General features: G+C 38.6%; 13 protein-coding genes across 26 annotated transcripts in view; 5 read left to right on the top strand and 8 right to left on the bottom strand.

Moving 5' to 3' along the window:
* Positions 1-1,284, top strand: part of LOC117392479 (dynein regulatory complex protein 1) — a 5,997-nt gene extending 4,713 nt beyond the window's left edge. The window contains exons 15-16 of the mRNA XM_055232298.1: positions 91-223; positions 586-1,284. Coding sequence (XP_055088273.1) covers positions 91-223; positions 586-609 — 157 coding nt within the window. The 3' untranslated portion in view covers positions 610-1,284. The remainder of the gene's footprint in view (positions 1-90; positions 224-585) is intronic.
* Positions 1,285-1,349: 65 nt separating this feature from the next.
* LOC117392784 (12-(S)-hydroxy-5,8,10,14-eicosatetraenoic acid receptor-like) lies at positions 1,350-5,045 on the bottom strand. The gene is made up of 3 exons (XM_033990922.2): positions 4,731-5,045; positions 2,531-2,936; positions 1,350-1,829 (listed from the first exon to the last, which is right to left on the bottom strand). The coding sequence occupies exons 1-3, from the start codon at positions 4,889-4,891 to the stop codon at positions 1,356-1,358; spliced, it is 1,041 nt and encodes a 346-aa protein (XP_033846813.1). The 5' UTR covers positions 4,892-5,045; the 3' UTR covers positions 1,350-1,355.
* A 7,206-nt stretch (positions 5,046-12,251) lies between these two features.
* Positions 12,252-16,334, bottom strand: LOC117392478 (12-(S)-hydroxy-5,8,10,14-eicosatetraenoic acid receptor-like). Its single transcript, XM_033990570.2, has 2 exons — positions 15,498-16,334; positions 12,252-13,616 (listed from the first exon to the last, which is right to left on the bottom strand). Exons 1-2 carry the CDS (start codon positions 16,053-16,055, stop codon positions 13,152-13,154), a joined length of 1,023 nt encoding a protein of 340 aa, XP_033846461.1. The 5' UTR covers positions 16,056-16,334; the 3' UTR covers positions 12,252-13,151.
* An 8,625-nt stretch (positions 16,335-24,959) lies between these two features.
* On the bottom strand, positions 24,960-26,907 carry LOC117392929 (tripartite motif-containing protein 16-like). The gene has a single exon (XM_033991096.2). The coding sequence runs from the start codon at positions 26,886-26,888 to the stop codon at positions 25,266-25,268; it is 1,623 nt and encodes a 540-aa protein (XP_033846987.1). The 5' UTR covers positions 26,889-26,907; the 3' UTR covers positions 24,960-25,265.
* Positions 26,908-27,502: 595 nt separating this feature from the next.
* On the bottom strand, positions 27,503-34,181 carry ttll2 (tubulin tyrosine ligase-like family, member 2). The gene is made up of 7 exons (XM_033990569.2): positions 34,071-34,181; positions 33,935-33,991; positions 33,277-33,391; positions 31,128-31,259; positions 30,290-30,535; positions 28,515-29,839; positions 27,503-28,181 (listed from the first exon to the last, which is right to left on the bottom strand). The coding sequence occupies exons 4-7, from the start codon at positions 31,254-31,256 to the stop codon at positions 27,860-27,862; spliced, it is 2,022 nt and encodes a 673-aa protein (XP_033846460.2). The 5' UTR covers positions 31,257-31,259; positions 33,277-33,391; positions 33,935-33,991; positions 34,071-34,181; the 3' UTR covers positions 27,503-27,859.
* A 799-nt stretch (positions 34,182-34,980) lies between these two features.
* Positions 34,981-56,756, top strand: igf2r (insulin-like growth factor 2 receptor). The gene is made up of 50 exons (XM_033990820.2): positions 34,981-35,205; positions 36,212-36,351; positions 38,740-38,858; positions 39,981-40,079; positions 40,293-40,422; positions 40,541-40,652; positions 40,952-41,054; positions 41,140-41,299; positions 42,033-42,222; positions 42,546-42,649; positions 42,787-42,945; positions 43,015-43,161; positions 43,249-43,401; positions 43,494-43,631; positions 43,862-44,009; positions 44,129-44,303; positions 44,370-44,485; positions 44,691-44,850; positions 45,022-45,198; positions 45,285-45,383; positions 45,471-45,572; positions 45,651-45,813; positions 45,992-46,168; positions 46,246-46,392; positions 46,649-46,827; positions 47,015-47,102; positions 47,234-47,437; positions 47,526-47,656; positions 47,749-47,852; positions 47,954-48,084; positions 48,222-48,418; positions 48,529-48,655; positions 48,766-48,897; positions 49,402-49,561; positions 49,668-49,776; positions 50,205-50,286; positions 50,426-50,559; positions 50,645-50,794; positions 50,878-51,036; positions 51,271-51,481; positions 51,741-51,975; positions 52,075-52,211; positions 52,293-52,416; positions 52,694-52,840; positions 52,911-53,095; positions 53,166-53,352; positions 53,504-53,653; positions 53,734-53,803; positions 54,050-54,325; positions 54,390-56,756. The coding sequence occupies exons 1-50, from the start codon at positions 35,108-35,110 to the stop codon at positions 54,543-54,545; spliced, it is 7,281 nt and encodes a 2,426-aa protein (XP_033846711.1). The 5' UTR covers positions 34,981-35,107; the 3' UTR covers positions 54,546-56,756.
* A 1,060-nt stretch (positions 56,757-57,816) lies between these two features.
* LOC117392696 (solute carrier family 22 member 2-like) lies at positions 57,817-65,607 on the top strand. The gene is made up of 11 exons (XM_033990824.2): positions 57,817-58,267; positions 58,502-58,605; positions 59,054-59,208; positions 60,108-60,276; positions 61,275-61,389; positions 61,995-62,101; positions 62,592-62,806; positions 64,156-64,264; positions 64,332-64,444; positions 64,524-64,623; positions 65,175-65,607. The coding sequence occupies exons 1-11, from the start codon at positions 57,863-57,865 to the stop codon at positions 65,260-65,262; spliced, it is 1,680 nt and encodes a 559-aa protein (XP_033846715.1). The 5' UTR covers positions 57,817-57,862; the 3' UTR covers positions 65,263-65,607.
* A 598-nt stretch (positions 65,608-66,205) lies between these two features.
* On the top strand, positions 66,206-72,559 carry LOC117392697 (solute carrier family 22 member 2-like). 2 transcript variants are annotated; one of them, XM_033990825.2, is made up of 12 exons: positions 66,206-66,989; positions 69,303-69,350; positions 69,448-69,551; positions 69,712-69,866; positions 70,276-70,444; positions 70,547-70,664; positions 70,730-70,839; positions 71,045-71,259; positions 71,430-71,538; positions 71,842-71,954; positions 72,018-72,117; positions 72,238-72,559. In XM_033990825.2, the coding sequence occupies exons 1-12, from the start codon at positions 66,633-66,635 to the stop codon at positions 72,335-72,337; spliced, it is 1,698 nt and encodes a 565-aa protein (XP_033846716.2). In that variant the 5' UTR covers positions 66,206-66,632; the 3' UTR covers positions 72,338-72,559. The 2 variants fall into 2 exon arrangements, with proteins under 2 accessions (XP_033846716.2, XP_055088170.1); XM_055232195.1 differs by lacking the exons at positions 71,842-71,954; positions 72,238-72,559 and having other exon boundaries at positions 66,633-66,989.
* A 2-nt stretch (positions 72,560-72,561) lies between these two features.
* plg (plasminogen) lies at positions 72,562-87,513 on the bottom strand. The gene is given in 19 exon segments (XM_055232197.1): positions 72,562-72,769; positions 73,165-73,310; positions 73,391-73,497; positions 76,406-76,546; positions 76,630-76,704; positions 77,260-77,374; positions 77,473-77,566; positions 77,970-78,162; positions 80,342-80,557; positions 80,649-80,808; positions 80,875-81,002; positions 81,162-81,324; positions 81,432-81,550; positions 81,624-81,744; positions 81,966-82,105; positions 82,182-82,296; positions 82,415-82,521; positions 82,606-82,741; positions 87,257-87,513. Coding segments are annotated over 19 exon segments (2,487 nt in total). The 5' UTR covers positions 87,306-87,513; the 3' UTR covers positions 72,562-72,607.
* A 7,873-nt stretch (positions 87,514-95,386) lies between these two features.
* Positions 95,387-99,599, bottom strand: vgll2a (vestigial-like family member 2a). 2 transcript variants are annotated; one of them, XM_033991061.2, is made up of 4 exons: positions 99,376-99,599; positions 97,781-98,021; positions 96,500-96,991; positions 95,387-95,831 (listed from the first exon to the last, which is right to left on the bottom strand). In XM_033991061.2, exons 1-4 carry the CDS (start codon positions 99,451-99,453, stop codon positions 95,788-95,790), a joined length of 855 nt encoding a protein of 284 aa, XP_033846952.1. In that variant the 5' UTR covers positions 99,454-99,599; the 3' UTR covers positions 95,387-95,787. The 2 variants fall into 2 exon arrangements, with proteins under 2 accessions (XP_033846952.1, XP_055088171.1); XM_055232196.1 differs by having other exon boundaries at positions 95,387-95,740.
* Positions 99,600-119,443: 19,844 nt separating this feature from the next.
* Positions 119,444-128,253, bottom strand: rfx6 (regulatory factor X, 6). The gene is made up of 20 exons (XM_055232198.1): positions 128,133-128,253; positions 127,454-127,604; positions 126,992-127,115; positions 126,519-126,580; positions 126,362-126,439; positions 126,167-126,194; positions 125,990-126,097; positions 125,847-125,924; positions 125,613-125,726; positions 125,408-125,457; positions 125,100-125,259; positions 124,869-125,013; positions 124,422-124,531; positions 124,206-124,323; positions 123,495-123,617; positions 123,187-123,390; positions 122,585-122,912; positions 122,206-122,507; positions 121,664-121,855; positions 119,444-119,622 (listed from the first exon to the last, which is right to left on the bottom strand). The coding sequence occupies exons 1-20, from the start codon at positions 128,245-128,247 to the stop codon at positions 119,444-119,446; spliced, it is 2,769 nt and encodes a 922-aa protein (XP_055088173.1). The 5' UTR covers positions 128,248-128,253.
* A 780-nt stretch (positions 128,254-129,033) lies between these two features.
* On the top strand, positions 129,034-137,147 carry tdrd15 (tudor domain containing 15). Its single transcript, XM_055232456.1, has 5 exons — positions 129,034-129,119; positions 129,362-129,435; positions 129,837-135,305; positions 135,570-135,703; positions 136,069-137,147. Exons 2-5 carry the CDS (start codon positions 129,416-129,418, stop codon positions 136,074-136,076), a joined length of 5,631 nt encoding a protein of 1,876 aa, XP_055088431.1. The 5' UTR covers positions 129,034-129,119; positions 129,362-129,415; the 3' UTR covers positions 136,077-137,147.
* The window catches only part of afdna (afadin, adherens junction formation factor a), a 77,442-nt gene continuing 72,271 nt past the window's right edge, over positions 136,669-141,839 (bottom strand). For 8 of the 12 annotated variants that reach the window (XM_033990940.2, XM_055232448.1, XM_033990946.2 and 5 more), the window contains 3 exons: positions 141,347-141,839; positions 138,215-138,287; positions 136,669-138,126 (listed from right to left, as the gene is read on the bottom strand). The exon at positions 141,347-141,839 is cut by the window's right edge and continues 54 nt beyond it. In XM_033990940.2, the coding sequence (XP_033846831.1) occupies positions 137,970-138,126; positions 138,215-138,287; positions 141,347-141,839 (723 nt within the window). In that variant the 3' untranslated portion in view covers positions 136,669-137,969. Of the gene's footprint in view, positions 138,127-138,214; positions 138,288-140,653; positions 141,163-141,346 lie in introns of those variants that run through there. The other 4 variants (XM_055232450.1, XM_055232451.1, XM_055232452.1 and 1 more) reach the window with 3 other exon arrangements.

Raw genomic sequence — 141,839 nt, 5'->3', positions numbered from 1 at the left:
ACAGAAGTATGTGGCTAGTAGTATTAAAGGGCACTATATTTACATGATTTAAAAAGGGCCAAAAAGTGACTGTTGTGCTTCTGTACTCAGCACTGTCCTATCTGAGATCTCCAAGTTCAGCCAAGAGATCCAGAGTCTGCAGCAGGAGAACACAGAGCTGCACATGGTGTGCATGCTTCTGCAGCAGGTGTGTTTGGACCAGCCACTCTTTCGCAGCCCACATGTAAGTGCATCTCGTATTCTAACTTCACAATTGATTTTGTTCAGTATATCAAATCAAATTTCTCTGAAACTTTCTCTGAATCTTATTTTTGTTCTAGTTTTGTAATTTTGGTGAAGTTTATAATTTTACTTCCTGGTTAGCCATGGACAGTAGATATGAGGGGTTACTTGTCTAAATTACACAATAGTTATCATTTGACAAATACATAAATGAGAAATCAAATCAAGATATCAAATTGTCAGAAAATACCTTCCTTGTGTATAAAATGTTTGCAATTTGGACAGTGTTGTGTTGCAAGATATTATTTCTATATATTCTATTCTATTCTATTAATTTACTTCTTTACTCATTATATTTTGCAGGTAACCCAACTCGACATGGAATAAAGCAGTGTGTACCAGGTGTGTGATCAGAACAGTCTGATCTGAACTTCCTAACACAACATTGAATCCAGTAACTTTTTGATACAACCCATGAGGTACAAACATCTCCGTCAATTTGAATGGGGTGAAAGCTGTTGAGTTTGCTGTGCCTGTAATTTGAACTTGAACAGACCTTTGTCGGCATTTTGGCATTGATGTGAGGCACTAAGAGCTTCTTTGAGAACTGTGCAGGATGCCATTACATGACTGTGCAAGAGTTTGGTCTGGTTAGTTTTTTGAGTCATATCAACATCTCCATCTTTGGTGCGTGCTAAGCAGAAAACCCACATACTTTAGTGAAGACACTTGAAACTTCATTTTATTTAAAAAATAAAAAAACTGCCTGCTTATTTACATCAGCAGAATAAACAATTAGGCACAAGCTTACATGTTTATTCAGGGGTTTAAACAAATTTTCAACCAACAAAAAATGTATATACATACAGTCAATAGATAGTATATGCCCATGTAAATGTACATGCTGTGCTGTGTGATTATTGATGAAATTTTGTTCAAACTACAGATTTAATGATCTTGTATGAAATTATGTGATCTTCTGATAAGATCTGTTTATGACACATGGACATACAATAGGCATGGACCTTGTAAGATTGATTAAATTCTTAAATACTGGCTTTTATTTTGGACATATATTTGGATATATTTGTAAAAAGTGACGTAATAGCAGTGATTGTGCAGTCAAAGTTATTTTACTTCACTGTAGTTGGTATGGAAACAATCCTTCCTCCAGAATTTGTAGTAGTACTTGTTGCAGTTGTTGCCGCTTCCTTCCCAAAGTCTGCACTTAACAGCTTTTCCTTGAGAAATGGGGGGCAGAAGCTGGAGATGTATGCATTTTTGAAGCCTGTGTTACAGAAGCAGTACACCAGTGGGTCCAGGAGGCAGTCTATATACGACAGAACCATCAGACTGTCATAGACCTGTACCATTATGTCCTCTGCACTCTGAATTTCGATGATGCGGACAAAGAGAAGTACTGCTCGTGCGATGGCGCAGGGCAGGAAGCAGATGGAGAAAACAAAGATGACGGACAGTACCACACAAACTGCGCGCTGCAACTTGGTCTTGTCTCCTACGGTCTTCCTCCTTAAACGGTTGACGATGCGCACCGTACAGAAGACAAGGATTATAAATGGGATGATAATCTGGGTGAAGAAGACTACCTGAAAAATGGTATACGACATTATGATTAGGATACTAAATACGATGCAATAACACCTAGATCCTTTAAATGGAACAGCATATTTTATTTATTTTATTATTTTCATTAGTCGATTCTAAATTAGCCTTCATTTAATCTTGGTTTTCCCATATTGCTATTTCCAATATGCAGTCCAAATTACAATGATTAACCCTAAAGATAAATTTCAGGGCTGATAATGGAATGGAATGGAATGGAATGACTTTTAAAGAGCTGAATGAGTATGTGTGAGTTGTAGATAACAGTAGTTCTTGTTAGGGTGACAAAAAAAGGAAGTGCCCAGTATATTTTACTTCTTGTACTTCTCACAGGAACATGCCTTTTTGATAACATTAGGTTTGAATTCATACAGTTCAGAAGTTAATTTCTACTGTGTATTTAGTAACTGTATAAATGCATATGTATAATTACATGTTTTTAATTTTGTGTTTTGGTCATTTAGTTGCTTGTCAAGGGTTGCCATAGTGAACCAATCACATGGTGACTTGACAAATATTAAATATTAATATTTATTTTCATGCTGGATTTTCCAGTTTACTGTGAAGTTATTGATCACACCACACATCCATGACCTCTCTTGTCACCCACTACACCCACTTCATTGTTGGCTCTTTTAATTTATGGACATGTTCCATTTTATTTACCAAACCCAGAAGCACACACCTCTCTGACAGTGTCCATCACGTTGCTGAGGTACGTCTCATTGACCCGTCCGTGGCTGTTGCAACAGTTAAATGTGTGCACCATGGTGGGGATGGTGAGGGGCAGAAGTAGCAGCCAAATGACCACAGAGATCTGGGGGGTCTTCTTCAGGACTTTGACACAGTTTCTCCTGCCCAGGTGGACCACGTTGAAATAGCGGTCCAGGGACAAAGTGATGAGGAAGGCAATGCTGGCCCCGCGATTGAGGAAGAGCATGAAGAGCATGATCTTGCACACCGCTTCGTTTGGGCTGTGCCGCTCTCCCTGCAAGTAATGGTAGGCCTTTACAGGGAGACACACTACCAGCAGGAAGTCAGCCACCACTATGTTAAATAAGAAGATGCTCTTATTCTTCCAGAATTTATACCTAAAGTAGAAATGGGCCACAAAAAAGCATTAAACATTGGAGATTAAAATCAAGCCTCATTTGTTCAACAATGAAAGTTAAAAAATATGTAGTATCAGAATCGGAATTAGAACAAAATTCACAAGCTAGGAACTTATTAAGACAACACCCTGTAGGTGAACAGGAACAAATAGCAAAAGACGAAGTTTAAATCTGTCAACTGGACAAATCATTGTAGGCGTGAAACTACAATAATTTGTCCAGTTGACAGATTTAAACTTCGTCTTTTGCTATGGATCAGACCTGGACGACGGAGGGATTGCACAGACAATAATAACAAATCTTAAATTTTGATATGTGATTTTAAAACTTCTTCTGTAGTTTACTTAAATAAATATAAAAATGTATCAGTTATATACAGTTTTTACATTATCTAATGTTTCCTAAATAAATAAGGCATTTTATGTATAAAAAAATGCCAAAATTGTATAAATTTAGATCATATGAATTTGAAAAATAGATAAAGCTAGGTTAAATTCTTTGCTACATTTGGATATCTTATTTAGTATTTGAGTATTAATTTCTGAAAATTGGTGTTTAAAAATTGTGAAATAATTGTACATAATAAATAAATCTATTAAATAAAAGTCAGTCTGTACACATCATATTCTATTTTGTATTATTCCTTATCATTCATTCTATAATGTCACTATATATAGCATTACTAGAGAGAGTACTACTAATGCCACTCCTTACATACAATTTTACTATTTCATCAGTACTACTCACTTGTCCCAATGATGCCAAAGTAATTGCAAAGCATAATAGTTTTTGGCATTCAGTCATGTAGCGTTGCAGTTTGCGCTCTCTAAAAACTACAAAAACTTGTTTGTGAGTACTGATTTGCATGTAATGGCTTTGTTCAATTCGGGCCAGATACTTCTACAAGTCCAAACAAAACACTGCTGATATTCCTCGACACCCACACTGCAGATGTAAGGATAAAGACAAAGAGTCAATTCAAACATCTCCATTTTAAGTGTAAAGGTAAAAGGACACTCTATCACAAAAAATATTATTGAAATTTACTGAAAAGATTCTTTTAAAATTATACAATCAGGTTGGATAATTATTTGAGAAAATTATGAACCTAGTGTGCAGTGATATGATCTTGTTGACCTTTCCCCAGTAAATACCTAGTTTTTCCCAGCCTGCATCTCATCTTCAGTTTAGAGCCAAGGTTATGATACATTTAGAAATATAAGTCTACATTTGTACTGTCTTGTGCACTGACTCAGACTTGGACTTCAGACAATAGCACTTTGAGTTACATTGTTCATTTGTCACTTATTGCACCAACAGATGTTTTCTTTTAGTTGTACTGTAACTAGGAACTGTGCATAATTCTGCAGACAACTCAGCTGTGCTTTGAGCAATCTAAAATTAACGCAGTTGTTGAAAGTTGTTGTTTTTTCAAAGTAATTCTGTTCCAACGTTGCAGACTGGTAATTATGGCTTACATGCAGATGGTATTATAGTAGTTGAAGTACTTTTTATCACGCTTTTGAAGATGTGGTGTAGTGGTTTTCTAGGCCATGTTGTTTTATCTTGTTCAAATCCTTATCTTGTGTATTTGATTGAATCTTTCATATTGCTCTTGTTCTCACCACTAGTAGTTATTTCTTGAATTCTACACCTATTTGGAGAGCTTTAAAATGTTAAGCGTTATAGCTATGTGTCTGCTTTGTCTTGCACCCTTTTTCTTATTTGAATGTATACTTAAATGGTCTCAACTGGTACTATTTCCCCACATACCTGAATATAAAGATGTAGAGGACGGAGAGGTTGAGCGGCAGCCCCAGAACAAACTGTCCAATCATGACCCAGGACAGGATCTGGTAGGTCAGCGGGGTGGGGACCTTGCAGTTATCCGGGGGGAGAGTGGGAGTCGAGGTGTCCACCATGTTCAGCAACATTTTGGGTTGAAAGCATACGAGCCCCCCACCTTTTAGCACCGGAGAAGTCTTAGAGTATAGTCCCTTATAAGGTCCATTATAATGAAAAACACAAAATCTCTTGTTTTCAATAGTTGTTCAAGGTAGATTTAGCCTGAGTGTGAAAGCTCTCTGTCTGGCTCTGTCGGTGCATGGAGAAGTTTTTTATAGTGAGCTGGAGGTGTGGTTAAAGACTTGCGCAACTTATCATCTAAAGACGTACTGAACAAGATTAAAACTTCTTTAGAAATGAAGTTTTGCCTGACTTACCTTCTTAATACGCACTGAACACTACGTCTTTAGAAATGTAGGGATACAGGCTAGATTGAAAGTGAAACAGAAATTATTATTAAAATGTACTCTGTTAGTTGCATATGTCAGAAATTTCATCTAATTCAAGTACATTCAAACAAATCAAGTGTACTTGAAGACAATATTATTTTGCACATTAATGAGAGCTAATATATGTATTTTTCTGTGATCAATTGTGCAGGACAAGCGGGCAGTTCAAGGTGTTTTTCACTCACTTCAGGGAAATTCCTCAAGCGGCTGTCCATAGAAACCATCATGCCTGCACATGTTAGACAAAATGCTGGAAATGTCTCATCTTTCATAGTGTTTACAGAGGCTAACAGGCAATAGAATACAATATAGCAGCACACAACAACATAACAGTATAGACACAAATACAGACATGCATGCTTTAAAAAGGGGATAGATGAAGCAAAGTTTATACATTTCCAGTCCCCTCCCACTAACCACAGAACAACACTTCAATAAACCACTATAGTATACATGACAGACACAACAAAACATTCACAATCTCATCTGGACAAGACACTGGCCCAACACTCTCTCACTCCCTGATATTGTGCTCTGTGCAGAGGGCATTACTCTCTCTCCTCCAGGTATTTCCTCTTTATTTCTCTTTTAAATAAGCTTTTACACCAAACCAGGTTCATACACAGTTAAGCTGTTCCACAGACTGACACACTGCGATGCACATTGATTTTAAAGTAATTCTAAATTTAGGCTTATTATCTCTAAATCTGTATTAGAATTTAATATTAGATAATATTAGATGAGCTTTTAACATTTCATCACATACCGTTTGGGATGCAAATAAATTGTCAGTTTTTACCTTGGACTGAAATTTACAAAAATTTTTGGACTGGAGCTCACTCAGGAGCAGAAATTCTGTCCTATTCTGTGAGCACTGATAACTTGCTAAGAAACATCTACCTGCCCAAGGAAGCAGTCATGTGTACGGATGCCAATTGTAAAAACTTAGTTATCAGTGCTATGTTTGAGAACATTGCCATTGTCAAAGTGTTGTTTAAGTCAAGTGAATCTCTTTTCAAAATAAAATCTAAAAAGAAAGGAAGGCCAGGCTGGAATGCCCATGTGGCTGAATTTTATGCTAAGGCACGAGAGGAATGAATACTGGCAGGACGACCAAGACCTGGGCCTGTGTATGAACAAAAGCGGGTCATAAATGCTTGATATAAGTATGCGGTGTGTTTTATAACCAGAAATGAATGCGTTATAAGAGCAGACTCGATAGCCAGAAAACTCTTGTAACAATGCATTTAACTTTTGAAAGGAAGGGAAAAAACATGACTGCCACTAAAACATCTTTGTCATGTGCGATGGATGGCACCTCTGGCACTGAGAGCATTTTGGATCTTTGGCGTCAGCACTACAGTAGACTATTTAACTGTGTTCTGTGTTGTGAGCCTTGTGTTATGACAGATGTTGGTCATGCAGATGTAATCCTGTCACATGAAGTCCTCAAAGCTGTCACCAAACTGTCTAGTAATAAGGCCAGTGGGCAGGATGGTGTTTCAGCAGAACATTTAAAATGTGCAAGTGTGAAATTAGGACAACTGCTTTCTGTCTCACTCATTCCATCTCCTTGTTCATGGATTTTTACCTGACTCTTTGTTAATTGGAGTATTGCTAGTACCTGTCATAAAATATAAAACTGGAAAAGTTGACAGCTCTGACAATTATAAACCTATAATTCTGGCCAGCATAGTATCAAAAATTATTGAATAAATTCTGCTGGACAGGATCTTCACAGATAACCAGTTTGGGTTTAAGGCTCTGCTGGGCACATACACATGTGTGTATGTCTAAAAGAAATTATTTACAAATACAGGAGACAGAACTCATCAGTTTTTATTTTTTAAATGCAACCTAGGCATTCTACAGGATGAATCACCAAAAATTAATTATGAAGTTGATTCAGAAAGTTGTACCCAAATATATTGTGTGTATTTTATTCTATTGGTATTGACAACAGACAATGTGGACTAAGTGGGGAAATTGTTTTTCTACCCTGTTTAGAGTCAGCAATGAGGTCAGACATAGAGGAATCTTTTCTCCAGTCTTATTCAGTTTGTATCTAGATGAACTGTCAACAAAACTCAATACATGTAAAACAGCTGTGTGGCTGGAAATCTTGACCTGAATCATTTAATGTATGCAGACGACTTGGTCATTTTCAGCCCGAGCACTGCTGGTGTACAGCAGCTGCTCTACATTTGTTGAGCTTATGGTGTGGAGCATGACATTAAGTATAACACAACCAACAGTTTGATCATGATCTGTAGGACCAAAGAGGACAAGCACGTGAGATATCCAGATTTTTGCCTGTCTAATGCTATTTTGAGTGTTATAACTAAAATGATATCTTGGGAATATTATCACAGCAGACATGGCAAATGATGACAATATTTATAGGCAATGCAGGATGCTCAAGCTAATACTCTGCAAGTCTGGTTCTTGTTCTGATAATGTAAAGTTGATATTGTTTAAATCATATTGCACACCATTATACACTGCCCACCTCTAGACTCAAAAAAGCCAGATGGTGTACGTGTAACTGACATGACTGGTGCGACCAAGATGTTTGTCGCACTTTGCAAGCTGTACTAAGAACTTTAATGTACATTTTTATTTGCAGGCTGAATAATAAATAATAATGTCACTCACAAATATAAGACTCATTGCTATATGCCATCAGTCCAAGATGTAGAGACACTTGTGTTGTTGTCTTTTAAAACATAAATGTTACTGTTTGTATTGTCACTGTCCTTGTCTGTTTTAAAAAATGTTAGCAATGGTTATTTGAACTGATGCATGACTTTTACCATTTCCAAATAACAACTGAGTTTGTTTTCTTTCTTTCAATGATATATATATATATATATATATATATATATATATATATATATATATATATATATATATATATATATATATATATATATATATATATATATATATATATATATATATATATATATATATATATATATATATATATATATATATATATATTTATATATATATATTTTTATATATATATATATATTTATATATATATATATATATATATATATATATATATATATATATATATATATATATATATATATATATATATATTTTTATATATATTTTTATATATATTTATATATATATATTTTTATATATATTTATATATATATATTTTTATATATATTTATATATATATATTTTTATATATATTTATATATATATATATATATATATATTTTTATTGTTTTTAACTTTTTAATTTCCATAGTCACTTGAGCTGCTTCAAATCATCCCCTGAACATATAATAGTAGAATCATCAGCAAAAACGTACACATTTGATTAGCTTAGATATTTTACATATTTCATGAACGTACATAATGAATAATATAGGCCCCAATATGGAACATTGAGGTACCCCACACACATGTCCCTAAACCCTGATTTGTGTTGAACAATTTATCATCTTTCCCCCAGATCACTCTGTAACATTTTTTTTGGTCAATCTAATGCCATAGTTTTCCAAGTTATTTATTAAAATATGATTAATGGTGTTGAATGCATTTTAAAGATCAATAATAATTAATGATCAATAATTCCAATTACAAATACATTTTTTTCAGTGCCATTTGAAATTTCCTCAATTTGATCATCAATTCATTATTAGATAACAACTTATGTTTTTCAAAAAGCCATGAAAAATGTTTTCTATTGTTGTAGAAAACTGTGCCGGTAACACTGTGTTTATTTCCTGATTTGAATAATGGGAAAACTTTGGCTGTTAGGAAAATGTTGTTGATTGAAAAGATAAATTGCAGATATATGTAAATAGCTTGGTTATTTTTTCTGCCACCTTATGAACATTTCTTCTGTCTGTCACTGATGTCCCGTGGTGTTTTATTATTACATTTTTTTTAAATAATATCCAATTGAATTGAATTAGGATTAACTTCTAATAAGCAAACTTACTGTAACAGGGGAATGTATAGCTGATCCAAATCTGACAGGAAACATGAGAAACTCTTATATTGTTCCAGGAATTTCATCTCCAGAATTTAGACTGACACATTGAAGGCTGAGAGTGAAAAACCTAATTAACAGTGAGATAATATTTCTGTCCTATACAATATGTTTTTATTAATTAGAATTTTTAATAACTAAAAATATACAATCTTGCCTATAATACTTGCCAATTGCCAAGTATGGACATTTTTCCATCTTTTCCAAATGGTATTTTCCAATTAATTTAAACTGATTTAGTCCATGGTCCGTTTACATTGTAGTATGCCTCAATTATTAAAATCATTGACGACAATTATTATGGCCACAGTATAGTTCAAATTCCATTATGTCAATTGTTATTGTTCAATGTTTCCAGTTGTAAAGTCGCATATTTCCTGTTTGGTCAGACAAAGAAACGACTAAAGACTTTTACAAAACAGTTGTAAAAGAGGAAGTGTCTTAACCTGTACCCAACAAAATACTATGAAATACTGCATGTTTCAGTGATTTTTCATAACTGGCATTTACGTCATTGTGTTTAGCCAATATGTCGAGCTATAATAACTTACTAACATGCGTGTTGTTGGACGAAGGAAGGATGTTGGAGGAACTGTTAAAAACTTGCCATTACACAGTGAACATTGGAATGATATTTTTGTACAATTACAGACCACAGCACAGACTTGAAGTGTGTGACCACAACTAAGTATCTCTTAACTTGGCTGGTCCTTCACTGACATGCACTACTGTGATTATACACATTAAGTTGTTATAAAATCAAATATTCTTTCTAGTAAATTGAAAAAAAAAAAAAGTTTATTGTTTATTGACAATAAGGTATTTTAAAGTAATTTTTAAAAGTAATTGTGAAGTGTTTGATCGATATCTATTTTAAAGCAGAACAAAATCTATAAATATTTTCTTGCTATGTTGAAGTTGTTAAAGATACAGTACTTCTAGTAGCTGCGGTAATAGTAGTTTTAGTCCAAAGAGCATTGTGTATGTGCGTTTAAAGGCCCTGTCTCCACAGATTTGAGCAAAAATTGCCCCAGTACAGATATATTATATAAGCAGCTCTTAATGTCAAAATAAGCTGGCTGTGTGTTGTCTGCATCTAATTATTAATTACAAGTGTTTCATTGTTTCATGATCAGGAAGTACGTGGTTAGCATCCTAGTTGTTCTTAGGCTTACCATGATAGTAAACTCCACTCTTTTCTCAGGATGTTGTGAAAAGAGCCTCATTTGGATGCATGGAGAGCATAAAGTTCATGTTTTTAGGCCAGAAAAAACTAGGTACAGCTCCTTTAATGTAAGTGGTATTATTTATTTTCATAGTGTGCAGTTTTTTGTTATCACAGAAAGAGTGGTGCTTTTTGAAATGAGCAATACAGTAGTGGTCCAAGACTGTCCAGGAGTTGACCCATTTGATTACATACCACTGTCTTTCCTGAGTAATACAAAAGCTCACACTCACATCAGCTTGTACAAGGTGAGTCAATGATTTATCCCAACACACATTTCAAACCAGACCTACTTAAATACAAGTGTTTCTGTGTGCTATGCTGCTCATTTCACATAAAACAAACACACACCAGATAGTTTGTGATTTACCTTATTGGTTGGACATGGGCAGCAGAAAGGACATAAGTAGAGGTAATTCCATGACTGTTACGTACTAACCATAATCTCGTCTTATTTAGTTAAGTTTGGCAAATAAAAACATATGACAACAACTTTATTTAGTTAAAAGAAAAAAACATGGTCCTTGTGCGTAAATTGTCCCTGCATTTTGGATGGATTTTTGTTTATTAAAGTTGTAAAAGGGGGATTCCTCTTTAGAACTCAGCACTACTTGCTGTAGTTTTGGTTTCAGTCAAGTAGCGTTTTTTCCTTCACAAACTGCAACTTGACTGATGTTAAACTATGATAAATATTTACTACTGTTATGATTCTGCCAAACTAAGTCGTGATCAGACCTGACCTGACCTGTATATGCATTTTAAAACTGAACATATCATGTTTTGCCCATATTATGTAATGTTTAGAAGTTTAACTGGATACATTCTTTGGTGGTTTACTCAAAACCTAGTCCTGAATTTAGACTTTTTATGGGGAAAACTACAGACTTAGACTACTGAATATTCAACTCAAAGGTAACTTTATTACAAATTAAGTAAGTATTTAGATTTCACTATCATTTGGTTGTGTTTTGTGTATTTTTTATTTTTTATTTATTTTTACCTCCCCTATGTCTTTACCTGTTTGGGATCTTTTTTATAGTTCGACCTGTTACTACATGTTTAGCCATAGTTAATCTAATCTGTCTCACAAATGCTTAGAAGTCAATCTCTGTTTTTACAATAAACCATGTCCTCTTCCAAGAAAAGAAATGAGGTTTGTCAGTAACATTCTAATAATAATAATAATAATAATAATAATAATAATAATAATAATAATAATAATAATAATAATAATAATAATAGTAATGCATTTGATTTTGGATGCTCAGAGACGCTTAAATTACTGATTACTCAAACATGTACAAATCAATCCAATTAAAAACGAAAGTAGTGATTAGGAAAAACTATTATAACACTGCGAAAAGCTCATAAAAGTATTTGAAATTATAAAATTGTTTCCATAATATAAATCATACAAAAGAATTTTTCAGACAGTTTATGACGGTCATCTTTGTACCTATAATGACAAAGACAATGAATCATCGTTTGTTTAGTTTTAGTTTTGGTTGTTATTAACTCCACTAACATACCATTAGTCATATCAGAAGGGCTTTTTGTATTTCATCCATCATCCATTAATCCATGTTAAAGGAAACTATTATAATTACTTTTGTTTTATTAGATTTCTTTAAGGCTTCTGTAGCATAGCAATACGACCACAAGGGGGCAGTAAATAGTCTTGGTGGAAATCTGCACATAGTAAATTAAATACTTGCAATAATTTTTTTTATTATAAAAAACACAAAAATCCCTTAATGAGAAATGTATACAGCATTTGTAATTACTGGGTTATCGCTCCATAAACTTTACACACTGTACATACAATAACATTTCCATAGGACTAACATATAGGGTAACTCCATAGGACATAAAGCTTAAGCACTGTATCTCTGTACATCACTGTATATTTGTCAAGTATTTTCACATATCAAACACATCTTTGTGGTAACTGGAGCACATTATGACACACAGATAAGACATGTGTGTGTCTGACACGAAGGGGAATGCAAGCAGATGTGAACTGCATTCTTGAGATAAAGCCTCTTCAGAAATCTTTCATGTACACATTTTTAAGTACTAATACCTAATGCAGTTTTCATGTTTACACCGACCTATACTTTGAACATGTACAGTATTACTAAGAATGTCTTTGACTCTTTACACTATGATACATTGTACTAACATCACATCAGTCACTGTATTAGACTTCACTACTCTGAGTTTAGTCTTAGTTACTTAGTCACTGAGATTTCAAGTGCGAGTCTTTAATTTCATGCAAATATCTAAGTAATCTTCTTGAGTCCAATTCATCTAAACTCATACAAAAGTTGAATGCTAGATTTACTGGAAGTGCAAGTCATCAGGAATACATATGCTGAATTTTAGCTATGTACAACCCTATTTCAACTCATATTTTTAATCCGAGGGCCCAGAAGTCAACAGCTAAAAAATTGAAGAGTGTCCAAAACCTTCAAAACAAATCATACTTTTAAAAAAGCCAAGTACCTATATTTTCTTATAATAGTTCAGCCAACTACATGCAATTATTTCCATGTTTAACAGACAAATCTAAAGGTATCTTCATTTACATGTCTGTTATGCAAAAGGCTCAGTTTTCTGTCCTATTTTCAGCTCCAAACGCCCCTCTCATTCATTTAAATGACAGTGTTCCTTGTTGGTTTTGATGCTGTCTGTCCTGTCGAGCTCTCGATGGGGACTTGTGAATCTTTATACAGGAATGGGAAGTAGTTGGAGAGGTACAGGCCTTTAAACTTTGTGCTACAAAAACAGTAGACCATGGGATCCAGGAGACAGTCCATGTAGGACAACACCATGAGTCCATCGAAAGCCACTGCTGCTTTGTCCTGGTACATCTCAGGCCACTCCTGCACGCGGGCAATCAACAGAACCATCCGGGCCAAGGTACAGGGCAGGAAACAGAAGGAGAACACCACCATAACGGCCATGACTAAAAAGGTGGCGCGCTTTAGCTTGGTCTTGTCTCCGACTGTCTTCTTCCTCAGGCGGTTCACGATTCGGACGGTGCAGTAGACTAGAATGAAGAAGGGAATGATGATCTGAGAGAAAAACACAGCCTCTCGCAAGCTGTCCACCACATCCTGGAAAGATGAAAAAACAACAATTGAATAATCCTGTTTTTACAGATTATGTCAGCAATTTGATATACTGGTGCATCTCAGATGATGAAAATCAAATATTCATGCCTACTGTAAATGGTAATCCAATTCTTCATGTTTCTGGGGTTATGACTATTCTTACTAGTATACTTTGGTGAATGTCTTTCCCTGCTTTTTACACTCATTTTTCTTTCACTGTGAAAATATAACATATAACTATAACTGAAATTGCACTACTGTGCTGTACCGAGGGCACTCACTGCCAGCTCAATCCTTGTTTTCTTAGCCTATATCATCAGAGGTATAATAATCCCTACGGAGTAGGGAAACATAGCCAGACTGGACTGTACTGGACTGGAATCCCAATATCTTGAGGGTTCATGTCTTCAGATCCTGAGTTAACTTGTGCTTCCAGTCATGCCAGTCCTTCCAGTCATGCCTGTTCAATGACAAGATCCACTCTAAATAATCACATTTCTTATCTTTTATTCTTTTTTATTATCTTTGGCCAGTTGCAGTATCATCGGCTCTTTAAATTCATGACATGCAGTACGTTGGACTTCCACTAGAGGTGTAGGTAACCCATCTAGTGCATCCATGATGTTGACAGATGCCAGGCTGCCCACTTCATGGCTGATAGTCGGGACAGAAATAGTTCCTGAATGTTGCTGCTGCTAAGTGGACCTCTTATCCAATCAATCACACATACTGGTCCAGAACAGTCTCCAGCACATTCACATTTATCTCACCAATAGTTTTTATTTTACTGAGAAATTGCAGTCTGCATGTAATTGTTTCATATACTTACAAAATGGGAAACAGTAGTAAACCGTGAATGCCTGTGACGTGTCAAATAGTTTTATCTTTACATGATTTGTGGTGAGTTGTACTTTTGGTAATTGTACTGATGTTGTCTATTAGCAATGATAACATGGCCTGTGAGTTTTTCTGCAGGTGGGCTGAAGCTAGACTTGATGCTAGATGCTTGATACTTTAGATACATTTATAAATAATTTTCTTTGTAGGGTTTGAAAAAGTGGTACACATTTAAACAACATTTTAAATTTCTATCTATTAGTTAATACATATTTAAACTAGAGGAACATTTTCTAGGCAATTTATATGAAGAGAAAACAATCTGATCATATTGGTGGTGTTCAGATTCTCGAATGTGATAATGTCATACTCCCAGATGGGGGCAAAAGTCAATTTTTCCTATTGATGACATTTATTTTACTAGGAAATATCTAAAAGGTAAATTCCCAAATGCTGAACCTGATCATTATTAGTGTATAGACAATAAAATTTGCTATATTGCAACAAAAACCTGCATTTTAACAATATAAATTTCAGCTGTCTTCATCAGTTTCTACATATTATTGACATATAGAATGCTCTGATGTCACCTGAAACACAGCACTAGTGACCACTGATTTCATACCTTCCTCTTATCTCTTCACGCTATGGAAAAATACAGTTTCGAATGATGTTTAGGTAGGATTACACAACACTTTCCTTCTACTTCTTTTAGGACTGAAAGGTTTTTATAAAGGTTTTTAGTCTGGACTTTTTTCCTTTGATGTTAATTATATGGTGATCATTTATGTTTTAATTTGTTGTATTGTGATTTTAATGTCTTTCCTATTCTGTTAAGCGCTTTGAATTACCTCGTGTGAATTGTGCTAGACATATAAGCTTGCCTTGCCTTGCCAATTGTGGTTATGAGGTTGGTTGCGGTTTGGTATTGACAAATATGGGACAAATTGTCTTAGTATGACGTGAGTGACGAATCCCAATGTTCCACTTTGTGTTTGGTGTATTCCTTTTTCAAACCCATACTTTCATTCATACATTTTCCATTACCTTGATCAGTGCATCATCTTTAGTATCGTTGTCATCAGTCTTGTGGCTGTTGCAGCAGTCAAAGTTCTTGAGCATGGTGGGAATAGTGAGGGGCAGGAGCAGGATCCAGATAATTATGGAGATATGCGGTGACTTTTTCAGCGCTTTCAGTAGATTCTTGCGCCCGGGGTGGACCACATTAAAATATCTGTCTATGGAAGTCACTGTGAGGAAAGCAATACTAGCGCCTCGATTCAAAAACAACATAAACAGCATTGCCTTGCACACTGCGTCATTTGGACTCCTCCTCTCCCCCTTGATGTAGTTGTGTGCCTTTATGGGCAAACAGAACAGCAACAAGATATCAGCCAGGACTAAGTTGAAAAGAAAAACATTATTGGTGTTTGATTTCCAAAACTTGAGCTTGAAAATGAATAGATGCAGGACGGATGCATTGAGTGGCAGTGCTAGTATAAATATAATGATCATCACAGCTGCATAGAACTTGTATAGGTTCTTGTTAGTGGCTTCACAGTCCTCAATGAGCTGATAAACTACTTGCTGGGTTATGTTCTCCATGGTCAACACTGCAGTCAGTATAGTTGGAAAATGATCAGCTCAAATATGTGCTATGACTAAAGAATGCAATCTCACCATTCCAGTTGCAAGATGTTACTTAGCTCAGCTTATTTGCAAATCCCAAAGAAATCTTGTCAAACTAGTTTTCCCCAGTCCATGTAAAGTCATTTAATCCTTATTTTCTTCAAGTTGTTGTTTTGGTGACTTAAATCTGGTAGAAAAGCAATAGAAAAAGTCCTGTTTAAAAAAATGGTGGTCTGGGAGTAATCCTGCTGCTGCGTGAAGTGAAAAGACAAGTATTCTAGTTTTTGTTCCAGTTGCAGTTAGAGTTATAGTAGCCCCGCCTTTTTGCCCAGGGAGGTGACTTAACATCTGCTATTCCTGACATGTTCATATACTGACAGGCCAATATGTTTTTGACGGGAGATAAAAGAGAACAGTCTAGTAAAATAAAAATATGTGGTCTTTTAGTGCTACATGTAAAGAAAGTTTAATCCATACAAGTTTTTACCAAGGTTCAAGTCCTGTGCTTTACAATGGGCTTTATTAGGTAGTAAAGGTTCATGACTTCTGGTATAGTCCTGGTTTAGACAATTTAGACATGGGGTTTAGTAAGTATAGACCTGGTTAAGACTTGGCTCAGTTCAGTGTTACGACTGCTTTGGTTTGGACCAGGTTTTTAATAATTGTATAAACTTAATTTAGTCCCAGTTTAGATCTGTTTTAGTTAAATTTAAGTTCAACTTTAGCAATGGTTTAAACAAAGACCTGGTTTAGATAAGGTTTAGTGGCATAATCCTTAAACCTGCCATAGACCTTAGAAGTGATTACATCCAGTCATGTTTTCAAGGTTTTATCAAATTAGTAAAAAAATCATATATGTCCAGGGGACTCATGTCTGATTTTTGGCACAAAGTGTGAGAATCCAGACCTTTTGGGACTTGCAAAATCCCAAACGTTAGCTACTATAGACCTGGTTTGTACGTCCTTCACAGATGGAACAGCTAGAGAGTTAGCAGACGTATAAAACTCCTTCGGGAGCACTCATTTGGTGCTTATGTGTAGCATGTTGGGGAAATTAGCCAGAGGAATGTGATGTCCAATGGGAGGGTTTAAAAAAGAAAGCCTGGAGTATTTGGCTTGGGTTGAGCATGCTCGTTGTGGAGTTCCCAGGTCAATGACAAGTCCAGACAAGGCGAGAATTCAAGACTTTCTCCAGGATGCATGTCAAGCACAATGACAGAAAAAGAAGCATCTAAAGTCACTAAGGTTGAAGTTACTACAAGCAAATGTAGACATCACCATTTGAACAACATGAATTACATTAAGCCAAAGAAAGACAAAAAATATGTTTTTGTCTTAATTTTAAAGGTAATGTGCATCCACTGGCTTAAATACAGCGATACAATCACATCTGATTCCTGAATACCATTAGCTGTCCTATACTGAGAAAACATTTCATTTTTGGTGCAAATTGATTTTAGTCACAATATCTGACAACCAGAGCTCATGTTGTAATTTGATACAAATCAACATTATCAGTGAAATCAATATTTGATTCAAACTGTTTACATATTTGAGAACATGATAATATTAAGGAACGATTTAATTGTGTTAACTTTCAAAGGCCAAATCTACTGAGAATCATTTATACATTATGTTAGATATCAGTAAACATAATTGTTGTTTTAAAGGCCATTATAATGCTAATGTATAATGAGTTGTACTTTTTTCAGATATTGTTTTCAGCCATTCGCTCTATTGTTTATCATCCTCCTAACAACTCTTTATAGAGCTCACTGTATATATAGGTAAACATTGTTCATATATATTCATTGTTGTATATAGTTGATATGATATAAAATTTATGAGGCATGATTACTGCATATGTTCTTCATTTTCCATTAGTACCATTGTTGACATGTCATTTGCCACGCTTCATCAGGTCAAATGTATAAGTCCTTTTATGAGCCCTTTCACGCCTTGTTGAGACCCTCTTTCAACCCCCCCTCTGTCTTACCTGCCCAGTGACCTCTCTCCTCCCTATCCTGTCCCTGAACAATGGTGTCTTTGTGTATTTGATTACCTAGTACACACATGCCATTGTTTATATAGTTGTGTTGATGTAATTAAATCTTCCGGATACATATATATGGGAATGACAGTTCGATTTTAGTGCTTTGTTTTCCCTCAGTAAATGGTATATGCGCACAAGTAGTATGTATAGTGTACTGCTGTGTCTTTGACTATATATATACACACACACACACACACCCCCACACACACACACACACACACACACACACACACACACACACACACACACACACACACACACACACACACACACTCATGCACTAACACTCACATATATAACATATATTTGTATTTTGCTAATCCTATATGTTCCAAATGTTAACTAAAGCTACATTACGTAACCTGTTGGTCTTAGTAACACCACTGCACTCTTGCAAAGCAGCTGCTGTTGTTACTGCAGACACTCAAAAGAAATAGCTCCTGAATGTTGTTGCTGCTAAGTGAACCTCTTATCCAATCAATCACATGCACTGGTCCAGAACGCTCTCAACATTCACAGTTATCTCACTATTAGTTTTTATTTTAAATTGCAGCTTGCATTTAACTGTTTCATATTTTGAATACCTGTGTCGTGTCAAGTACTACTGATAGCATTTATTTTACCGTGAAATATCCAAAAGGTAATTTCACAAATACTGAACCTCGTCGTTATTACTGTGTAGACCATTTGCTATACTGCAACAAAAATATTCATACTCAAAAGATGTCTGATCTTATTAGAGTTGGCACAAGATTATAATATATTAAAGAAAGTGGTTATTGAATGTTTGAATATTTGTACATGTATGCATACGCAGATCTGACCTGTAACTTGGCCTGCTAATGTCAACTACTTGTCTCCATGGAGATAAAGTTTAATGCCTTACTGTGGCACATTGAAGAAACAGTGGTGGAGTGTCGGCAGGTGACAGTACACCTTTAAGTACCAATTGACTGGCTTCATGTGGAGCTTCAGATTTACTTTGCATTGTTTTTAAAGGACTTGCAGTATTATCTTTACATATAAACATTATACAACCTCATTTGTCACATCTTTGACAGGTATTTCATTTATTAGTAGTATGAGCAAACATCTTTATAGACAGTTAGAATTATAATTTGATATAGTGTTTCAGGTGGGTCAGTTCAGAAAGGTGTAACAATCAGACCAGTGTGCAGCCCTGAAGCCCTCCCCTGTGCTTTGCTGGTGGAGACATAACTCACTATAACATGAGGTTTGAACTGTCAGCTCCACCATATCACACACAAGTCACATATTTGGCACCAGCATGCAGTACTGACTTTTATAAAACTCAATCTGGATGTATAAATTCCTGATGTTATTTTGTTGTATATGTCTTGAGAAATATGCGATAGGTTTCATTCATGTATTCATGAGATCCATTTTGTTTAAACTAAGAGATAAGACATACATTTCACCACACTACTTTCTCAGTGTCCGATGAAAACGTGTATTTTTGTGTTAATTAGACAAATTGGAAAAATATACTACAAATTTGTACTTAAGTAAAAGTACAATGTAGCTTAAAAAGGCACTCAATTACTAGTACTAGTGATCGCAACTGTACATACACATGGAAAATACTAGTTAGTTACTTTTAATGTACATTTGGTACCATTTTACAATTTTAGACATTTTAAACATGATAAATCAAACTTTTGAAAAATGTTTGAACTGCATTAAATAGTTTTAAACCCTTTGAGATAGACAGGTTAGACGGACATGCTTTGAGACAAATGGGATTTATACTCAGTAACAAGTTTTAAATGTAATGAAGTACAATTACTTGGTTAGAATTGTAGTAAAAGTACATCTACTCTAAAAAGTGTTACCAAAAAATCTACTCAGTTACAGTAATGCAAATATTTGTAATGAGTTACTGTCCACCTCTGATCGTACATACAAAGGAAATGAGCAGCTTATGGAAAAGTCAACAATTAACGCGTTAAGATTAAAGCTCTGCTAAGCACCTGCTTTCTACAACAGAGGACCTGTTTAGGAAAATCATTTCATACATAATAGCAGCTTCACACTTTTCTATTGAATGAACATTTGTCTTTTTTTTTTTGTCCAGGTTCTCACTGCAGTTAACATGTTGATGGTCATATTTCTTCTCATTGGTGTGGTGCCGTTTAAACATTTCCAAAGTGAGCCATTCTGACCTTACCACCTCCAGCCACATTCCCGCTCTTTAAAAATGAACAAGTGCTGTGAACTGAACTGTCCCTGGGACTTAGACATTTGACCTTGAATGAGACAAAAATGTTGGATTTTTCATGACATATTTTTGCTATTGACCAAGCAACGATTTAGTGTTTTAATCTGATTCAATCAAAAACATTTTTCCTGACAAAAAGCCGAGAGCAAGTTAACTCCAACGCTTCAGTGCAGGTCCAAACTGGCTTCTGGATATATTGTACTCTCACTAGTTCAACAAGAGAAACAAAGAGAAATATTTAAACTGTTTTCAAGCAAACATTGGCAAAGTAAGGTTCAAGTGAGAAAGTCAGAAAAGAGAAGAAAAAGGTAAGAGTAGTATCATGTCGAAGTTCATGCTGATGTCATAAATACTCACAGACATTAATATATTATAATACTATATTCCTATCTTCTATTTTTATCTACCTTCTCAGTGTATCAGTGTAGATTCTGTATAAGAATTAACACTTTTTCCCCAGTGACACTGTGTTGCAATACATTTAATCTAAAGTGTTCCTAGTTTTCATTTTTGTACTCCTCCTTATGACATAGAGCAGTCTTCAGGCCAGGGAAAATCAGGAAGTTATTGTTATTTTTTATGACATTATAAAAACCACATAACCAATTTCTATAGTTATAAACATGGAAATTCAATCTTCTGTGGGAGAGCAAACACGTTTAAATCTCTGCCAGTGCCACAATCAGGACCAGGAAGTAACTCAGACCCGAAGAGTTCAAAGGTCAACAGTGAGCCACAACAAACAGTACATTTTTTCATTAATGGGCCAGTCAACACAGATTCAACACCTTTTAAGTTTTTCCTGTTCCCATGAATTGCAGTTTGGGAAGCTAAATTCAAAGCAGCAGTGAGGATGATAACCCAACTTCCATGTGTCACTATTTTCCCAGGCACACTGTCCCACCCCTAAAGAGACATCTGTGGGAAAACGGTATAGTGTATAGTGTAACTATACACTATTTTAAGTTTTAACCATTTTGTGATTTCATTTCTACATGAAAATATACCATAAGTTATGTTTGTGCCCTAATTTAACAGCTTCTTCGCAAAGGCATTTGGGTGACTGTGGCGGTATTGTGGTACTGTGGCAATCTATATTTTGAGGGTGATTCCAGTTTATTCTGTTGTTGTGTCATTAGGCAATGCACTTCATCCACCTTGTCTAAATTTCATCCACACAGTGTGGTATAATAATTTCAACTGAGGTGCATGTCTTTGTGTATTTGCTGAAAGGTTTAGTGACCTAATAAGAACATATTTCAATAGAAAATGTTGAAGAATGCATTACACAAGACTGAAACAAAACGTCTTGGCTTGATGTGTTCTTGTGGACAGACATCCAAGACATTTATTGTGCACATATGTGGTGAATTATAAGGCTGAGAAGACTAAGCTAATATTTCCAAATGGGCTAAGAGACAACAGAAATAGGGCAAAGAGCTGGGGGCCACTGCTGCTGGGACACTTCCCCAGAGAGGTCTCCCAGACCCCTGGAACTACTCTCAAAGTCTGCGCTCAGCTGTCCACAAACATTTTTTTGGGTGGATCATTCAAGAACCCCACCAGGCCAAACAATAACTTTTGCCAAGGGCAACACTTACTACATTTCTGGCATTTTCCAGTTGTCTTTTCCAGTTTATCCCAGGACAAGTCTTTCTTCCAATATATATTAGTTAGTTTACCTCTTAACATATGTAGATTTGGGACAACTTTACAATAAATACACCTCAATCAGACTTAAGAAAGCTTAAACAAAGACTTAAGTCATAATTAACAAATAGTTTAAGTAAGTAACTTAATCAAGAGGTTAGGGGTCGGGTATGAATTAATTAGTTACTAAGCCTGAATCATTCTTGATAAACTATTTATTCATTATGGATAAAGTTTTTGTTCATGCTTTCTTACGAGCCGATATTACTCTATTTTCTGTTATAATGTTGTTTCCTCATCACAACTGGACTTATGTTTTGTTTCATTCACACATGTTTAACACAAATCCTGCATATTTAGGGTTCTTCTCTCAAACTGAAAACACTCCACCTTGTCATGTCATGTAATACAGGAAGTGCTCCACTGTGTTTTAAACTCCATACATCTTCACTAGAATCATTTGGATCATTTGGATTTCAGGTCTGGAATTGCCATTCTCTGCTGAACTAAAGGTAAAAGGAGCTGTTAACTTGAAAACAACTTGAAAACAAAACATTGAAAACATGACATCACAAGGTGGAACAGAGGGTTTTGAGTTTTGTAGATGTGGACAGACTAATAAACCAGGATTATTCAAACATGTGAGAATGAAACAAAACACAACTCCTGTAATGTTTTTGAGGAGGTAACAGCATTATAATATAATATAATATAGGACCTTCACGGTGTAGTTGTTATAAAGTGTTACCGTAAATGTGTATGTTTTCACCGTTGTTACCCTACACACTCCTCTACAAACACAAAATCCAGACATGTTTTATGACCATCATCTGATAAGATTGGAGCAACACCACTTTATTGTTGCCATAGAAAACAGAACAGAGTGTTATTTAAAATGTCTTAGATTAGTCCTGTTTTGTAATTGCAAAACTCCGTGCTATCTATCAAGTTTTATCAATGGTCCTTGATGCCAGTTACCACACAGTTCCTCTGTGATGATCTGTTTTCATGCTAAAAATACAGTCAATGCTATCTTGGACAATTCTCACAACCCACATCTGATTCATTCGTTTTTATTTGCCATTTGTCTCTGTAATCCCCTCCATAACTGAATAAGTATAGTGACAGTTAGTCGTGTCACCTGTCTTGTTTGACGTCAGGTGAGTCATTTTATGTTTTCCCAAGTGTCATAATAAAGTTCTTGGTTGGCTGATTTCATTTATATCAAAAAATTGCAGCAGTGGGAATGTTAAGCATGACATCATCAATAGAGCTCCAAGGACACAAACAGCAAAAACAGGAATTTTATCTGAAACTTCTCCTGACAAATTAAAGACATGAAACTGTTTCACTTTAAATAATAACAGTGAGTGGGGATAATATTATTTTTGTTTGTTTTATCATCATACAATTCTATACAATCTTGGGCTGGGACAGGTTAAAATCTGCTAAAATGTTCAAGTGAATACAAAGTAGAGGGTTCATGAATGGGTGGATGGATAGATTGATAGAATGATAGTCTACTTTCTGCTGTGGTACTCAGGTGTGTATCAAAGTACAAAAATTGTATCTTGAACAAATAATGTTAGCTGTATACTCAATAAGAAAATACTGTCACAGCAAATACTCTGCGTAATTACAGTTACACAGTTACATCTATCACTATTACCAGTCCATGTATCTTATATTACAACTGCTTGTAAGGTTTTAGTGCTAATATTGTCATACTTTGTCATAAAATTACGTGTGTTTTGTATGAAGCAAGACTGTGTTTTCAAGGTGTGTCATTCAGTTTCCAGACAGTAGACATGCCCCTGCCTGTTCTGTTCTTTTATCATGTCACTCTAGAAACTATTAACAACCACTTGGAGTAATTTATTATAGGTTATTGACATTTTAAGTAATGTTTTTATTCATTCATAATCCCTTTTATACAAGTTGGTTTCCTCGAATGCGATGTCTCATTTACAAGTAACCAACTATATTTAAACCAGCAAAAGATAGTTGAAGTGATTTAATCGTCATATTTTCTTGCTCACTGCATACCTGGCTGGTTCTAATATTTTCCACATTTCAAAAGCAACTCCTGGGGGTATCAGAAGTCTTTGTAGATAGTGTTCAACAACGCCATCTACTGAGCAATTGATGTAAGTGGAGGGAGGAAACTATAGATATTGTGATGTTACATAGGGTTGTGTGTAGGCTACCAAAAAATCATTTCCAAATAGGAGTAATGTAGGCAAAAAGAAGGACTTGAGTTTACATTGAAAAGCTCTGTCTGTTTGTAATGTTACAATTTTACATCATTGTTACCATTTCTTTACCTATGCATCAGCAATAGTACAACTTTTGCAGCTACTAACCCACAGAAATTTACTATGACTGTGCCATTGCTACTTACATTATAATGTTTTTTTTTTTTTTATGTATTTACTAGTTTATTTATTTTGCTTATTTTAAAAGTGAATATGGTCACCAGATCCGTTTAAAAACATGTCTCACAGATCGGCCACAAAAGCACTGGTATATTTCCAGCCTGTGTCTATAATTAATTGTCTCTGATTGAGATTTCTATCACCATGTGTCAATCTTGTGAAGTATCAAATTAAATAGCAGTAGAATAATATGGAGCTAAGTGGTCTTTAAACACCTGAGGAATAATAGATGAGGAGTCACAAAAGACGGCATGGAGCCACTGTGCGACCTCATTACACCTGACAACAAACTGACACCACTCACACCAGTACAGAGGAAATGATTTTAGCACTAAAATCATATATCAGCCTTTTCAAATAGCTCACACACTACTCAAAACCAATTAAATGAAATGTGTATCCTTTGTAGCCACTTATAGTCTGTTTAGCTCTATGACTTTTCGATGAAATTCAGTGGGGACAGAAAAAAACACCTCAAGATTACACCTTGATAGCATGTCTTTAATGTAAATCATAACACAGGTTAATTCAAATAAAAGTCAAATATAAATCAAAATGAGACCTGATTGCATTTTATTTTGATAAGACATATTTAAGAGGGAACTCACAAATATTGAACCTGATCATTTAAACCCATAAACCCACTGTATTACAACAAAACCGTCAAACTAACTACAGTCGTCGAACACTCAGTTTTAAAAAGTAGTTCAAATGAATGTCTTTGGGATTTTGATGCCTATTTTTCCTTTCCATTTCTGTAGAACTTTTAAAAATTATAGATCTACAGATTTGAATGAATGGATTTTTTTTTATTTGAGTTTACAAAAAGCAGCAGTAATCCCTATTGGATAATACAGCCATAGCCCTGCATGCAGTGGCTGAGTGAACGTCACCTGAACTTTGTGTAGCAATGTCATTGTTTGAGACACGCTATAAAATGCCAACACCCCGGCCGTGTGATCCAAGTAGACTCCTATTTTAGTCGAACGTGGACCTAAAACTGGACAACTAACACCATTAAACCAATATACATAATTTTTTTTATCACAATACAACGCCCAGGATTTATCATTGTACCCAAATAAGCAATCTATGGAGGATCCTTGCCTTTTAATACTCTTGTACGCCACTGCAACATACACACCTTCCTCCCCAGACCACTCCACCTCCCAATAACATCGACCTGTCAGGCTTTGTTTGCTCAAAACCTGCCTCCAATCTTGAAATCTTTCCGGGTGATGAACATAATCAATGTGTTTTCCTATGAGTGTAACTCTTCTGTTGAAATCGGCAAGTGCTAGCTGGGTGTTGGCTGTGTTCAGATCTAGTGTTATGTTCTGGGCATACTTCAGAAAATCCTCTCTAGTCTGAGGAGCTGGATCATCCACAGATTCATTTGCTGAACCTTCCAAGACGTTTTGCAGTTTATTGGTCAGAACTCCAACTGCTGCTGTGAAGTCTTTGAAAGATTGAACAGGAAGAGGTTGGACGTAGTCGGAATCAGGGGTGTCCATTGTTTCAGAAAGTTCTAGATACTTTTGCAGAAATAGGCTGTCGTCGGAAATGTGTGACACCAACTCCATCTCAAGATTGATCCTCTTCAGATTAGCGATTTCTCCAACAATGTTTTTTCGAATCTCTCCAACTTGGCGCACCTTGTTCTCCTGTTCAGTTCGGACCCCCCTCTCAAAATCACGTTTCTTTTGCTTAATAAGACAAATCAAGTTTTCAAATTTTGTGTTATTTTCAAATATTGCTTCATCAGCAGCGAGATTGATACTCATTTCTTCCTCTTGCAGTATTTCAGACTCTTTCTCTCTATTTGTGATTTTCTGAAGGATGTTTTGCTGTCTGTTCTCCAGCTCCTTCTCCCTTTGAGCCCTCTCTGTTATCACCGACACTATATCATGTCCCCTATGTTCGTTAACTGAACAAAGAAAACATATGCATTGCTCCTCTCTTCGACAAAACATCTTCATTGTCTCATTGTGTCTTGGGCAAAGTCCTTCTTGCAGATTTCTTGAGGGCTCTGTTAACTTGTGCTTTGCAAATGCCAGAGACTTGAGGTGAGGTTGTAAATGCTTCTCGCAAAAAGATGCCAGACACTGCATACAGGATTTTATCGCTGTTAGTTTCTTGCCCTCGCACACGTCACACAGGACATCTTCTGGACTCGAATCTGGAGTCTGGATGTTACTCGTTTTGAAATCTTCCACCAACTCGTCCAATAAAGTATTTTTCATAAGAATCGGTCTTGAGCCATAGTACTTTCTACACTGAGGGCACGTATACAATTCCCGTTGTGTGTCCCAGTGGTTGGTAATGCAGTCCATGCAGTAGTTGTGTCCGCAAGGAATAGTAACTGGATACTTGAGGAAATCTAAACAAATTGAACACAAATATTTCTCTTTGCTGGCTCCAGCTTGTGCCATTTCAGCCCTTCAATCATTCATGCAGTTGTCAGAAATAAGGAGTAATAAAATACAGGCACAAATTATAGTTTTTACAGGACAGGTTCAAAGGTTTGTGATAAGAGGCAGGAACAAGGAGTGGTTGTGAAACAGATCGTCGTCTGTTGGTTTGGCTTTTTATATATATATATATATATATATATATATATATATATATATATATATATATATATATATATATATATATATATTTCTTTAAGACCACAATACAATCAGATATTCCCAATGTAAACCAATAGTACACTTGCACCAAAGTGTGGCTAATAAGTAGAGAGATTATGTTTCCGGACCTCACTACTTAGTATTTAGATAGGATAATCTTCTCTGAGGGCATCCTTGTTCGCCTCTCACTGTAAGACTATGCCACAGGTTCAAGGTTCAGCCTGACACAATGAGGCAAACTGTCAGTGACGGGAAAAGCAAGCAGGGATCCTCCTAAATAAATCATTAGTCAGAGGGACAGATATAGTAAATTAAGTTATACTGCACCACATGGCCTTGACATTTTAACCAAGGAAGACATGACACTAGCATTTAACCAATGAGTTACACAAAACCATTCAAGACGATTGGAGGACTGTAGTCAGAACATGTCTTTTTTATTAATATCTTTTCAGTTTACATGTTCAAGTAGTGGCAGCAGAGGTTCATTAACCTTTTCTAAAATGTTACACAAAAGAGGCACTTGACTGATGTCTAGGAACTGCCTTCACTCAGTCATCCCTTGCATCCCAAAACCCACACATTCTTCAGACAAACCAAAAACTGTCCAAAATTCTCAACATTTTAGACACTACAACACAACTGGGGTTTGTTGATTTTAATTGACCGCTGTTTATCTTGACTAATATTGCACAGATGGAAGGTGGTAAGATGGGCAGGGTGTTCTCCATATTATTTGGACATAAATATAGATTACAGTTTTGAATCCTCTATAAATGTTTCAGACAGTGGCTGATGAGAGGTGGATCTTTGGGGCCCCAGAAGAGGGACTCAAACCCCCCATCCCCCTCACCTTCCCGCGCACTGTCCAGTCTTTGCCTCCTGTTGTGCCGGCTGCAATAAGATAATTTGGCGGTTAGTTTGAGGAGCTCTTGAATCACTGTCTTTACATCCAGACAGTCCTGGGATGCTTTCAGAGTGGCAGAGTTAAAAGGGAAAGTCCTGATGAAGTCTCCCACTCTGACCGGAGGCACTGCTGCTTCTCTGTCTCTGCTCTGACCTGAAGTTGTGTTTACTGGTCTCTGCCCAACACTGTAAAAAAAAAAAACATGCACATTACTTCAAAGCTTTTAGCATAACATTTTACGTTTAAGTAATTTATTTGAAATTAGCAGTGGGCAATACACAAAAAAATCTCATCACAATTTTTTAGAACTAAGGTCAGCCACATGGTGCTTCTGAGAGTTCAGGTACATGTCACTCATTTGAGGACCCATATAGTCCAGGGCTATGAACACAAACAAGTTTAGCAACAGAAAACAGGTAAACATGATAAAAACACTTGCAATCTGAAAGCTTGTTTGCACCATGTCGCTCATTGTATCAGTCACACTCAAAGCTTACATAATGAGTGGTTGGTCTCACCTGTGGATGTTGGGGAGCTTCCAGGAGTCGGCTGAGGGCTTTGACTCCAGATCCTGTGTTGGAGTATCACATGTCAAAGAGGAAACGTCTGTCTCTCCACAGGGCACAGCCTCGGTTTCAGTTTCATCGTCATCATGGTTTGTAACCTCAGACAAGTCGGGCAGACGTGTTGAGATGATGGGACATAGGAGTCTTTTTGTCCCTGTCAACTTTGTCCTTGGCTCCAGGATCAGGTCCACACTCTTGTTGTCAGTATACGTAGTTTTGGCAGTGCTAACTATTCCACTCTCAGCTCCTGGTTTATTCATTTCGACAGGTGGTAGATGTCTTTGGTATCGAGGAACTAAATCACTAGTTTTCTGTTGGCTCTTTGCCATTTTGAGAAAAGGAAGCTTAACCTGTGATTGTTTCTTTTCCTTAACCTTCTGTGTGGAACATTTCACGTTTGTTAGTGCTGGCATTGAAACATATGAAGATCGATTGACTTTTAAACATTTGTGCAATTTTCTCTTATAGGCTCTGTCCCTAAAGCGATCCACCCATCGGTAGTTCATCAAATCAATCAGGTCACTTATAAGGCCTTTTTTGACAGCGATATCTGCTTGACAGTCCAGAGTTAATGCAGGACTGTAATTGACTTCCAAGAGCCATGGTTTTAACTTTACATCGATGAGAATATCAAAACCTAGAAGCTCCACACAGTTGGGACAGTGTGGAACAGAGGGAGCAATGGCAAGGAGTGTTAAAGTTACAATGTTGTTAATTCTTTGCCACAAAATAAGTTCATTGACTTCTTGGCAATGAAGGAAATGCCTAAACTTGCTCATTGTCCATTTACACCCTTGACCTACTTTACCCTTCTCAGTTTTGTAGAAGGGGCTAAACTTATTGATGCTTGTATTGGTGAGATGCGAATACAGATTCCCTAAATGAGACAATTGGTATTTCTCCGTAGCGAAACGCACAAGACCTTCTTGATGGATGTAGACTGTTAGCGGATTAAAGCTCTTGACACAAACATAAATCCTTAAGTCAAATTTGTAACCAGAAATAAGAAGAGGATTGGAGATGTAGCGTTGCACTATCACAGTTGAGTCATACACCAAGTCCTTGATGTCTTCGAAGATGAAGATCCCTCTGCCCCGGGAAAGATCCACTGGTTTACAGATCCAGTGGACAGGCAGGCCCGGGCTCATGCGTTGCCGGTTGTACTCAGCCAGGAAACGTATGTAGTCATTTGGGAGGATGAAGGCAACTGGGCTGAAGTCATACACACCAGAGCCAAACGTGGTTCTCATTCTTCTGAGGTTACGAGTCAAATAGTCCTGAGAAACACAATTTAACATTTTAAATATTATGTTCAATTTGTCCATGTTTTATGATATTCCGATACAGCATGTAACTGTCCGGTGTTGGCATGTCCCCTGTATGATTCCATGGAAATAGAACGTTAAAACTTTGGAACATTTTAGAGTTTTTCTATGAAGACAAGCAGGAGGAACCCCACCAAATAAGTGGAGGTACAAAACATGCCATTATTTTATTTTTTTGCTAAAAAGTTGCAAGTATTTATCATATATTTACTGCATTTGTGAGAATTATTCATTCACAGCGTCACTCAGCTTCAGTTTACTTTTAAAGTTAAGGCTTGCACTGGTTTGTGTATACAACCAGTTTAGTCATGGTTTTCTTCTGCATAATTTATCACGGTTATATTTCCAGTAATTTAGAATCTTCAGGGGCCATTTTTACACTTTTCATATTATTCTCCACACCTTGCGTGTGATGCCAACAGTTTTTGGATGGTGGTTGAGCCGTTGCCATGGCATCAGGTTGTAGTAGTCAGATTTGTGAAAGAGCGAGGCCCTCCAGTACAGGTTCCAGTCTTCGTCGTGTCGGTGCCTTTTATCATACTCCTCCCAGCCACGCTCCAGCAGCACCTCCCTCACCAGCTCTGGGCCCCGGTCATGCAGCCTGAACACCAGGGAAGCAGCCATGCAGCATCCTCTGCCACAACCACACTGTTTAACCACATGCACACATTAGTTTGATAAATTGTGTCTAAGTGGTGTTAATAACTTGAATTCAAACTATACTTTTTCCATGGGTTTCAGAAGTAAAAATAATCCTGTCCTTTCCAATGGGGAAAAGTCCACATAATAATGCTTATAATAGGAAGCTGAAACCCATTAATTACTCAAAGTTACTGGAACACATAAAAACTATTAGTTAAAGTTTATCATTTAAATTATCCGGTACTACAATTACTATTGCAACGTGCTTGTTCTTTTAATAGATTCTAATGTAATCTCATGATTACTTGAATGATATTAAAAACTAGGAATGTGGTAAATGAATAAAAGATTAAAATGTAGCCGTGTCGTTTATAAAGACTACTGTACACAGAGAAAAACATTCTGATTGGCTACTTCTTGAAAGTAAAGAGTGACTGGACTACACATAACCAAAAATAAAAAGCAGATAGAGACCTACAATATGTTTACATGTCTTTTGATTTTTTGAGAGATACATATTACTTTTTAGTAATATTTATCTTTAATAAGTAACCACACATAATTGTACACAGTAATAAATCAATCTATCTAAGCTTACCTGTGGCAGCAGTTTACTCCCTGGCTGCTCCTCTTGAGTTTGATCCACACTGTTTATGGGTGTAAATCTGAGACGGCTGTACACACTTGACACTGTCCCAGCAGAGGGCTCACAGTGACAGCAGCGCATTAACTGTGCTCAGTCCCAACAAGAGGAGACAAAGGAGGAAGAGATGTAAGAACAAGCTCCAAGACAATGCAAAACTTGTACATAGATACGTGCTACTCAATTATTCAAACATCGTCAGACATGATTTGTACATACAATAGGATATAGTGCAGGTCACCTGATGCACACTCAAACTTCCAAGTAATCCCTGGCTTTAACTCATGAATTTAAGATTGCAATGAACGAATAGCTCCCCCTGTAGTCCGTCTTTTTCAGTCAAGTGTGACTATTGTTGCTTTATTTAAAATAGCAAAAAGATGTTATTTATCTGACTTTTGAATGTAATAATTTAATTTACAAATATGAGTTGATTTATTAACTTACAATAGCCAACTGTAATACAACGGTCATTTTAGAAGTAGGTCTAATTCAATAAAAATAATTAGTTTTAGTATTAATTAAAACAATGTAAGACTAAGTAATGGTTGTGTTGAAATGATTGTGCCTGATCACTGTGTGCCTTTAACCTCAATTGTGGATGAATACTTAAGTTTATGCTTTAGGCCTAGTGTATTAAAGGCCTGCAGCAGTAACTACAAGCTGCCTGGACAAACGGGATTTGTCACATTCTTATTTTATTCATCACCTAGTTGTAACCATTACTTCACATAAGAGGTGTAAAATAATGGCATGTAATACATATAACAGATCTATGGGTAATATGTCTATTTGGATGTCACAGCTCCACACATTCTGCTGTGTCGACACTTGTATATTTGTCTACATTTTGAGTTTACTCATGAGCTATCAAAAAACATCTTTTTAATCTACTTGTATTTTTTTTTACTTTAACCCCAGGCTCAGACTGCACGCGGTGCAACTCCAGTCTGGTGGCCCCAAGTATTCTGTATAGAGAAAATATGAGAAGGGCTCAGATGGCACACCGTGCAGTGCAGTGGTGCCAGGGGAGTTGATTGTTTTAATTTCTTTTAATTGAACACTGTACCATCTTACCATCTAATATTTATTTGTTCTTTTAGTATTTTTTGTTGTCCATGTTACAGACAGAAATGTTTATCCAGACAAGCTAAGACTATATTAATCCAAGTCATTCTTTTGGGGAGGTTCGAAATGGTTGCAGCCTTTTCCCACAAAATCATATTTGGAAAACTGCACACATAATATAAACAATACAAAAATGTGATTAGTTTAATGGACAGTTGAATATTGATATACTGTTCTGTTTGTAGATGGGCTTTCTGGTGAGGTGTGAACAGAATTTCAGTTTGGGGCTCGATTTCGTAGGAAATTCAAACTTCCAGCTGATCTTTTTGGGGACCTAAAAATAAAAAAAATAAAAACAAAACACCTATGTATTTCTTATGATATTAAAACTTATACTTAATTATGTCAGTACATCTATAAAGCCTGTTCAGTTTCTGTATGTCCAAATTTGTAAGCTTAGTCTTCTGCCCCATTCTAGATGTGGGATTATTGATAAGCTCCATTGTTGGCTTTTGATTTTTACTGAAGAAATACCTGCAAGAAAACTTGAATTTAGGCATTTGTTGCAAATATTCTGTGACAGATATGAGAGATTACTCACGGGCCATAGTGCATAATCGACTCTATATCATACATCACATTTAGAGTGTTTGCAGTTTTTTTAATACAGTTTTTTTCCCTTTAAAATAGATTGACAATTGTGAAATGGCTGATTAAAACAATATCAAAAAGGTACATTCTAGATAATGCAAACAGATTTTAACTGCACTGTGTATTATGTCCTACTCTATTAAATCTTTACCTTTCATATTGTTTTTCCAGTTGATGTGGACATACCTGTCCCGATCAAAGCGTGTGCGCTCGTGATACAGCCCGAGCGTGTGCATGAGCTCATGACATATGTTTTCTACTTGACATCCTCTCCCATAGTATAGTGGTTGCATACCTCCCACCCTTCAAATGAATGATGCACAGCTACAAATGATAAGACATTACAATAAGGAATTTAAACTCAAACTTTCACTTAGACACCCACCCTTTGCCTTTGACAAATATGATGTAGTCCTCTTCTACGGTATGTTTTACAAATCTAATACAAGTGACATCTGAGATCATTTTAAAAGTAGCAAGGATCATGGGCTTCTGATACTCTGCATACAACACAAAAACACAAGGTGTTAAAGTTGAACAATGATTTTAAAAGTTAAGTTAAATCTGTCAACTGGACAAATCTTTTAGGAGTGAAGACGTTTCGCTGCTCATGCAAGCCTGGACCAGAACTGAAGAAGTTTCAATATGATGAAAGAGAGAATACACTTTAATCACTGACCTGATGAAGCATTTACAACATTGGTTGTCAATGGTTCTTCCGCATCTACAGCATAGGATTTTTCCAGATGTTTAAACCAACATGTTCATTATGCATCAATAATATATAGTTTCAGTTCACTGACCGGTGCCATTCAAGGTATCATTCAAAGATGTGAGATTAACTGAAGATTTTAAAGAAAGAAATATTTGCCATATTTTCTTTTTGTACTATATTTTTAACAATATATCAACATGGTGTTTAAAACCATTGCTTAATAATAATTAAAAAAAAACCCAACAGACACAATAGATAATTTTTTGACAAATAAAAGTAACATAAAGCAACATTTGAAAGGAAATCAGAAACCCCAAAGCTCACCAACCTCGGTCACTGTATCCCTCTTGTGTGCTGTTCACATTTATAAGTACACTGTGTCCTCCTAAATAAAGACAATCAGCTTTAGATGACTTGATAGTTGTGTATGTGTTATTTATGACTTTTTGTGGGGGAATATTTACCTGTGGCCAAGCCGAAAAACAGCAGGTCAAACTGTCAATGGAAACGGACGAAAGTGTGAGACATTAGCAACAGCTGCAGCCACTCGCTCTGACAACAGCAAGACTCAATGTAAACGACAGAGGGCGCTGTAGCTCTATTTATGTTTAGCCCAAACTCAACTAATGAAGCTATTATTATTATTATTATTATTATTATTATTATTATTATTATTATTATTATTATTATTATTATTATTATTATTATTATTATTATTCGCTAGTGGAAGAATTTTAGAACTATATGCTCCCCGACAAGCCACTCAGCCCACAAGAAAAAAAACGCTACTAAACTACTAAACACTAAACGTTTGTGTACTTAAATTTAATTAATTACTAAAATGTCATCGCACCCACTTCTTGACTTTTTATTTTATCACTTAAGTCCATGTATTTATTGTGATGATTTTTTTTTTTTTTAATGATTGATGAAAACATTTATGAGTTTCACAGTGTTCACAGTTTATAAACTGTGTGGCTGGAACACTTACGCCCCCTTACAAACCCCCTATTGTCTCTTTGAATTGACTCTAACACAATGCCTTCAATAAAAATATTACGTCACTGCACGTTAAAAGCTACGTACCGTTTATTTCCATCAGTCTGTTTGTGAGACACGTGACACAAAAGGCCTCTATTTAAATGTTTTTGCGCTATATTCGCCACAGGTGCATGGGCGACTATTTCAGTAAGCACTGTAAACAAATAAATCAGTACAATATCTGCGATTAAACTTTTTTTTTTCTTGTAACTTGGTCCTTTGGTTGTTCGGGTAAGTCTGAGCCATATCTGTGCCCTTTGTGCGCTAAGGCCGTTTTCCTCCCGCACCTGAATGCGCGTGTGTGTCATGTGACGTGCAGTCATGTGGTGCTGCAGTCACTTCCTACCGATTTACCTCTGAGCTGACAGAGGCTGCTGTATCATGTCGTCGTAGTTGTTTTTCTCTGAAGTCTGTGTGCCCGGAGTGAAACGTGTTATTTCGGATTCGGAACAATCCCGAGATGGAGCGGCTCCTCTGGACGCTGATGTGTTTGGGGTTTGCGTTGGTCCGGTCCAAAGCCGAGGGAGAGACCAGCCCGTGGTACCAGGATCTCTGCAGGTAAACCAGGACAACAATCAACGATCAGCACACACAATGTTGCTTATTTGTCGCGTGGCTAATGTTACTGAATCATGCTCCCAGCAGGTCAGTGTTTTCATCATGTCTCGTACAACATTTAACTTCAGATATATTTAAATTGGTCCGCTAAAGAGCTTCAAAAAGGTAAACCGTCTGTGGTAAATACGCCGTAAAGCATAACAGAAGATTTTCGACTTGGTAGATATTTGTTTATGGGGAGAAAATGCACTTTGGACCTTTTATTTTATAAGATGTTTATCAAATACAGTATTTATCGTTAGCTAGCGTTAGCTGCTAGCTGAGGCAGCATTTACGAGAATTTTATTATTGTTATTAATGTTATTATTGTATTTCTTTATGTGTCTTTACTTTTATGCACACGTTGTAATGTGTATAATGTTTAATTAATCAAACACTAGACATGGATGTTTTTGTAAAATGATGTGGTGTTTGAGCTTCAGAAACACTTACCATATTTCTTTTTGTTTTAAATTTCACCTGAACTGGATGGTTTGCATTCTTTGTGAGAGAGTTGCTTAAAATAATAGCATTTTATTCCAGCATAGAAAATGAGCTCAGTAGTAAATGAACTGCTCCCCATCAACATTAAGGGCAGCTTTATGTTCAAATATCTTCATCAACATTTAGGACAGCTTTGTGTTCAAATATTGACATTGTATTTGAACAGTTATTTACTTAGGTCATCAGCTGCAGAGACAGTTTGTTTGTTTTATATAGTACTCATTTGACATTTTAACTACATCTTACTCTTAATCTCAAGATATTCTAAACATGTGATCAGACTAACAAACATTAAGTGTTTTTAGAATTCTATTTGGCTGTAAGATGTATTGCCAAAACCTTGTGCAATACTTACTTTCATTAAATCTGTTTCCATAGTGATAATACATTCAAATGCATGTTTTTTGTGTTGTATACATTAATACCTGACCTTTACATGTTCTTCTATTATATTGTGCTGCAGTTACAAATGGGAGGCCATAGACCAAGATAACAGTGTTGGTTACAGTCTAAAGCTCTGTGAGTCTTCACCCAGCACCAGCTGTGGACAAGGGGCAGCAGTGTGCTCTCACAACCACACCACCAACACTGACCATACTATAGGTGAGTAATATCTGTGAGTGACACCTTTTCAAGAGTGTTAAACTTCCAGAGAAGCAGAATATGTTTAAATCAAGACAAACCCAGGACCATCTACTGTGTTTATAAGGCATTTACTTCACATGCCTGTCGCTGTCTTCTCCTTGACCCTCTTCTGTGTTGTGTATCTAATGACAAACATGCAGCAGAGGGTTTCACGGTCTTTAATTGCAGAAAAGGCTATTAGCTTGTCTGTAATGCTGTCACTGTTCTGTTTCATTTATGTGGTAATTACCTGCACTAAGCAGTAATGCTAAGTCATCTGTAGCTTTTAAAATTACATTTATTCTTATTTATCACATTATCACATTTTTATTACATGTTGACTGATGTTGGGCTTGTATGTGTTTTTTAAGGCTTATTCTGTCTAAAATTCAAGCAAGGTGTACTTTTTTAGCAACACTTCAGTATTGAATCTGCACCAATGAAGTGTTCAGTTATTTTTGGAGAATTTTATCCCTGAACTACATGTTAATAAATTAGCTTTTATCTGGGAAATGGGCACTTTGTCTATCACATTATTGGCCCAGTGCATTTGTATTATCTTTGTACATTGTCCCATTTCCTTGTTGAAAACATAAAAGAAGAGTAGTAACAGGAGAACTTCTGAACTGCCTGTATTACTAAATGAAGCCAGGGTGCACAGATTTGTTTTAGCATTATCAGGCTGTCAGCGCTTGTGATCTTTGCTGAATGTGCTGCTGTCTACACTGTCGCTCTGGGACTCTCTGCCTGATGCCAACACACTGGCACTTATCTGTGAGAAGGCTCAATATGAACTGATCTATATGCTTTTAGGATGAGCAGCAAACATTTGGTTTCATGCAAAGTATGTTTTTTTTTCATTACGAGATGTGTCTTTACTGTATAACAGATGTGTATGTGTGACAAATATAACATATTGATGGAACTTGTTCTTATGTAGGAATTAGTGATGCTTTGTAGGAGTAACATGCTCTAGTAACTAATACTTACTATTTTGAATTTGAATCTGAAATGTCTATGACAAATGGACCAACCCTATAAATAGCCTAAAATTGGATTCATATGATACAATCTTTAGGGCTATGCTGAATAATACAGCAGTTGTGGTCTCTTTTTGTACTACTTCCTGATTTTTTTTGGTTTCGATTACCCTCAGACTTAACTTCTCTAAGCCAACAACTTCAGGAGTCGTGACCTCTCTGTTCGCTTACACATGTAAACTCTCATCTCTCTTGTGTACCACTCATAGCCCCTTTGGCACTGCCTTCTTTTCTAAATAGCAAATACTTCATTAAATACACAAATTGTAGAAATTGCAACAAACAAGAAGCAGCAAAGTTTCTCAAGTGGTTAATCATACACTGTCTCTGACTTATCACATGACCCAGAGAGGGGCTGAAATATTCTCAAACAGAAATAGAACCAGATGTTATGCTTGGCTTCTCTTTGCCTGTTGGTTGTTATTCACAATTTATACTATGGAAATGTGATACTGTTTTCAATGAGGAGATTCAATGGAGATTTGTGAATTGTGTTTTATAAGGTTTAAATTGCTAGTTGTAAATCGCCATGTTATTCTTGGATGTATACATGAATGAAATATCCCCATTATGTGCTTGCTATAATCCGAAATGAATTACAATTATAGATAGACCGTCAATATTGGACCAAAAGTTGTCGAGCTTAGCCATGCATGCCACATACTTCTGCACCCACTTCCTCTTGTTATTTTGTTATAGTTAAGTAAATAGCCATTGTTCTCATGCAATAAATGTTTCATCAACATGGTTTTACCACAGCTATTCTTAACATGTAAAACTATATAATCCAGTACACAGTCAGCATATGATAGTTTGTTTTTTGAGATCCTTTGGGAGCATGTTAGGACAGTGCTTTGTGTGTTAGTAGGTCACACTCTTGCTCTGTTGAATTCCTTTATGTGCTGCTGGCATTTGAAGTCCCATGCAATCAGATCATGCATCCAAAAAGTCTTAAAAAGCATCTGAATTTTATCATAATTTAATTTAGTATGATGAGTCTGACATTCAAATAGAAGCTTATCTGAATAGTTCAATAGTACAAAGCATTTCTTATCATTTCCTTCTGACTTATTAAAGCACTGTAACCAGCTGACCTACAATCTGTTTATCTATGACGACCATCATGGCTGAGACATTTTCCATGTTTTTTTATGAGGATTTATGAAACTTGTGCCCTCTGCCTGTGAAAGCTTGGGTATTTTACTGTTGGGCTAACACTGAGTTCTAAATAGTAGTTCCTACAACTATATAACTAGGCTGCTCAGCAGTTCTTAAATATCTCACTATATTTTAAATCACTTTTTTTTTCTTTTTTTTTTTTTTACAGGTGAACTGTCTCAAATCAAGGTCACTGGTTATGTGGTGGACTTCAATACTACAGAGAAATGTCCGGGAAGCAGCAACAACTTCCAAGCCAGTATTAGCTTCCAGTGTGGGAAAACCATGGTCCGTAATACATGTCACAATAATTAGACGTAATGTTCACTAAATCATCCAGAGAAAAATCATTGTTGGAGGTCTATATTTAACATCGGTCATTTTTACTTTACTCTAGTGCAGTGGTTCTCAAATAGTGGGGCGTGGTGAGATGCCAGCGGGGCGCATATGACTCCGCGTATATAGTACTGTAGTACTGTAGACTGCGTGTACGCAGCGCGCACAGCAAAGAACAGGACAGAGCTAACAGATCGTGACACAGGACTTCTGCTAAAGAGACACTCTGGAAAACATTTTAACATGGATGAAAAGAAAGGTGGAGATAGACGGAGGTCATGAGACGTACGAAAGTCACCCAAAAAGTAAGACGAGGAAGTCTGATGAAGAGTATTTAGCATTTGGCTTCACCGTGACTCCGGGGGGACACAAGGACAGACTGGTGTCTGCTGTGGCAGCGGGCAGTATGAAGCCAAATACGTTAAGGTGCCACCTCATTACACCTCAGTCACGCTGATAAGACGCTGGAGTTTTTTCAGCGTAAACGTGCCAAATATTGCCAACAATCATCCCGCTTTGTGCATGTCACTTAAACCAGCGAGCACTGTCAGCATCATATAAGGTGGCCTACCAAATTGCTAAATTGCTTTTTTGATATTTATTTAATTTTAATGTATTATTTTGATATTTATTTAATTTAAATTTATTAATTTGATGTTTATTTAATTTTATTTTTTTTATTTGAGGGGGGCGAAAATGTTTTTTTCTTCTTTCTAGTGTGGAATTTTTTGTTTTTTATCTGTACTATGATAAAAATTTAAGTGTAGAGGGTTTAATAAATAACCTCTATGATTATAGATACAAACTAACTACATCTGGCATTTTTTATTGCAGCTCATGTTTATTTTTATGTTATGGTTGTTAAAGTTAAAGTTCTTACAAAAAGCACTGAATAAAAATGTGTGTATTCTGTATTCTGTGTATAACTTCCACTCACAACTATTCTGAATGCTGAGGAAATTACACTCAATTGTCCCATTGTAAACGTGGTTGCACCTTTTTAGTCATGTTCAAGGGTAATGCTTCATCCTGACTTGACAATGTGGCTCATAATCTGATGTGTGTTTGCTGCAGGGGACACCAGAGTTTGTGGCTGCGGCGCAGTGTGTGCACTACTTTGAGTGGAGAACATATCTCGCCTGCAAAAAGGACACATTTAAACCACACAAAGAGGTGAGTGCGCATAGGAAGATGTGTCTGTGGGCATGTGTCAAAGGCTACGTGTTGTGGAGGTGATGACAGGAAAACACCTGTAGGTATTTGCTGTTTTATTTGCATAAGTCACAAGTTTGTTTTACAAGTTTTTTTCCTATTATGTTTACAAATCTAATTGAATATTTTTTAACGTATTAGCAGATTGTAGATTACATTTGCCTCTTTGTCCAGGTTCCTTGTTATGCCTTTGGCCCTAAGGGCAAACATGACCTGAACCCTCTGATCAAAGTCACCAGTGGTTACTTAGTGGATGATGGCGATGACAATATTGACTTCTACATCAACATCTGCCGCAGTCTGGGTCAGTTCAGAAACTGGAGACCTTTCACCTTTCACATCTATCAATTACAATTGGCTTCACTAGGACAGCTGTGTGGCCATAATGCATTGCTAATACTCTGTGCCCTTTGCTTCTGTAGATCTTCCAGACAAGTCCTGTCCTCAGGGCTCAGCAGCTTGTCTTATCACGAGCCAAGGAGCCTTCGACATGGGCTCACCCACAACCCAGCTAGAGCTCCTCTCCAATGACAGGTCAGCTGCAGCTTTTAGGTAGTTGATACATAATAGTACTAATGTATTTAGTAAAGGTTGTAACCAAAAAATATCTCATAAGTCTTTAGAACTTAGAATAGCTTTGAGTGTGCTTCGTATTAGTTTGACTGTTTCATTGCTAATCTCCCACACAACTACTGCGAGTTAACAGAAAACACCCACAGGTCAGTGGTGGAAATAAGTGCATAATATTTAATGTCAGAGTTCACTGTAAAATGAGTGTAGTGGTTCAATGTCCTATGACTAATATTTGTAATTTTCTGTTTTTGTCTCGGTAGATTGAGAATACAATATGTGGCTGTGGGCCCACCTCCTGATATGTGTAACCAGCATGCTCCAACTGTCACTATCACCTTCATTTGTCCTTCAAACCGAAACTCGGTATTCTTATTTTACCTCAGTCTCCATTTTGTATCACTGTGACTTTGGGTTAACATGCTCCCTCTCCTTATCTCTCTTCTCCCAGGGCAGCCCTCCGAAAATGATTGCAGAGACTAACTGTCGGTATGAGGTTGAGTGGGTAACTGAATATGCTTGTCACCGGGACTATCTGGAGAGTCATAACTGTAAACTCACCAGTGAACGGCATGACATCTCTATCGACCTGTCACCTCTCACCATGGGCGGTGAGAAATTTTTTGTAAACATCAGCACCATGACAAAAAATTGGGAAATCCTTCATTTTTGTCTAATAGATTCTCATTCACCTAGTATAAAATAAAGCTTCTAAAATGGTCACAAATATAATGATTTTAATAACATGTGACCGGAGTAATCATAATTATCGATTAACCAAATAATTGTGACTTCCCTAAAGATGCAGTTAACCAGAACAAAGGCACAATGAAATGAAATCCTTGATCATATTTTAAGTTTGAATTCCTATATAGAATTCATGTCTATAAAAGTCAAATATCAACCATGCCAATTAATAATTTTAATTTAGTTAATTATGTGGGGAAAACTTCCATTTTAATTCAAAAGATAACTGACAAAAGACACAGCAGTGCCTTCTGTCATACCATTTCACTGTATTTTATGTTTTGCAACATCGGCAATATTAGAGCTAAAATACATTTTGAGTCACCACTTTATATATATATTTGTTCAGTTTTTAAGGAAGTTGTGTCACAAGTTCAGTGTATTCATGTTCCTGGTTCAGTGTGTTTTAAAAATAGAAATATTCAATACCACATTTTATTTAACACACTTTATATAATATTTTATGACATTAATATGAATAAGTGAAATTAAAAACATTATCCGTGTAATGTTTTATGGGTTGTTTATCTCTTACTGTGTTTTTTAGTAACTTCTCAGTAACTTTTAGTAACTTTTTATGTCTCTCAAATGTTTCAGCCACAGATACCCCGTACCATGCATTTTCTGGGCAGAAGGATAGCCCTGAAAGCTATAATTTTTATCTGAATGTGTGCGGCCGGGTCCAAACCGACGAGTGTGGAACTGATGGCTTCATCTCATCCTGTCAAGTGAAGACAAGCGGCGACATCCGAAAGGTGGCTGGGAGATACCAAAACCAGATTTTACGGTAATATTTGTCTACTGACTCTTTCTGCAGACATTATTAAAAAAATGTAAAGATGTGCATCTTTACAGTTTTGTGAACGAAACAGAAAATGTACATACAATGTATATATTTTTTACTAATTCATCATTCAATTTACTCATTTCCACAGCTCCCAAATGAGTAATAGATCTAGGTCTAATGTTGCTATGTTTTTTTTATGTAATATATGCACAACTGCTTTGTTTGCCTTTTTTAAATTGCCACTTTGGAGATAACTAATGTGTTACTGAATTAAGTTGAAAATTGCTATTTCATTTTGTTGTTTTGGTTTGTATATCTTTCAGTTACTCTGATGGAGACTTGACCTTGATCTATCCAGATGGCACAAAGTGTTCCACAGGCTTTCAGAGGATGACCATGATCAACTTTGAATGCAACGAGAATATAAGTGAGTATTTAGTCAAGGCACATTACCGGTACATTAAATACTGAAGAATGCAGCGGCTGCATCCCAGTACACTGGATTGAGTATTTTGTATTAGACTGGAAATACTGCTTCTTCAACAACATGACTAATTTGTGTAGCTGGGCATGGTAATCCTGTGTATGCTGGAGAGACAGACTGCACCTATTACTTTGACTGGGAGACACCTTATGCCTGTGTCAAGGAGAAGGAGGATCTGCTGTGTAGTGTTCTGGATGGCAAAAAACATTATGACCTTTCACCTCTCACTAGATTCCCAGGTGGGTTTTTGTACAACTATAATAATAATGAATTTATAATGTATGTAAACAAATTCTGTGGCTATTCAGAGTCAGATGCTGCAGATAACTGGGAGGTGGTGGATGCCAAACCAGCAGATGCAGATCCAAAACGCTTCTACCTCAATGTTTGTCACAAAATCATCCAAACTGCTGGAGCTTCTGGCTGTCCAGAGGACGCTGCAATCTGTGCCAAAGGTATGACTCCTTCTACTAAAGGCCAGATCAAATCAAAAGTTTGATTGATTTTTAATAACATTAATATATATATTTTTTTTCATTCAGACAAAAACAACAAAACAATTAGCTTAGGAAACTTCCTTTCTTCTCCCCAAAAAACACAAATTGGAAATGACATTAGACTGATTTACACCAACGGAGACATCTGCAGCCATAACACCAGGATCCAGACCATTTTAACTCTCAAATGCAAACCCGGTGGGTTACGTTTATTTTAGTGTATATGTGCTTAATATGATCATCTGAGTTTGGATTTTTGAATGGCTGATCTGCGCTGTGATTTACTGTAGGAGACCTGGAGAGCGCACCAGTCCTTCGTAGTGTTTCTTCAGGAGGTTGTGTTTATGAAGTAGAGTGGTACACCGCCGCTGCCTGCGTCCTCTCAAAGACCCAAGGAGACAACTGTAAAGTCCAGGATCCACAAGCTGGTATGTTCAAGGTTTTACTTGTGAATGTTTAAATATGTGTATTATTAATATTAAGGTTACAGTAATTCAGCAGCATTGTTTATCCACCCATTGCCTGTGTGAGTGCGAAGTTTGATAATATATAAGGTTCCAATCTTTTGCCAAGTGAATATGCATAGCTGATGTTTAGCAACCGTAAGCGGAAAATGGTTCCATCTTATTTCTTAACTTGATAATTTTTTTTCTCCCAGGTTTCTCCTTTGACCTTTCACCTCTCACCAAGCCTAATGGTTACTATAACTTAACCAGTGGAAACTATGACTACTACATCAATGTGTGTGGTCCAGTCACTGCGGCCACCTGCCCTCTAAAGGCGGGAGCATGTCAATCTGACAAGAGGTAAGCAAACTGCAATTACATCTTCAAGTATGGATTGTATAAGCATTATCTAACTCCGTGTGTAGTGATTTTAGGGGAAATTTGCTTATACTGCTTACAATCACTGTTTGTTCTTATAGCAGTTCAAGTTGGAGTCTTGGAGAAGCAAACTCGCACTTATCCTACTATAATGGCCTGATCCAACTCACCTATAGCAATGGCTCCCAGTACAACAACAAACAACACACTCTGCGATCTACACTCATATCATTCCTTTGTGACCCCCAGGCTGGAGTTGGAAAACCAGATTTTCAAGTAGATATGATTTACATTTTTTTTGTTTTGTGTTGTCAAATCTAAATTATTTTTTGGGGTTTTTAGGCTGAGGATGATTACACTTATAACTTCCGCTGGTACACATCTTATGCTTGTCCTGAAAGACCACATAAGTGTTTGGTGACAGACCCCAAAACACTTCATCAGTATGACTTGTCCAGGTGAGCAATGTGAACAGATTTTCTTCTAGATAATGCGTATTTGTTCAGCAATAAACAATATACAAAATTTGACATGCATTCTCATTACGTAACAACTCATTATAGAATACTGAATGCATTCTCATTACCAAACAAATATTTAAACAAAACATGTATGCAAATGTAGTTAAAACATTTATTGTATATCTTTTCTCTACCTTTGAAGTTTGTCTCGGTCTTCTGCGAGTGGGAACTGGCTGGAGATGGACTTGACCGATCCAGCGAGTCGTAAGAAGTATTACATCAATGTTTGTCGTCCAATTAACCCTGTTCAGGGCTGCGACCGCCATGCATCTGTGTGCCAGATGAAGTATGTCATAGAGCAGGTATGATGCATTTAATATTGATTTGATCAAATCTCCTCTTAGAAATCGACACAACTGCATACTTTTTATGTTTAAATAATGCCCCTTTCCTTCTATTATTCTAGCTTCTCTTTACCTGTCCAAACCTTATCTATTTATCACCCAAATATCCTTATTATTTTTTTATTTCAGGGCTCTGTAAAAGAGGTTGTATCCGTCAGTAATATGGGTGTTTCCAAACGAGGGCCCATCATCGAGGGACCAGACCGTTTACGGCTGGAGTTCACTGAAGGGTCTGAGTGCATTTCCGATGGCGTTAAACTGAATTACACCACACATATTCACCTGGTGTGCTCTAGAGGCACTGTGGTGAGTTAGCATACTCCATACTCCACAGTCTCAGAAAGATCCTTGGAGCAATAATGTCCAAAAGATTATCATCTTTTTAACTACAGGCAAAAGGACCACGCTTTATGATTTTCCAAAATTGTACGGCAAAGTTTAACTGGGAAACAAGAGCAGCATGTGCCATCAAAACCACCACTAATACTAATGTAAGTCATCTTAATTCTTTTCTTCGGATCACATACTTGATGTTATGAGTTATTAACATATTGACGGTAATAATTGTACTTCTGTAGACTTGTTCCATTGTGGACCCAAACACTGGCTTTGAGTTCAACCTTCAGTCCCTTGCATCTAAGACAGGGTACAAAACTAAAGCAAATGGAAAGGACTTTCTTGTAAGTATCCCTAGGCTCTCTAAAGCAACACAAAAAACAATATAAAATCAACATGAAGTTTTTTTCTCTGATTTGTAGCTGAACATCTGCTCTGATGTGGCTGAATGTGGTGAGGGTATGGCTGGATGTGAACTGGAGAATGGACATCCTGTGAGTCCAGTTGGAGTAGAAAAGACTCTACAATACTCCACTGATGGACTGTTGTCACTCACATACAAAGGGAAGCTCGAGGAGTTGACAGGTTAGAGCCAGTTCCTGGGCTTTGAATTGATATAATTTATCTAAAAAAGGGAACATTGCAGCTTCATATAGCAATCATATTGTAGTGTTGAATAATCTTCATTCTGTTCACCATTAGGAGCTTTAAAAATGGGGAAAAGGGTAAACTCAGTTCATAATTGTATTCAATGTTCTTGCAGCCACCCGGGACACCTTCATCATTAACTTTGTGTGTAATCGAAGCTCACACCCTGGCAAATTAACATTGGTACAAGAGAATTTGAGCTCAATCTCGGACCGCACGGTCCGTGATGCCATGTTTGAGTTTGCCACTCCTTTGGTATGTGTCCCCGCTCCAGTTAGCTGCCGGATTAGTGGTAAGAGCAAAATGCTTATTTTCTATTGTAGGTTTATTCTAAATGTATAATTAAGTAAATTTCTTTTTTTCTTGTAGATTCTGAAGGGAATGAGTATGACCTAAGTCACCTGGCCCGGGATAATGAAGATAGCCCTTGGATTCCCATTGACGCAGATGGAGGCAAATCTCGAAAGTTTTACATAAATGTCTGCAGACCTCTTCCTTCTGTTAAAGACTGTCCTGGTGAGTTATGACTTACAATATGCTGGTGGATTTTATTATGTTACATTATGAACAAAATTTGCTCCATACTCCACAACCTCACTAGTGCAGACATGGAAAAAGTGTTGTAGATTAGAGATCCTCTGATCCAGTGACTTTCATCAAATTCCATCTACTAACAGTTGACAAAATGTAACATAATAGGATATATTCACTATATTGCTAGTGGTTCTAATAATAAGCCTAACGTTTGCCACATCTGCTCTCACTTTTATAGTGGGTCCTCTGGGAGCCTGTGGTGTGCTTGATGGGACCGGTCACAACCTGGGCTACATCCAGTCCAGTCCACAGGTGGCAGAAGATGGTTCCATCAGCATTGTGTATCAGAATGGAGACAAGTGTGGAGAGTCCTCACAGTATTCAACACGTATCATCTTCCAGTGTGATGACAGGCCTGTGAGTGATTAAACTGACTACAATTAAGGATCATTATAGAACAGAACAGGTCTATTAAAATGCAGCACCAGAGATACTAAGTCTATCCACTGGGAGGCAGTATAGTAAAGGAAATCACCATATGCATACTCTTTTTCAATGACTCTGAGAGTAACTAGGTACATCATCTCTCCTTTCTTATAATTAGGGTTCACCCATGTTTGATCGCACTGACGGTTGTGAGCATGTCTTTGTATGGAGAACCTCAGAAGCCTGCCCAATCAAGAAGTCTCAGGGTAAGTCCTTAGTTATTATCTGCATTATTGTGTTAATAGAGCTACCCAACATAAATCTGAGTTAGCATTTTATTTCTGACTTCTGTTTATATGTAAAAATGGTAATTGGAGAACCAAACATTTGTTCTCAGGTGTAGACTGTCGCGTTCAGGACCCCCAAAGTGGTTATGAATTCAACCTTAACTCGCTAAAAGGCACTGATTACTCTATAGTGAATGGCAAATACACCTACTTCTTGTCTATCTGTGGAGGCATTCGAAAAGAAGTTTGTGCCACCTCAAACGATGTTGCAGTTTCCTCGTGCCAGGTTGATGGATCCAGCCATAAGATTGCAGGTTAAAAGTTTATAATAATAATAAAAGTTTAGAACATCCCTTGAAAAATTAAATTATTATAATGGAAATAATCTGTGCATCTATGCAGGATTGGAAAGCCACAATCTAATCTATGTTGACGGTCAAATAATTTTGAACTACACCAATGGAGAGACATGCCACAAAATCTACCAAAGAACCACGGAGGTATATTTCTCCTGTGATCCCAGCAAACATCCAGTAAGTTAACATTAGATCAAAATGTGTTGGACCTTACTAAGCATTTCTTAAGTAAAGTGTAATGATGTATTATTTAAATTTTGCATTTGTAGGGAGAGCCACAGTTTGTAAATGAGACTCCAGACTGTACCTACATGTTCACCTGGCCCACTTCCCTGGCCTGTATCCCTGTCAAGACCACCAGTTGCTCTTACAAGTAACTCCTACAAAAATTTCTGACACATTCTCCTTCCTTTCATTTCTTAATTAACATAAATATTTTTTATAATATTTGATACCTGCGTGTTGTATTTACAGTGATGGTCAGGGCCACTCTTATGACCTCTCCTCTCTGGCGATGGACACTCAGAACTGGGTAGCAGAGCACCGCACAGGAGGCAGTGAAAGATTTTACATCAATGTCTGCAGGTCTCTGGTGCAGCAGGGAGGTCAGTATAGCTCACATATACGTAACTGTATTGTTTTGTTTTGTTTATTATTGATGTCTCTTTAGTTCTGTATTTCTTTCCCTTCCTCTTGTATCTGACTTGTATGAGAGGTTTAACCCTGGTCTCATCTACACCAGGTTCGTGGAAGTGCCCCTCCTCAGCTGCCTCCTGTATGAAGAGTGAGGACCAGTATGTGAGTTTGGGGCAGGTGGTGTCTGCTCCCACAATGGATGGAAATATCCTAAAGCTGCACTACGCTAACGGCCAGACCTGCCGTGATGGAAAACGCCAAAGCTCCACCACAATCAACCTGCAGTGTGACAAGGACAGAGTGGTGAGTGTTAATAATATGTGAGCAATAATATTTATATGAGAGTGAGTTTTGTAGTGAACTACGAAACTATAAGATTTACTGTACACTAACTGCTGTGCTTTGTGTGTCAGGACTCCCGGCCTTCTCTCATCTCTGTCATTGAGGACTGTGAATACACTTTCCACTGGTTAACTGCTGTTGCCTGCCCATTGAACACTACACAGCAGGAGGGCTGCAAGGTCACCAACCCCTCCACAGGTCAGACATTGCAATGAAATTAAACCTATACATACTTTGCTAGGTTTTGTAACTTATTATAAATGTTATTACATTGTTGTGATAATGCCATTAATTAATTTCCTTTTAAGGTTACCAGTTTGACCTGAACTCATTGACAAAAGCTGGAGGATACACTGTGCGAGACTCAAAGGATCACAACAAATCATTTCAAGTGAATGTGTGTGCAGACATTAGCAGTGCTGGGTGTAAACAGGGATCAGGTATGTCACTATCAAGACCATTCTGTGTAACAGAATGTGTTGACATTAAAATGGAAATTGTGGCACATTTTGTATTTAATTGTTAAGCTATTCGTAAGTTTCAAGCAAATGATTCCCACATGATTTGGAGGATTTTGTGAGGACCTTTTCCTATTCAAAAGATAGTTTTATTTGAATTCCTAGAGAAGAAACCTTTGATTCTTGAAACCTCATTTGAAGAATCATTATTGAATTTCATAGCAATACCATCACAAAAGTTACATTTTTGTTACTGATTGTTACCCTCACATTTCCATGCTTTATGTAATCAGAGCTTTTGCGTCACATGGGTTAATTAACTGCAGCACAAGACAAATATATGAGGTACCAGTTCTTTGAATTATTGACTGCCTCTCTACTAGAGTGGACGTGTACACATTACTCTGAGTAACAGCTGTAAAGCCATGGTGGAAGAAAACATCTTGAAAAAGACTCATTTTATTTTCTTAACTGCTTGTCTTTCAGCTGTATGTATAAAAGATGGCAGCCGGAGTGTGAGTGGAGGTCAGGTCAGCAGGAAACTCTCGTATAAAAATGGTATTTTGGAGCTGAAATATGAAGGAGGAGATGCCTGTCCAGCCAACAGTGCTCTCACACACAGCACAGTCATCCAGTTCATCTGCAGGTCTGTGTACCCTCAAAAACTTGCCTGTACCTGCCTGTACCCTCAAAAGCGTTTGAATTTTATGTTTGTATAGTTGGTTCAACTAATGCCTATTCTCTTGTGTTAGGCCTTCACTCATGAGCTCAGCACCTCCAGAGCCAGTTTTGATCGAGTCCCATGCTGACACCTGCACACACTACTTCTCCTTCCACACTTCACTTGTCTGTGACCACCTGGTGAGGCTTCTGTAGGAAATTATGTCCAAGCTTTAACTAAATGTTCTCATTGAACTGGGGTATCTGACTTAATCGGGAAAGAATGAAGTGTACTCATTCTGAAGAATAGAGTGTATTGTAGAAGCAGCACTGTGACAAACGGACTGCTGCATGCTATCTAATTTTGTGGGATTGTATCTTTCATAAACCTGGAAATAAGACTTTTAAGCAGCACAAGCATTGACCCAGTTTGTCTTTGTCATATGAAAAGGCTTTTTAAAGCTGTGCATGTGCATTGTGCATTAACAATGTGCTAAAGGGTTTGTGAGAACTTGAGGCAAGTTGAATACATTTAAATCCGTACTTTGTCTTTTTGCCTGAGTCATTACATTCATTAAGTCGGCGTACCCTATTATCAGTCAGCTAATCCATATGCTATGTGTTTGTAGGTGTCGTGCTCTGTACAGAACGGCTCTTCTCTTATTGACCTCACACCTCTGATTCACTGGAATGGCTACTACACTGCAACAGGTCTGCTGTTATATGTGGTGAACTTACATTATTTATAGTCATGAAAAACATGACCAATAAAAAGTAGTACTTCAAAACCATTAGCTTGTCCTCTAAAAGGCTTGATTTTACTCTTAAATATTTTTTCTTGTTTTTTCAGATGATGCAGTGGATCAAAGTGACACATCCCCGGATTTCTACATTAATGTCTGTCGACCTCTGAATCCCATCCCAGACGTCTCTTGCCCCACTGGAGCTGCTGTTTGTATGGACCCTGACAATGGGCCACCAATAGTAAGTTTCTAAAATCTCTTCTAACACATGTGCCACATGTGTAACCACCTTAACTTAACTCTTCCCCACTCTGTCTCTTTTACAGGACATAGGTCAGGAGACAATTGGCCCTCAGATTAACAATGCTACAGATGAGGTCTTCATCACCTACAGCAGTGGGACAGTGTGTGCGTCTGACCCTTCTAAGAATTACACTTCCACAATCATCTTCACCTGCCAGAGTGGCCTGGAGCTGGTCTGCCCTCACTTACCATACCATTTATTCTTATCTATTGGTTGATATCTATATATTTAACAGATTTATCTTTCTTAACCCAGGGCTCTCCTCAGATGCTGAGGCTACAGGACTGTGTCTACCTGTTTGAATGGACAACACCTCTAGTTTGTCCTGACAGCACAAACACCAGCGGCTGCCGACTAACAGACTCTCAGCTCCAGTTCACCTTTGACCTGTCTGCGCTCTCAGATGAGGTTCAGGTAACTGTACTGATGTGTCATTAGATCTAGACATTTGTGATTGTAGTTCTTTTGAAATAGTGACATGGGTTTGAAGAGGGATAGAAAGAGATGGGTAGACTGAATTTAAGGAATAAAGACAAACAAGGAAGCAACACAAGAATAATGAGAGAAGATGAAGACAGGAAAAAGGGGGAATGGCTCTTTTTCACATTGCTCCAATTGAGTTTGATCCCAGTCTCTTTAACGCTGTAGGTGTCCTCTGGCCCCAGCACGTACTACATCAGTGCCTGTGGCTCTGTGAAGGATGAGGCCTGTAAGAAGAGTTCAGTGTGTGAGGTGTCTAGTTCAGGCCTCACCAAAACCACCACATCATTTGGCATTAGCAAAGTCATGACTATGGACTTCAAACATGAGGAGCAAGCTATACTCACACAGTATGGAGGAGGAGACATCTGTCCACAAGGTGAGAATACCTTTTATCAACTTTAAGTCAGCTGATGGATAAATGTAGAAAGGATTCAACGGTGGTCATCTGGACACTGTTTTTGCAATCAAGACGCTTTGGCTCCCGTCCAGAGGTCATTTTAGGAGCCGGAATATCTTGATTGCAAAAATAGTGTCCAGATAACCAGGCTGAAACCTTCTCTACATTGAGACACTGTTACAGATGATGGACAAGTTATAAAGCTGTTGGTTTAATGTTATTATTATGTCTCCTCTAGGGGCCACCAAATACCAGTCATCTATCCTGTTCATCTGTGATCCGTCAGCGGGCCGGGGCTCCCCTCAGTTGCTCCCTAAAGCAGACGACTGCGCTGTTACATTTGAGTGGCGCAGCAGTCTGGTGTGTCCCCCAAAGAAAATGGAGTGTAAACTGGTGAGCAGTCACCAGACCTTTGATCTTAGGGGTCTGTCCTCTCTCACAGAGCCATGGAAATTCCGCTACAAGGGAGATTCGTACGTCTTTATCATCATATTATCATTACCACATTTTTGAAGCAGCAATTCTTCTTCTTATTATTAATCACTGTATTATTATTTTATTTTTTATTCCAGGTATTACATCAACCTCTGCCAGGGGATCCATGGGGGTTTACCGGGTTGTCCAAAGGGAGCCACTGTCTGTCGGCGCTTGAGTTCAGGCATTACACAAACTTTGGGACGAGTCTACACCCAAAAAATGAACTACACAGGTACTTTACTACACACACTGTGTATCGTAAATATTAACTATATGTGTAATAAATTATTGTCATTTAAAATTCTGTATACAGAGAAGCAGAAGAAGATATTTGTCAGCTATGGAGCAGGAGATGACATCTGTGGAGATGGTTTGAAGGCCAAGACTGTAATCGAGATGAGCTGTGGCTCCACTGTGGGGCACCCCACTTTTACTCGGTATGACAATTCCTAGACATAATGTGTTGGATTTACTTTTCTGAAGGACACACCAAGATTTGTCTTAGTAAATGTTCAAATAGAGGTATGACCCAAGTGTCTGAGACTGGTGTTGGTGTCTTTTGAGCCTTTCTTTTGAGTTAGTTATTCAGTCGATAATAAATGAGTCTCTGATCCAATATGCAAAGACAACAATACTTTTGAACTCTAAAAAGCCAAAAAATATGTAAAGATGTTTTTATAGTATTAAACAGTTAGTGAATGTGTCTTTGTGCAGGTTTGATCAGGCAAAGTGTGAGTTTGTGATTGGTTGGGAGACGCGCTCGGCATGTGCAGTGAAGCAGCAGGAGGTGAAGATGGAGAATGGGACCATTCATGTTCCTGAGACTGGAGTGAGACTCAGTCTAGGAGCGCTGTACTTCAGGTAACACTATCTCAAATGTAACTTTTAAGGTTTAGTTTAATGTTTTAATGACGCATTTGGCCTTTCCCAGCCACCACCAAGCTTCAGGAGACATCCGGTCCAATGGTGACCGCTACATTTACCACATTCAGCTGTCCGGCATCACCAACAGTTCACTGCAGAACTGCCTTGGAGCCAACATCTGTCAGGTCAAACTCAATGCAGCTTACAGGCGCAAGATTGGCTCATCCAGCAAAGCCAAATACTATGTCAAAGGTACATGTGGGCTCAAATTACCCTTAACACAGGGCTGAGGCAGAAGACTCATGACGTTGTGTCTCACTAGGAGGAAACCTGGACGTGATGGTGCCCTCGGAGTCTCAGTGTGGACGAGAGAAAACCAAAATGGTTTCCTCCACCATCATGTTCCACTGCACTCCCAGCGCAGGAATGGGCATCCCAGAGTTCATGCTGGAGACAGACGAGTGCCAGTATCTCTTTGTGTGGCACACGGACGCCATCTGCGGCCTCACGTGAGTGCTGATAATATATTATCATTTACATTTTTAAAAAAAATGTTATGGGCATAACTTTTCTAAATCCCAGTTACTTTTTGTTTTAGATGTAATTCAAGTTGAATCTGCTTTTTTCTGCAGTTTTCTAAATATTGCTAAATCTCTGTAGGACTGTGGATGCTCAAACGTTTGATGGGGGCACCACTGAGGCTCCGTCCCTATCTGGGCGTAGTCGGGCTGTTGCCGTGGTGCTGAGCCTGATGCTTATTGGCCTGACTGTGTGCCTGCTGGGACTGGTCCTCTACAAAAGAGAGAGAAGGTGAGACACAGTAAATGGACTCAGAGTCTAATTGTGCTTGTGCAGTTCATTTCAAGCATTCATATTTTATCGCCCCACAGAGAGCTGGTGATCCAGAAGATGGCCAGCTGCTGCAGAAGAGGAAACCAAGTGTCCTATAAATACTCAAAAGTAGGTCTTTGTTTAAGCACTTCATTGACAACAAATGATTAAATTATGTTACTACACAATGTAATCTGCTTCCAGCACCAGTCTAAATATTTCTTACTACTACTACTTACCACATGCTACGTACATCTTTTATATGTGTAGTATGTATGGTATAAAAGATAAAATATAAAATACAGTACAAGTTCAGATTGTTTGCACTCTTCACTACAGTCTGGTTTATCTAATTTCTCCTTGTACACCTTGCAGGTGAATATGGACGATGATGGTGGAGAGGAGGAGATGGAGTGGCTGATGGAGGACCTCGAAGCTCCACTCACCTTCGCTTCACACCGGAGAGGTAATCACCATGGTAATGGCCACATCACGACGAAGCACGTGAACACGGATGGGCTGCACTCCTTCTCCTTGGACGAGCAGGACGACGACAGCGAAGACGAGGTGCTGAATGTCCCTGGAGTCAGGGTGGTCAAATCAAATGCCCCCACCAAAAACTCCTCAGCCAATCACAGTGCATTCCTTCAGGTGAGTACAGAAATGTATAGTTGATAGTTGAGCACTACATATAATTACCTATTTATCTTATTAGGAGGAGAGTGACGAAGACCTGGTTGGGCTCTTGGATGACTCAGACAGAAGGAGAAAGTCAGGCAGAACACACTCCTCCAGCCACGGTAACAGCACGACAACAGCCAATCAGAAACGGGAAGAGGAGGACAGTGATGAGGACCTGCTGCGGGTGTGATGTCACTTCCTCTTCCTGTTTCGCCCAGTCTGAACTCTTTCTCAGTGAATGTTTCCAGGGTGACAAAAGTGGACTTTTTTCTTCTCTCTCTCTCTCTGGACTTTTTGGTTGGACTGCACCTTTTACAGCGCAGATGACGACGGACGGACTGCTGTTGTTTGCACATATGGTTTCTTATTTATTAATGGCTGATCATTTAAACTGAGCTCCGTCCCCTTTAACCTGGAAAATGAAATAACTGATGAAGTAAAAATCAACCCCACAAGAGGACATACCTTCTTTGAGTCAATTTTGTAGCGCTTTGTTATCGCTCTATTTTGACGGGTAATTTTGCCAGTTAGTAGACCAGTAGAATGAAGTTGGTCAAATTAATAATAAATACATAAAACTTAAAAATATATCTATGAAATACAATACATACATTAGATAATTATTAAAATACAATAAAAGATAACAAATTTTGATACTTTTTTCTTGTTTTCTGACAATTTTGATAGAGTTCCAACAAAAATGTATGTAAACAAATGTCATCTTTTGGGGTTGCCATATCTTTCTGTCATTTTTAACTGATTATGGGAGAAGAAACCTGTTGATTTTGCTGGACGTTGTTGTTGAATGTGTTTCTAAAGGGAATATAATATGAATCTTACTGAGAAAAATGCAGAACTTTCTCTCTTGCACCCTTAAAGCAAGCACGATGCCTTCCTACAGATGAATCTACTTAGCATTTCCATTGTCTAATCATGGGCCCCGTCTGATCTTGTTTTGGTCCAAGACATTGCACATAAATAATACGTTGTGAATGGACATTTTTGTTTGTTGTCACTGGTGATGAGTCCATGTTTTAGTTTTTATGATTGTTTAAATGTTTGTTTGAGCTTAAGTTATAGGCCTTATGAGTGAAAGAAGGAATCATGAGGTGGCAAACAGGTGTTAGTCTGCAGGCCCCTCTCAAAGCCATATTTTAAAAGGTAACTGACATTAGTGCAATGAGACTACTGCATGGAGTTTATGGTACTTTCTGAAGCCTAGTGTTTGCTATGCTTACTCCTGTTTGCCAAATAGCATTTCCTCCAGTATTCAGAAAAGCAGTACAGGCCCACGCATATCACATTTAGTTTTCAAAGTTACTTTTCAAGGCCTTCTAAACTATTCACTGGATGTTTAGCTTGGCTCCAAGTTACATAGTAAGGTTAACAAGTAATACATTTGCCTATTAAATGACCTCAACTAGTCACATATCATGAAGAGCAGTCGCATAGAGTGTGTTTAAAAACGTCTTAAGAAAATAATGGTTTATCCATGAAAGAACTGAGTCTCCATAATGTCTATATTGTCTGCAGTCATTAGAGCCTTATCTGCAGCCTTTACACATTTTACTGTTAAATGAAGCATGGTTTAGTATGGATTTAAATAGGGAGAATGTCTTCTCATTTTGAAACATTGTTTGTTCACACTAGGATGTTCAAGCTCTGTGCACTCACAGTGCTATAAGTAAAGATATATGGAGAAAAGAGGGAGACTATAATGCCAACAATTATTACGTTTTATGTAGATTCTTTAGTTGTGCCAATTACCGGGGTATTAAACCTTACTGATGGTGTTCACACAGTGTAACTCCTGTGCTGTCTAAGACTTCCATAAGCATTAATGCTACCACCTGCAAGTTATTATTTTTTTTCACCAGTAGACAGCGGATGTGAAACCTGTTCCTCCCCTCACCTGGCCTTTGTTCAGGCTCACCTGTGCTCTGCGGTCTTCTATCAGGCCAAAGATGGTACATAAGTTTAGTTTATCCCACCTGGCAGTTCACATATGCCCATCCTCTGTCCTCTTTGTGTTGAAGGTATCGCTCATGGTAGATATGGTAGTTTGAATCTATGGTACGCTGATGTGAAGTCTGGCTCTGCTGTAGCACCAGTTGCATGGTACTAACCCAAACTGGAAACAAGTGGCTTTTGTTCTGTTATTATTTTGTCTTTGTTAAAAATAATAATCAAGTTTAATTTATGTATGTCAGCTTTAAAAACCCAAAGTGTAACTGCACTCCAGATCACTACCAATGAGTCTAAATCACACAGTTTGATGCAAGGACATGGGCAGTGGTCTTGTATGTTTCATGTGTGACATGTTTTCCACTCTGCCTGTTTCTCTATTTAGGACGGTGATGTAAATTATTGCATTATTTGAATAAATAAGAGATCTGCTGTTCATTGTGGTGGTCTTTCATTTTAATAGTTAATTGTGAAATACTTTAATGGCAATAACTGTCTTGGATAAATGTTATTTAAGTTCTAAGTCAACAGTTGACTAAGTACATTGCCAATGGTACCATTACTCAAAACAAACAATAGGTTTATTGAAGTGGTTAATGTTGTTTGAAGACTGGATTTATTAAGGCAAAATTATATATTTTTAAAATTTAGGCTTTTTTCTTATAATGCTGTAAGATACATGTCTTTTATTTTGTACTAAAAACATCTAAAGGTCCTATATTACACAAAATTGACCCTTTTGAGCTTTAAGCCTTATAATGTTGTTAACCTCATCAAAAAGATACCTAGAGTTGCATATTGTTTCAATTACACCTGTTTGAGTAACACTTTATTATTGGTCTGTCTATAAGTCAAAAGCTCAAAATACTCTGTTACACCTTGTGATGTCATTTAGTGGTAATTCAAGTTGACAGCTCCCTTTTCCTTTAGTTCAGTAAATATTGGATTATTTCAGTCCTGGAATTGCCAGATTATTCTAGTGAAGATGTGTGGAGTTCAAAAACACAGTGGAGCACTTCTTGTGTTACCACATGACATCACAAGGTGGAACAGTGTTTTCTATTTGAGGGAAGAACTCTATTTATGCAGGGTTAGCATGTTAAACTTGTGTGAATTAAACAAAACTGGGTACGGTTTTGTTGAGGAAACAACATTATAACATCAGAAAATAGTGTAATATGTCATGATGCTTCAAACTCTTCTACAGACCAGCTGTGTTTGAATTCTTCACATTTCTATGACAAATTGAAAAAAACTTTATTTATTCATTTGGATTATTTTGATTGGGGTTAGAGTTTGACAGACATATAGGTGCACTGTTGTTGTTACTGATTATATGGGGATGTCCTCGTGTTCTGTCTTTGTCGTCACTGTCGGACGCTGCACGAGTTACTGCCTAAATGTTTTACAGCCCCTCTGCTTTGCTTTGTTTGGACCTTTGCCCTCCTCTGGCCTGTTAAAACTGGGGACAGGGGCTGGAGAGAGAGGCTCAGTCTGCAACGGTCCCACTCAGCCACAGCATCTCCTCCTCTGCCCTGAGCCATGACCACATTCGACGATATCCTGGAGGAGGTGGGCAAGTTTGGCCCATGTCAGAAGCGCATCTTCGGCCTGCTGTGTTTGGTGTCCATGCCATGGGCTGGGATCTATGTGGGGATAGTGTTCCAGGGCTTCACTCCTCCTCACTGGTGCCGGCAGCCGGCGGTGCAGGAGCAGAGGCAGGCCTGTGGATGGACTCTTCAGGACAGTGTCAAGATGAGCGTGCCTCTGGTGAATGTATCGGGGGAGCTCCAGCCCAGCTCCTGTCTGCAGTACGACGTGGAGCTGAACCAGAGTGCTCTGAGCTGTGAGCAGAGCCAGGACCTGGACCTGAGTCACAGCCCCACGAGCAGCTGCAGACACGGCTGGGAGTATGACTACGAGGGCCGCCGGTCCTTTGTCACTGAAGTAAGTTACAGGATTATTATATTTGCTCCAATGCATGCAATTAAATAACTTCCATTTTCACTTAAATAATCCTGACTCGCCTTGCACACACCCTTAACTCCCTTAACTTGAGTCTAAGCTCAAGCCTAAGCCTGGATAAGAGTCACTCCATATCATACTGAAAGTAGCACTAGTATACATTTGTATGTAAAGCAATGGCAGGTGTTGTAACTTGTATTCACTTTTTTGTTCCAGTTTGATCTGGTGTGTTCAGATGCATGGCTGGTGGACATGTATCAGGCCACTCTCAATGTGGGCTTCCTCATTGGGAGCATTGCTATAGGATACTTGGCTGACAGGTAAACTTGTATCGTATTTAAAATAATAAAAATCTTGTAATAATTTCATATTGTAGCCAGTGTATAGATTTTTTGCAATGTATTACCATAAAGATAAATAAATCATTGTAATTTGTGATTGTGTTTAAAAAAAGCACTTCCTGGAGACAAGCAGGCAAGTTACAGGTCAGATCAATCACTCTGAGTCTGCTTACAGTCAGAGTGCATGTTTTTCCATTTAACAAAAACATTTGTAGTTAAAGAAATGCTATATAAGTAAGTTTAAAGCCATACTGTGGAACATTCTTGGCATGAGAAAGTCACTTAAAACTACTCTTTGACCCTTTGATGCCAGATTGTGCCTTATGTTGAACTACTTTTTCTCACTGTATCTAATTTTCTAACTTTAAAACTAAATCCACATCACATAGGAGTAGTAGTATTTCCCTTGACTCGCTCTTGTGCACAGGTTTGGCCGTAAACTCTCCTTCTTGATGTCCAATCTGCTAAATGGGATTACTGGCATCCTGGTTGCCGTGGCACCCAACTACGTGTCCTTACTGGTGTTCAGGACGCTGTATGGCTTTGGGGTGAAAGGAGGCTGGGTGGCAGGATACGTGCTCAGTAAGAGAATGACTACTTCTTATTAGCAGCTTTTCAGCCAATCACAGTGAGCAGTCCTCTGACCAGTCATAGGGTAAACAAGGGAACACTTTGGAAAGGACTTATTACCATTCAGAAGATATAATGTTTTGTTTTAAATTGTTAAACGCTACGGCAACAGTCCTAACTATTCATCATTCCACGAATAGTTATTATACTTTGATTGTAGAAGTTAAGAGTGCAATTTGAACAGATATTGTCTCTAAAATTTCTGTTAATTTTAAATGAATGTTACAGGTTCTTCTTATTTTATATCACCATTTTAGACACTTTTTTGCATTTCTGTTTTACTAATAGTACTGCTTACTAATAATATTAAACTATTAAACTTCTATCAACACTGCAGTATTTCATTACCCAAATCACTGAAGTATTTTGACAGATAGCATTTTATAACTACACTCCAAATTCATAATGAACAAATAGTTTATAAAGAAATATTCAGGCTTTTACCGGGGATCCATAAAACATCCATCTCCAGTACTTAATGAAGATATTCTGGATTTGCCTGGTAATTCAGGCTTATTAAATACTTAACTAATACCATAACTCTTAACCCTAAGCCCTTAACTCCTGAATCATTCTTTGTTCTTGCTTTATTAAGGCTAGTTAAGGTGTGATCACTGCTTTACTTATACTTCAATACATTGACATTACAATACATTTAATTACACAATAACTGTATTATTTTGTTTTTCTTTACTTTAATATATTACCATTACAATACTTTATCTTATACATAACATATTTAAAGTACTTAAAAGCATTATATTTACACTTTCCCTCTGTCTTGAGATACATATATTTATTTACTTTTGCTCACGTGCATGACTGAACCTAAGGACCCGTTGTGTGTTCAGTCACAGAGCTGGTGGGTGTAGAGTTCAGGCGCACAGTGGGGATCCTGTACCAGATGTTCTTCAGTGTGGGGATCCTCCTCTTACCTCTGCTGGCCTACTACATCACAGACTGGCGCTGGCTACAAGTGGTCATCACCGTCCCATACATCCTTTTTCTGTCATACTACTGGTGAGACTAAACAACAACAACACATACACAAAGCTCTGGAGAATAGAGTTACTTATATTTTGCTACTGTAAAATTTAAAACTATGAAATAAATGAGTTACAATGTTGATAATGACAATAATAAATAACACAGTACAATTAGTAGTAGTAGTAGTAATTATTATAAATTCTACAAAGCAAAATTGTACTTGGTTTTGAAAGATATATACATTTTTTTTATACATTTTCAATAAGAACAACACATAACACATGTCCACAATAAGTGAATACAACTTTACAACAGAAAAGCATTTACAAAAGATATTCTCAAATAAATTATCCTTCCATTTGACTTTTATTTAATTTTTTTATGCGCCAAATGGAAATCATTTTATTCTTTTTTTAAAATGATTTATAATTATATACATTTGCTTGTGTGGGTTTCACAACTGAAACCCCTTCTTGAAATCCTTGAGTAACCCTCCTCCTTCTGTCTCTCTTTCTTCCTTTTTTTCTTTATCTCTATCCCTGTCTCTGTCATTATCTGCTTCTGTAAACCTAAACTAACCTCTAATTGCCAAAAAGTGGTTGATGATCACACTTGGGTTGTCAAAAGTATAAAAAAATCAGACACTAATTGATACTAAAACTAGTCTCAAAACCAGATTTGAGGAAGTATCAATATTAAAAAAGTTATATTCACTCACAGGACAGAAATGAAGCTTTCCTGAACTGCTTTAGCTGTATGAGAACAAGTATAAGACACATAGACTAGTATATGCCCGTGGACCACTGTGGAACCTACCTGGACGACTGAGGGATTACACAGATAAGGCTGTTTAAAGAAAGAGTGTTTTTAACTATGATTGTGGTATTAGAATCCGTATCAAGTCTATTCCCTAGTATCGAAATCGAGTTTGAAATGTATTATCGTGACAACACTAGATCACACAAACTAACTCAATACAAAAACATCACATCAGCCTGTTGCATTGTACTTCATCATATCTCTTGCTGCAGGTTCATCCCAGAATCCCCGCGATGGCTCCTCTCTCAGAACAAAAAGGACAAAGCTGTGGAGATCACCGAAGCCATGGCCAAAGAGAACAAGATGACTCTGTCCAAGAAGATCGAGGTACAGACAGCTGGACCCACAGCTGCATTCACAGCTAGGTCAAAGGTCATGTCAGGGAAGCACAGTAAACACTACAGAAAACACACAGGAATTTGGCTCACATCCCTGAAACAATTATAACATGATGTGATTTTATTTTACTTATCATTAGGGATGAAATTTAGATTGGTATAGTCACAATTAGTAAATCTCCAGTTATTTTGGTAATATGATTCTGCAGAGAGCTGCTGTCTCATTTCTATGAAGCATTATGAAACCTGCTAACCCTGTACTTTAGGTCCCTATAAAACGTGTTCTGAAATGCATGGGAATGGGATGGGAAGTGTATATTGCAAACCTAACCACAATATTTAAACTATTCTTTGATGCAATAAATGAAATGAATAAAATGTAAAAAAGAAGATAATAGAATAGAACTAACACAAACAGTACATTAAGAATGATTCAAGCTTAACTAATTCATTAATAACCTAATCCTAACCTCTAACCCCAACCCCTTCCTAATAAACTATTTGTTCATTATGTGTAAATCTGTATAATAAGAGTACAAAATGCTTACAAAATACTTTCAATATCAGCTCTACTAATTTTGAATATTTGTGCAGACTTTGGCAGATGATAACGCAGCAGCAGACTCCACCACTGCCTCCTTCATGGACCTGATCCGCACTCCGAAAATGAGGAAACACACTTTTATTCTCAGTTACAACTGGTATGTTCCTCCCTCATTACAATATAGACATGTGGTCAGAGGGTTTGATCCAATAAACATGTAATGAGCAATGACACCTAGTGGTCACATTGTGAAATGCAATATATTGTCTATTGCACACACCATGCAGCATTTGTAATTATCCTTAATACGCCTTAATAGACCCTACCTAGGCATATTTTGTTATTAAAAAAAGTTTCATACATCATCTCACATTTCCTGTACATTGTAAATAAAGTATGTCAAATTTTTCGCACAAAGTACAAGTACTAGAAAAATATGTGGCCCTCTGAGTACCACCCCTTTCTAAACCAGGTTTTTAACTGTCCCAAGTTTAAACTAGGGCTAAACTAGATCTTAACTAGGGTCGAATGAGGGCCGAAACAAGTATTAACCCAAAGAATTACACATTTGTAAATAAAGTTACAGTTACTTCTGCAAACTTGACCCATTGCAGTATATCGTTTTAACCCATTGTATTCCCCTGCAGGTTTACCAGTGCAGTGGTGTACCAGGGCCTGATCATGAGACTGGGTATTTTAGGAGGAAATGTGTACATAGACTTCCTAATCTCAGGTCTGGTGGAATTCCCTGCAGCCTTCCTCATCCTCTTCACCATTGAGAGGATCGGCCGACGACTTCCATTCGCTACAGCTAACTTTGTGGCAGGAGCGTCCTGTTTTATCACTGCCTGTATACCTGATAGTAAGTCCTGGACACAGTATCAAGTCCATGTGCACAATATTTTAAATTCATATTAGCTGCAAACAATATGTTTATGTTGTGGACATGACCAGGGTGATGCCAGAAAACCCATATATACCTGACACACCCATTACACTTTTCTTTCTGCATTTCTCGCATCAACAGTAAGTCAAAGTTGCTATTAGAGTACATTTATTTATTCAGAGTTCAACCAGTACTTGAACCAGTGTGTCGTGAGTGCTTTTGTTCCAGTGGCACCGCCATTTCTAGACTGTTATACCTGAGTTATAAGCTTGTTGTGCATCAGTGCCCCATGAGTGACTCTGCTCTTGTTGCTTGGTTATTATTTACTTTGTGGTGTCACCATATTGTGACTATTTAGCCATGTTAGGGCTCTAAACAGCGGTTATCACATTGGGTTGTGGACGCCATTCTACAGGCACAAGAATCCAGGCATCTTTAGCCTCCCAAAGTTACTGGCCACTTCACCAGGGGCATTTCCACCTCCTGGGCTGTGCTGAGGGGAGTTACACTGAATGATATCGGTGCTGCAGCTACATGGGCTTCCTCCTGTACCTTCACTCACTTCTACAGAATCAGTGTAGCTGCGCCTCATCCAGCGGCTCTAGTGCCTTGTCTGCTTTTACCATCTGCAATTGATCTTGGTGGACTTTGTGACTTTGTTGATGCAAAGTACTGCCCTTTGGTGGTCAGAAAGAATGAAATGGAACAAGAAGTACGCATGTAACTAAGGTTCTAAGAATTCCAGATGACCGGTAGAGTTTCTTGTTACTCTGAGTTATTGTGAGTGCATCTCGAGGGAAAAGTGTAATGGGTGCTTCAGGTATACAGTATATGGGTTTTCTGACATCACCCAGGCCATGTCCACGACGTGACTGTTGGTATTTATTTGGGTTTATATGTGTTGTGCACACATGTAGATATCCAGGTGCATCCAAAATTCATAGAACCTCAGTTACATACATAACTCTTTTTTTCTCCTTTGACATGAGCTCCAATTACAAAATGTGAATTTCTTCATGTATCTTTTAATATAATGTATGGCGTCTTCTTGCAGTACATTGCCAATCCCATAGAGCCCCAGAGTGCATTACTTTGCAGTACCTATTAAACACACAATACACGAACTAGTGATATTGCTACAACTACAATTGTGTATGAAGTGTATTTATTTAAATGTAAGCTACATAAAACTCTATGCACTACATTCAATGAGTGTTCAATGTTGAGTAATTACAGAGTTCAGTGTTAATTTAAGAATGATTTCTATAAAATCTAATGTTTTTCAGCATTCACATTTACTAATGCAGTGTGAACATTTTTTTCAGGTATGTTCTGGTTCAAGACAGCGGTGGCTTGCATTGGTCGTCTCTGCATTACTATAACCTTTGAGATGGTAGTTTTTGTGAACACTGAGCTCTACCCCACATTTGTCAGGTAAAACATTAATTTTTGTAGCGTAATTATTTACATTTTAAAGTGATTAATTCATTTTTCTGTGCAGGAACTTTGGTGTGTCTGTGTGCTCCACCCTCTGTGACGTTGGGGGCATCGTGGCTCCATTCCTACTCTACAGACTAGCTGTGATCTGGCTCGAGTTGCCCCTCATCATTTTTGGTATTTTCTTCTAATAATGTGAAATGCTATATAATTTAAAGCTGCTTTTGTCCTAGTATTCACTGGTTGTTGTTCACAGGCTCCCTGGCGATCCTGGCTGGAGCGCTGGTCTTGCTCCTTCCTGAGACTAGAGGGGTCCCACTGCCCGATACCATAGACGATATTGAATTCCCAGAGAGGTAACAGCTTCCTGCTCATTACCAAAATTATAATCATATACCTGAACCTATACACATTTGCTACTATGTCTACTACTGTAACAAGTTGGTTTGCAATAACTGTGAATCTTACTAGTGTCCTGTTATCACTTGATTTCGATTTGAGGGCTTTGAAAACTCAATACCAATAAAAAAACCTCAACAATAATAAAAACACAGTTTTTCAGATATCACATATTTATCTGCAGTGTATCATTAAGCAAAATCTTACTTCTGCTATCCCAAAACACAGGGCAGAACTGTAGACAAAATAAGCCATTGCAGAAAATAAATAATATTTAGTTGCATCCTAGTGCTGACTCTGTAAACACCAAAAAAAGTTTTAATTGTCCTAAATTTGATCTCAAATTGACAACTGAAAGCATCTTCAGATTAATTTTATAAGCTTGATGGGCATGAAGACATCTGTTTTAAAAACATTTTCCAGATCAACGTCCAACGTCCCTGACATTACTAGCTAACTAAGATTGTTATATTTACCTATATATCAACAGTATTTGTCCTTTATTCAGGATGAAGGAGAAAGAGACAAACGGACATCTGTTCAACCTGCTGCCCACCGACGATGTCACAAACAACAAGAACCTGGCAGTAGTTTAATCTCCAAACTAAGTAGTATCTAAAATCAGTCATTTCTGTTAAAATATGGTTTAAACCTCCACAAACAAGCCAGTTTGTAACACAAGTCTGTGGGAATATCATTCATTTGTACTCAGCATAGCATGTGCAATGTCCTGAGAAATCCAAAACATCACAGGGCGACGACCATTTCAAAAGCTTTAAACTGTTTGCTGTTAACGTAATGTTAGTGGTGAACGGTGCGGTGAAATTATTATTATGTACAGATATAGCAACAAGTCCTTTAAATGAGTGTAGGCCTGTATCACAATTTTGTGAATAATTGTTGTGCAATTGTTTTATTTTGTGTTATTATACTAGGCTCTGTTTTCTAGGTTTCTGTTTTTGTTGTTTAAACCCAATAATATAATATAACCCAATAATATAATATAACTTTGTATCATGTACACACACACAATACACACGAGATGTAAAGGACTGTATTATTTATTTTTACTTAATAAAGTAATGGTTTATTCATAACTTATCTTTTGTTTTTCAAATGTTGTGCTGCCATTGCACATATCATGCAGGTAAACTGGACTCAAATGACATAAAGAATACAGTCATACATAAGTCTAGTTAATTCAACAGAGAGTGTCCTTCAAACAGGTAATTCTTAATATGACAAATCCAGCAATAAACAACTGAGGAATGAATGTCTTATTTTATTACTAAACTAAAATTTCTTCCAATTTGGGTAATCAATATGGGAAACAGGCTGAGAAAATAAACTCAGGAACAGTTCCCACAGCCGGGGACTAATACAGGTTCAGAATGCAGAATTGCAGAAACTCAGACAACAGATTTGTTTAGCTTGAGTGTGTCTCTTGACTGATTAACAATCTAGCATGGAGCGAATGAACAGAGGGAGTATATATGGGCTACCCTGGGTTGATTAGGAAATGAATAGCAGCTGAGAGAAAAACAGGGAGGTAACAGAAGAAGGATCGGAACAGGCTGGGAAACAGCTGGACTGAGGATAAACATGAAAACAGGCACAACTGTGATATGCATAAAATTATAGTAACTTTATCTTAATTCTCTAAGTGAATTTGGCAGTCTGTTTATTTTACTTTATTTTTTATCATTGTGTGGTGTAAAAATATTTGCACAACACAGCTATGTCACGAGCAGAATGTATAGATTTGGTATCAGGTCTTTCTTTGAAATCTTATTTGCAGGTCTCAAGGGACATTATTTGGATGCATTGAGAACCAGAGAGACATTTTACAAAGTTGTTGAATAACCATGTTCTCGTTGTTGAACTTAATCAAACAGTAACATGTGCCTCTTTGCTCTAGAGTGTAAGCACTGGCAGTAACACTTTGTTCAGTTAGTTTGGGCTCGAAATGGTGCGCTTTGATGACATCCTGGTGGAAGTGGGACCTTTCGGACGGGCCCAGAAGCGGATCTTCTTTCTTCTGTGCCTGGTGTCTCTGTCCATGGCCTGGATCTATGTGGGGATAGTGTTCCAGGGCTTCACTCCTCCTCACTGGTGCCGGCAGCCTGCGGTGCAGGAGCAGAGGCAGGCCTGTGGATGGACTCTTCAGGACAGTGTCAAGATGAGCGTGCCTCTGGTGAATGTATCGGGGAAGCTCCAGCCCAGCTCCTGTCTGCAGTACGACGTGGAGCTGAACCAGAGTGCTCTGAGCTGTGAGCAGAGCCAGGACCTGGACCTGAGGGGAGCTTCTCTCACCCACTGCAAGGTCAGTAGTGCATGTTTGAACTGGGGATTTTGTAAGTGTGTGTACAGTGGCATGATTCACCATTTCATGAGGCAGTTATTTATCAACATTCTCATTAGAAATAGAATGGGTTCGTGGAGGTATCTTAAACATCTAAATTGGGTACAGGGCTTTTAAGAATTGGCAGCACAGACTGAGTGTCAGTTACAGACTCTGTATATAAAAGGACATAGCTAACCTGCTAACCTGCTAACCTTCCAGACAGGAAGTGAGCGTGGGTGCACTTCCAGTTCCAATCCAACTTTATCTATAAAACACTTTAAAAACAACACAGTCGACCAAAGTGCTGTACACAGGTTAAAACACAAAAAACATGAGACGCAATAACAATAAAACAGAACTTGATAAATGTCAACTCTTTACACTGAGTTAAAAGCCAAGCTGAAAAAATGAGTTTTAAGAAGAGATTTAAAAACAAGAAGTGAGTCGGCCATTCTAACATTCAGCGGAAATGCATTCCAGAGTTTAGGAGCAGCCACTGAAAAAGCCCGATCACCCCTAAGTTTCCTTTTTGGCTTAGGGACCAGAAGGAGAACCTGACCTGCAGACCTGAGATAGCAGGAGGGCGTGTAAGGCACCAGCAGCTCAGACAGATACTGTGGGGCCAGGCCATGCAGACAATTAAAAACAAATGAAAGAATATTAAAATCAATGCGAAACTGAACAGGTAGCCAATGGAGGGATTTCAGAATGGGAGTTATGTGGTCAAATTTCCGAGAACCAGTTAAAAGACGAGCAGCAGCGTTCTGGACTAGCTGAAGACGGGAAAGCAGGGTTTTGTTGAGACCTGAGTATAAGGCGTTGCAATAATCTAACTGTGTTGAGATAAAAGCATGGATTAAAATTTCAAAATTGTGTCGAGATAAAAATGACTTTACTTTGGCAAGTTGCCTTAGCTGAAAAAAAACTGGTCTTAATAACTGCCTTAATTTGAGCATCAAGTTTCAAACTAGAGTCAAGCTTAACACCCAGGTTCGTGACAACAGGGTTTATTGCCTTGGTCAAGGAGCCCAACTCAGGAGAAATAACAGCAGTTGAATCACTGGGAGTAAGCAACACAACTTCAGTTTTATTCTCATTAAAATGGAGAAAATTGCAAGCCATCCATGCTTTCACCTCACTAAGACAAACTAGAAGGTCCTTTGACTGCTTCAGAGGCACATAAATTTGGCAATCATCTGCATAAAAATGGAAAGACACCTTGTATTTACGTAAGATTGACCCAAGAGGCAGCAGGTAGAGGGAAAACAACAAAGGTCCAAGGACTGACCCTTGAGGAACTCCACATGTCAATGGAGCAGGAGACGACACGGCATCACCAACTTGAACTGAAAAACTTTGGTTGGACAAGTAAGATCTAAACCAGGACAGAGCCAAGCCCCTAATGCCCACCCAGTTTTCCAAGCGTCACAGGAGAATCTGATGGTCGACTGTATCAAATGCTGCAGTAAGGTCCAATAACAGCAGAGCAACGGTGTCTCCAGAGTCTGAGGCCAGAAGAATGTCATTAAAGACTCTCAGCAGGGCCGTCTCTGTACTATGGCCTTTTTTTAAACCGGACTGGAACATTTCAGAGATTGAATTTTCACTTAAGAAAGAACTCAGCTGCAAGTAAACAGTTTTCTCAAGTAATTTTGATATCAGAGGCAGCCTAGAAATTGGCCTGTAGTTTGAGAGCTCAGTGTGATCCAGGCCAGGTTTCTTTATCAATGGCTGAACAACTGCATGTTTAAAACTAGAAGGTACAAGTCCATTGAGAAGGCAAGTATTAATAATATCAAGGACATAAGGGGCCAGTGTGGGGAACACTTCTTTAAAAAGCCGAGGGGGAATAACATCGGTGGGCGAGCCAGTAGGTTTGATCTGACCAAACACTTTTTCTATAAATGATAATGTAACAAGCTCAAACTCATGACTCATGACGGTTCTATTGACTCTGCCTCTAATTCACTTTACATTGAAAAACTCCTCTCTCTGTAACTGCTGCAGTGAGCCTCGTCATTTTGGTCTTAAAATATTTGTATTAACCCGCTCTACATGATTCTGTTTTTTATTTCACTATTTTTTTCAGTAAATCAAGATATGAACATTAATAACAGTAATTACCTTGCCTGAGCATGAAATGTAATGACCAAAAGAGAAGCTGACTCTACAAATGAGTTAAATATTTACTCTTCTAAGATATGTCAATCTTTAATCTTGAAAGTCAAAACATAACCAGTGTGTCAGCGCCCCCTGAATGCTCTGAATGATTCTGTTTTTTTCCTTCTTCAGAATGGCTGGGAGTACAATTATGAAGGCAGGAAGTCTTTTGTCACAGAGGTCAGACCATATTCCATCTATTCAAAATAGTATTAGTCTAGTTGACACAATATAATGTCACCATAGGCTTGTGTTGAATCTTTGTGTGTTCCTGTAGTTTGATCTGGTGTGTTCAGACGGATGGATGGTGGACATGTACCAGTCCACACTCAATGGTGGCTTCCTCATCGGCAGCTTTGTTTTTGGATACATTGCTGACAGGTGGGACAACACCAGTTAGGTCAAGTAAAAAACGCATCCCTGTAGCAGTGTTGTCCTGTATTATAGTTTAATATGAAGAACATAAAGATGTAAAATTGAACCCATTATCCCTGTAACATTTTACATCATTCATTCTCTCTATACGCTGTCATGGTTACAGGTTTGGGCGAAGGCTTTGTTTCCTCTTGTGCAATATTGTCAGCATGATTTGTGGCATAGCTATTGCTCTGGTTCCTAACTTCCTGACTGTCCTCGTGCTCCGGGCTGTTCTTGGACTGGGGTGCAAAGGCAGCTGGATGACCTGCTATGTCCTGTGTAAGGGATACATTTATACATTATTCACTGGACTTCTTGACTGACTTGCACTTGTTTGTTGTACATTTACTTGTTTGTTTTTTTGATATACATGTTATATTTTAAACACTACTACAACCTAACCTATGCTGCCACTACCAGTTGTGTTTCCTGGTAACTTTCTTAGTATCAGGTGATAATGAGCAGGTGATGCCATCTAGCCAGGTCAGATCTGTGGAGAGGTGGTCCAGGTCACAAGAAGAATGCATGTTTTTGAAGATATTTTTACAGCAATAAAAAAATGTAATTGAATGAATGCAGGATATGCGCAAGGAACAGGTTTAATGCTATACTGTGGAACAGCCCTGAAACAATGACATCTCTCTTGAGTTGGTTAAAAGTTTCCTGATATTTCCTGTGCTTGTTACAGTGACAGAGATGGTGGGTTTGGAGTATAGGCGTCTGGTGGGAATCCTATACCAGATGGTGATCAGCGGGGGCATCGTCGCCATGGTGCTGCTGGCCTATTACATCCCGGACTGGCGCTGGCTTCAGGTTGTCTGCTCGGCCCCGAACCTCCTCTTTCTCTCCTACTACTGGTGAGACTAGAATCCATCTCAATATGAACCTCAACATTGTGAAATTGATCTAAAAATATCTTTCATATCTATATTGTTTTACTACACTTGTTTATTTCCCAGGTTCGTCCCTGAATCTCCACGCTGGCTTCTCTCTCAGAACAAAACATCAGAAGCTCTGAAGATCACCAAAAAAATTGCAGAAGAAAATAAGCAAAATCTTTCAGTGAAGAACATAGAGGTAGCGGCACCAGCAGTGTACCATTATTTCACTGTAAGACTGTAATGATTTCATATTGTCATCAGTCCTTCGAGGCACTGACGGATGAACCTGGAGACTCTCCCTCTGCATCGCTCCTGGACCTGTTCAGAACTCCCAATATGAGGAAGCACACATTTATTCTTATGTTCAATTGGTAAGAATGATTGACCCCAGCCAATAATAACTGAAGTATCTGAAACAGTGTTAAAGCTTCATGAGACAAGCCTAAAATTGATTTGGAGTAAAAGTTAACTCCAATTAATCAACAGTGGGTAAGCAAATGGATAAGTAGACATTTTAAGTTAAGGGACAGATTGATTATATCTTGATTATATTTGTTCAATAAACTTTGCCTCTAGGTTCTGTAGTGCCTTGGTGTACCAGGGCCTGATCATGAGGGTGGGCATCACAGAGGGAAATGTGTACATAGACTTCCTGATCTCAGGTCTGGTGGAATTCCCCGCGGCCTTCCTCATCCTCTTCACCATCGAGAGGATCGGCCGAAGACTCCCATTCGCTGCAGCTTACTTTGTGGCAGGAGCATCCTGTTTTATCACTGCCTGTATACCTGATAGTAAGTCCTTTTTTAGGGAACAGTTTATATCTTTTTGTCCTGGCTAGTGACAAAATCAGCATGTTAGCAGCCATGTTTTAAATTAAAAGTGCAGTATGCTTTCCAGTGGGGGGGGCATACTGCACTTTTAATGACCAAGTACACATTAAATGTTCATTGTCCGTTTACAGGTGTGTCCTGGCTCAAAACAACAGTGGCCTGCATTGGTCGACTTGGTATCACCATGGCCTTTGAAATGGTGGTCTTTGTCAACTCTGAGCTTTACCCCACATATGTGAGGTGAGGTTCCACTAATGTGCTTTAAAAATGTGTTCTTTTGAAAATGCTGTTGAGTGAAATTGGTAACATGTTTAAATATGCCAAATCTTGCATTATTCGTCTCCTGTTTGTTACCATTTGGATTCTGACAAACTGTGTGACAACTTCACCCAAATGTCTCTTAGTGAGGTCTAGTGTAAAACTAATGATGTAAAATGTGATAACAGAAATCAAGCAAGTTTAAATTTGTCCAAATTACCAATCATATTAAAGCCAAATGTTTACACAATTAAGAAAAGTTTATGAATTATTATGATTCCTCAGAAACTTTGGCGTGTCTGTCTGCTCCTCTTTATGTGACGTGGGGGGCATTCTATCTCCGTTCATCCTGTACAGACTCAATGCTGTGTGGCTTGAGCTGCCTCTCATCATCTTTGGTAAGTCTTTGCATAAACTCAGTAAAGATGTGGTGGGTTCAAAGGTTCTTTTCTATGATACAGGAGCCATAGCGGTCATAGCTGGAGGTCTGGTTTTGTTTCTGCCCGAGACTAAAGGCATTCCTTTGCCGGAAACTATTGATGACATAGAATTCCCAAAAAAGTAAGTATAATTTTTGAACGTTTGAAAATTGGAGTTTTCATAATTTTGCACTTTTGGGGAGACCTGTTTACGTTAAAAAGTTGTCTACTTTTCTTACTTGCTTCCTTTTGGTCCATTCAGAAAAGACAATCTTCAAATGAACTTGCTGAAACAAGTTGCAACAGACACAATGGAGCAGATGTGTGAGGAGTCTTTTTCTAACTCTGAGCTTAATAAATGATGCTTTCATGGGAAATCTTTCACTGTATACTGTGCTAAATGTAAAATTTCAACTCTAAAGACAAGTCTATACATGTACTATTATGTTCAAATAGTATTACTTACAGTGAAGCAGCAGTTCTTCATCTACTAAAGTAAAAAATAGTACTTCTGTGTTTTTTTTTCTAATACCACCACAGTTTATTTGGTTGAGTAACATAAACAAATACTTTTATAAAACAGCAATCTGTGTTAAGATGACATTTATTCTAAAAGTAACGTGCCAGCTGTTTTAATTAGTCCTGATGGTTCTATCTATCCAGTCTACAAACTTGGACACTCGCGCGTAGACTCCAGGTTTCATTGGGTTGGCACAGCCCAGGCCCCACGAGGTCACACCCTGCACCACATACTTGTTCTGAGCGTAACAGACCAGCGGACCTCCACTGTCTCCCTGGACAAAACAAACAGCCACAAGCTTATATTAGGACATGTAAAGGTAAATCATGTTACCTTTAAAGGAACCGTTTGCAGCCTGTGCTTTTTCAGAGAAAAAAAAGTATTGGCATCAGAACTGAGCCCGGGTTGCAAGTATCTTAACCTGAGGCTGCACTAGCACTGATTAATGATTTGCTGCAGGTTGCTTTCTAATTGGATAATAATCTTGAGAACCAAAACACCAAATTACAAAATAAACATTTTGGCCCATGTGAAAGGTTTTTATAATTAAGAATAAATCTGTATTGTGATTTGAACATATCTGTTTTGTACCCGGTGAACACAGTTAAATAATGTCTATAGAATTCAAAGTCAAAATGTTACATATGGTTCCTTTAAAGTTAACCTTACCTGGCAGCTGTCTGTGCCTCCCTCTATATTTCCTGCACACATCTCATGGTCTTTGACGCGCCCGTTCAGGTACGATGGACGATTACAGATCTTATTCTCAATCACAGGGAAGCCAGCCTCCTTTAGTACACCCTCACTTCCAGTGCCTAAACATGAGCACTGCAATAAGTCGTCTATCTTTTTTATTTTTTTATTTTTTTATTAATCACAAAGACAAATAGTTGACCTTGAGTCTCACCCCATCCAGTTACATAACACTCTGTTCGACTTGGGACAATGTAGTCCTTTTCAGGCAGGCAGGCAGGAATGACTTTGTCATTTATTATTACAGGACTAAAAAAAAAAAAGATTAACATCTTCAGACAAGACCATCTCAATATATTACATAAAAAAAATACAGACATTCAAAATACAAATGTAAACATATCAATGTGAATGCAATTACGGACCTTCCGTCTGTTCTCTGCATTAGTCTGAAATATGTTCTGTATTGCTTATAAGGCCTTTACCAGGGGTGTCCAATACGTCGATCGCGATCTACCGGTCGATCGCAAAGGTAGTACGAGTAGATCGCGAGACATTCCCCAAAAAGTAGACACCAGGCGTTTGTACACGCATGCGTCTACAAACGCGCCAAATGTGGCCAAACAAAATCAAGCTATCGCATTATCTAGTTAGCTCCAATTTGTTTTTCTATCTAAACTTAATAAATTATATAAAATGAGTGCGGGAGCTGGACCAAGTAAGAAGCCAAAAATCTACCACTTTCATACGGAATGGGAGGAGGACTATTTTTTCACAATGTCATATTCGAAGTGCGTTTGCCTCATTTGCCAGTGTACTGTCGCTATTCCAAAGAAAGGAAATGTGGAGCGGCATTTTCGGACTGTTCACAAAAGCTATGACACCAACTTTCCTCCAAAAAGTGAGCTGAGAAAGAGAAAGGTGAAGGATCTAAAATCCCAGTTGTCCGGACAGCAGTTATTGTTTACACATCCGACCACGAAAGCAAAGGCAGCCACCGAGGCATCATTTCGGGTGAGCCACTTAATTGTTAAGCACAAGAAGTCCTTCCAAGACGGAGAGATGATAAAAGAGGCATTCGTTGAAGCAGCTAACACGTTGTTTCGAGACTTTAAAAACAAACCAGAAATATTATCTTCAATTAAAGCTCTCCAGCTATCAAGAAATACAGTTACACGGCGCAGTGAGGCTATGGCCGAGGATTTGACCCAGCAACTTTGGAAGGATATCGTGGCCTGCGAGTGTTTTTCACTGCAACTGGACGAGTCTACAGATGTGAGTGACACAGCCCAGCTGTGTGTATTTATTAGGATGGTGTTTTCCGATATGACTGCAAAAGAGGAGCTGTTAACATTACTGTCCATGACTGAACATACGCGAGGAGAGGACATTTTTCAGTCTTTCAAAAACTTTATTGAGAAAACCCAACTCCCAGTGTGCAAACTGGTGTCCGTCACCACGGACGGAGCGCCCGCGATGGTTGGCCGTTCAAATGGATTTATTGCCAGGTGCAGGGACGATGATGCTTTCCCGGACTTCCTCAATTACCACTGCATAATACACCAACAAGCGTTATGCGCAAAAATGCTCAACATGAGAGAGATAATGGACGTAACAACGAAGATTGCCTGTTCTATTCGCGCTAGATCACTCCAAAGACGGCTATTCCGCGCACATCTGGACAAGGCTGACTGCAACCACTCGGAGTTGTTGCTACACACTGACGTGAGATGGCTTACTCGAGGGAAATTCCTGCAAAGATTTCGAGAGCTCTGTCCGGAGATTAAGGAGTTTTTCCGTGTTGCTAAACATGCGGAATACACGCAACTAAATGACGACCAGTGGCTGCTAGACTTAGCATTTTTAACCGATCTGACCAACATGTTGAATGACCTTAATTCATGACCTTAAAACTGTGATCAATATGATCAGCTCAGTTAATGCTTTCAAACGAAAAATGCTGCATCTATTGTCAAAGATGAAGCGCCATGATTTGGGTAACTTCCAGAACCTCGCATCAGAGTTGGAGATGCAGGGCAGGGCGTGCGTGCGTGCAACTTGACAGTGCACGCTACACAGAGCAGATTGAGAACTGTCTATCGGAGTTTGACAAACGCTTTCAAGACTTTGTTTTATTGGAGCCAATCGCTACATTCGTGTGTTACCCTTTTCTGGAAGATGCTGATGTTTATTCACTGTCAACAAAAATTGCATCACTTTTTCACCTGAACTCTTCTGGAGTGGAGGAGGAGATTCTGACACTACAAGCTGACATTCAGCTTAAGTCCAGGGCTCATGGACAGTTCTGGAACTTACTCACAGAGGAAAAGTACCCCAACATGAGGACGTGCGCACCCTCCTTGACTGCATTATTCGGCTCCACTTATTTGTGCGAGTCAGCCTTTTCTTACATGAAGATTATTAAGTCCAAATACCGTTCCACATTGACTGATGATCATTTGGAAGCGTGCCTGAGGCTGGCTATCAGCAGCTATTCTCCGGACTATGGATCCCTGGCTGATTCCATTCAGTGCCAGTCATCAGAGTGACAAAAATGTAAGTTTCATTGTTCAGTATAAAAAATATAATTAAATATGTTTAACATTTTTTATAGAAGGTGGTAGATCTTTTTGACTTGGTCACTTTATAAGTAGATCCCATGCTGAAAAAGTGTGGGCACCCCTGGCCTTTACTGTCCACAATATGCTTACAATCTCTCATGGGAAATATTTATTATTTTACAGTTATTAATAAATGTACAATTTAGCTGTCACATTGTGTATATTCAAAAAAATGCATTTTAAAGTTTTCATATTTGGTAACTGGACTATTAATGGCAAAAAAGGTTGAATATCAGTTTACTGGATAAAAGTTTTTACTGTGAATAAGTTTCACTGTTCATCCAAGTAGTTCTGGCACAGCTCTGTAGCTGCTTGGATGAATGGTGAAAATTATTCATTGTAAAAACTTGTATCCAGTAAACAGAATTCAAACTTCTGTTATTAAGTCCACTGTGAACAGAGTAATACTTTGCATAGTTGTTCGGGACCCTAATAAGACCTCTTGCACCTACTGGCACACTTTGATTATCCCTATTTACATGAATGATTAATCACTTGAATTCGACTGATAGTTTTCCCTTTGCGTTACCCATACAATCCTCTTTTCTACACACAGCTAAAACCACAACAGTTCATCAGGGTTATTGCTCCTGTACCTCTCCAGTTTGAGCAGGGCGATGTCCGCACCTCCAGGCTCCAGGACCAACTTCTCCACCCTGCGCTCCTGTTTGTATGGCTCTGCAGCTCTCTCCGTGTGGATTCCCAACAGCACCTTATATTCTGAAGGACGCTTTGATCTAAGAGCCATACACATACAATATACTTAGTAAAGGACTTAAACTAAATAATAGTAAAAATGCGTAATTAAAGTAGGACCAACCTCTCCAGGCAGTGAGTAGCGGTTAGCACCCACTGAGGATGAATCAGAGTCCCGCCACAGAAATGGACCCCAAACCTTTGAGAACCACAACAAAAATATCTTTTTACAAATTTGGATTGTAAGATAATTTTTTACATATCACTTACTTGGTTCCTTACATTTACCACATAGACTGAACAGAATGTCAAAACATGGCACTAAATGTTTTTGTCTTTAAACTTCACTACTACAACTAAAAGGTACTACTGATGCCATATTAACACTTTTAATTTCACATGGACAAAATGTATAATTATTTGTTAGGGATTGGCTCCACAAATCTGAAAATCTGCTTTCAACTGACAACAATCATGACTTTGATATAATCGTACCACTTTCTGAAGCTAAAACATAATTTGACTCTTGTTTATTTAGGCTGACAGAAAAAATGTTGGATTTTTTTTCGTTGAAAGTTTTTGTTTCATGTAGATAGGCCCAGTAATTGCAGAAATATTAACCATAAACCACATCAAGTGTCTGCAATCTGATATTAAACAATACATTCTACCACAGAATTATGACCTGTTTTTTGGCTCAATTTGGAACTATAGAGAATTTAGAAAAGACAAATCCTTTGCTACAGACACTCACCTGGTGCGGAGGCTGATCTGCCAGGGCCAGGAGTGAGGTTTAGAGGCACAGCCGCCCACAATACGGCCAAAACACCGCTTGGGTTTGACCACTGGGGTCCCACAGTTCATACCAGCTGAAAAACATTCAGGAAAGGGTGTATCATTTTGTCCTACTACCAAAATTGATGAATAAATGGCAGTTTGATCAATAACACTGGCAGTGTACCTCCACCACAGTCTGGGATCTCGCAGTAGTCCCATTTTTTTGTGCGGTCTGTTGTGTAGCACCAGGGACCATTCACATCATTGTCAGGGTTTCTGCAACTCTGAGGGGATAAAAAAGTTCATTTCAAAACCAAATCTGCTTCACATAATTTTACATTTTGGTCATTGTAAACTGCAATGATCTAAATCTTAATAATAGAAATAGTACAAGGAGTGGATTGTAAATTATGTGTCATTTATTTCTGAGCCCTTGATACTCAAATGCAGAAGAACACAGGATCAATCAATCAAACTAAAGCTCTGAGTAAGTAAGTAAGGATGAGGGAACACATTACAATAACGTTAAAATGAAAATCAATTTTACATAATGTCTCCTTGAGCTAATCTTGTAACTCCAAAAGAAGCACTGACATTTTCCAGTTCTGCTCACTATATGCTCTCTGAACACTGGCTGTCCCATAAAACTGAAATTAAGAAACCAAATGTAGATGCATGTGGCCTTACGTTGCCATCCAGCCCTTTGGTGGGGTGTGTCTCTGGGGTGAAGCTGTTGTGTTGATGAGGGCTCTGAGCGCTCCAGGCCTGACAGGTCACTCCAGCCGCAGTCATCGATGTGGGACCCCGATATGTGCCTCCATTTCCAATCTTACAGTCTAAGAGACGCACAGGGACAGAATGACTAGTCTAGTACAGGATCCTGTTGTGATAATGGAACATACGGTTGAAACCAGAAGTTTACATACACTATATAAAAAGACACCAAAGGATTACCAAAATTTCAATTTGCTAAATGCCAGAATCATGAGAGAAGGATTTTTTTAGACAATTTTTCATTACTTTCTTCAAAGTCAAAAGTTTACATAGAGTATGATTATTATGCCTTTAAACAATTTGGGGAAAAAACTCACATGATGTCATGTCTTTGGAAGCTTCAGACTGGTTTATTGACAACATTTGAGTTAATTAATGGCACATCTGTGGATGAATCTAAAGGCACACCTGAACCACACTGCTTATTTGTGTAACATGATGGGAAAGTCAAAAGAAATCAGCCAAGATATCAGGAAGAGAATTGTGGACGTGCACGAGTCTGGTCTTGTGCATCTTTGGGTGCAATTTCCAGATCCCTGAAGGTGCCACATTCATCTGTTCAAACAATTATACCAGCCACCTCTAAGGTCTATAAAAGGCTATAACAGAACAGCTAATAGAACATCTCAAAACCAAAGCTTTTTTTAAACCCTTTGCAATGTGGTTTCAGGAAAAAATACTCAGCAGAGACAGCTTGTTCCTACTTCCTTGAAGAAATGAAATCAAATTTAAACCAATTTGGAATAGTTTGCCAAATGAGATTATAACATGCACAAGTTTTCAAAAGCTGCTTATAGGTCTTTCATCCATCTACACCAAACTGTTATTCTTACTTAACATCAGCCTGTCCAGGGACTACATGTGGAAATGAGTATTTTTGCTCTAACCTGGCACCATACATACTTTTTTTTCTGTTTTTTTAAGGTCAATGTAATGTCGTGCACTGTCCCTGTCCAAATAAAAGCATACCACACAAGTATCAACACCATGGGAATGTCCAGCCATCATACCAGTAAAGGAGGAGACACGTTCTGTGTCCCACAGATGAACGTGCTTTGGTCTGAAATGTGTGTATCAACCCAAGAACAGATTATAGTTTACAAGTGCACATCTCAAAGACCCTCATTTTTGGAGACATGTCCTGTGGTCTGACGAAACAAAAATTTAACTGTTTGGTCAGAATGAGCTTTGTTACGTTTGGCATAAAAAGGGGGAAACTTGCAAGCCTGAGAACACCATCCCAACTGTGAAATGCAGAGGTGGCAGCATCATGTTGTGAGGTTGTTTTGCTGCAGGAGGGACTTATGAACTTCACAAAATAGATGACAACATGAGGATAGAACATTATGTGGAAATACTGAAGCAACATCTCAAGACATCAACCAGGAAGTTAAAGTTTGGCCACAAATGGGTCTTCCAAATGGACAGTGACCCGAAGCATAATGCCAAACTGGTTACAAAGAGGCTTAAGGATAACAAAGTCAAAGTTTTGGATTGGCCATCACAAAATGTGTGGGCAGACCTGAAAAGGCATGTGCAAGCAAGGCGGCCTACAAATTTTACTCAGTTACGCCAGTTCTGTCATGAGGACTATTGTGATAAGTTGTGAAAGGATATCCAAAAACATTTGACCCAAGTCATACAGTTTATAAGTACTAATGAAATGTATGTAAACTTCTGACTTTGAAGAAAGTAATAAAAAATGTCTCAAAAAATCCTTCTCTCATTATTCTGGCATTTAGCAAATTGACCTAAAACAGGAACAGTTTAGTCAGATTTCATGTCAGACAGTGAGGCGGGGAGAAAAGCATATGTGTCTTTTTATATAGTGTATGTAAACTTCTGGTTTCAACTGTATGATGTATATTAACAAATGTTGGCATAAGCCACATAATGTCCCACAATTATGAAACTATTCATAATAAGTTTGTTTTGCAACTGAGAAGAAGGTGACATCAGCAAGTGCATTATGTGCTCCAAGTTAACGTTGAAATTAGAATGTAAAATTAAATACAAATTACAAGATTTTTTTTGAAGTGTTACCCAGGATAAGTAGGTCTATTAACAGAAATGTGACAGTCTGAATATGTTCAGGTTTAGTCACTCAATAAGCCATGGATTCTACATAAACAAGTAAAACCTTTGCACAACTGTCATAATTCTCAACACACTCAGGTGTCAGGTCAAACTTTGACTTATTTTAGCAAATATGTTATTAATTTCTGTGGTTAAAATGTCAAAATCAATAACTCACTTGGTGGATATTGTTTCAGTGATTCTCCTACATGAATGTGAGGAGAGTTTTGAGACTTGTACCTTTTTCGGGGCCCATAGGTGTCTGTGGGGTCACAGAGGGTCTGGGTGGTTTGGGCGGTTTGGGCGAACTGTTGCTGGAGCATTTGTCCAAGTTGCAATACTCCCAGCGGACACTAGGGTCCATGGTGTAACACCAGGGAGCCCGGTCTCCATCTGGGTTCCTGCACAGGTTCCTTTTCAAATCCCTGAATATCCACAAAAGAATAAATGAGTCTTTTTATATTTATATACTTACTTGTATATATACATATATCTATATGCTTATAATGCACTCACGCGTTGGGGAATGTCTGAGGGGTCTTTTGGTGGACGTGTGGACTCATGGAGCTCCAGGCCTGACACTTCTTTCCACTGATGGTCTCGGAGGTGACACCTCGATACGAGCTGCCATCACCCTCATAACAGTCCTCCTCGTCAGGGGGGATCACCGCCTCATCTAATGGGCACATACATTTAGGATCATTTACCAACATTTAAACCTTTACCATCTGCAGCTCTTTACCTGAGGGCCCAGAGGCATTACTGCACTTGGGCACACTGCAGTACTCCCAGCGAGTTTCGGGGTCAGTGGTGTAGCACCAGGGCTGTCTCTCGTTGTCTGGGTTACGACAATAGTTGTTGTCAAGGCCTCTGTAAAAAAAGAGTGTATTGGACATTCAAATAAGAAGTCATTGGGCCAGTATAATAATTATAACAGTTTCAAAGAGTTATGGTCAAATTATACACAATTTGTCTGTTCCTCTAGATTTGTACCAACTTGAAGAGATTGAACTGATGTTGCACACATACTTGCAGGGATAGTTGTCAGGGGTACGGTTGTGCTTGTGTGGCGTTTGGGAGGACCAACTCTGGCAGGTTTTTCCAGACTCTGTGACTGCGACGGTTCCTCTGTAGGCAATGCCCTCACCTGAAGCACATGTGAGCTCCGGTACGATGGTTGGGGGCTCCGAGGCTGCACACAACCACAGCATTAAGCACAGTGGACTCTATTAATACTATTGCAGTCAGTCCTGCATTTAGGTCATTCTAAGTGTGATATTGTTGCAGAGTGCTGCTCACCACAGCGTGGGATGGAGCAGAAGTCCCAGCGTTTGGTGGAGCTAGTGGTGAAGCACCAGGGTCGAGGGTCTCCGTCTGGGTTCCTGCAGTAGTTCTCCTCTAGATACTTATCTGGGAGACTGTATAGAAAAGAAGAGTGCACTTAAATTACAGGTGATCAATTATTACATAGTTACAGTACTGCAGACTGACGCGCTGGGGATGTAGCCATGGTTGTGTGGTTTCTGGGTGTCCCAGCGCTGACAGCTGAAGCCGTTCTCTGTGGTGGAGACCTTCCCTCTGTAGTTCTCACCACTGCAGTGGATGCACTCCTCTGTTAGACCACATGTCTTTATCAATATGTTTAAGTCTACTTAATTTGATCCAAAATAATTCACTATGAACATCATTCAAATATAATACACAAATCAAGTTGCCAAAAAATAACACCACCCACAATCTCTACTCAGTATTAAATAGCCTACCTTCTATTAATATTTCTCCTGTTGGTAGTGCTGCTGAGCTTAGAGACTGCTCAGCAGGCCTGTGTGTTACCTGTGCAGTAGGGCACATTGCAGTGCTCCCATCGTGTGGCGAGGTCTGTGGTGTAGCACCAGGGCCCCCCGCTGTCTGCGTCTGGGTTCCTGCAGTGGTTTGAGATCAGGTCGGCCCGAGGGTGGCTCTGGGGTGTGATACTACACAACATAAGGATTTTAGAACAGACTGGACATTCATTTCACAATAATACAGACATGTAGACTATGACTTTACTTTGGAACGTGAGGCGTCTTGGCCTCCCATCGCTGGCAGATCTTTCCTGATTTTGTAGTGGCCTTGGTCCCTCTGTAGTCTGTCCCTATTCCATTTACACACTCAAGAAGGTATTCTATAGAAAACATGCAAAGTGAGTTTATAACAGATATATGCCTGTACTGATCTGTGATGGGTATACTAGGTATTTCATACAATGGATATAATGGATAAATGAAGCACTTGAAACTTGCCCTTTTTCTCAAAATATGCAGTACTGCTTCTTCTCAGGACCATTTCTGTTTTGGAGTTGGCCGCAGCGGTCCAACACTCCTGGTCCTTCTCCACGTATATAAAAGATCTGTTCAATCACATATATGGAAGGACACGCATGTAAATACAGTGATAGTACTTTATAGGATTATCAATGTGTGTAGGAGCTTACTTGCATGTGAAGGAAGTCTCAGCATCACATTTAGCGGCACATTCGGCCACTGTGTTTACAGAGTACAGTCTTTTATGCAGTGACAGGATCCAAGCACCTTCAGTTTTGCTGTAACCCTCTACATCTGAAGCGCTCACTGGGATAAACAACAGAAAAACAGCAAATTACTGCAGGTATCTGAGCATGAGGCTGACAACTGTGTGGACCAAAGAGGCGAAAGAAAAATTCACGTTGCAAGTTTAAAGGGCCAAAACTATCTTGAACATCGAGGACCACTGAGTCTCACTTCGTCATTGCTCTCAGTCAATGTTGTTCCACGTCTGTGTAATGAGGTTGTCTGTTTTCTCCTGCTGCCCTTGAAAGCAACCCTGTGGGCTCTACCTTGATTTTGTCCTCCTAGTTGGAGACTATTTAAGCCACCAGCTCCCAATATGGCAGGCTCTTTGCTGCTGCACTATCTGCTGCTGCACTGTCTGCTGCTGTTCCTTTACTTCTTTAGGTTAATTGCGAGTGGTCCAGTTCTGTGCTGCTATTGGTCTGTGGGAGTCAAACCCCGGGTAGATTTGCTACCGAGGGCTGGTTTACGCCCTAGTTGTCATTAAAGGATGGCTATTTCTTTGCACGCAGGTTTAAACCAAACTGCGCCATACAATTAACCTTTTTGTGTTTTTGTTTTAGTGATGCCAACCACCAGTGCGTCCTGGTGGTTGGGCTAGGCACGTTGCTGAGGTTCCCCCACCATGTGCATGTGATTTAGTGCACTGGGATCACAAGTTTAGTTTTAGCATTTTTCATTTGTTGTGCTGTTTGCTGTGTTCACTGAGTATGAGGCAGCACCCCTGGACACACCTTCGATAGCCTGCTCACCACAGGGGGCCCCAGCGAGCTTATTTTGTTTTTGGTAATTTTAAACTGTGCTAATTTTTAATTCTTAGGCCTATTTTAGCTAATAATTCAACTTTTAGCTTTTTGTAATAAAATATAAAATAATAAAATTCAAATGTTTTTAACTTTTACTTAATTTTTGTATAATAAATATACTTTTCTAAGTTTAGTCGTCTAACTTGTCTAACTTCATTTTATTTCAGCTGCATACAAGGATCTCCATTTCAACCTCTCAAAACTTTTAAAATAAAAATAATTTTGATTGTTTTTCATGTTCCTATCATCTTTTTAATTCAGAAACTTAATTTGTAAAATTTGATTGTGAGCCCTGGGTCATATCAGAGTTTTACATGGTCCATCTCTGATTTGATCAAATTGTCCATTATTGCAAGCTGCTTCCTTATGGTTGTTTTCATCAAACACACTGAAATTTTAAATATATGCAATTTAGTTCATAAATTTACAATATACTGTATGGAGTAAAGGGCGTCTTCCTGAAATAGAGGAAGTTACACTCAGATACAGACCCTTTAACAGCATACATTTAGTAGTTCTGTCAGGGTTACCATCCCTCTGTGTTTTGCCTCTTCCTGTTTGGGTGTGGCTTCTGAATTGTACACCTGTGCGGTCTACCCACATCAGGGGTCTCCAGCCTGTAGATCTGGAGCTGACTGTAGGCCTCCACCCCCTTCCAAGTAGCTCGCCAAGAGATTTCTAAATTAAAAGTATTGTGCTGAATAACTCAACTATAATTAAATGCCTATTACCATTGTGACTGTATCATTTTGATGCCTAACTTTGTACATTAATAACTGGAATTGGTGTAGGTTTTATAGTCATCAAACTTTGCTCCATCTAAGGCTTGCTGTGGCTCTTATATTTTACTCTTTACTCAATTTCTTGCGAATGCTAAAATTAGTATCTCTCTGACATGTTTGTATAGGTAGCCCAATGGAGGAAAAAGGTTGGAGACCCTCCCACTGACTCCCTTTGCGAGCAGTTTGCAGACCACTTCATGGGAAAGATAAACAAAATCAGATGTGACATTTTATCTAACCACTGTTTTTAACACATCTGATTGTTTGTCTTTACCAGAGGAAACACTGGACAGCTTTGTCCTGGTTAATGCTGAGAGGCTTGATGAAGTTTTCTCCTCAGTGAGACCCACCACATGTCTTTTTGACCCTATTCCAACCCGGTTCTTCAAGTCATTTTATGAATCTTTTAGAGACGAGCTTTTAAACATGATGAACTACTCTCAGTGGGGTCTTTCCCACTGCCTTTAAAGCTGCAGTGGTGAGGCCCCTGCTGAAGAAGAGCAATTTAGATTTTAATGACTTCAACAATTACAGACCAGTGTCTAACTTACCATTTTTAAGCAAAATTTTAGAAAAACTTGTTTTTACCCAGCTTAATTATTTTTTAAACACACAGAACATTTTTGAAGAATGTCAGTCTGGTTTTAGAGTAAACCACAGTACAGAGACAGCCTTGACAAAGATTTTAAATGATTTTAGACTAAATTATGATTCTAAACAGGTGACAGTGTTGGTTCTACTGGATCTAAGCGCTGCCTTTGATACAGTAGACCACACTATTCTTTTAAACAGACTCAAACACCTGGTCGGCCTCTCTGGTACTCAATTGGTTTACTTCCTACCTCATAGACAGAACATTTATGGTAAGTTTAGACACCTGCTCCTCTCAGGTTCATAAAATCACATGTGGTGTGCCCCAGGGTTCCATTTTAGGTCCTATACTTTTTAACCTGTACATGCTCCCTCTTGGTGATGTCATCAGGAGACATGGAATCAGCTTCCACAGCTATGCAGATGATACACAGCTTTACATCTCCATGTCTCCTGATGACACCAGCCCAGTGGATGCTCTTTTAAACTGTATTTTAGACATCAAATCCTGGATGGCAGAAAACTTCCTCCAGCATAACCAGGACAAAACTGAGGTATTAATCATTGGTCCTGAGGCCCAGAGAGAGAAACTTTTACCCAAATTACAGTCACAGTCTTTTAATCCATCATCACAAGTAAGAAACCTGGGCGTTATTTTTGACTCTGAGCTGACTTTTATTCCACACATTAAAAACATCACAAAAATTGTTTTTTACCATTTGAAAAACATAGCCAGAATCCGTCCCATTCTCTCTCGGGCCAACACAGAGACGCTGATGCTTTTATCACCAGTCGTATAGACTACTGTAATGCCCTGCTCTCTGGTCTTCCCAAAAAGGCAATTTCAGGTCTACAATTATTACAAAATTCAGCAGCACGTGTCCTGACTAAGACCAGGGGGCAGGACCACATTACACCGGTTTTAGAATCCCTGCATTGGCTCCCTGTGTGTTTCAGGATCGGTTTTAAAGTTCTTTTACTGGTTTTTAAATGTCTTAATGGTCTTGGGCCTTCTTATCTTACAGAACTGCTTTTATCCTATGAACCCTCGCGGCCCCTGCGCTCCTCCGGCAGCAGGCTCCTAGTTATTCCCAAAGTCAGGACACACACGCATGGAGAGGCCTCTTTCCAGTTTTATGGCCCCCGTCTATGGAACAGCCTGCCGGAGGACCTCAGGGCCGCAGAGAACATTCAGGTTTTTAAAAGCAGGCTCAAGACCCATCTTTTTAGCATAGCTTTTGACTAGTATTTATCACTTTAGTTTACTTCTCTATTTATTTAGTCTTATTTAGGCTGGCTAGTGTGTTTATGTGTTACTTATGTTTTATTTACTTGTTTAGTTTTGACTTATTTTATTATTTATTGATTATTTTATTATTTATTTATTTTATTATTTATTGACTTATTTATTGACTTATTTATTAGTTTTGACTTATTTTATTATTTTTAATCATTTTAGATTTGCCAGTGTTTCCTCTGAGGAGCCCTCTGCACCGGGAGCTGTGGTTGGCTGTGGCTGCTGGGCCCTGGCTCGTGGGCCCTGGAGGTTTGGTCTTGACCTCATCTCTTCTCTGGGCCCTGGGCTGGTGTCCTGTGGCTGTGGGTGACCCTGCTCCTGGTGCAGATGGTTCCTCTGGTGGCGCTCTCTCATCTGGTTCATCTTTATCCAGCCTATTGCATTGCATTAAACATATTTTAAATGAAATCAAAGGTATTTTAACATGTGTTGGGGTGGGGGGTTGTTTGGTTTTGTTTATTGATGTGTTGGGGTTGGGTTGTTTGGCTGTGGTGTGGTTGGGTGGGTTTGGTGGGTGGGACTGATTTTAATGTTTTGTAAAGCACTTTGTGTTACATTTTTTTTGTATGAAAAGCGCTTCATAAATAAAGTTTGATTTGATTTGATTTGATTTGTTACGTAGTCCAGTCTCTGCCCCAGCCGTGTCCTGTTAAACCATGAAAACCCTTTTCCATTTGAGTTACAGATACAAGCTCACAGTTGTAATAAAGGACTTGCTTATGTGAACATTCTGAACTTCAGTACTGTCCACTTCAAATCCTCAGTTGTTTGTTGACCCACACTGCATTTCCACAGTCACATCTATTGCTCAAGCCCCTTCTTTGAAACACACTGTTGAGTAAAGTGTAAAGTACACCAGTAGCAATTCAACTTTTCTGAACATAAAAATGATAAGATTTTCTATACCAGTTTGTCAGCCAATGGTTTAATGATTTTCCTAAAATGGAGCACCTTTGGGTCAAGAGGTAGAGCGGAGTTATTCTTGGTGTTGGCGTTATTCAAAGGCATGCTGCTAAAACATTTTGTCGTGTTACTCATATGTTGTATCATGATGTCTTACCAGTGCAGAGGATGGCCCCGAAGCACAGAGCTGCAGTGTACAGGTCCATAGTGAAGCCTCACCAGATCATCATCCAGAGGTCACTCCTGGCTCTGCACTAGGTCCACTTCACTTCAGAAGACACCAATACAACTGACACCGGTCAACCACGGGCTCCACAAGGACAACCAAGAAGCTAGTAACTTTTGGATGGTTCGTTTTTGTAAAGTAGTGGAAATATGTGATTCTTACCTTGTTCGATGATGGGTTGGCGGGGACACTGAAGTTTGAGGGTTGGCATGTAACTGTCAAATCTCTGGATTATTTGCCTGAACTTTAACCATTTAAAATCACGTGACCACTGTGTTCTTATCAAAATGTCAACATATCTCCGTGAAAACATTGGTGTAGGTAGCTCTAGCTATGGACCGTACAGTCTCTTCCAAAATTTAAGGATGACCAAATCTCAGATAAAACGCTTTCTCTGTCCAAAATAGTCTACAAAATATTGTACCAAAGACGTCACAAAACCTGCATACTTACATACATTAACTGATTAATGTAAGTTTTAAGTAGCATTTAGGAATAATCTTATGTAATATAATATGCAATATAGGCTATTATTATAGACTTTTTAGCCAATTAGCCTATTATTAAGTCTAGGTTAGGCCCACTGAAGGAATGTAAGAACAGTAAAGTGAAGTGTCCTTTGGTAAGAGGACAGTTTGCTCATTAATATTGGAACATTGTTTGAATTATAACATGAATTTTGACAGTTGAAAATTTGTCTTTGTTTCAGCTCACTCAGGCTGGTCTGTGCAAACCTCGTCACTTATTTGACCTAACAACATCACGTTAAATCTGTTTGGATCAATACGTGACGTTAATATTCAGCCAAGGAGGAACAATGTCCAAACGATACAAATTACAAAATGACTGAAGACTAAGCGTAACCTAATTAACATTAGACAAATGGGCAATTTGTTGACTACTACTGCTGTTGCTTTTATAAAGAAATAGGCTATAACTGTTTGCTGCATCAGGAAAAACTCAGATCTTTTTATTGTATTTTTTATAAGTTAAATATTTGAAGAGGGAAAATAATCAAAGAAGCAGGTATGCAGGAGTAGGCCTATTCATTAAAAAAGTAAAGTCATGTAATAACCTGAAGTATCCAGCAGAGGGTGCTAGTGTTGATCACATGAATGGTCTTTTAAGTGGTGGAAAGAAAGTGCATTTTCAAAACTCAGTTTAACTTTAAACATTCATTCTGTTTTAAATAAAGTAGCTGTTTCTGGTCATGGTTAATTGTAGTTATAGTTGTGGTTAATATGTTTAAATTGGACATAATTTACTGCACAAATTAGTCTTCAATAAATGGTGTGTAGGATATGAGGTAGAATTTCTGTAACAACCTTGCAATGATTAATATTTGGGACACTTTTGCTATGTTCTCTTACTTGGATTAAAGAAAGTAGTGAGATTATGATAACAGAAGTGGACATTGATATAAAGATTGATACAATGCTCTATGTTTCCATGGAGACATAGGGCATTGCAGTTGACCATGGTGGAGCAGGTCAGAGATCTCTTAAGGGGTGAGAAATATATACAGCTTTATTGTATCAAATTATCAGTTAATCAATTAAAATCCCAAATTATTATTATTATTTTCAAAATGAGACAATGTCCATGTTTAGACAGCGAAAAGGTATCTATGAATATGCAGCTGTCCAGACTAATAGAATCACACAAAGAATATCAGGAAAATGATACAACTCTGGGGTCAGAATAATGTCAACTCTAAAAATATCAGAACTAACCTACAATAATGCATCAACAGTTGTGTCTCTAGGTCAAAATACAGTCAACTGTGATGAACAAGAGGTCAAATGCAGGTCACCTCTGTAATTCATTCATAAAGTACTTAAAATACACCATCTGTACTGAATTTTGTAGTGGCCCAGCCTTCAACCCCACTTTCAATAAGCTCTCCAATTAATAATAAAATGTAAAATTGCTTGCTTGCTAAATGATTTACAATATAATCAGAGTTTATATAGAGTTTATATATTCTCATAACTGAGTGACATGCAACAAATAATTAATTTTACATATATGGTAAAAAGAAGATGGAGAGGATGGAGAGGCGGATGGTTATGCCACTCTATAAAATGTTATGTCATCAGAAAACCTTCAAGATTGTATTCATTAAATGTGCCAAGTGTGTCTAATAATCTCTTAATTAAATTTGAAAAAGAAAGAAAAATGAAATGATGATATACTGTACTCAATCCCAGTTTCCCCAGTGAAATCACCTTATGTTACACTTCATTTACTGAGTGATAATTGTAGTAATAAAGGTGATTGTTTTAAAGGCAATGCGGCTTCATGACAAAATAATTTCTGTTTGCCAAGGCTTAAATCAGGATAAACTTCATTGGAAAAAATTAGTAGAGAAACACTAGAGCTAATTTGAGATAGTAAAAGCATTTAGAGGTATAATGCGCTCCTCTAACTTTACAGTTTTTCATTTTATTCAAGATCATCTCACTATTTTGCTTTCAACTGTCAGATCAAGCCCTTGAGTCAGGCGGCAGCCATTTTGTTTTATTACCAAGAAAAACCTAATTTATCACTCTTTCAGTGTGTCATCTATTTCAATTCCCGCGGTGCAGTAGAAGGCCCTGGTAATGGACATAGAGGAGGTTCGATTCGATGTAGCTTTTAATTCTTTTTCAAATATTGTTTGTTGAACTGAGTGTATTTTTCCCTTTAATTAAAGCCATAACTTTAGTGACTCGCCCTTGACAGGACCATTGTATTGCACTATGCTTCTGAGGACAGTGTGATTAGACTGGAAGCTTCACGATACACGGTTTTACAGCGCTTTTATCAAAACAAGAAAAAAATGACTTATAACTCAACTTTTCACTTCGTTCTTGCCGCACATTCAAGATTTGTTCCTTTCAAATGAGGTTGCCAGTTGTTTAATAATGATCATGCTATGCTCTTTGTTATAATATTAGTAATTAGCGATTGATAAAAATGCCTTGAAAAACATATATTTCTCTCTCCCCATTCCTGACTTGTAACCCAACGGCACCACCTGCTTGTCTCTATTTTAACACTGTGGAATATTACAGGCAAAGCAATAACCACCAGAAAAGTATGTATCAAATCAAGTATAACATTTTATTTTTATTTTATGGCTAAATCGGACACCATCTCCGTCTTTTACCCCACATTTTGGTCTACTTGTTTTCCTGTAGTGTCTCAGGAGATATATAAAAACACAACATCTCAGCAGACAGTGAACAATGGTGCACAAATCTTGCACATACAGAGAGGGGGTTCCAGCTGTCCCCCTCTCAGCCGTCCTGTAAGAGAATACCCCGAGCCAGCACTCACGCCTCTATCAATCTCCTCCAGCAGACAGCAGCTATGCCCACCTGTTCCTCCTCTGCCCACCCTCCAGCTCCAGTATACCTTTGGACAATAGCCCCACAATACACAGAAAACTTGTGTTTGACTGTGCGACCTTATGTATTAATATTTTATCATTTACAAGCTTTTGCAACTCCCTGTGTAAGTGTGCTGTTATAAATGTGTCTGTTTCACACTCCCCTCACAGGCAGGATCTGTTTAATCTGTGATAAAGCTTTGATGTGTAACCTTTAGGCTCCCGTGTCTCAGAAAAAGGGTGCAGAAAAGCTCTACCAAATCCTTTAAACCACTTTTTCACAGCGCTCTCTTTGCCTTCACCGCAGCCATACATCACCTGTCCAACCAGATCTGTTGTCTTCACACCTGACCAATCATTCCTCATCCGCATCTCCTGAACCTACTGAGCTCCATTAGGAACACCCACCGCCCGAGGCCCAGGATGCACTCACGCTGAGGGGGGAGAGGGGGGAGAAGAGGAGGATTCAGTGGAGAACCGGGGGAGGGGGGTCTTCTCCTTTTCCTCTCATGTTACCTGTCCAGGTAAACCTCTGTTTGTTTAGTGCAACCTTCAGAGCCAGGGCCAGGAGGGGGCCAGCTGTGTGTGCTTTGGGATTTGACGTAAGAGAAATTAGGTGACATACTCTAACAAACAAAGCTTTTTTGTGTGTGTGGATTGTATTGAATCCATCTTAATGTGACAACTGTAGCTTTCTAACATGACAGCAAGCATTTAGACTGGGTGCACTTTCCAGACTTAACACTAGCACACTCCATTGCAGCACCACATATTGATCAGAGTGTAAATTATATATAACACCAGTCAAATTTACACACATTAACACACTCCACTTTTTTTAATGTGTCCTGAAACAATGAATCGCAATTAATCAAGTTGGATACTGCAGCACTTGTAAATCCCTCATTAAAAAAACATTATTGCCCTAAACAGCTAAACAGCTATGGAGAAAAACATTACGCAGGACTATTTTATGATTATATTCTCTCTTAATTAGTGGAGAAGCATTTGTGTGAAAATAAAAGTTGTTAAGATGGTTGTTTTTTACGTTATCTCTTCTCAATCTATGTCAAACCATTTATCTGACATCAATTGCGTCTAAAGTGGTGTCTAAAGTGCCCCTGATGGAGTTCTGTGCTGTCTGTGGATCAGATCCCAGAGTCAGGCTGAGTGAGTGATCAGGTTTCTCCTCCTCGCTCATGGTTTACAGGAGAGACGGTGCGGAACAACACTTTAACAAAAGAACCTCAATTGTACTTAGCATTCCCCACATTTTTACCACGCTTTGTAACAACTCTTTTGCGGAGAAGAAATACCACGCGGTGTCCAGAAGTGTGATGGCGGCCGTTAGGACATCAGGAAAGGCAAAGCTCCATTGAAAGTATTCAGCAGACTATGAGGTCAAACATTAGAATAGCAACGACACACTCCCCCAGAACAGTTATCATGGTCAACACATTCAGGTTTTACAATAATTATGGCAAAATAAAAGACCAGAAAGACCAAAAAGCTACAAGTGACCGATTCACCAACTGACATGTCACAATGATAAACAACTTTCTCTTGTTTTCCTAAGTAAAGGTTTGGCTAATTAAGGCTTAAGGTAATTTACAAAGGCTTAGTGCTGCACAGTTAGCTTTCTGCACATGCTAATTTAACAAAATAGAAACAAACAGTAACACTATTTTGAGATACGCATCAAAAGATTAATAGTCGTGATTTTTCAAGGTTGTAATAAAAAGAACAGCTCAATTTAAAAAGAGCTGAATGAATAGCTTTTATATTTGAAAGAACAGAGCAAGTACCCAGCCTCAGTCCTGCTAAAACTATTTATCTAGACTTGAGAAAATATATTTGTTTAATTAGGCTATAATCTTTCATCTTTTATTTATTTATTTATTTATTTACTTATTTTTTGGTTGGTTGCATCTCCTAGTATTTCTGTCAAGCCATTTTTAAATAGTTTATCTTACAATCCTGATGAACTAAATATTTAAAACCGAAATTGCATTTTAATTTTAAAAACATCTACAAAAAATATAGACTCAAATGTTTTTCTATAATAACTGTTTAGCTGTATTTTCCTTGCTTATTTAAAGAGAACTATGTAAATCGTAATTAATCCATATAATTGTACTTATTTTATTTATTTAGTTAGTTATTTCTTTACTTTGAAATAACACATCTTAAATAAATATAAATTCATTTAGAAATCATTAATGTAACGTGTTGTTTTGTTGTTTTTTTTCCATCTTGAACTTGTTTCATTAACTAAAAGTAATTTCTTGGCCGATTTGAAAAGTGCCAAAGACTTTACATCTGACCTCGCTCTGCTAATATTTTTTATCCAGAAATATTTCAGCTGCATAAAGACGTATCTTAACCTTGGTTCAAATAGAAACTTGTGAAAAAGATGAGTGTGAACAAACAATGGCTGTACAGTGCTTCGGGAACTCGCATAATCTGATGTAAAATAGGACTTTAAAGATCCTTGTCTGGTTCCAGTCTTTAAAGCAGGTGGAGTGATATTTGTCAAAGCATGATCTGTGCCCACTTCACTCACTTATATAGTTTCACATTCTTCATCAATTTAACTGAAGCTTGATGAAAATTTACCCCTGAACTACAGTAGAGATATTCAATACCATTGTACTGCTGCACAATTAGTCTAGTGGTCTAAGCAGCAGCTGTGGAAGCGATTCCTGGCTATCAATTTGGTGAATGTCTCTCCCTACTCTTCACTCCCATTTCGTTCTTGCATATGTCCTGGTCTATAAACCCTATATGAGCAAAGAAAAACAAATCTCAAGCATATTTTAACTTCATATTACTTCAAATGGTTGCAATGTGCTGTAAAATATGTAACTTTTCATTATGATGCATTATGAAGACAGGTACGTTTAATGTCCTATTGCAGACAAAGAGGTGACACCCAACCCAAAAAGTTACATAATGCACCTTTAAACTAACCATTTACACCTGCAGCACTGAAGGCAAGCTGGGTGATATGTCTTACCTAAGGACACATCTGCAGAACGCACATATGGACATGATACTGAATGATTATTCAGTATCATGTCTGCCCAGGTCATAATGTCTGGACTGTTTATTGATGTGATTGTAACTGTACTGGTGGCGTGTGGCGTGTGGCGTGGCCTTCTGCCTAACCCTGGACAAGTATGTGGATAATGAGCGGCATCTCCAGGGGCCAGTCGGTCTGTCATTGTGGATCAGTACAATAAGTGTATGGAACTTCTCCCAAGAGTCTCGTGATTAACATTTTACAGCACAAAACTTCTAAAGGGAGATGAATAATAGGTGTATTAATATGGGAAAGTGAAGTCATACTTTGGTTTGGTCTCTACTAAGGTGCCGGTCCTTCCTCACAATGATACAAATATAGTTCCCGAAGCAGCTCTCATTCTGTATAGTTAAAGTTGCGCTATGTAAATTTCCTGGTTAGTACCCATGGAGATGTTATTGCTTTGTCTGTAATATTCCACATGGCATTAAACTTGTGTATTCCCCACTGAGAAAAGTAGGTAACTCAATGAGGCCAAGTTACAGGTCAGCTCTGTGGAGACGCTAGAAATACATCTTTTCAAGGGATTTTGGAGCAATAAAAACTCATGTAAATGGATAAATGTAAGACGGGTAAGTTCAAGTATAGGCAAAGCAATAACATCTCCATGGAGACGAGTAAACGGCGGAAACCAGAAAAATTACAAGACCAAATCAGTTCCTGTTTATGTATTCTTCCATGAACTATATAAGAATCACAACGTAACTAGTAATATATGGAACCACTTTCTCCTTTTTTCATTTTCTTTATAGCAGCAAATACATACAAAGACTTTACACCAGAACAATATTTTAGGACATATTTATATATTCACATGAGCACAAAGATGGTGGCTGGAGATTAGATTATTTCAGTTTGTGTAGACGTCATAATTTACCAAGAGGCGTGTGGCTGGTTCCTTGTACTACTGACAATAAAGAGCGACACCTAGGAGATTGTGAAGTTGTTTGTGTTCATATATTTGTGATTTTAAAGCCATTAGGGTATACATATTAAGACCATTATTTAAAGACATTTCTTATTGAACACGGTAAACTTACTTCTTTTTACAGTACTATCATTTTGGTACTTTATTGTATTTTTATCTGTAATTTTATTTCAAAGCCTGAGTACTTTAAATGCAAGCCAATTGTCGAGTACTTGCACCCATGCTTTTGTCTATAAGACCTCCTGACCAGTATAGAAATAGCCACACGCCTGCACTGGTACATATTATTACTATCTGACAGTTGTGCGTGTCCTCCGTAGCAGTTGTCCCGGGACAGCTCCACTATAGGGCCCTTCATTAGAGTCTGGAGTCTGTACTGAGAGCCCTGCTGTGTCCTGGACGGGTGGGGGACAGTTGGTGTGGACAGCTGCGGTCGGCCAAAGAAGAAACACTCAAGTACATTCATATAGTCCTCCAGTCAAATGGTTGGAGTTGTATGAAGCCTATGTAACAGCTTTAGCAATAAATAAAACGGTTCAGTTCAGTTGTTCCACTTTTTGTTCCACTTCCACTCTTGTCCAAAATGGTTGAGATGCAAGTGGCTCCAATCAAATTAACTTGCTTATTTCACAAGGTTACCGCTGTGTACCACTACATGGAGTCTCGAGGTTTTGCCAGTTTCTTTTTAAAATTCACAGTCAACTTTAAATGCATTGTGAAAAAAGGACAAAAATGCAATCTCCCTGACAGTGTAAACATGCTATTCTCAACACATGCTTTCAATGCAAATGAGAAGTTTGTACAATAATAATCGTAACAACTCCATGTAAAACCAAAGAGTGTGAAGTTCCTCTAGTTCAGTGTCCCCCCAGTGAGCCACGCAGTTGTCCACAGTCAGGGACAGCATGTGTCTTTGTCTGTCTTTTTCCAATTTGGGAATGTCGTCCACAAGTTTCACATTTGTGTCTTTTTGTCCCACTTTTGTTGCAGTGTGCGTCCATCCTCACGCGCACAGTCCTCCGTAGCACAGGGCTGTAAGCAGACCATTACAGAGCATTACACTTCCCTCAAAGCAGGACTCAAAACCAGTACAAATCCTTGGTCTTATCCTGTGCCTGAAGACCTGAGAGACAGGAGTGGACAGAGGACACAAAAGCAGGAAGAAGTGAGGACAAAGGAGAGAAAAGAGAGATTATAAAAGCGGTGAACACACACACACAGGCCCGAGGCTGAGGAAAGGAAACAGCGGAGGAGAGAAGGAGGTGACAGCTGGTGTCAAAGCGCTGACTGATCCACAGCATTCAGGGTAAACTGAGCTATATGCTTCAGACCTGATTTACAAGCTCAAGTGGTTATCAAGCGACGCTGATGTCAGAAATGTCCTCACTTTAGCAGTTTACTATTTTTTAGACTAAACGTCACTACACTCCACATACCGCCACATAGTATATACATGTCCATATATGTTACACTGTCCAATTTTGTGGACATAAAATTGCATTCTGAAGTATTTTCAAACACTCAAGACAAGATTGGTAAAATGTCTTTCCCAGTGGGCAAATACACTAAAGGCAATACATTATTGAGCTAATATCAATATGTATTTTAGCAATTTTTGATCTCCAAAAAAAGCAAAGCAACAAGTTTTTATGGTCCCACTTTTACATGGTTTACTATTCAGTTAAGTTTATTTTTTTACATATATATGCACACAGTACATAAGTAGTGAAATTCCCCAATAATAATACCCCAAACATGTTAGTTAGCCAAGCATGAGTGAATCACATGTACCTGTGTCCATGTTTAGTCCTATGTCCCCCGCTCCAGTGAAGGCCCCGCTCCAGGCTGACCCGGCCCCAGACTCGCCCTTACTGCCCAGGTCACAGGGCGATGCACTGGGGCCCGGCACAGAGCTGCTGGAGGCCAGGCGATGGTGTGAGCGCACAGAGGGCATGAGCAGAGAGCCATAACGAGGGTCAAACGCCGTCCCGTACATCTCGTGCACCCCGGGCCGAGAGTATGCCGAGCTCTGAGAGGCTATAGCACCCCCCAGGGAGTAAGGGTGGTGGTGATGGTGGTGGTGGTGGGAGGAGTGCCAAGCTTCTGGGCTGGGCTGGTGCAGGTGGGAGTGCAGGGAGGCAGAGGAGTAGTGGTCCCCAGGAAAGGAGAGCTCTGTGTGGGACGCAGACAGAGCACTGCCCAGGGCTGAGGACACGGAGGGCTGGTAGGAGCTGTTCCAAAATGAGGGTGGGAAACTCCTCTGGCTCATCGGAAATGTGCCATCTGGGATACACACACAAGAGGGTAAAAGTTCATAATGTTTTGTTTTTTCCAGTTAATGCAGGAAGAAAACATGACCTAACATCTTCTTCCACACTCTTCCTCACATCCATCTTATTGCTCTATTTTCACTCATAGTAGCAGGTTGTGCAGTTCTGATGATCATTGTCAGATGTGTAAAATAAAATTTCCAATGTCTCAAAAAGTTTCATAGTCTTTAGAAAATGTGAACTCACACACACACTAATTAAGTGATCACAGACCTATAAGTCATGGAGCTACTTGATGCCTCATAGAAACCATGGCAAGCTCACAATCTGCCATAAGGTACAATCTGCCCATCTCTCATAAGAACAAAAATACTTTCAGTGCAGAAATGAATTTAAATGTATTTTGCACATAGCTGAAATATTAATTTATAATTAATATGGCCTATTATGTATCCATGCAAAAGATTAATTTCATTTATTTATGTATAAAACATTAAAATTGTAATTGCAGATCTGACCCATCTTGTTAAATGATTTTTTTTTTTTTTTTTTTTTTCAATTTCAATGAAGATCTGAGATTTGAATGTGTTGAATGTGAAAAAGATTTATGTCAATTTCATCTGCAACACACTGTTGTGACCTAGGTTTGAGAGAACTAAAAATCACAGCTGAAGAACTACAATAGTTGAGGTGAGAGAGTCTGCAACACTGCATCTCTATAGATTTTAGGTCCTCCACGTGAGTGGAGAGAACTGTATTTAAAATGACCACAAGTATTGATATTGAGTATTCTCCTCCTCACCTCTGCCCTTGTGAGTGGAGCTGTAGCTGGTCTGGCTCAGAGCGCGGCTGAAATGCTCATCCACCACAGCGCTGATGTCTCCCTGGAAGTACGTGAACAGGACGCAGCGGGCACTCAGGTACTCGGCTCCAGGGGGCAGCTCCTTGTCCTCTTCTTTGATGTTGGGGGGGGCACTGGAGCCCACTACACGACCGCTGCTCTCCGGGTGCACCTCTTGCATTTTGGAATACAAAGCCAGTTTCTGCAAAGAGTAACAGATAAGTGAACTGTGAAATTAATTTGTGTTTTATTCAAAGTAAACATTGATCTTTGACCCCGATGGTGGTGAAATATGCTTTTGGATGCGACGCAGGTGTGTAGGACAGATAAACCCACTAAGCCCTTTTTAACGCCTTCATGTTTATGTGGACATGCCACAGAGGCTAACTGTGACCCAGAGAGTTAGCGCTGCAGTCAGATGGAATTAGCTGAATTTTAGAGTGTGTTTAAGTGATAGTCTGTCAGATCATTTCATTTGAATCCTAAATCACAATAGGAATTTTAACACTTAGTTAACTGATTCATTTATTTATTTCTAAGAAAAGGGTCAAGAGTCGAGACGCTCTTAAACTTAAAAACACTCCATATCTATTCTATTGCAAGCACTTTTCATATTTCTGTATACAGATAAAATCTATTTTCAAAATGTAGCATCTTAAATGAATCAATTAACTTAGTTTTTATGAAGAAAATTCCCAAAACAATGCTCTAAAATTTAAATCTGAAAACTAACTGCGACAATCAGTGGATTCCAAAAATCATTTGACCATATTTTGTAAAACTGTTGGATAGATCAAATCAAAATTAACAAGAAGATAATGTAAGACTAAAACTTTATGTCATATATAAGAAAATAAATGTACGCAGAGTGTAATAAAAATAACGGAGGCAGCGGCTGATGCTGGGTCTATTTCAGCCTCAGACAAAGTGAGTTTTGGCACTATGTGAAATATGTCCTGCATGTTGACTGAGAGCCTTTAAAGAGAGTGGGAAAAAGGAGACGACTTTTACAGCTCTGAGAGGGCCTCCTGCCGCCAGGGCTAAAACTACAGCAAACATGAAGCAGTTTGGTAACTTGTTTACAACACAACAATTTAATTAATCAACAATTAAGATGAATTTAAATCAAAATCATGCTTTTAGGGGGATGAGTACAAAAATCTGCTACAAACATTTGTGAGAAAAATCTATTTTTCACCTGGAAATGAATAAATAATTAACTATAGCAAGATGATTAAAGAGTAAAGTTTTGCGCTCTAGACACAGACCACAGTTTTGTGATTTTGTAAAAGAGAGAATAGATGAACGTGTCTGAAAAAAACGACTTAAACAAGTCTAACTCAAAGCATAACCCAGTTTTTGGTTCATTTAAATTTCTTAATTCATGTTTTTTAACTTTAGACCGTTCTAGGGCGCACGTACGCGGCGCACGGTGGGTCAGGCACCGAACGCAAGAACTTTTACGCAACAAAAAAGTTTGCTAAAGCCACTTCACAAGTACAAATATTTGGAGTAGATCCAAACTATTATCCGGTGTCGTAGGTGGAGGTTCGTACCTGGTGATGGTATGGGCTGTAGGAGCTGAAATAAGGCTGAGGACCAAATACTTGGTACATCACATCCAGGCAGCTCATGGCGGAAAACTCACGCAGAAGAGGCACGCGTCATGAGGGTTACGCTCGTGAAGTGGCAGCAGAAGCAGCGCTATAATCCCGGGACATACGGAGAGAGCCGCGGACCCGAGGGCCTCTGATCACCGCTCTGTGCCGCTCTGCTGCGCGCTATACCCAACACTGAACACACGCGCACACAAGGAATCCCCTACAGCCCCCGCGTGGCGCAGCCTGAGGTCCACAGCCAATCACGGGCCAGTTACTGCACAGCTTTATGGGCTTTTAATTACTGGACACTAGTGCTCCATGCTACGCCTTAATATGTTTTAAGTAACTCTGAACATTTGAATAATGCCATGTATGAGCTAATTATCCTGCATTAGGCACATACAAAGATCATTAATGATGTGGTTTGTTTATGGTCTAAACCTGAAGTTTTTTCTGTCCACTATAACTGCTGAATCTCATACTCTCATGAATACATTGCATTTTGAACCTCAACTAATAGGTCTATAACCTAATCTTACATTATCTGGACTAATCTGGGAAAGAGTGAGCCAGAAGATGTTATTATGCTCTATGTTCCACATTAAAAATAAATTTCAGTATCTTCAATGAGACAACTAGGTCAGATCTATGGAGAGGCGAAAACTTCTAATAGAAAAAATGCAAGATAAATTTCCTTATTACTAATCTGTGGAACATTCCAGGCAAAGCAATAACATCTCCATGGAGACAAGTAGGTGGAAGACCCCATAAAAGGTTACATAGTGCACCTTTAAATAGGACTATAGTGTTTATAGAGACAAACACAGAGGTCACAGATAACAGGCCTATTTTCTGTCACTTTCATAGAGAATGTCGGCTTGGACCAGGCTCACAGTGTTATGCTCTTATATGATTATATCATGTTGGCACATTACAGTACATGCTGAAAAGGCAAATCACCAGCAGTTAAAAGCACAACAAACCTGCTGTTTGAACCGCACTCACCAGATTCTCAAATTATTGGGGTCAAAGGTCAAACATGACTCCTAGTTTGGTGCTTTTACTAGATGTCAGGGGTCAACAGTGGTAGTTATTTCAATGCAGGGCAAACACGGTTAATTACTGTAAAACATTTCGCACCAGGGCATTAGCTCAGAGCCAGATAAACATTACCAAATTTGTGCCTTAAACCTAACAAGGACGCTGCCTGCTCTCCATATTACCATGTTTTCCTCTGGGCTATTACAAGCTATTCATTTATTTATTTATTTATTGCCACAAGCTATACCCAAGATTCCTTGGACTAATTCCAGCACTGATGAGGCAACGCAGCAGGAAGGCACGATTTACCAAAAACCGTCCTGTTTTTAACCAATCTTTGATCCTCTTTAATTAAGACTTGGGTTGATGGACAGTTTGTTGAATTGTCAGATGTTGTCAGAGATTATTTTTGCTAATATTTAGTGAGGTTGTACACATATATGTATCCTTATAAAAGAAATGTGCTTTTTTCAAATGCATGCATATGTTGTCATAAATCCATCTTTAATTTGCTCTAATGAGGTATGGCATTGCAAAACGGATCCCTGAAAACTTTTAATGATTTTAGGTTTTCAAAGGAAGAGCTGGTTCAAAATATTCAAAATTTCTGGTGGTTTCAACTTTTGCAAATTAACCTCACTTAAAAAAAATCAAATTGAATCAAATTCAATATATTCAAAAGAACAGTCTAGAAAAAGAAAAGGAATTTTTACATTTATCTAAAATTGTTTTGTGGCTGGAGTGTCCTCTCCTGCGACCCCAGTTAGCAGCTCACCTGTTCCTTCACAAGTGCAGCAGCAGCGAGGCTAATAAAACCCAAAATATCCAGCGCTCAAGTACTAAACGCAGAGGCCCAATACAAATCTGTCAGGAACGCCAGGTATCCACTCAGATAAAGGTTCCAACAGATTGGGCAATTTAAAAAAAAATATTTTCTATTCCATGTTTTAATAACATTCGTAGACACTGATTTTAATATTCCTATTTTTCTTTTTTTTAATTATGAAAATTTAATTAAGAATAACCTCTGATATTGTGTCTTTGGCCATGATACACTGACCAGTCACAGGGTGAAATTAAAAAATCTGCCTTTGGATGAAAAACATAATCACATAATGTACTGGACAGAGATTTGTACCCACAATCTCTTTTCTGACTGTGAGAGACTCTAAATATAATTAGTGTGTGGATGATAGATAAATCTGGCCTACAACAAAACGCTGGCACCATCATGGCATGTGTTTTCACTCAACAAAGAACATCACACACAACTTTTGAGCAACAACTGAAAATACTGAATGTAACCATCACCCTCATCAAACTTTTAAACCAGACGTTTTACACAGAAGAAATCCATTCCAGTGTCTTTTCAAAGCGGAATAAACAAACACAAATATGTTTCAATACACATTTTCAAAAGCGGCTCACACATTCCACAGGGAAAAGAATGCTATCAGAGTGAAGTCTGACAACTTTAAACTCCAAATAATACAACAATACAGAGTCTATAACGAAGGTTGAATTCTGCCAACTGGACAAACATTTTTAAAGTGAATACGCTGTGACACTAAGAGCTGCGTCAGAACCGATCTTTTGCTATGGACCCTACCAGGACAACTGAGAGATTACACTGTGAGCATTTGCCTTCTGAAACAACTCAACTGTTATCATTCAAATATATGAATTTTGCTCTGAACATTTGTGATTACATTTGCTTTCATTTGCTTTATATAGACTGCATTTGGAGCTCAGACTAATTTCCTGTTTTATTAGGGAATGACCTTGTCAGAGCTTCAGGCCAAATGAACTGTACTTTGGTTCAATGTCTCCTTTTTATTCAGTTAAAGATTCCGGTCTGAGGTCATTTAACATAGCTCAAACCATAGGCAGCATTAACCAATTTTTATACTGTTATGTGGCGTCCATGCATTATTGATATGTTATATGTTACTTTGATCATGGAGAGTCTGTGTGGCCTTCTAAGCCAAATTGGAAGAGTTGTTTTAAGAACACCTGATATAGAAAAACAAAAAACTAAAGATTATGTTAATTGATTTGCAGTAAAGGATGTGTGTAGTGACAAAACCCTTCATAAGAAAGAATAGAATAAGAAGAAGAAGAAACATATCTGCTCAAAGAGAAGTTGTATTTCTCAGTCCTTGTCATCAGAGGTATAATATTCCCTACAACTGAAGCATAGCCAGACTGGGCTAGACTGGAATGGACTCACAATCCATTCAATCAATCACAATGTCTTTAGGGTTAATGTTTCCAGATACTGACTGTAAATAAACTTTTAGTCTCTGGATCCATTCATTTATTTAACAAAGGTTTTCAGGACATCCAAGCTTTTTTTTTTCATATAAGGCCTTAAAATGAATATGAAAACACTGTGAGTTTTGTACAATGAGTTTGAATCTGAGCAGAGAGTTGAGGAGTCGTGACAAATGTACTCCCTCTCCCTCTCTGTGATCCTGGTGTTGTGTCTAGGACAGGAGGGCCCTCTGTGTGGAGCTGCTGTTTTGAATGCTTACATGACATATTTCTGGATTCCACAAGTGGATTCTGACCTAACCCTCTTATTAATGACCACACGGGGCACTTTTAACACCACTAAAAGTCTGACCCCATGGACTGAGACTGGATATGGTTAGTAAGTGCAATCATGACAGACGGGTTTCAAAAGGACTGGGTTTATTTGTTATAAAAGTCCTGCTTTCATCTTCCGTTCATTTGCACGTGTTTTACTCCAGACGCACTTTAAGCTTATTTATCCGAGGAAGTGCTTTGAGTTTGATTTTTGACCACTTTGGGCTGGTTTGTATGATGAATTCAGAAGTCATCAAATGAATGCTGAAAATTGACAACAGTCGCCATAGAAATTAACTATTTAAATCCCCTGTTCCTGATTTTTTTCCTCCATGTATTGCTCCAGCACAGACATATTGTGTAGGCAGCTCTTGAGGTCAAAATATGTCTTTTGTGCACTGTCTGCATCAAATTATGAAGTTGTTTATTAAGCAGGAAGTGCAAGTTAGCATGCTATTCATTATTAGGTTTACAGAGAAGGTAAAACTCACTTATAAACTCATTGCAGTGAATAATTAGGATGGTTGTAATGCATGAGGTAATGGAGGAACTTTGGACCACTGCAAACTGTTTGAGAAAATGAACTAGTTGTATTTATTACTTTTTTAAGATCCTAAAAATCAGGTACAGTGCCGTTAAAACAAAATATTGCATCTTTTGAATTGAACTGTTAAATGCTATGGAAATATTTTGTTATCCTGAAACCCATGAATATGTGTGTGCAGGACTGATGTGATAATCTGAGCAGGTGTGGCTGTCGGGACATTCTCACCGCTAGCTGCTCAATGGTGATTGGTTACAGGGACTATCGTTTTGTGTTGGGGACGCCCTGAGTGACCCTGCTTTAGTGCTCCTCCATCCCATCAAGGCCAACTCCTGTCTGCTCTCGGCTGCAGGACAAGTTCAGCTCCGAGGCCTCAGTGCATGTTCTCCGAATGCTTGTACAGAGGAGAGATGGTGAATATATGAATGAAAAAGTTTGGGGTTTTGGTTCTCAGTATAACTTTCTGAGTACTACCAGCTCTAAACCAGGGTGTATAATGGGACCACATATCAGGTCTAAACAAGGGCCAAGCCAGGTTAAACTGAATTATACCATTGCAACAGAAATTCTACCCAAGAAGTTACTTAAACGAGGACCATTTACTCCAAATAAATTCAATTAAATTTTTGTTATAAAGCACATTTAAACTACAACTTAAGCTGCCCAAAGATCTTCACACAGAAGTCAACAAAAAACAAACATAATAGGCAAAGAACAATTAAATGATAAAACACCGAATTAACAAAAAAATGTCAAATGTAGAGGACCCCACGTGCCACTAGAAGGAGCTTGCAGGCAGTTTGAAAAACACTGGTCTACTCTAGATATACTGTATAAGTGAAGTTAGTTTGTGAAAGGAGGGGGAAGAGGAAGTTAATTATAAAGATATAAAAATAAACATTTAGTACTAACGATTTTACTACTTAAACCCAACTGCAATCTGACCAATAAACAGGCCCATTGCTGCAAATAATCAAACCCATTGTGAATAATCATGGCTTAAGGTGTCACAAAATTGCCATTTCTCTCCATTTTAAAACAACAACAACAATAATCTTTTAATTTAAGCATATAAAACTTTTTCTTTTTTTTTTTTAATGAAACAGAGGACTAAACTGGCAAATTTACCTCCAATAATGAAATATTTGAACATCTCACAATTAACCAACCTTTCAATTTACAAACCGCAGTCTAAAATCAATGGACCACATTCTTCCACCCCCCCATTTAGAGACATTCATTTTCATGTTCATTTGAATGTATTATTGCACCAGTATAGCAAGGGCAGCCTGGTGAAAGAGTGCTGGATCACCTATTAACATGTCTGATGGTGCTCATTATGTGTCCGTTTGGAAAGAATAACTTCTGATGGCCTTCCATACAGGGACGTGAGGGTTCAGGGACTAGCTGTTAGCAAGAGCACCAATGGAAGAAAAAAGGCTATCCACCTCCGCCATGCTACTTGCTAATGCTAACGACAAATCAGAGAGGAGGAGTGAAGCGTACAGTTAAAGGTCCCATAGTCCCATATAAAGCATTAGACTCTGTTATTTTTAAGTTTGTTTTATCAGGGGTGTGTCTGGACACTCAAGGCAATCAAAGCACCACCTCATGACATCAGCGAGTGGAAAAAAGTGTTTTCTTTGAAATTAATGGACTCTTCCAACAACGTCTTATTTAATTAGGGAATGCTTGTTAAAGGTGCACTATGTAATTTTTCTGGTGTCTGTCTAGTGCCTGTTTGTCTCCATACAGATGTAAAAATTGCTTGGCATGTTCCACATTATGGCATTTAACTGCTTTTTTATTGCTCAAAAACACCATGAAAGACTTCTTACTATGAGCAGGGCCACCTCTCCACAGATCTGACCTGTAACTTAGCTCTGCTTAACAGTTATTTTATTGTAAAGGCATTATTCCTGTATTGTTGCATAAACTGAATCAGTGGTTGTAACAGGGAGCTCATTACCAGTGGTCCCAGGACAGTCTGCTTTGTACTGTTTGTGTATTGTGCGCCTGTCCCATTGGGTGAGCTGTTGTTTGGTCGTCTTGGGGTGTGGTTGTGTGTCTGTCTCTCAGCTGTATACTTGAGCACCTCTTCTCCAAGTATGGTCACTATGGGGCCAAGCTGTCGCTAGGGGCCTTTGGTGGAAATTAATGAGCGACGTCCAAGGGCAAAAAAGAGGAGACAGCTGGTCCTGTCAGCACCCACCCCGACATCAGCACCCACAGGCCTGTGCACGGAGAGGGGCAGGGAGAGGAACCAAACCTCAGCATAGGTGTACGTGTGTGTGTCATTATTAAAGAACTGAATGCAGTGAATTCATATTCCAGAAGTATGAACTGTGTCCCCAGATACAAAATCAAATTTGACTTTTATATATAGCAATTGTAATGCTGATTTATTCTTGATTACAAAAACATTGGTCATGATGGCAAAGTTGTTCATGGTCTGTTATATTTGGTGTTTTGGTTCTCAAGACTTATCTGATCAGCAAGTAAGAAGAACCTCACATGAGCCCCTCATTGGGTTGCCAATTCCAGTGCTGCAATCCACTTGGTTTAAACCTAAAATGTTGGTCTCTGATCTGAATACACACCAAACCCCAGCACCTACAGTCAATGATGAATCAGTGCTAGTGCAGCCTCTGCAGCTCAGGGAGTGAATTCTGGAGGTTCTGAGATTTCACAAGAGGCAGGGTCTATATACTGAGAATGAGAAAAATGTGTCCTCTGTCTGGCAACCCAGGTTCAACTGTGATTGTAGTGGCTTTGTGAAAACAGTAATCGCTCAAGCAACATAACCTCCCTTTAAAGTGTCACAAATTGAATCAAACATGTTTTGTTAGAAGTTTAAGTTTGAGCAATACGTTTTTGTCGGTAAGTAGTTACAGGGAAGGCAGCAGCTTGGGTGGTATGCTGTTATTTGACCCCAGGTCAGACCATTGTGTCTTTTGGCAAGACACTGTTTTGCCTCTCGATGAATATGGAGAGTGAGTGGTGGTGATCTGAGTCCACTGAGCAGAAACAAACATTATACCATTTGTTAAAATGCTGGTTTAGCATAGCTGACTTCATCACAAGTTTCAGTGCTTTCATCCCTTGTATGTATTTCATATAAAGTAACAGAAATACAGCATATTTATATGATTTGTGTACATATAGGTTTCGTTTTAGGCTCCTTGTTTAAACTCCTTAAACCTGAGCCCTTCTCCTTACACTCGTCCTCTCAGCGTCGCTAATGCTCCTTTTCTCTTTTTCTCCTGTTCAGTTTTGTTGTTTTGACTGTGAGGAGCCATCACATTTGATGGCTAATGGCTCTGAGTACACAATGAATGAACGCTTTGAACCAAGGACTGTAGTGATATGTTTAGGTCATGAAAAGTCACTAAAATAGTAAAAAACCTGTTTGATGTTTTTGATTTGATTTTACACAGTGAAGGTTATTCATTTTGTCCAATTTTATACTGCAGTGCCATTAATTCAAATGCATTTTCCTTGTTCATGTACCTCTATCTGTTCACTTAATGCTTTGCCAATACAGACTTAAAACTATTCTAACAAAAACATTTAACCTCAAATGACCCTTAAATAAATTTATTGTAAAATATTGTAAGTCTGACCTTTGACCTTCTTTCAGCCTCTGTAAATTGAATGTCTACTTTCAGACGCATATGTTGAATACGTTAATAGAACCAAGAGGCCAATTCGTCCACTTTAATGAGTTGAAATGAGGATTCTCTACATTAGAGGATTAGTAATACAACTAAAGGATTTGGACAGGTATTTTGTTGAAACAGTTTTTAAATGTTTCTGGTGAGTGTCAGGAGTGTGGTTTTAAACGTATCTTTCTTGCATTTATTCAGTGACAGGGGGTGATGGTTAATGCCATACTGTGGAACATTTCAAGGCAAGCAATAACATTTCTATGGAGACAAGCATGTGGTGGATTCTCTACAACAAAAACTACACATTGTACCTTTAACTGGTACTGAATTTTATACTTTTTTTAAACTTTTTTTTTTCTTCTTTGAATTTAATTTGTCAAGAAACTACGTCTGTTTACAAAAAAATATAATGCAATGGTTGATTCAAATATTTTACCATGAATTATTATTTTAATTTAACTTAAACTTGAAGACTTTTGACTTAATTTAAATTTTAAAATAATGTGTCAACCTAATTTTAATTAAATTCAATGTGGAACATGTGACACAAAAAAACCCCAAAAAAAACAAACAAAGTGATGCTTAAAATAAATTATTGTATATAATAACATTTTATAATAAGTATCTATTTATTTATTAAGTACAGCTCTGAGAATTCCTACCAATTACTCCTTGTCTAAAAGCTCTTTCTCTTTCTCTGTAAAAATGTACATTGAGATTAGATGAGTTCAGTGAGAGGCTGCTATAAACCCGTCCTAACTCAAACTGCCCCATCCCTGTGCACATGCTGCTGCAGTGTTAACCTCATCACTCCTCCTCACACCGTCTGAGCGCGCTCCGTCCGCCCTGCCGCTATGTAAATGAGATGTGCTAATGAATGTTTTCTTTCAGCACATACGAGTGTCGCACTAAGTATGCCTCCTATGCCCACCTTGGCTCTTACTATACAGCCGGAGTGTGCCAGGCATTCACAGTAAATGAAAATATACCCGAGCCAAACCATGCCAAGCATTCAGCTCTTAACAAGCTGCAGAAGCGCTCCCTGGCATGGCTGCAATGTGCAAAGATATCCCGAGAATGCTTGTCTTAGACCCAACCACCGAAGCCCATGAGTCAATTCACATCAAATGTCCAAAAATATGAAGAAACTATTACCTGCATTTTGATTTGTATGAGGAGATCAGAGGCACAGCGGACACATGCGCCAAATATTTTAGGAATTGATTTGTGAAATAAAGAAGTATATCAGATAATATTGTGTTGTGGCATAGTATTATTTAAGAGGCTCTTAGCGTACGCCTGACACCAGTGAGGTACAAGAATATTTTAGCTTCATTTGATAGAAATACATTTCAAGAAATATCAGTACAGGAAGAAGTCAATGGGCGGATCACTGTGACATCTCTAATAATAAATAGTTTACTACAGGTTTAAGATTTAAGTCGTACATATACAATGAGGACATTCAAATGAAAAGTGCACATACTTATAAAACACTGCAGGCTGGATACAGTACTCCAATACCATCCAATGTTTCTTTAAATTGAATAAAGCAATTAGTAAATTTCCATACAAAAATGCAATTATAAATAACACATTATTTTACCATCACTATTCATGAAGTAATTAGGAATTTATAATGTATTTCAGAATCAGAATTAATTTTATTTATCACCAAGAGGAAAATCTTCTCGTTACAGACATACAGCCGACCAGCAGAAGAAATGATCGGTATCAAAAATAAAATATACTATTACTAAATAAATCTGTCTTTTTTATCAACTAAATCCACTTAACTTTAAAGTATATACCCCCACAATACATTTACAAATTCAAAAATGTTATGAACCCAGAATATGTTTTGATACAAATACACTGTTAGTAATAATTCCCAATAATTGATACAATGGTGAAGTGTGATAGTGTGCGTGTGTGAATGTGTGTATGTGTGAGTGTGTGTACATATGAGGCAGAGACAGCAGAGGCAGTAGATCCTGGCAGTCCTCCTCTGCAGCTCTCGGTAGAGGTTGGAGTGTTGTTAAAACTGGCTTCTGCGCTGTGTGATCACCATATGCCAGAGCAATGCTGTGCTGGTCTCTATAAAAGTCTGTGTGCAGGAGAGCGTGTTCACACACCACACTTGTACACAATCACACAATCTACCACAGGAAAACTAGAAGCTCACAGCCTCAAACATAACACACTCTGGTGGGATTAGTCAAGAAAAAAAGACACTTTATTGTCTATACAGGAATATTTAATCTACAAATATCCCTATGCAAACATTATGTCTCTGAAGGAGCGGCCATCGACTGCTCATCTTTACGCTCATTGCTATGATTTTACCTGGAATGTTCCACAGTATGCCATTAATGTATCTGCACACTGTCCTTCAAATAAATAAATAAAATAAAATAAATAAATAAACATATTCATCTTCTCAAAAGACAATTAGGTGACGTTACCAAGCAAAGTTACAGGTAAGATCCATGGAGAGGCAAATTGGCACATAGCAAAACTACATGTTTACCAAGGTATTTTTCAGCGATAAAATACCTGTACATTCCAGGCAAAACATAACATCCCCATGACGACGAACAGGCGGTGGACACTCTATCAGAAAAGTTACACAGTACACCTTTAAGTACTAATAAGCAAGTATATAGCAGCTTGATTTTGGTGATACACTTTAATTGCAGTTTTTAACGTGATAGTGAATAGATAAAACGATAATTTAAGTTTTTAAATAAGGAATCAGTTAGATATTTAAACATGTCCAGGAGCATTGATGTTTACAAGAAGCACAGAACACGGGGTTAGCTGTTTTCCCATGAAACCATACACGTTTATATCGGCTAAACATTTGAAACTATATTTGGTATGATAACCCATTTCTACATGTGTGCTACCGAGTCATTTAGGGTCTGTTGCCGTGAAGGACATTCGAATGGTCTGTGGTCTTCTATAATTACCGACAACGTGTACGTTTGTGTAACCCCAGCTACAGATCATCACCAGATACACTTTATAAATAATCTCCGCGGTGACATAAAGTTTTACAGCCAACTAACATATCTCCTGTACACAAATTAAGATTACAAGTGTAAAAACATGAATATCTGCACAGGTGAAGTATACTGTAGATTATGTATTCACAGTTGTGCGTGCGATAGTGTGATGTCAGTTCAGATGTGCTAAGTTGATGGATGTTTTGGGGGATGACACTTGCAGGACATGCCAAATACTTGAACATGATACTGTGGTCTCCGGGTAGATTCAGTTTCAACACAGTGTGGTAGTGCGATATGCCATGCGTGTTAAATTAACTATGTGTAAGGCAGTAAGGCCCGGGATGTAGAAAATACATGTAATAATAGCAAATATGGATGACCTCACAGGTAATGTCGATGAAAACATGGTGGCACGACCCGGCTCGCAGCTAACTTCAGAATCCAAGACAACATTAGGGTTAGGGTATTTCAATGTTATAAATAGCATTTTCCACGACAGGGAAATGGTTATGTGTGACGCTATTAAAAGTACACAGTGCATATTAACATTATATTTGACATCTTACATTTAGACCTGCTTTACAATAACGGGGTTTAGTCTTATTTAAGTGTACATTCGTGAGGATCATTCCAGTTGCCAAATAAATGATGCCAAAACACTCAGAAGATGTCCACTGATGTTTTCGTGGTATAAAGCCGTCTGTGCAGCTTATACGTTTTTTCATATTTATCTTTTATCTATATTTAACAGGCATTTGAAACATGACAAAGAAAAATGATCTAATAGTAAGAAGAGAATAGTCTATGTTACTAAGAGCTAACTAACTAAGAGAACTTAACTAAGAGCACCCAAAAAGCATCTTACACAGGCCTCCCTAAACCCCATTTACGGTCCTGTACGTCGCTATTATCTGCCAGTGTTAGCGGATCATAGCACAGCACAGTAAGTATATTTGTGGCCACTCCTCCCTGACCTCCAGATGGCAGCGTTTGGGGATGAGGTCACTGTCCGTTTCGACTGTGGTGTGAGAGAGACACCTGCCTCAGCCTGACAGCCCCGGGACGTCCTCATGAATCATGGGTCATGTGCTCCCCCCTGTCTCCCCCTCTGTCTCTCATGTCCCAACTTAGAACTAGCCCCAAAACAGAGTGCTGGTCTGCATGTGGGATGAAAATACAGAGATAAATATAAGTCTAGGGAGACAACAGACTATAGCTTTACATTTAAAGCTTTAATTAGCTTAAAGATGTACTGTGTAACTTTTCTGATGGAAGGTATGGCACTTATACATGTCTCTATGGAGTAAGTTTGGATGTTTTTCTGCACAAACCACCACCCCTGTTGAAGATTATGGTTAAAAATCTACTTTTTTGACCAGAATGAAGGCGTGAATTAAAAAAAAAAAAACAATTTAAAGGAGAAATATTATGTAGAAATCGACTTTTATGAGTTTCAAACAATGCTATAATGGTTTTGCCCTCATCTTTAAATGACTCAGAGTTGTATTTTAACAGCTTCACGAGTGTTTGAGTAACCCTGTATTGTCCTGTATTCGAGGCTTGAGTGCTCTGTAAATTTCTGTTTTCACCTACCCCCTTTCCCTGCCCACATCCTTGTATTTAGGTAGAATTATTTGATAGATAAGGACTCCGAGCCATACATTGCTTACAAAACGTTCTGTTTCCCATGTAATAGTTGCCGTTTCACATTTAGCAGGAAATCAGTTTTTAAATCAACTGTCCCATTTTTATTGTTAAGCCGTTTTAGATCAATAGTGTGGTTTACAAGGAACAAAATGTAAAATGATGATCTACTTACTGTATGTTATCCCTCAAAACTACCCGTAAAAACCTGAAAACACTCATGCACACAATACGTCCCTTTTAATATAACAATATGTACCACAACAGACCAGACCTACAAAGTCACTAAAACCAGTAATCATAAAACCTAATTATCCTCATCTCATTCTGTGCGTACTTCCTCTAACCTGCCATTAATTACGTCTGTGTAATTTCACAAAGAGCCATGCCACATTTTTGTGCCTGGCCGCCGCCTTTGAGACACACTGGCCACTTTTATCGCACAAATATATTCCATCACCCGGGAGTCAAGACGCTATCCTTCGCCTTTTCAAATCACTGCAAAAACTGTAAAGCATTTGATAAACATTTCTCACATTTTAATCTTTGGCAAATTGGGGGTGGTAAACTGAAAAATGGTCTCTTGTCCGGCAACAATGGCTGCTCTTAATTAGACCATCCTCATTAGTTATATGTCCTTTTAATGAGACGACACACGCACCTTACACTGTCTGGTTTCTTGCGGTTTCTTTAGGGTACGGGGTTTTTTTTTTACCCCATTGAATTGTAAGATAAAGACCAAAGAAGCAGCCGGGTGATGAAAGAAGTCACCAAGGACTTAGGAGTCCAATAAATTGGCTTGTTAAGATGACATAGTCCATCCATTCACTTCCAGGTGCAAAACAAAGTCAATCAAATCGTAGCTGGTGTCGCATTGGGATGAAATACACTTTGGACGACGAGGGTGGGGTTGTTGACCAATTCAATATTTTTTTGCGCTTGTTTGGTGATTGTCACACGCAGAGGCGGATGCATTTTGAACAACCCAAGGCCAATGTGTCTGTGCGGATGAATAGTGACAATGAAAAGCATTGGATAAAAGGTGGCTGCACCCTATTACCAGATATTGTATGGGAGGGTTGGGATATGAGCACAGTGGTGGACAGGAGGAGACGGGACGAACCAATGGGGGAGGGAGGGTACAGAGGGGGGTGGAACGGGGCAGAGGGGGTGTAAAAGGGTGGGACAGTGCCTCTTGTCTGTCTCAGTCTCCCGGCAACTCACAATAGAAGGTCATGGATAAGCAACAATACAAGACTACAGCAAGGAGTAGGATGGAGGCACAAGGAGACATTACAGACAGAAAATGAGGCAGGGATATTGCACTGATAATAATAACTTGGTATAGGGTTTGTATCAGATGCCTTTCCAAACTCAGCGTGTTTATTTTACATGTTGGTTTATAGAAAAATATGCTGCAAAATTTTTATTAAAATGTGAAAAACATTCCTGGAGTCCATACCTTCAACGCACTTTCATTTTATGCTGTGTTTGTCCACCAGCTTAACAAGTTATAATGTAAAATCAACCTTTATGAGCTGTTCATGATGCTACAATCAAAGTTGTATTTTGACTGATTCATGCTTGTTGGAGTAATCCTGTAATATCCTGAATTTAAGGCCTCTGTGCTCCAAAAATCTTAGTTTTCACCAATCTCCACTCATGCGGTTCTAAAATGACATGTGATGAGATTTCAATAATATAAACAATTACATGAAAATCTGCTGCTTACAGTGATTCCACCAATAAGAAGTGAGGCCTATCAGTGCACCAGTTTTGAACAGGAAGTTAATGACCCCATTTCTATGTCGATTTGGCTCTTTATAGTGATTTATAATGAACATAATGTAAATAGTTTAACACTAAATACCAGAAAAAAGCATAAGTCTTTTTTAATAACTGATATTTTGATTATTACACAACTCTAGCCACTATAGGCACCCATATTATGAATCCATTATCCATCATTTGTCCGCTGACTTTACCCTGCTATTGGACTATAACAAAAACATCATAATAAAGCCTACACGAAAAGCAGTGCAACTTCTCCATACTGTTGCTGTGGTGTGAATGGGTCTAACTCAAAGACCAGTCTTCCATGAGAGGCAGTCCACAAGTGTCCTCGTGGGCCGGACGATACAAAAATGTGTCTGTTGTCTTCTCAAGGACAAACGCTTTAAGCAGCCCATGTTTTCCCCCTTTAGTGCTTGTTGGAGTTGTGCAGAATGGATGTTATTCAACGCACTATAGGTTTTATTAAAGAAGTAGCGTTTTATAACTTTGTACTACACAAGCAGCCAGTTCAATGTCTATTAGCGGCGCTGCATTAAGAGGTATTAAGAAACCGAAACAATTTGCTCAAGGTTCAAGGCAGAAGAGGAGGTTTTCGCTAAAAGGATTGTCAAAGCCTAGCAAACAATCCAACTCTCCCTGTCCTTGGACTCAATATTCACTTAAGAGATTTTCCTTTCATTTTCATTCTTGTATTCAGCCAGGCCATAATGCCCTATAGAGGAAGCCGCACATCAATCCTTCACTTAAGCTTTTGTGGCAGTCCAGTCTTGTGCTGTGTGCTCTGCATTCTGGCCTCCCTGGTCAAACTACCTGCTGTTTGTGCACGACTCTGGGTTGGAGCATTGTGCTATGGGAGGATGCTGCAGGTCTCCAGCACAAGAAGAACTGTTAATAGCACCATAAGAAAGGCCAAAAGTCTGCTCCACAAATGAGATGGAAATAAAGAAGTGAAGAATGTGCCAAGTTTCTCAGAGGATAAGGAGGGAGAAAGTATGTGCTGGTATACAGTTGGAACAAAATCAAGGTTATAATGTATTTTACAGTATTGTCACCATAGGCGACTTTGATAAAATAACTTTGAAATGTAACGGTGTGGTTACGAACAAAAATATGAGAAGAACTTTTGTTGTGTATATGCCACTTCAGGCTTAGCTCTGACATTTTCACATCTCACACCACGGCACACAGCGGTAATCACATCCTCTAACTGTTTGTATTACCAACATGTAAACAAATAAATTGCAGCGGCTAAAACTGCATACCAACGTTGCATAGGGGGATTTTTTCATGTTTTCTGGTTCATTTTAATGCCGTGTGGTTGATTTAAGAGCAATGCAACATATTTCATCATTCATCATCAAACAGGTGCTCTTGGGAGCTCTCTGGTGGCTTTGGGGCTCTAAGCAGCTCGTTATCCTGCTTTTATTGGGTAGAGCCGGCCCTGATGATTTCAAGATATACGTTTAAAAATTGAAACCAACATATTTTAAAATCAAGGCCCAAAAAATTCCAGAGACAATCGTATTTTTGCAGACCCTTCCCTGTGAAACCCTACTTGTCTGAGAACAATACTGAGCAGCCATATGCACAGCCATCAAATGTACGTCAATGGTAATGTAAAACAAATATTGTGCATGATAAAACATCTGACCATTTATTTTGAATACATAACTGAAAGTATTCAAATTAGACTTGTGGTACACGTGAACTTAGCTAAGATTGCGCATCCTAGAAAGTGAGAGTTACATTTGAAAAGGTTAACATTATTCTTTTCATTAGCTGAAATGTTGTAAAGTTCTGCTACAGAGCCAAGCCTTATTGAAGCCAAAATAAAAGGCCCCTTTGAAGCATCATAATGCGTGTGTTTTACCTTGGCCGCATTAAAAGCTGAAAGCTCCTGGTGTAAAAGAGGCATTGTGACTAGTAAATATTGTTTTGTTTATTTCTTTGTATACACTATTCTCTGTATTGTGGCGCTGACAATCTCAAGGTGACAGTCGAAGACCCATGGCTTTGTGCAAAGTGAGAGAATGAGTGGATACATAAACAAAACTTTTAAATTGATGAGTTTGACATCTGCACTCGTTTACTTTTCAAGATCACTTATCAGGCTAAGAGAAAGGGCACTGCATTGTATCTCCACTAACATCGTGCACGTTTATTAACCGCAGCAAGGTTTGAAATATAAATATGCACTTGAGAATGTGGAGAAGTAAGAAATAAATTAAGTACAAGGTTGTGGAAAAAGGCAGGAAAAACACAAATTGTGGTTCGCGAAACAAGAGTGACAAATTAAAATCCGACTTGAACTATAAGCACCATTGAGCAGAGGCTGAGGATGTAAAGGGACTGTCATCATTCTTCTGTGTGGCCAAGGTGATGGGGAGTCAGTCAGCCTCGTGGAGCTGCTCTATTCTAACACCTTTTATATTCAGTCAGTGAGCAGCTTTTATTCTCCAAGAATGTGTTTGTGTATTTAATCAGAGAAATTCCACTTAAGGGGATCTTTTCAGAAGGCTTTTCTGTGTTGGAGAAACATACCAGCTAATGCGTCTTCACCCCCTTTCAAGAATATCTGAATATTTCTAATGTTAATCACTTCAGAGCGGTGTGACTTTAGTGATGTTAGTTTTGTAATGTTGGGATAGCCAAGTGTGAGCGGCTAAGAGTGGCAAAGAGTCATTTATGATATATCTAGCCACTGCCACAAAGAGGCAAAAACAAAGTGTGACACTAAATGGCGGTTTGTCATCTGCAGCCACTACAAATACAATACTGTCATAATTATATTGGAGATGATATCATGGTGTCAGCCTGGCACTACTGCACAAATGCCCTGAAAAGCCTTTCAGTGCTATTGATTGGAATAAGAAACTGTTTATTAATAATTCCTTTTTCATGACTGCACTGACTCAGAGCAGAGGACCATGTCGCACAGACCAGTAGATGAAGCAGATGATAAAGTACACCTATGCTTCAAAATCATTCAAGGGAAAATGTGAAAAAAGCTTTTGTAAAATAATAAATATTAAAATATTACTTATAATTTCTGACAATGTCCATCCATAAAGACACAAGGAGAAAGTCATACTGCACGAGTTCTTTAGCCCACAAAGGAGCCTTCTCTCTATAGTGTCTACAGAAAGAGCTGCGTGGCATAGGTCAGATGCTAAATGAAAAATGTATAATGGTGAATATAAGCACCACACAAGAGCCTCTTCAATTCATTCATTTAACTCCACAGTGACCCTTCATAAAACAATCAGCACATCGAGTGGTGCACATTCATTCACACATGGACTGGAGAATACACAGCAGTGCTCAGTTAGGGAGGACTTTTAAATGTCCTACAATATGACCAATCTTCTACAGTGTAATCCTGCAGACATGTTTAACAGCTTCCCTCTCCAGAGCTCAAAATGCTTGGTCCCACCTTGTGATGTCATTAGGGGGTGTTTTTAAAATTCACCTTTATCAGTCTCATTCTGATCATGTTAATGCTGTGTACTTTTCACTGGATACTTTTCACTGAACAAAATATGCAACCAAAACCTGCACATAAAAAAGAGTATATAGAGTTTCACTGATTTTTACCAAATGCAAGAAGAATTTGAGGTATTTCCATGCCTTAGTGATGTCATATATTTTGTTTTTGAAGTTGTATAAACTGATTATTGTGGTAAAAGTGTAAAACTTGAAATGTCTATTTAAAGCAACACCGCGTAACTGTCTGTAGGTGGGAGAAAGTTACACTACTGTATGAATAAAACCATAATTCAGAACATTCTCCATAAGTTAAATGCGAGAATGTTTAACTTCTGACATATTTATTCTTTTACATCATTTATTGGTTGCCATCCAGTAACTCAAAATTCTAACAAACCTAAATTTTGAATAAATCCTCTCGTAGTGAGAACAGAATTGAAATCAAAGGTCTAAAATTATTATGTGGCTATAACAAAATGGATTTTAAGCTGCATTTGTATTGCTCTGATTTTTTTTTTGTCAGAGGCCTTCACCTACAGCGTTTGTGATCATTTAAGAGTTGTTTGAAAAATGAAAACAGGAGAAAAAGGAAAAATGACTTGCTAAAAATCAATGCTGCTGTGGATTGTAGACAGTGAAGGTGAAACTCAATTAGTCACTAAGACCTTGGCATCTCTCACAAGAGTTCTCACTTTTACAGTCCTGAGGGGAGACAGGAAAGGAAAGGGGTCTCTTGTCCCAGGCTCCATTGTCTTATAGGGTGCAGAATGGGCCCTCTTTCTACTTAATTATCTTAGAGGGGGGCCGATGAAGCTTCTTACCCTGAGCTCCCAAATTCTGCTGACAGGTCTGGATTAGAATATTCATTGCAGTTGTTTGCATTCATTTTGGTTTGCATTTATGCAAAGTACAGTATTGCATGGAAATAAGGGTTTAGGTAAGGATTAGGTCAGATTAGAGGGTTAGGTCTGTTGGCTGCGTGTGTTACATTTCACTTTATAAGGCAGTGTATAGGTGGATTAAATTAAAAATAGATTGTGTCTACTACAAAATTGCACAATCAATTTTATTTGATAACTGATGCAACAACTCATTTTGAAGAAAACAGCTTTTCTCGTGTGTTTAAATTGAACCATAGATTGCTGTAGAGGAGCGAAGCAGGGGTTTGCTGCTCCCTTGTGGAATTTAACAGTAGTGCGGAAACTTGGCCTACTTGCCCTTATATACTACTACATCAATCGATGTCTATCTATCTATATATATATATATATATTATATATAAAACCTAAAAACTTTTAATTGAAAGAATTATTATTATTATTATTATTATTATTATTATTATTATTATTATCATCATTATTATTATTATTTTAAAGAATATATATATATTTCTATTTATTATTTCTTTCTTTTCTCTCACAGAGGAGGAGGTGGTGTCAGCTGAGTTCTGGTTAAACATTGGCCCAGAGTTTGCCTTCCGCCTTCTGTTGTTTTTACACTGACGCTGCAGCGATTGTTGCTGCCTTTATTGACTCAGTAATTAAAGTATTTTAACCTGTAGATTCTGTCATCATCACACACGCTCTGCCATCTGGCCCTGACTGCAGCACATGCAAATGGATTTACCTCAGAACAGATAACATATAAGACGTCAGGCAGAAGGAGGAGAGGGAAAGGTGATATGGACATTTAAATATTTTTATGCTTTATCAAGATACTTTGTTAATTGTAGGGAAAAAGAATAGATTGCTCCTCCAGCTTTTTTATGGCAAAAATATACAGTAATAATTTGCTTGGGTTCATTGATGATCTATGTAATTTTCTGGTAGGGGTCTGCACCCGCTTGTCTCCCTGGACATATTATTCATATGCCTGGAATGTTTCACACGATGGCATTTAACTTATCTTGATTAGTCAATATCAGGTAGCTTTACTGTCAAATATATCTTGAAAAATGCGAATTGTTACAGTGAGCAGGCCTTTCCAATTTAAAAATAAATACAAAGTAATTTTAGCACCAGTCTTTTGGAGTTATGTTCTATTATTATATTGTGGAGAATACTTGTGTTTTTATGTAATATACCTAAATGAAACAAGTCTATAATAAACATAAGAAACTAAATTCAGTAGATTCTGGTAGATTCCATGTTTAATTTGAGAATTTTTCAAAACGTTTTACAAATAAATCTCTTCATTAGCATGTAGTCCGTTATTTCAACAACAGGTCTAAATATGTAACATTGACTTCACTGCACTCCCCCAGCCCCCATAAACACAGTGTTGATGGGGGGCAGTGAAGACACCAGCTCATGCACTTCAGAGGCTGACGGGACACGCTGCTGCTGGGACAAGACCGCGTCCTGAGAGGGGAACGAAGAAGAGCCACTGAACATGCAGGGGGCAGTGACAGACGACAGAGAGGGACCTAAGACACATAAGTGTAAGAGAATAGGGTATGGTACATTCAAATAACCATTTGTAGTCTATGTTATACACTCAAAGAATACTGTATATACACTTGATGCAAATAGTCAGAGAAATCATGCTCAACCATTGATGGAAGAAGTACTAGTAGTATTTTGTTATTTAAAGCAACACTATAACTTTCCAGGAGTGGCACTTCACCTGCATGATTCCAGGGAAATAGAAAGTTAAAACCGTACATCAGAACATTCTCCATGGCAAAAAAGTTACATGGTGAGGTTTTAAATAAGAGTACATATACATGTTAAAGCAAAACTATTCAGTATCCAGCATCCAGACCAGCTCCTTCCTTTTCTTCTATATTGTTATGGACACTCAAACCCTTATTCCTTTATGTAAAACATTAACTGTCCCCTTTTTGTTTCTTACACATGCAACATTACAGTATATTATTTATTAATACAAATATTATGCAGACTTATTTAAATGTACTAATGCAGAGTTCAACCAGGTATGGGAATATCAAATTAGCTGTATACTAACCCTAGTTACAAATTTGTCCATCTGACTGCATTATCCCTTCCTAATAAATAAAGTAAATTGCTATACATACACAACTGCTATATCATACTCTACACAAGATTTACAATAACACAAGGCCTATCATAAGGTTTATATATATATATAGGTTTATATATATATATATATATAGGTTTATATATATATATATATATATAGCGTGCTCTGGTGCTCAAGGCCTGCTCCTGTGCAGCTAGGATGACTGCCTTTGTGCTGTCCTTCAGTTCAGCTTTCCCACTGGTAGGATTTCTTGGCATCAGCCACTTCAGTTATGTTCCGGTGGTACATCCCATGCAGGGGCTTGTCCTCCCATGATGGTTCCTCCAGAACCTCTTCCTCTGCACTCCACTGTGTGAGATATTCACTTGTCCTTGATGTACTTATGGATCTTGGATGTTTCATCCTGGACTGTGGCTCTCACACTCACTAGTGCTTGGCCTCCTTCCTTACGGCTGAAACCTACGAGATGATGGCTCAGACGGCACCTGGTCAAACAAGTTCTGCATCAGGTGTCAGGGAACCAAAGCACCTTCATGAGAAATGGGTTACTGGAACAATACAGAGCACAGAGGAAGAGGTGCTGGAGATACCATCATGGGAGAACAGACCCCTACATGGAAAGTACCACCGGAACATAACTGAAGTGCCTGATATCACAAAATCGTACCAATGGCTTGAGAGAGCTGGTCTGAAGGACAGCACAGAGGCATCATCCTGGTTGCACAGGAGCAGGCCTTGAGCACCAGAGCGATAGAAGCCCAGATCTACCACACCAGACAAGACCCAAGGTGTAGGCTGTGCAAAGAGGCCCCTGAGACAATCCAGCACATAACTGCAGGGTGTAAGATGCTGCAGGGAAAGCATACATGGAGCTGCATAACCAAGTGGCGGGCACAGTGTACAGAAACATCGGTGCAGAGAAGAATGGACTGAAGACCCCAAGGAAACACCTCAAAAGGTAGTGGAGAAGGATCAAGCCGAGCAGAATGGTGATGGCGAACCAACTGGACATTGTGGTGGTGGATAAACAACAGAACAAAGTCATTGGCTAAGTGCTAAGTGGTGGGAAACATCAGGAAAATACCAGGGCCTAAAGAAGAGCTGGAGAAGGCCTAGAAGGTAAAGGCATCAGTGGTGCCTGTGGTCATCAGAGCACTCGGGTCAGTGACCCCCAAACTGGAGGAGCGGCTACAGCAGATCCCAGGAAAAACATCAGACATCTCAGTCCAGAAAAATTGCAGTACTAGGAACAGCAAAGATACTGCTCAGAACCCTCAAGCTCTCAGGCCTCTGGTAGAGGTCCCGTGAGTGGAAAAGAGGATGAGACCACCCCTGGAGGGTGAGGATGAGATTTTATTTTATATATAATATATAAATATATATTGCCTTTTACATACTCCAATTCTAACCTAGACTCATGTTGATGACTGGTGTATAGGAGTGTAGACATGCCCTGGTCTCACCTGTGGAGTGCTCTGGCTCGTTGTAAAACACATTGCTGTTGTTTTTGCGGGTGATTTCTCCGAGCAAGTTCAGAGGGTCATGTGCCTCAGAGAAAGACCCAAAAGCTCGCAGACTGCTCACACTACTGATCACTGACACATGCTGATCCAGTGAGGTCATCCTCTCCAAACATGAGCCGTTTCCGTAGTAACCTACAAAACATACACACACCTGCTTTTTAAGAGTTGCTTTCATGCCTGCTTGCTGTTGGAAAGTAGATTTTTGCATTATTATGCAGCAATACATGAAGCATGTCTGTTTTTGTAATGTATGTTTATGTGAGTGTGATGTTTGGTGTTTATCTGTGTATATGTCAGACGTGCTCTGTGTATGTGGAAAGGAATCTCCCCCCGGGGACAATAAAGTAAAGTAAAGTCTAAAGTCTAAAGTCTAAAGTCTAAAGTCTAAAGTCTAAAGTCTAAAGCAAAAAAAGTTCACTAGTGTTACTGTGTCAGGGATCTGCCCCAGATATATTGTAATTGTTTGTACACATCAAACATACCACTCTGAGCAGCCGCTGCAGAGTATCCACTCTGTGCACTCTGTGCCCCAAACCCAAAGCCCTCCGAGTCCATGACATGAGTCTGGTCCAGTCCTGCTTCAGACTCGGAGGTGTAGCTGGAGCGAAGAGGCCCGTATGCGGACAGAGAGCAGGGGGCTGCCCTGGTGGAAGGTGGAGCAGAACTGTGGCTGAAGAACACTTCTTTACTGAGGGGCTGCTCGATGAAAGAGGGGTAACGACAGAGAGAGTAATCCAGTGAGGAGCTCTGGGAGGGGACGGACGACACACACTGGTTCTGAGGTCTGCTGGAAATAAAAGATAATCCGAAATTATGTTAAGGAAAGTGTATGTTATAGATTTTAGATATTTATTTAAAAACTGCTGTTTTGCAGAGATTTTCACATCTGTGGTTGACCTGAGAGACAGTTGGTAGTTAGATGCCTGACTGGTTGAAGGAAAGTACCCTGCTCCACCTTGAGATAAGCCCTGATACAGGGTTTCTGTGTAGGAGGAGCAGGGGCTGGGCTGTGTTAGGGTGCTGAGTGATGACTGGCATGAGGATGATGAAGATGTGGAGGAGGAAAAGGTCAAGGGTCGCGCTGCCATGGGACCCTGGTTTATGACTGAGCCACGGTGCACTACCCCTACAGGAGAGATAGGGGGCGTCATGAGTGTCCCACTCACTTGTGAGAAGTCCATTTGGGAACCTGGAAGCAAAAAAGCAAAAATTGCACCAAATATCAACATCAACACAAGAGACCCAGTATCCAACAGACAGTAGCATTAAATATTAATTAGGGTACTCTAAGATTATTTAAGATTACAGTCCATAAAGTACATAGACCCTTTTATTATTTGTATAAAGCTCATGTCAACCAAGAACTGCCAGGAATAGAGAATACAATACTTTCATGTATTATATTCTATATGTACTTATAAGTGAGTATTTTAATGATCTAAATTAAATGATGCCATTTTTACCTGTTAATGTAAACACAGATGGTTCAGTGCCCAGGTAAATGTTTGTGTCTGCTGTAGGCTGCTGCTGACTGGTCACTGCAAACACATAGGACTGATCCACCAAAGACTCATTCTTCACTGATTGGTCAGAGATCGAATTTGCTTTGTTGCGATTCGCCAGAAAACAGGAACTGGGTGATGCCATAAAAGCTGCTTTACTTGCATCTAAACGGATAAAATAATACAAATATAAATGTGTGCATGTGTGTCTGTTGTCTGAGTCTACATCTCTACATGTTAAATTGTGAGTTTAACACATCTTTGGTTACCTGCATTTTTCATGTATTTGTCAAGCAGATTCCGCAGTTCCTGTTCATGGTCATTGTTAAACTGAGTTTCCAAAGCCAAAAGGATGTATTCGTCCAGCAACATTCGGATCAGGTGAAAAGAGCCTGAATGAAAACACACAAAAGGCAGAATGAAAACTTTTTCCTTCCTCAGTTTGTTCTCATGTGGGCTACAGTCAGCAGTAAAAGTATTGTAACTGCAAATATTACTTGTAAAAGTAAAACCAAGGGTTCAGATAGTTTTTTCACATGTTAGCAATCACCTCAATCACCTATATTTGTTGATCTTAATCCAAATATTAGCCCAGCCTCCAGGTGACTGTCCCGGTGTGCTGTATGACCCCTGACCTTTAGGCTGCAGCTCTGTGACCTCTGCATGGTCACGCTCAGAGGCAGAGTGCCACATGTTCATGTTTATTCACGTCCACAAAGTGTTTGAGTTTGAGCAGAGAAGCACACGCCGCACAGATAAGAGCTGTTTGATCAGGCCTACACTCCCCATTACAATTTATGGTGCTATTGTGGCAATCTGCTGCTGATACTGCATGCCCGCCGTTTTATCCAGTTTATTGTGAACACAGTATAATCTCTAAATAGATAACTCAATAAAATGTGCTGAAGACAATTTGTTATGTTTAGTTTTTTTAAACAAAAAAAAAAAGTGTAATGTAAAAGTATTACATTGTTTCTTACCAAAACTTGAGGCATTGTTTAGGGTTAGATTGTGCATCACTCTTGCTCCAAAAAAACTCCACCTCAATAAAAAGTCCTGAGCTCGTTTCTTCACTGAACGGCCACTCTGTTTACCAGGCTGGGATTAAGAAAAATAACAGAATTATAATAAAAGAAACAAACATACATACTACTGATATGAATACAAACACAGTAGAGCTAAGTGATAGCCTGTACCTTGATGACTTTGTGTTCCAAAACAGAGTCTAACCATTCAATGAATGATTCCACTGTGGCGTTTTTCCTCAGCAGCTCTTTTAGCTCCTGGAACACACTCACCGAGTCGTCTGTGAATAGGAAAACAGGACTGACACTCACAATTATAGAGGATGCAATTATATATATATATATATATATATATATATATATATATATATATATATATATATATATATATATATATATATATATATATATATATATATATATATATATATACTATTCTATTGATCCTATTCATTCTCAGAAACTATAGCCATTTATAGTTAATGGATCGAACTTACAGTCTGGAAGTCTGAAAAAGTAACTAAGACAAATTAGGAAAATGTTTTATTTGTTTGATCTAAATGCAACTTTTTTGTGGTTTGGTTTGTATTGTTGTTTTGTTGGTGGTGGGTGCCTCACACTCAGAGTAGATCTCTTGGTCCTGGTCTCCATGGCAGCTCACACTGAGCAGAGGCTGAGAGCTGATGTTATTTAGGTCCACACTGTCAATGTCCAACACCATCCCAGTGACCACCGCCTGGTCAAAGAGCGCCGGGCGAGCGATCTGAACCAACAACATAAGAATACTAAAGCTTGGAGGTTTTTAAAATGTATCTAGTGGAGATAGAGGTTCTCTGGAGAAGATTATACCTGCGCTAAGTGTAAGAACGAGGTCTGTCTCTTCAAAGATGAGACAAAGCGACGAGCAATGGGCAGCTTTTTAGCAGCAAGACATTCTGGTAAGTTCTCCAAAGAGGAAGCCAACCAGTGCTCCCAGTGCTTAGCAAAGTTACGGATATCAGCCAATAAGCTGTGAGATACAAAAACACATAAAATGTAAATAGATTTTTAAATCTTTTGCTTAAAGTTGCACTATGTAATTTTTTTTAGCTCATCTCTGTGTGGTTAAGTAAATGTTATATCAATTTTAATGAAAAGGGAAAATTGTTTTTACCAACCTTTCTGGCATCTCTTGCATTGTGGCAGGAATAAGGACATCTGTTAAAACCTGACAAAGAATGAAATTATTATTCAATTTACATTACATACAGAGTTTAATTCTCCACTTTCCAGTGTGCAACTTGTCTGTGCAAGTCAACCCAAGTAGATGTTGAAATCATAGTTTGATAAATTGTCAAAGGCCTAACTTGTCATGTGACTGACCTTGTACAAAATGGAGTCACATACACAGAAAATGTCCACAATGACATCATTCTCCAACAGGGGCAGCAGGTGGTCGGGCATGCCCTGCCAAAAATGCAGCAAGAAGTTCTGGATCTAAAACAAGATTTTCTTTACTTTGTGTGCACAAGACTTAAAATGACATCAACAACAACAAGAACAACAAGAACAGCAAGAACAACAACAACAACAACAACACTAATGCTAATAAAATACCTCCTCAAAGTTGACATTAATGGCATTATCCAGGATGCACTGACAGTGAGTTTTATACATCATGATCAGTGTATCAACCTGCAAAAAAGACCCAAAATGATTGAATATGTTGTTCAAATGTTGAGAATTGAAATGTTTCTGACCTTTTCCCTGGAAATGTTTCCCTGCAGAAGAAGGTGTTGCGCGCTGGGGAAGTCTGGGAGCAGTGTTCCTGTTTTGGAGCTGAGGGAGTACTTTCGAGTGAAACCGCCCTAAATAAAAACAGTTTAAGCTGATTATCTCAACAATAATTCTCACAGCATTTTCAGTCTTTTTATTACCTCATTCTTCAGTTTGCTTCCTGAAAATCTGCAGATAAAAATGTGAAGATTAGTTGTTTTTTCTTCACAAACTGTGATACAATATTTTAATTAATTTAGGCAACACTGCTATCAATCAATAGCAACCAGTATAATAAAAATATGACCTCCTGATCAGTAAAATATGGTATGAACATGGATTAAAAAGAGACTCACCTGGTCAAACCTTTCCCAGAGTACACTGAGTGATAGTAAGCACTGCTCTCCTTAATGCCGATGCCATAGTAGTGATACCTACATAATAATACTAATTAATGACTTTTCTAAAAAAAAAAAAAACCCAAGAATAATGTAATAGTTATAATAGTTATACTTGGAGTGTCCTCTTGTGCCCAGACGTCTAGTTGTCAACAGTGGGAACTTCTGCCGAATTGTCTGTTGAGATTGAGAATACTTTATAAACATTATCTTTATATTTCAAACAAAGTCCAAGCTATTTTTTTTCATTAATTTAAAGGTGCACTATGCAACTTTCCAGATGAGTGGCCCACCACCTGCTTGTCTTAATGAAAATGCTATTGCGCTCCATGGAATTTTCCACAGTGGCAGGTTAGATCCTTAATGATCTGACCTGTAACTTCACCTAGTAGTGCCACCCGCTTGTCACCATGGAGATAAATAAGTTTAATGCCATACTGTGGAACATTCCAGACAAGGCAATAACATGCATAAAGATGGCAGATCCTTCACCAGAAATCTTTTAATTAATAGAAAATTAAATCACTTTCTACTTTCTCCATACAGTGGACAGTAAGAAAGAAAGAATGCTTATGTTATCACACCCACTTTTCCAAACGTGGCAGCGCAGGCCGGCTCAAGTTTCTCTTTGCGGCAGAAGTCCAGGTAGTGAGCGTAGAGGATGCAGCGAGGCAGACACACTCCTTCACACACTATGTAGTTCTCCTCCAGCCTGCACACCCACACATCCATTTATCCATATTAACTAGTATTACAAGAGGAGCGCAATGTTCTAAGGTCAATTGTCCTTAAGGCTTTCCGTAGAGCTCAAATAACGATAATGCATTCAATTATACAATAGTAATTTAGTTCAGGTTAATATATTTAAATATATTTACTGATTCAACAACACTATTACTTGATCTTATAAGTAACTAATTGTAGCCATATATATATATATATATATATATATATATATATATATATATATATATATATATATATATATATATATATATATATATATATATATATATATATATATATATATATATATAAAATACTTAATACCATTGCAGAGTGAGATGTGTCTGCTTCTTTTTGTCTTTGATGATTTGGCTGATGGTTTTCCTGGAGGACACGCTCTGCTTTAGACTCAGGTTGTAGTCCACAATGTCCTGGTCTTCCTCAGATGAAGGGGTCTCGTTACTGTCCTCCTCTTCTGAATAACATGTCAGAACACTATTACTAAGCCATGATAGAGCTGAATGATTAGGGAAGAATATCTTTTCATGAACTGCTACCTCTACTACCTGGTTGGATGGTTCAAATTGCAATTTTTCAGACCGATTTTCCCATGGCAATATAAAATATACATATACATGTAGTTTTCAAAATGAGATAACTTTTCAATAATATTCAGGAAACATTAACATTTGAGACAGAATAAATAACTGCTAAAGTAAAACAAAGACTTTTGTAAGTTATAAGACACAATAAACACAGGATTTCTTGTTCGTGGATATTGTTCCATCTGAAATTAATTTGCAATTTTACAGAATATGTAGAAGTACATAGACTTCGTTTACACACATATGTGGCTATTTCAATGACTAATAGCTGAATATTAATACATGGAAACATCACATTAAGAATCTACTATGCCAAGTTCCTGTGGCTCAAACCTCTTACTATAAATCCCGGTTTTATTTCTTTTCTCAAACGCACAAACACCACACAAACATTTTACCAGATTTAATTTGTGAGTCATCCTCCTTATGAAAGTGCATTTCTTCTGGAGAGCTGCACAAAGGTTGAACAAGGAACAGTCCATCTTTGGTGGAACAGTCACGTTTCATTGGCATAGTGTCACAATGAAGAAAAACAAGATACGAGAGAAGGAAAATAACTAAAAGGAAATAGTCCTTCGAATAGAAAACTCATTGGTCCTTAGAAGCATAACTCCATCAAGACAAATAAAAAGTGCCAACTGAATGTAACTTTTTTGGTCTGAGCCATATCCAAAAGAGTGTGTGGTCCACCTGCAGAAGGGCTGCAGTGCTGATGAAGCTGAGGCTGGTGTTTGTCATATTTACAGAGGACTGTCCGGGTTAATTCATGTTATTAATGATTAACAGACAACTTCTCATCCATCTGTCCATCCATCCTACCTCCCCCAGTCAGATGAGCCAGACAAACACATGGAGAGAAGTGAGACACACCTGGGAAGTTAAACTCACACAGGAATCAGCAGTTTGTGTGAATTACCCACGTTTTGCAATTACCAAGATCTAGGCTGAGAACATAACCTTTCTATATAAAGAAGGCGATGCTGATAAATACCTTTAACGTGGCTATAACTCGCCTAATTTCTGTCAGATTAATAAAATATTAAATAAAACTACAGTATAATTATAGGTCTATGTCGTGGGCTGAGCAGGCCTTGAATTAATAGGTTATTTTGAATTATTGGCATTTGTATAGGTACGCCATAGAATAAAATTGAAATCAAATTAAAGATTAGAATTATCTTATTCGTGGAAATTGTTAATCATAAAAAGAAATGTAATAGGAAAAAAGAAAAACTGTACCTAAAATAGATTTGATTGCAATGGAGAGGCCACATGGCTGAGAGCACCACGCGGCGGTAAAGACCAGGAAGTGAAGCAGGCGCACGAGCTCAGAGCTGTGAGGCACGAGGGCACGAGGCGGACAGAGGCCCTCCTAACACGCTCTGGTAAGAATTATACAAGTATTTGTGCCACGTGTTGTTACTAGAATGTATATTTCTGCTATTTTTATTAAACCCGGTGTATAAAATAAAGAAAGTCACACTGGGATGTTCGCTAATGTTAGCTCAAGTTTAGCCGTGCGTCTTTACCGCGCCGCCAAATAATGACATAAATAAAATGCCAGTGATACATGAATTAATAAAATAGCGTTATATTGCGTAATAAATAGATCATGTTTTTTGTGTAGGTTGCCAACTCGCCAACTATTTCACGGTGATGTCACAAATCACAGCTGCTCCACATGATGAGTTCAGAGCAAAAGTAAGTAGACTATGGGATGTATTGATTGAAAATGTTTTCGTTCTTAGTAGTTGTAGTTTGAGTGTAAATTACATTAAAACATTAAAACTAAATAACATGTATATATAGCGCAGTATACAAGTGCCAAAACATAAACATTGCCATTGATGCATTGGTACCAATTTAAATGGTATTTTGCTGTACACTTATGTGTTTCTACAGTTTGCTTACTACAAAAACCAACAAAACCACTTATCACGAATGATGTGTTGTGTTACACTGTGCATATATGCGTAATAAAATATATAACATAATTTGTCAACCAATAAAAATATAGTTTTGACTAAGACATCATTGACTGACTAAAGGACTATAACCCTTGTGTTTTGATCTAATCTCACAAATTCACCCGCTTCTTTCAGGTCTTATGGCAGTGCTCCAGCAGGACATTGTGCCCTTTGGCCTGTGGACCTAAAGCTCACTCACCTGGACTGGAACCCAGAAGCCACTCTGATCCACTTCCAAGGCCAGTACCTCACCACCTGCGAACTAGATTACAACATCCTCCAGGGAGTGATCCAGAATGCTCCAAAAGCTCCAGCTTCTGTTGATGTAGGAGAGTTTTGTCTTGTGGAAGACCTGACCTCAGCGCGTTGGTACAGAGGACGTGTCCAGAGCCTAAAGAAGGACTTGTATGATGTGTTTCTCATTGATCACGGGAATGTACTGAGTGTGGATGAGGCACATATTTCCTGCTGTTCAAACGACCTCTTCATTTTACCCCCTAAAATTGTGTGTGGATTTCTCTCAAGCGTGCTGCTGCTTTCAGACTGCTGCCACTCAGTGTTAGAGCAGTATTTTGCTAATCTAGTTGGAAGAAATGTCACAGGTTACATTAAAGCTCTTCTTCCTCACAAAGTGCTTCTAATGGAAGCCCCAGACATCAACAGTGACCTTGTCCACTATGGTTTTGGGAGACATGTTGACACAGATACATTTCTGCTTTTGGTTGAAATGCTGACAGAAGCTCCTTTAAAACAAAACATTGAACCAGCTCCTGATTTACTCATTGAAAAACAAAGAAGACAAGAGTTCTTCTTAAAACCATCAAGTCTACGAGGATATGAGGACATTCTGTCTTCTTTCAGACCTAAATTGAAATGTGGATCACATGCGATAGTGCATGTTACAGCTGCTGTTAATCCTGGATTGTTTTACTGCCAAATGACTGCCAAAGAATCAGAGCTCAAGGAGCTATCAAGCAAACTCGCAGCAGCAGTAAATCAACTGAGAACCTCAGACAATCCTGGCTTGCTCTGTTCTGTCAAAGGTAAAGATGAAAATTGGTACAGAGGTTTAGTCCAGCATCTGCCTGTCAACTCCCTTGTCCGTGTGCTTTTTGTTGACTATGGCTACTTTGAAACCGTTAGAGTTGAAAATATCCATAAGTTGCCACCAGATTTATGTTCTATTCCTATCAAGAGCTTCCCTTGTGCCCTATCCTGCATGAACAATGAGGAAGAGGCTATCAAAAGCAAGCAGCTTGGTTTCCTAAAGACAAGTTTACTTGGAGGAATACTTGAGATTGAGATCAACAAATACAAACCAGAGCAACATCTTTACTGCATCACGATTCTGAATGCCAAGGAAAGAGTGACTCCAACTCCCATTCAGAAACCCCCCAGCACAAAGTTAACCCGCAGTGAGCAGAGCTTACCTCAAATTATGAGCAAAGAACTTGACAAAACACTTGAAGATGAAGAAATTCAAGTAGGTTCCGTCTTCACTGGCTATGTGGAGCATGTTCAAAACCCCAATCACTTCTGGGTTCGTTCTGAAAAACGAAATAATGACTTTGAAGAAATTATGGAGAAATTGTTTAGACATTTTAGGAGAATAGCACTTGATGAAGACGTATTGGAAAACCCAGAGCCAGGGATGCTTTGCTGTGCAGTCTATGAGGAAGACCTGCATTATTACAGAGGTGTGGTGGTGGACCTTCTGGAGAATGGGGCGGAGGTGCTCTTCATCGACTTTGGGAATACTGGAAAAGTGCCACACAATTTAATCAAGAAAATACCTAAGGAGTTTGCCGATAAATCTGCATTTGCTTTGTGCTGTAGCTTAGTCAATGTTGTACCCACGGATGAGTTGTGGCCCAGCAGCAGCATTGACTCTTTCAGACGCCTTGTGTCAAACAAAGTGCTACAAGTTTGTGTTATCCAGATAAGGAAAAACAAATTTGATGTTGACCTTTACTTTAATGAGGAAAGTGGTAATGGTGGTGGCCAAAGCCTGTCAGAGATTTTAATCTCAGCCCAACAAGCGCACTATGGGAAAAACATTTCTGAACAGTTCACAGGGAAGAAGAAAAAACACACATATTACAAACAAAAAGTAACAAAACATAACAGACAACCATTAGTAAATCCAAAGGCATCAGAAAACTGTAATAAGGAGAAGGAGGCATCAAAGTATGAACTGGAAAAAACAAAAGAACCTTTTAGCCTCAAAGGTCTCAACATTAAGCCTGGCTGTGAGTTTGCTGTTCGCTGCATACTCATAAATACACCATCGGACTTTTGGTGCCAGCTCCTCGATCAAGTGCCCGCTTTAGAGTCTCTTATGGAGAGACTTCAGGGGCACTATTCGATCAAAACTGTCCCACTTGAACCAGAACCATGTTGCGTTGTCAAGTCACCCTCCAATGGAAAATGGTGCCGTGGGATCATCACAGAAAGACAGAATGGCCGAGCAAATGTCATTCTTGTTGACTTTGGTTCAAGCATTCAAGTCAGTGAGGAATGTTTACAAGGATTACTCCCAGAATTCTGTGTTTTTGAAAAGCAGGCTTTTAGATGCAGCCTTTATAATGTGATTGAACCACTAGCACTGGGCTGGACCAAAGATGCCACAGAGTTTCTAAGAAGATTTGCTGACAATAGTGGTGTGAACCTGAAATGCAATGTAGTTTCTCAGTTAAATGTAAAAAACAAGGGGTTGTGCAACGTTGTGGATCTTTGCAACACAGAATCCAATCAAAGTGTGTCCAACTTGCTTGTGGAAAAGTGTCTGGCACGAGTAGTTACAAGAACTCTATCACCCACAGTTTTCCCTGAATCTTTTGTCTACTCGTCTTATGGTCTCACAGAGCGGAGCGAGGAGAAGGTCTTTGTCACCCATGTCCACAGCCATTTTGAGATCTTTTGCCAACTTGAAAAAAATACAGCCGTCTTTGAAGAGATTGATGACAAAATTTCAGAGGTCCTAAAATTAAAGCAAACCAATGCAGAAACTGTTGTCGAAAAACTGTGTCTTGCTAAATACCTTGATGGCCAGTGGTACAGGGGGATTGCTTACTTGGCTCAGTCACCTTCTCATGTGTTCGTGACATTTGTGGATTATGGAAATACAATGATCGCAGAGAAAAAAAATGTGGTTTTCATCCCAAAAGAGTCAACAGAGCTGTTGAACAAACCAATGCAGGCCTTGAGATTCTGTCTGGCCGGGGTTCCCCAGGGTCTAGTTTTTGCGGACGTGAAAGAGTGGCTTGATACAGCAGTTCTCAACAAGCAGGTGAGGGCGATCATTGTTGCAAAAGAGGAAGATGGATCTTTTGAAGTAGAGTTGTTTGATGGGGAAGTTAGCATCAATGACAGGTTGAAAAAGCTCATTGACACTCTCACACCAAAACCAAAAATAGCCATGACTTTAAACATCAAAAGCGAACGTAAAAATATGAACCAAAATGTCAGTAAGAGCCAGCTCAAAGCAAAGACACCGATGTCAAACAGACATAGACAAAAGAAAAATCAAAAGTCAAACAAACGCAGTCAGAACAGGCAAACTGAACCGGTGAAATCTCAACAGTCAAAGAAAGCAGAAGTGAAACAAACAGCAGTGACACAAGACTGTCCCAGTCCTCCAGAACCTCAATCTAATTATGCCATACAAGACAACAAGAAGTTAGGCCAAAAAAGTAAAAGAGAATGCTTTGTGGTATTACAGATCTCCTGTTTACCAGTAATAAAACTCACAGAAGGCTTAAAGTTGGCATGTTTTGCCTCCCATATTGATTCACTCAGTAGTTTCTTCCTTCAACGTTCTAGTGATGAAGCAAACATCTTTCAAATGGCAGAAGATATAAACTCTAGCTTCTTCAAGGAAACTTTAGAGCCATGCACAAACATTGCTCTAAAAGCTGACGATCTGGTTATCGTGGAGTACAAGGATGATGGGGCACTTTACCGTGCTGTTGTCAAAGAAAATATAGACTCCTGTACTTTCAAAGTGGAATTTGTGGACTTTGGAAACTCAGACATTGTGGGGAATGAAAAGATGTTTGTGATGACAAAGGACAACGTCTCTCAACCGCGATATAGCATACCGTGTAGCCTACTGGACTGTTCAGCTTTTGACGACACTGCTGCTTTTACAGATGTAGTTATGGACAAACCGTTTATGGTTGAGTTTGTTTGTTTCAGAAAATCTCAATGGCAGGTCAAAGTTGAAATTCTCGATGCAACAATTTCAGTACCAGTTGAAGCAGCAGCTCCAAAGGAAACTGACACAGTTCCTGAAGTGAAAAAAACAACACAAACAAAGCCAAACATCACAAAACGTGTAATGAGAGAGAGAAAAAAGAAACTGCCTAAGAAAATTAGCATAGTCAAAGTGTCGAAAGATTTATTCAGTGCCTTCTTGCCTCCAAAAATTCAAAAAGGAGACACTGAGACTGGGCTAGTGCTGTCTGTACAGAGCAATGGAGATTTTTATTTGAGACTTGACAAGTCTGAGGATTCATTAGCTGCACTGGAGACACTGTTAGCTGCACACTTAAAGTACTGTGAGCCTGTCTTGACAAACAATGTCAAAGAAGGCCTCAATTGCTTAGTTCAAGAACAAAATGGCAGAAAATGGCGTAGGGCTGCTGTTAAAGATGTTTTCCATGATGCATGTTTAGTTCACCTGTTAGATTATGGGAAAATTGAGACGGCATCAAAAAGTACCCTCTGGCAGATGATGCGTTGCCTTGCAGTGATTCCACCCTTTGCTGTGCACTGCAGACTGAACATCCAAGAAGGCAGTGTGCAGGACAGGCAAATTTGTTACGAAGCAGTTAAAGGCATTGAAGGGTATAACGTCAAGCTTGTGTTTGTGGAGGTTTCCGAAAAATATCTATGGTTTGTAGAAATGGTGAGGGACAGATTCCTTCTTCAGCATCATGTTTCAAATACAGAGACAAAAACTGAACTGGATTCTGCTCGAGAAAATGAGAGTGCAACTGACCCTCAGAAACTGGTCTTTGCTCCTGTTGAACTGAATAAGGAGTATTGTGGCTTTGCTGCCGCTGTCACCACACCCTTCGAGTTCTGCGTTGTCTTGGAAGACTTGTACCTCATGAGTCAAGTCTCAGTCTTGTTGGATGATTTCCGAGATGAGCTGCAGCCCCTCCCCCTGGCCCACCTTGTCCCCAAAACTGGCTGCTTGGTTAAATCTAAATCTAGGAACAAGTGGTGCAGGGCAGAGATCCTCCATGTAGACTCTACTCTCACCCTGGACCTTGTGGACTATGGACATGCTGAATGCTTGTCTTATGGAGACCACTCCAAGCTGAAAAAGCTCCCAGATTGTATCAAAGCGCTGCCCAAAGTGACATACCCCTGCGTCTTGAACACAGTGAGGCCGGCTGAGGCAGAAGAACAGTGGAGTGATGAGGCGATCATTTTCTTCCAGCAGTGTTTGGACCAGAGGAATCTCCAGATATTCTTCAGGGAGGAGATTTCAGACTGCCAGTGGAAAGTGGACATCCTGGCCAATGGGGTCCACGTCGCCAAGCAATTGGTCGATGCAGGGTACGGCAGCTACATGGACATCATGTTGGGACTACGGTATGTCTCTCATTTTAATCTTGTGATATTTGATTCTCATATGTCAAAGGATATTTAAATTTTTTAAGGGGGAGGGGGTTAATTCTTTCCCTGATTTAAATACGTATGGAGTGAGGAGTCTAAAATATAAGTTTCACATGGGGTATTTCTTCTGTCAAAAGTTAACAATTAATTTAAGTAATCCGCAACCAACTTAATTACTTAAAATTCTATGTAATTTATAGTTATGTATATCAAGTATATGGTCATGTTTGTGTCGGACAGGTTTCAGGAGCAGAGCTCTAGACGCAGCCCGCTGTATCTCAGGGAGGATGAGTGTGACGAAGACCCAGAGGAAGGAAGTCAGACCTTTGAAGAAATTGAACAGATTTTCAAAGTCAACTCAGACTCCTGTCTGTGTATGTATTCCCAAACTACTTTGTTCAGTGCACACAATTTTGCAAAGCATGTATTTTTTCATTGATGTTTTGTAGATACCGTATGAAATAATTACAGGGTACATCGAATATCTGTCTGATGCAATCATTTCAATGGTTACATTTACATGCAGACTAAAATCTGATTTCTGGATATTTAAGATTACTTAAATGAAATGCAAACTGCAAAATCTGATGCGAGTAATCATAGGGTTCCTGATCACAAATAAATCAGATAATTTTACTATTACATGATTTAATAATCTTAACTCAAAAAAATCTAAATAACCTAATTTTGTGTATGCTCGAACTGTGCTTTTAATATTTTTTTATTTCTGTATTTTCAGGTATGTAAATGGTACTGCTTTCACCGTTCAGAAAACTGCAGTGTGATCCCTCCCAACAGTATTTTAGTTCAGAGTGCTATGTATTTTAAATTTTTATTTTAGATGAAGCAAAGTACCTGTCGAAGTATAGACATATTCATATTAGACATTTGATAAATGTACATTTGTTTTTGTTTTGCAACTAGTTCAGTTGTTAAATTCAATTATAATTTGTTCTAAAATGCAGTTACACTTCTGACATTATTTTACTTTAGAATATTTTAAGGCAAATGTCTCAATTTAATTTTAAATCAACCAGTTTCATTATTCAATATTTTATATGATGAGTGATTAAATGACTTATGTTTGTGTCTGTTAGTGTTTTACACAAGTGGGGAAAATATTCAAATTATAAAGTTCTGTATGTAATAAGGATGAAATGAAGAATTCTCTTTTTGTTTTTAGCTCCACTTGGGGGCACTGTTGAACAAGGAATGTTCATCTCAGTTGAGAATTGTATCAAAGTCAGGGTATTCTGAGCCAAGACATTGTTCTTACAAAACAACTCAATAAACACATCAAAGAGGTATATTTGTCAACAAAGATCCACAGCCTTACGTAGTTGAAAAATCTGTATTTATTAATGATTTACAAAAGGCTAAACATGGAAACCATTTAAATGATTCAGTTCATTTGAAACCTAAAAATGAACAGTGAGTTGGATGGTTGGTCTGTAGAGTTTGTGTGTGGCCATACAAAAACCTGCTGGAATCATTCCAAACTGCAGAAGAAATGACGTCAAGTGATTTTTACTCTTTACTTATGGGAGACACTGGAATTGAGGTGTGAGAAGAGCAGCAGTGGTCAATGTAAAATATATCCTATTACCTCATCTTCAGTCCATTTACAAGTCTCCCTCCATAGCTGGTGTTTCTAACTCAAAAAGTAATGTCACAGGTTGTTACCACAGTACAAGAGGTCCCAAATAATGGTTTGGAATATGATAAATCAATGGTTTTGTGGATAATTAAATTAAAATTGTGCAAGTTTGCTTTTTTTCTCCATGTTTGTAATAAATAAAGCAAACAATAGTGTTTTCCCACCATTAATCACAATGTAAGTTGAGGGAACTCAGAGGTGAAAATTCACACAAGATTACAAATAATAAATCTTTCTCTGGTTTAAAAATCCAAAGGAGAAGACCAGGTTTGGCTTACTGTTTCAAATGTGTATTAACATCAATCGTATCAAGTGACTAGTAGTTAAAAGTGTGTGTGGACCTTGATATTTACATGTTGTGCAGTTTTTAGACCAAAAATAAAACAAAATCCCATGCTACGGAATGAAATAGCAGTGTCACTCACTGAGAATTTAAAAAACCAAAAAATATATATATAATAATAATTGGTCTGGAGCTGTCCGGTGGAATTTAAAAAGAGTGAGAAGCAATGATACCAGAAGAAAATTCACAAAATAAAATATCCTAAAATTGTTTCTGGAAGCTTTTAAAAAATTAAAAAGAAGAATAAACCTCTCTTTTATTCTATCCCTTGCCCAAAAAACGAACAAAAATATATCCCCTTTGTTATTTGATTTGCAGTTTATCACTAGAGATTCTTTTTTACAGTGCTTTATAATTACTGTATCTTCGACAGACCATAACAAGGGGAATCCTCTTTAAACCATTAGTCTCTTTCTATTGCAACAACAGCTACATCAAAATGTCCAGTTATTCGTTGATTAAAATAAAAAATAAGCAAAAAAAAAAAAAACAAAAAAAACACAAGAAGAACAGACGCTCGCCCAGTGGGAAAAAAAAAATGCTAGCGGATTGTCCTGGGACCACCTTAAAAACCAAAGTGGCTGTAGTGGCTGGTTTAAGGTGGAACTAGGGGGTGTGTCCCAAGTGCAGGTGGGCGGGGCTACTGCTTAGTGTTGAGCTCGTTCTCCAGCTCCATCAATTTGCGGGACGCCTTGACCTTGTTGGACACCTCCTTCCCCTGAGAGAAGAGGCGCTGGCGCTCCTTAAAGGTCAGGCTCTCCGGGGCACCACTGGGGATCGAGTTCTCTTGCTCCTGACTGGAACAATTCAAATCACACAGGTAGAGTTGGGATTTTAATTGTTTTTTGTATTTCAGTGTTAATATTAGAAATAAAAAGCCCTTACCTCTTTGTCCATTTGTCTTTATAGACTTCAGATCCTACAAGTCCTGCTGAGTTTCCAGTGTATGAGTTAGATCCTTTACAAAGCAGCAAACACGAGTCAGTACCATTCAAATACAGCCATCTATAAAACAACTGATCAAAGCTGCTGGAGCCAAACTTCAGTTATCAATTGGACCCTAATGGTGTACCACGTAACTTTTTGGGTTTGACGGTACACCACCTGCTTGTCTCCATGGAGAGGTTGGTGCTTTGCTTAGAAGGAACAATCCAGGCAAAGCAATAACATCTCTATGGTAACAAGCAGGTGGCAGACCCTCTACCAGAAACGTTATAGTGCAAATTAACGTTGAATTTGTCATTTGGACTTCGACCCAGCAACTAGCAATTTTAACATTTTCTCCACAGACCAGCCTAAGCAGGAGAGAAAGGAAGAAAAGCGTTAGTGTTTCAAGTGCTAGAAAAGGGGCATTCAAAGCAGAGAAATGGTCTGTGGAAGTCAGAGGGTCCTGGGTCAACCTCACCATCAAACGGAGAGGGTGAGCTAGACCTTTGACCTAGAGTTAGTCTATTATTTTCCTTGTCACTGTGTCATTCCAATATCTAAAACTAAAGACATGTAAACAACTTTGTATTAAATCCCCAATATAAACATGTTCTATGTTCTATGGTATATTGTTTTGAACTGATATTGCACTTAAATAAGTTTTGCCTTGTCTCATTTCAGAATTTTCAAGATGCTGTAAAACTTAGAAGAACATTAACTTGCCCTGAATACTGACCCCTGTTCAGGAATCCTTGTCCAAATTTACAGTAGATATTTATCAAAAATATGGTTAAGATAAATGTCCTTCTGCATAGCTAGGATTTAACATGTCTTTGATTTCTACGCCAACATACTGTGGCCTAAACTCTCATGTTTCAAAGGCAAAGGAGAGCTTGGGTTGGCACAGTTTGGTGGGGACACAGTGACTGGATGCTACAGCAGGCAGCTCCTCTTCTCCTACACCGTGAGCAAGGAGTCCATCCCCAAACCACATAAACACAAGCGGGCCAGAACAAAGCGACCGCAGCCGCTGGGCTCAAGGCAAGGCCAGTAACATTCCTGTGAGGAGCCAAAAAACACACAAAGTCAAACTTAAGCCACATTCTTTTCTATCAAAGGGTCACTGCTTTGTTGAAGGTAATGGAGTTTACACTGTATTATAATCCCTGGGGTATCATTTATCAATACACTGCTATTTGATATTTAAAGTGACAGTACTATATTTTTTTATTATCAAGCTTTATGGGTCAACAATGTCCATCTATGTACAGTTGCCACATGTGTGATAATGTTACAATGACACCTATTTTAACATTTATAACTTATTTCTTGGCTACGTGAGGTTGAGGTACTGGTCATTTGAAAATATATTTTTTGGTATGTTTAAGAACTCAATTCTGAAATGATGACATTTGTTCAATTGTTCATAAAATACAAAATTTTAAATGCATTATATATTTTAACTTACACTTGTTGAATATGGACCAGGGAACGCATGAATAAAAGCAGAATATTCTCCGTTTTAATACAGCAATGATTTTTTACTGTGATTAATGTAGTTTTGTGGGGATTGGAGGGACTTGAGGAGCTGCCTGTTGATGGCATGATGCGCATTCAAAACCCTTTATATCAGAAAAGCCACAGAGTCAGGCATCACTCAGGAACCTGACCCTGCCGCAAAGCCTTTTGGGAGTTGTAGTTTAGTCAGATAAGCAGCGTTAGACAGTGGCACAGCTAGAGCAAACACAGACTGACAGGCAACAGACATGAACAAGAAAACAGGCAAAAATTAACAAACAGAAGAGCAGAAATTGGGCCAAGAGAATTACAAGAGCAGCCTGGTTGGGTTAAAGCCGTTACAGTGAGCGCTGCAGCCACAGTGCAGGTTGGGTTATGTTGGATTTGTGACATGCGTCGGGTTGTGGGACGGGGTGGGTGGGGTTAGTGTGGTCCTGGTCTGAGGGACGGTGCAGGACTGTCCTATCAGGAGTGGTGTGATAGTGAGGGGCGTTTGGGAAGTACTTCAGGGAATATAAACTTTATTGTAGTGTGCAAATACTGTTCATGCTCTGATTGTCTGTGGCTCTGCAAAGGTACCATCTGTAGTAGTACTGTCTTCACAAAGGAAGAAGTATGTGGTTCCGTCCCTTTAGGTTTATACTTGCCATTCTATATACATTCTACAAGCACTTGGAGCACACAAAAATAAAGGTACTCTTTAAAAGCAAATGTTTTATATTTAACAAAACACAGATGCTTTTTTTTTTTACTTGTTTTTGTAATACTATTTATACTACTTGATATTGAGATTCTTGAAGATTGCTACACATTCATTTTCAATTCCTTGCTATGCCTGCTTTATTTTCCAATGTCATGCTTTACAATTTCAGAATACCTATGCATATATAATTCTTTGTTAATTAACTTGCACAGCCACAGACAGAGAGGTGTCACTCAAAGTGCTGCTGATGTTTTGGTGTTAATGTAATGTAAAGTAATAGGTGAATGATCCTGTTGTCCATGAGTGATGGGCGTGAGGGCAAATGGTGTGTCTCTTTCCCTTTAAAGCCAACACCACTAAGCAGAGCCGCGGGGGAAGGGCATGAAGGCAGGGGGTGGGCACTATACCAGCTGGCCACACCCACAACCCAAAGCAGCAACCAACCAGACACACAGGAGGCGGCGAGCGACAACACCAACAGTACTACGATTGGCTCAGGTGGCTCTCGATCTCCGGAAGAGGGCAATTATTGGTAACGATTTTCAGGCGTTTCTGATTGGGAGAGGTGATTTGTTGTTCTAGAGTGGTTCGGTATAGTAGGTGATTGAAAGAAAACAAAAATAGATAAAATGAATAAGGGACATGGAGGATTGACATGGAAACAAACAGATACATCTTGATTTGCCTGTGAGAAAAACTAACAGAAAAATAATTTTGATTTGACAATGAAAAATATGGACAAACAAATATAAAGAAGGGAAATAGAAGGAGGCCGCTACTGGAAACACACGTCTAAATGAAGAGTGACTAGAGTGAGGGAGGCCGGAGCAGCAGGGGGCGCTGTGGCTGACACTGCTCCGCGTGTCTACCTTTGAGGCCTCCGGATTGGATGAAGCTCGGTTTGGCAGGAAGGGGGGGGCCTGTACTGTTGGAGTTGTTGACTGGCGGCTGGAACGAGCCAGACAGGAAGATGCCATCAGAAAGGGGGCGAGGCTTGCGCGCAGTGGGCGGCGGCTGAGGCTTGTTGTGATTGGGCGTGGCGGAGGCCGGGAGGTCGCCATACGACTTCCTGGTCGCCGACAGCTTGGCCTGACCTGATTGGCCGCCGCCGCTTCCTGCGTTAGGGAAGACTTCCTCGTCGTCCTCGTCGTCTGCGTTGGACACGTACTTGGCGGTGTAGAGCGTGTCAGGGGAGGCCACCTGTGTTTTGAGGTAGGAGGTGTTTCTCTGTGGGGGGGGTGGGGGCGTGTTAGTAGACGGGTTGTGCGGGGAGGTGGGGGGTTGGTAGTCCCGAGGCAGTGGGGGCCGATACAGACCGGCCGGCTCGTCCGGCGTCAGCAGCTTTCTCTGGGCTTCATCATG

Source organism: Periophthalmus magnuspinnatus, chromosome 24, assembly GCF_009829125.3.
Source record: "Periophthalmus magnuspinnatus isolate fPerMag1 chromosome 24, fPerMag1.2.pri, whole genome shotgun sequence".
Taxonomy (NCBI): domain Eukaryota; kingdom Metazoa; phylum Chordata; class Actinopteri; order Gobiiformes; family Gobiidae; genus Periophthalmus; species Periophthalmus magnuspinnatus.
This window is presented reverse-complemented; position numbering and strand designations above follow the sequence as displayed.

Coding starts and splice junctions, on each gene's coding strand:
- rfx6 (XM_055232198.1), bottom strand. CDS start 128,247: ATGCCAATGAAACGTGACTGTTCCACCAAAGATGGACTGTTCCTTGTT. Junction 127,116..127,453: donor ACACATCTCACTCTGCAATG/GTATTAAGTATT, acceptor GTGGGTGTGCAG/GCTGGAGGAGAACTACATAG. Junction 121,856..122,205: donor TGCAGCGGCTGCTCAGAGTG/GTATGTTTGATG, acceptor TATGTTTTGTAG/GTTACTACGGAAACGGCTCA.
- vgll2a (XM_033991061.2), bottom strand. CDS start 99,453: ATGAGCTGCCTGGATGTGATGTACCAAGTATTTGGTCCTCAGCCTTAT. Junction 98,022..99,375: donor ACAGCCCATACCATCACCAG/GTACGAACCTCC, acceptor TACTCTTTGCAG/AAACTGGCTTTGTATTCCAA. Junction 96,992..97,780: donor CTCCACTCACAAGGGCAGAG/GTGAGGAGGAGA, acceptor TGTGTATCCCAG/ATGGCACATTTCCGATGAGC.
- igf2r (XM_033990820.2), top strand. CDS start 35,108: ATGGAGCGGCTCCTCTGGACGCTGATGTGTTTGGGGTTTGCGTTGGTC. Junction 43,162..43,248: donor CGCTGCAATCTGTGCCAAAG/GTATGACTCCTT, acceptor TTTTTCATTCAG/ACAAAAACAACAAAACAATT. Junction 43,632..43,861: donor AGTCCAGGATCCACAAGCTG/GTATGTTCAAGG, acceptor TTTTTCTCCCAG/GTTTCTCCTTTGACCTTTCA.
- LOC117392696 (XM_033990824.2), top strand. CDS start 57,863: ATGACCACATTCGACGATATCCTGGAGGAGGTGGGCAAGTTTGGCCCA. Junction 62,807..64,155: donor CACTGCCTGTATACCTGATA/GTAAGTCCTGGA, acceptor CATTTTTTTCAG/GTATGTTCTGGTTCAAGACA. Junction 64,445..64,523: donor GTTGCCCCTCATCATTTTTG/GTATTTTCTTCT, acceptor TGTTGTTCACAG/GCTCCCTGGCGATCCTGGCT.
- LOC117392697 (XM_033990825.2), top strand. CDS start 66,633: ATGGTGCGCTTTGATGACATCCTGGTGGAAGTGGGACCTTTCGGACGG. Junction 70,445..70,546: donor CTCTTTCTCTCCTACTACTG/GTGAGACTAGAA, acceptor TTTATTTCCCAG/GTTCGTCCCTGAATCTCCAC. Junction 70,840..71,044: donor TTTATTCTTATGTTCAATTG/GTAAGAATGATT, acceptor CTTTGCCTCTAG/GTTCTGTAGTGCCTTGGTGT.
- LOC117392784 (XM_033990922.2), bottom strand. CDS start 4,891: ATGTTGCTGAACATGGTGGACACCTCGACTCCCACTCTCCCCCCGGAT. Junction 2,937..4,730: donor CTCTACATCTTTATATTCAG/GTATGTGGGGAA, acceptor TTTCTACTTTAG/GTATAAATTCTGGAAGAATA. Junction 1,830..2,530: donor TGATGGACACTGTCAGAGAG/GTGTGTGCTTCT, acceptor ACCATTTTTCAG/GTAGTCTTCTTCACCCAGAT.
- ttll2 (XM_033990569.2), bottom strand. CDS start 31,256: ATGCGCTGCTGTCACTGTGAGCCCTCTGCTGGGACAGTGTCAAGTGTG. Junction 30,536..31,127: donor GGAGTAAACTGCTGCCACAG/GTAAGCTTAGAT, acceptor GTGGTTAAACAG/TGTGGTTGTGGCAGAGGATG. Junction 28,182..28,514: donor AAGCTCCCCAACATCCACAG/GTGAGACCAACC, acceptor TTTTTTTTACAG/TGTTGGGCAGAGACCAGTAA.
- LOC117392929 (XM_033991096.2), bottom strand. CDS start 26,888: ATGGCACAAGCTGGAGCCAGCAAAGAGAAATATTTGTGTTCAATTTGT.
- LOC117392478 (XM_033990570.2), bottom strand. CDS start 16,055: ATGGAGAACATAACCCAGCAAGTAGTTTATCAGCTCATTGAGGACTGT. Junction 13,617..15,497: donor AAGATGATGCACTGATCAAG/GTAATGGAAAAT, acceptor TCATCTTTCCAG/GATGTGGTGGACAGCTTGCG.
- tdrd15 (XM_055232456.1), top strand. CDS start 129,416: ATGATGAGTTCAGAGCAAAA. Junction 129,436..129,836: donor ATGATGAGTTCAGAGCAAAA/GTAAGTAGACTA, acceptor CGCTTCTTTCAG/GTCTTATGGCAGTGCTCCAG. Junction 135,306..135,569: donor GACATCATGTTGGGACTACG/GTATGTCTCTCA, acceptor TGTGTCGGACAG/GTTTCAGGAGCAGAGCTCTA.